The sequence below is a fragment of the Dipodomys merriami genome, unplaced genomic scaffold, assembly GCF_024711535.1.
Source record: "Dipodomys merriami isolate MVZ:Mamm:240054 unplaced genomic scaffold, mDipMer1.0.p SCAF_134, whole genome shotgun sequence".
NCBI lineage: Eukaryota > Metazoa > Chordata > Mammalia > Rodentia > Heteromyidae > Dipodomys > Dipodomys merriami.
The window spans coordinates 1,725,580-1,869,758 of NW_027202649.1; the positions used below are offsets into that span (position 1 = coordinate 1,725,580).

The 144,179-nt window shown below is 45.7% G+C and overlaps 2 protein-coding genes across 2 annotated transcripts; both read right to left on the reverse strand.

Moving 5' to 3' along the window:
* Window positions 1-10,038: 10,038 nt before the first annotated feature.
* On the reverse strand, window positions 10,039-107,640 carry LOC138825093 (synaptic vesicle membrane protein VAT-1 homolog-like). The gene is made up of 9 exons (XM_070019468.1): window positions 107,332-107,640; window positions 88,399-88,528; window positions 83,870-84,085; window positions 61,726-61,868; window positions 55,288-55,391; window positions 53,182-53,237; window positions 50,152-50,346; window positions 14,333-14,416; window positions 10,039-12,935 (listed from the first exon to the last, which is right to left on the reverse strand). The coding sequence occupies exons 1-9, from the start codon at window positions 107,565-107,567 to the stop codon at window positions 12,837-12,839; spliced, it is 1,263 nt and encodes a 420-aa protein (XP_069875569.1). The 5' UTR covers window positions 107,568-107,640; the 3' UTR covers window positions 10,039-12,836.
* A 26,424-nt stretch (window positions 107,641-134,064) lies between these two features.
* On the reverse strand, window positions 134,065-139,650 carry LOC138825077 (peroxisomal coenzyme A diphosphatase NUDT7-like). The gene is made up of 4 exons (XM_070019452.1): window positions 139,544-139,650; window positions 136,732-136,885; window positions 135,631-135,789; window positions 134,065-134,687 (listed from the first exon to the last, which is right to left on the reverse strand). The coding sequence occupies exons 1-4, from the start codon at window positions 139,576-139,578 to the stop codon at window positions 134,325-134,327; spliced, it is 711 nt and encodes a 236-aa protein (XP_069875553.1). The 5' UTR covers window positions 139,579-139,650; the 3' UTR covers window positions 134,065-134,324.
* Between the last annotated feature and the right edge of the window lie 4,529 nt (window positions 139,651-144,179).

Genomic DNA, 144,179 nt, shown 5'->3' on the forward strand with positions numbered 1-144,179 from the left:
TCGGTGCTTCTGAGCTCCTGAAGTTTCTGTGGTAGAACTAAGGCCGTGTTGTATTTTCTGTGAACCACTTCAAATAAAAAGCTAGTCCTTTTGGTTTAACCGACATACAGAAGGATTGCTTCTGGTCTCTTTCCTAGCAAGCCTCGGCGGAGGCCAAAAACCTAAACAGAAAATGGTCCTGAAGGATCAAACAAGGACCTCTGTTTCTCATAATGAGTAGGTAAGAGAGCTGAGTCCAGAGGCTCATGCCTGTAATCCCAGCTATACCAGAGACAGAAAGAAGTAGGATGATCACAGTTTCAAGCCCAGCCCCGGGCTGAAAAGTACCACATTCCATCAAAAGACAGATTAAAGCAAAATGGGCTGGGAGCATGGTTACAGTGATAGAGAACTAGCCTCACAAGAATTCAAGACCCAGGATTGCAAAAAATAAACTAAAATACGGGGTGGCGCCAGGTAGTTAGACAAAGCGTTGGTACGAGGCATCGCTTGCAGTTTCTCTGAAGGACAAGAGGAAGTTGCACCGCAGATGGGGGCAGAGGGAGACCGAAGCACATTTGGCATCCGACAAATTGGTTTTCATGGGACACTCAAGCTAGCTTTGTCCAGCTCATGACTGAAAATAAAGGTTGCTCAGTTGGAGAAGAGAGCTGCATGAGACAAGTCACCAGCTGTTAGTGGAGAATTAAAAGAAGTGTCTTGATGATGAGACACTTGGCTAAAGGGCCTAGGGCAGGAGCCTTGTGGGGGGAATGGAAGAGGCTCAGACACAGAGAGGTGGAGTCCAGGCCATCGGAGCGGTGAGTAGAGGGGAAGAGGGAGATTGGGTGGGCAGGCCATGGGAGGGAAGCTGTGTTTTCCTTTTGCTGGTACCAGAAGCAAGTTTCTGAAGCGGAGAGGAAGGTGTTTCAGGGAGGAGTGAGGGACAGAGCTGGCAAACGCGTCAAGTAATTGGAACAGGAAAGAGACTCAAATTTCCATAAAGTTAAAACAAGTTTTCTTCAAAGAGAGCTAATATTAGTAATATTAGTAACAGAGAAAGAAAAAAAGAAGCCAGACTGACATCTGTAATCCTAGCTACTTGGGAGGCTGGGGTTTATGGATTGTGGTTCGAAGCCAGTCCAGGAAGGAAAGCTGGTGAGACTCTTCCCATCAATGAACTTCCAAAAAGATGGATGTGGAGCTGTGTGGCTCAAGCGGTAGAGTGCTTGAGCAAAAACAGCTCAAGGACAGGGCCCAGGCTCTGAGTTCAAGCCCCAGGACCAGCGCAAACACATATAAACACAAAAGAAACAAAACTAAAATGAAAAGACTGGGCAAACTGAGTGCCGGTGGCTCACACCTGTCATCCTAGCTACTCAGGAGGCTGAGATCTGAGGATCGCAGTTCAAAGCCAGTCCAGGCACAAAAGTCCGTGACACTCTTATCTTCAATAAACCACTCAGAAAACCCGAAGTGGCACTTCGGCTCAAGTGGTAGAGCGCTAGCCTTGAGCTGAAGAGCTGAGGGACAGCGCCCAGGCCCAGAGTTCAAGCTCCACAATTGACAAAACAACAACAACAACAAAAACGGATACAGTGCTCGCCTAGCACCATGAATCTCCCCATGTTCAAACCTCCTCTCCTCTAAATAGGGGCCAATAGCAATAGTTAAAAATAGGATTGTTGTTCTGACTTCAGATGATGTCCAGGGGCTGGGAAGGTGGCTCAGTGGTAGAGTGCTTGCCTTGCATACCTAAGGCCCTGGGTTCGATTCCTCAGCACCACATTAAAAAAAAAAGCCAGAAGTGGCGCTGTGGCTCAAGTGGTAGAGCGCTAGCCTTGAGCTGAAGAGCTGAGGGACAGCGCCCAGGCCCAGAGTTCAGGCCCCATGACTGGACCCCCCAAAAAAAGAGTCTCACAGATGATGTCCAGAGGCTGAGATTGTTGTTTGGTTGTAGAGTGCTTGTCTGGCATGTGTGAGCCCCTGCGTTTAGTCCCCAGGACTGTGAAAATAAAAATGATCTGTAGCCTATAGTAAGCATGGATGTTATAATCAATATTTCTGGTGCAAAGGGAACAAAAACGTTTATGTCTATCAGTGTATCTTACCAATTCTATCCACGGTGAAAGAGGAGAGTTTTCTTTTTGGGTGGACTTGAACTCTGGGCTTGGGCGCTGTCCCTGAGCTCTTCAGCTCAAAGCTAGCGCTCTACCACTTGAGCCACAGTGCCACTTCCGGTTTTCTGGTGGTTAACTGGAGATAAAAGTCTCATGGACTTTCTTACCCGGGCTGGCTTTGAACCATGATGCTCAGATCTCAGCCTCCTGAGTAGCTAGGATGACAGGCATGAGCCACCGGCACCCAACTAAAATAGGAAATCTTAACCAGTCCCCTACCCAAATGAATTAGTCATATTCAAAGACACAGATCAGGCCACATAGAATCAATGAACACTCCTCATCTCTCCATACTCAACAGTATGCAAATGTGAATGTGACATGCAAATGTGGCATGCTATACAAATGTGGAGGTGATATGCAAATGTGGATGGGTGGTAGTTAGGGCAGAGATATAGGTCAGGTCCAACAAGACCCAGTGATTCCTCAGTTCTGGGGGAGGCTCAGAGGTCCAGCCCAGCACATGAATCTCTCTCTCTCTCTCTCTCTCTCTCTCTCTCTCTCTCTCTCTCTCTCTCTCTCTTTCTCTCTCTGTATATATATACATACATATATATATATATATATATATATATGTATGTCAGGGGCCAATTTCAATTTTATATTTTTTCTCCAAGGTGTGGAGAGTGCTTCAGAGTGGGAGAAAGCTGTGGCTTGAGGAAGGGTGGGGCTGACAGCTAGAAAACACTGGGCCTTTCTCCCAGAGGCAAAAGCTTTGGGGCTTTGGAATAGGAGCCAGCCAGTCTGTTCTTTCAGGAAGGCCGGCACATCCATTCCCAATGCCAGGTAAACAGTGAAGGAGCCGGTGTTCTGTTTGTGTCTAGTGTCCCTCTCAGGAGCCTTTTTACAGCTGTTGCTTTGCCCATCAGCGGAGGGGCTGGGCAACTTGCATTGGACACTGCTCTTTGCTAAAAGTTTCCTTCAAGCAGAAACCAGACAGTAAATGCTCTCAGAGTCTGGCCATTGGAATGTGAGATGGACTGAAAGCCCCTTCACCTTGCCTGCTGCTGCTCCTCTCCTTTAGAGATGTGTAATTCTATAATTAGAATTATGTATACTAGATATTTAGTTATAGATAGGGGAGATGGTTGTTGAGAAGCTCAGTAATTGCCTGTAGGGTCCCTTATTGGAATCAAAGATCAAACACAGTCTGGCCTGAGTCTGATGATGATGGTAGTTCTAGTCCCAGTAAAACAATCATTTCTAACAACTAAAAAGTAAAAGCAGCAGCAAAGTGGTGTCTGTGGCTCACGCCTGTAATCCTAGATACTCAGGAGGCTGAGATTTGAGGATGGAGATTCAAAGCCAGCCCGGGCAGAAAAGTCCAAGCGAGACTCTTATCACCAATTAACCACCAAAAAGCCAGAAATGGAGCTGTGGCTCAAGTAGTAAAGCGGCAGCTCTGAGCGAGAACCCAAGGGACAGTGCTCAGGCCTTGAGTTCAAGCCCCAGCACTGGCACAAAAAATAAAAATGAGTCCACATTCCTCAAACACAGGTGAAGATAATGCCCGGTGGAATGAAGGTCACGCAGTAATAGACCACAGGCAGTGTGTAAACACAAAGGCAGGTCGTTATCACACAGGAGAACCATGGAAGAAATCCATGACACAAAACTGTGCTTTTCTACTCAGGGCCTCTGTGCATGTTCCAGGGAACATGTGTGCAAACTGATAGGTTGATTTGAAACTCCTCTGTGCAACCACTTAAAGATCAATTTAAAAAGAAAGAAAAATATGTGGCGTTTATGCAGCCCATTTACTATGCCTGAACCCACTCTAGACGTTCTAAATATGAAACCTCAGGAACAGGCCCTTAGGTGGGTGACTTTTTAGCCTCATCACACCCCTCACAAATGACCTAGACAAAGGTTTGCTGGATTCACAATTTGAGAGTGAAGGGTCGATTAAATTAGAAGCGTTTCCTCAACTTGGCCACTAGGTGGCAGAAGACTCCAGTCAAGTCCTACCTCTGTTCTTCACAGGGAACTTGCTAGCTCTCTTTTCTTTTTCCCTCCTTCCTTCCCTTGTTCCTTTCCTTCCCTCCCTTCCTCCTTCCTCCTCCTCCTCCTGACAGTACAGGGCTTAAACTCAGGGCCTCACACTCTTGCTTGGCTTTATTTTTGCTCAAAGCTGGTACTCTACCACTTGAGCCACACTTCCACTTGAAGCTTTTTGCCGGTTATTTAGTCATAAGAGCCTCTCAGCTTTTTCTAACCTGGCTAATTTCAAACCTGAATCCTCCTATCCCTACCTCCTGGGTAGTTAGGAATATTGGCACAAGCCATGGCTGCCTGTCTTATAATGTTCTTTTTGTATGTGTGCAGTATTAGGTTTGAACTCAGGGCCTGCAGCTTGCTAAGCTGGCACTCTACTACTTGAGCCATGATCCTTACCCTTTCTACTTTAGTTATATGACAGGTTACACCTTGGTCTTTTGCTGGGAATGGCCTGGGACAGAGATCCTCCTTCTTCTGCCTCCAGAGTAACTGGGACTGTAGACCTGCATCATCATCCCCAGCTTTCTAATAATATTCTTTACAATGCCTGCCCAGCACAGCCACCTCAGTCCAACCAATCAGAATCACCTCAGTCTAACCAACCAATCATAAGCACCTCAGTCCAACCAATCATAATCACCTCAGTCCAACCAATCAATCAGAATCACCTCAGCCCAACCAATCAAAATCACCTCACTCCAACCAATCAGAATCGTTTACTCTCCTTATTCACCATGTCTCCTAGCTTTGGAGTCTCCTTTTGTTTGTGAGAATTCTGCAGACTTCTTTTTTCCCTCCTTGATTTGATCATATTTGAAGGCCAAGTTTTGCTGTGTTTTTTTTTTAAATTTATTAGAATGTTCCTTGGTTTGGATTTGCCTCCTGATTTGTGCCGCATGCCCACAGGACTGTCACAGAAGTAACTTTCGCTCATGGGCATCACTTCCAGAAGCATGTGTTGGGGTTAATTTATATTTTGTTTTTGTCTGCTGGAGTAAGATATTCCCTGCTAAGTTTCTCAAATACAAAGTTATAAGGTTTCACATAAGTGATTTGAATGGATATATTTGGGGACTAGAGAAATAATCGGTGTTTTTTTTTATTTTGGGGGGGGGGTCCGGTCGTAGGGCCTGAACTCTGGGCCTGGGTGCTGTCCCTCAGCTCTTCACCTCAAGTCTAGTGCTCTACCACTTGAGCCACAGCACCACTTCCGGCTTTTTTTTCTTGCTTATGTGATGCTGAGGAATCGAACCCAGGGCCTCATGCATGCAAGGCAAGCACTCTACCACTGAGCCACCTTCCCAGCCCATTGGTGGTTTTTTTTTTAAAGCAAACTTTCACTAGCCTGCTTTCACTAGCCCTACTCTATCAGTTCTACTTGCTTTTCTTACATATATTCAACTGTAATTCTTATTTACTGAGTGGACTCGTGGATATGTATTTATTGATGGATTACAAAATATTTCAGGCCTCAGATTATACTATATTTGGCCACTGGCAGCCCTCAGGGCTTCATTTTATATGTATCTGTGGTTGCTTTCTATGCATAGCAAGTGGCCTTGTCTTGTCACCTATGCAGTATTTTTTTAAGCTGGGTGTGGTGGCTCATGCTTGTAATCCCTGCATTCAGAAATCACGAGCAGGAAAATCTTGACTTCTGGCCAACCCGAGTTATATAGTGAGACCCTCTCTTACCCACCTCCCCCAAATACTGACGTAAAAAGCCGATTTAAAGAGAAGGATTAGAGGCATCATTATACAATAAAGAAAATATGAATGATACCTAGGGCCCAGGTATTGTGTTTTTTTTAAGGCTCTATCTTTTGTTTTGGTTGCTTGAACTTGAAATAGTTGGCCATGTTGTCTCAACTAAAAACTAGAACATTCCAGATACAGTCATCTCTTCTGCAGCTTCTTGCTTGTGGTGTGCAACGAACTCCCTTTGCTGGAAGCTTGTCCTCACTTTCCTTTGGGAAGTAAAGGTGCTGTGTGTGGATGGAACTGGGAAGTTGAACCTTCCAATTATGACCCTCCCATTCAAAGACTTGTTTAAAGGCTTCTTTTTCCAAGGAAATCAGCTTTCTTTGGTTGCATGCAACAGCAATCAGGTCTGGCTCACTTAGACTCACAGAATCCAGTTCTGATTTAAGGTGTGTATGTGTGTGTGGGGGAACCTGGAGGGCTGGGGCTCAGGGGTAGAGTACTTGCCTAGCACGGACAAGAAACCAGGTGTGGTCCTTAATATCACCCTGAAACAAGCAAACACACATCAACAATTGAGCAACCAAACACCCACAAGAGCAGATTTGCAGGTTTTGTTCAAAGCTGTGAATCTGGCACTCACGGAAACCGCTTCAGGATGCCACCTTCAGAATGACTGGGTCCCCTGGGTCATGAGCCCATTGGGCTGGAGTCAGACAGAATACCTCAGCTCACAACACCATACGCAAGGAACAGGTTATACTCCAAATGATCGAATACCCCCATGAATAGAAATGCTTATTCTGTGCCAGGCTCTTACTCGAGCACTTTGTCTCCATTAATTCATTTAGTGCAGTTACACCACAACCTGGTAACACTTGGCTTTAGTGGCAGGAGGGCAAGGGAGGCTCAGGGGTTAAATAATTTGTTCAAGGTCACAGAGCTGGTAATTCCAGAGTCAGGATTTCAACCCCGGCCTGTCTTCAAACGCCCCGGGTCTGCCCACAGAGCTATAAATACATTGCCAACGATTCTTGGCAGGAAACCTGAGTCCATTTCACCTCTACTGCACAGACTTTCCTATTTTCTGCCCCAATCTGGCTTTTCCCAGAGTCCCATGGGTTTCTCCCCGATAAGACTCTCTTGTGATTGGTGTCCCCACTTCACCCCATTTTCCAGACACTGGCTTCATGGCCAGCCGTGGCTAGGAATCCTTCACAACATGGAAAAAGCAGGGCCATGCCCCAAACCGAAAGAGTAAATATTCACAGATTCAAATAAAATCTCCTTCATCATATTGACCTTAACACAGAGGGAAAGCAAGAGAAGAGAGCTGGATGAGAGTAGAACTTTTTGATGCACTCTTAACTTAATGTGATATAGTTACTCATCAGCTGCGTGTAAGTGCCGACTTGATGATGTCCTGATTCGCTCCCTTACTGGCAAATCTCCCAGGATGGTTGGGAGATGCTTACTTCTGTCCCTGCACTCATGCATGGGTAAGAATATTTTAAAAAATAGATGAGCAAGTCAGTCTTGAGCATCCTTCCCGGCTCAATGTTTCTATGCTTCTTACAACGAATGAGACTGAATGTACACTGTATCTCTGTGTCATTGTGATTCTTTCTGTCGGAGCACAGCCTTGTTCGTCAGAGCTGCTAGTTCTCCACCCAAATGCTTCCTGTAAAGTTCTCCGGAGAAACATCAAGAATCCCTTCTTGTGCCCTGAGAAGCCGTTTGAAAACCTCAGAATGGTTGGCCTCAGAGGTGTTTAATTTTGGGTGCAGGTCCTGGGTCTTGAACTCAGGGCTTGGGCATGATCCTTGAGGTTTTTGTTTTTGTTTTGTTTTGCTCCAGGTTAAGGCTCTACCACCTGAACTACAGGGCCACTTCTGACTTTTTCTAAATTGATGGGACATAAAGAGTTTTTCACAGGCTTTCTGCCCGGGCTGACTTTGAACCATGATCCTCTCATCTCAGTTTCCTAAGTAGTTAGGATTACAGGCGTGAGCCACCGACGCCCGACTCCCAGAAGTCATTTTAATTAAGACACCGACTTTAACCTTTGAGTTAAATTTTCCCAACTTGGGAAGCTGGGAATGTGTGTTCTCAGGGACTTTGTCATAAGAGAGAGCTTGGCTTGACTTCCTGGGCCTAAAAGAAAAACGGTAGACTCTGTTTGTTACCTGTGTGGTTTGAAGTATTTTATTTAACACCTCCAATCTCTATTATTTACAAAATAGGGGAGAGGGAGGACCCTGCTTTAGTGTCATTTCCTTTATTGGATTGTTGCAAACAGCGGACAAGTTAAGGGCTGCTTTATTTGGGTTCCCCCAAAGTGGCTTTGGACTCGAGTGGAAATGGTTCTTTGGGAAGGTGATCTCACAAAGCGGGGTGGAAGAGAGGGTGGATGGGAAGAGGAAAGAAAAGCCAGGAGGGACCACGCATGGACCAGTTACCATGGTGGGCAATCTGAGCTGGAAATCATCACGAGGCCCCTGGAGGTGGTCCATGGAAAGAGCTTCAGGATCATGACAGCAGAGGGCCGCAGAGCAGAGGTCTGCCGGCTCGGGTCCTCTGTCGGCCTGGGGTGGGGTCTAGCTCTAGTTCACTGGCTGCCTATTGAGAATTACCATGGAACACGTGGTAGCCTTCCCAATGGAGAATTCTCCTGTGAGAGCCTAGCCATTGGTGATGTAGTTTTATGTGCCTTTCTGTTTGCTAACTTCGAGAATGTTAACTTTGTGAATGCTGTCTGGTTGTATGTTTAGAATTAGCATGCCATAAAGCATGCACATGGTCAGCCAGAACCAAAAAAATGAGAAAAAGCAAAAAGAAAAAGGCTGTTGACATACACATCAGTTACTACAAAGCAAAACAAATACACAAGCCTAACCTTGGGATCCGAGAGAAGTGTTTCGAGTGAGCCAGGGATGATAATTCTAAATGCTCAGCATTTTGCCATCATCTGAAGTATGAGCCGCTCGTGCGGTCAGCAGGAGGGTGGAATCTGCAGGTGTAGCACATACCTGTAATCCCAGCACTCAGAGGATCAAGGTAGGAGGATGGTGAGTTCTTCAGCCTGGGCTACCTAGTAGTGGGTTCCAGGTAAGACCCTGACACTTCAAGCAATGAGTATGGATTCTGGGGTCCCAGGCTTGGCTCGAATTAAGTGCTGGCTCTGTCACTAAACAACTTTGTGACTCGATCAAGACTGTTTTCAGTCTTGCCACCTGTGTCCGCTTCCTCTTAGCACTGCTGGGATGGCGGTAAGGAAGTACCACACACAGCTCTCTGAGCAGCACACTGTCAGTGCAATAGAAATGTTTACTGCTGTGCTATTATTGACACCAATACTATTACCATCATCATGATAAGCATGTGGTTTTAGTGTGTGTGTGTGTGTGTGTGTGTGTGTGTGTGTGTGTGTGTGTGTGTGCGTGCATGTATGTGTACAGACACTGGGGGCTTGAAGTCAGGGCTTCACACTCTTGCTCAGTTTTCTTGCGTATAGCTGGCGCTGTGCTACTTGAACCATGCCTGCAGTGTAAGCATTTTTCTGCTTAATGGGAGGTTACGTTGGGCTGCCTTCGAACCTCCATTTCCCATTCAGGTCTCAGCCTCTTGAGTAGTTAGGATTACAGGCATCAGTGAGCCTGGCTCGTTTGTTGTTGTTGTTTTGTTTTTTCTTTTGAGACAAGGTCTTACTATGTGACCCAAGCTATCCTTGAATTCACAAGCCTCTTGCCTGTTAGCTTGCAGGAATCTGATTTGACTTTTGAGCCAGGTTTTGCTGTGTCGGGTTCAACACTGGTGTTGAACTTGCTACGTAGTAGCCTCGCCTGGCTTTGAACTCCTGCTGCTTCAGTCCTCCCAGTGCTAGAATTACAAGGGTATGCCACTGTGCCCGGCTGATATTTTTAATATGTATCGTGTACCAATGATTGTTGGATGCACTGTGGAATGGTTCCATTGAGTTAATTCACACAGTCACCGGCTTGCATACTCACCCAACTACATGTCCTCTTAAAGCCTTCTCTCATCACCCTGGTTACCTCTCTCTCCATGGGGTCTTTAGGTGCCATTTAAGGCCGTCTTATCTTTTTTTTTTTTTGATTAACCCATTCCTTGTTTCATCTCGTGGCGATGTGCGTGAAGTAAATTCTGCCAGAGGAAATGATGCTATGCTGAATACTTTATTTATATATATATTTTTATGTAAACATAATTTTTGCTTTGTAGGCACAATATAACAAAAGCTCTGAAGCCACAAACACATTAGACGAGCTTTCAGTCCGACACCAAGAAAGCTAAACCCACAGAAAAGAGCCTGCAGTTCCTTTAAGGCAAACTGAGACTTTCCTTACACTTCCTTCAGCAGACAAGCAGGAGATAGGACAGAAGGAGGGAAGATGAGAAGGGGGAGGGGCGGCCCCCCTATGCCCCCCCCCACCTTCGAGGCAGAAACTACAGGCGGTGGTCATGCTCTAGTTTTCTCCCCCTGAATTTGGAGGACAGGAGAGGGTTAGCATTTAGCCAGTGGTTGTAACAGCTGAATACTGGGTTAACTCTGCTGATTGAAAATGAAAGACCAGATGTGGGGCCATGGTACTACAAAGTGTGTCCCTCCCTCCCTCCGGCCCCAGGGACCCGGCCGCTCTTGAACTTGAGGAAATGGTGTTGATACTCTGCTCACCAGAAATAGCATTAGGACAGTGGCTCTTTGGGCCTCTCTTCAGGGAGAATGTTGACCAATAATACAATATATAACAAAGGTATTAGGGCAAAAGTATACTCTCTTATCTCTCGAGGTGACCCGAAAGTGGAATGTTAGTGTGTCCCTGGATGGAAGAGAAGAATGGTGGGTGTCCTCTTTGGATAATACGCTTCTCTCGTTGGCTCACTGGCTGGCTCCATGTTTCTCCACATTCATATTGTATGCGTACATTCACAGTAAGGAGAAACTCCCTTCAGATACATATTTGGCATAAACAAGTCATGGTGACAAGGAAAGAAACAAAACCACAAGGACCCGAGGACTGCACCCGTGGAAGAGGTTCTTGCCGGAAATGCCTTCACTCCCATCGCTTGGGGGAAGAGCCAGATCTGCCCCTAAAGCCTGGTAGTGAAGAGGCCGGGCAATGTAGGAACTTTCTCCTGTCTTCTAGAATGCAAAGGAAGAGTGTGTGTGCGTGCTAATCACATGATGTGGGAACACTTTTAGGTCTTCCACAGAACCCAATAATAGGGTGCTGATTGTATGGATCCCTTGTATTTCTGGACTGATTTTCAAAGGAGGGAAGGAACCCTTGGCCACGGGGCTTGAAAGAGTGAATGAGAGGCCTCCGTGTAGGGACACTGAGATGGCTCCTCCCACAGGGTAGCTCAATTCTCCTCCCAAGCCCAGTCACATGGAGTTTGCAGAGTTTTCTAGAAAAACTGAACAGGGTACAGGCTCAAGCAATTTTGATCCCTGATTTCCAAGAGCCTTGCCAAATCCAGCACCACGGCTGTGCACACAGGCTGGGGGCCGCTTGCTTGGCCTTGGACACCTGCCAGTCGCTCCCTGCAGCTTTGCGTTTGTGATATGTGGGGTCATGTTGTGGCAATATGGAAGATACTCACTGATTTTTTTCTCCCCAAATGTAGTCCATAAGGGAGTTCTTTCAAAGTGCTTTCTTTCTTTCCTTCCTATCTTTTTCTTTCTTTTCTTTCCTTTCTTTCTTTCTTCTTTCTCTCTTTCTTTCTTTTCTTCCTTTCCCTTCCCCTCCCTTCCTCCGTTCCTTTCTCTCTCGCTCTCTCTTTTGTGACAGTCCTGGGGCTTGAACTCAGGGCCTAGGTGCTATCCCTGACCTTTTTTTAACTCAAGGCTAGAGCTCTACCATTTGAGCCACCACACCACTTCTGGCTTCTTTTTGGTGTTTAATTGGAGATTAGAGTCTCACAGACTTTCCTCCCCAGATTGGTGTCAAACCACAATCCTCAGATCTCAGCCTCCTGAGTAGTTAGGATTATAGGCGTGAACCACTGGCACCTGGCTTTCCAAGGGGTTTCTTGGCCACAAATGGAATAGAAAAACAGCTGGCCATGTTGCTGGCCAGTATGCAAACACAGGTGAGTTTCAGTAATGACTGGGAGTTAGTCCTAGCTGTGGTGAGATTTTTTTTTAGGCTAAAATAAAATGCATATGGCTGGGGGGCGGGGGGAAGGAGGGATTTTGCTCAGGAGACCTAGCTTCGTAGGAGGAATCAATGGCTGTCTTCCCACGTAGGCTGGTTGACCCATCTTCCATCCTAAAAAAACATCCACGCCTGTTCCATGTGTCTGTGAATAAGAACCAGGAAAAGAACCCGAGACTGAAGGGCTAGTGAAGGGAGGCTCAAGTCTATGGCCTTAAGACAGTGGATGAATGTAAGAACATTGTCTCTGAGAGAGAAAGAGAGAGAGAGAGAGAGAGAGAGAGAGAGAGAGAGAGAGAGAGAGATACTATGGGGATGTTTCCACACCCTTTGGGCCTACTCTCTTGCTGCCAGAGGCCTGGCTGGCTGGTGGCTTACAGTGTCACCGGCCTGAAGAATATCAGGACCTGGATGACACACTGGGACCACACCTGGCCCCCTCCAGGCCTGGTCTTTCAGGCCTGTGGGGCTGTGGGGCTGGTGTTCATTTGCAAGGCTATTCTCGAACGTTCAAGAAGGACTCATAGATGGGTGGGTTTGATACAGGGCAGAAGGGAAGAGCGTGTGATACACAGACAAAAGAGACATAATACTGCATGAAATGGGACTGGCACTTAATCACCCCCCCCAAAAAGAAAAGAAAACAGAACAAAATACCACAACGTGATCACTAAGTTCTTAGCTCGGCTGACTGCAGACAAACACGACACGCACTGGACTACAGCATTTGTTCACTGGGGCACGGAAGAGTTCTTGTAGCCATTCCTCATCCTTCATTGTTGTCCCGCGGGGGCCTGGCTCACTGGATGAAGGGCATCCGTTCTTTGTTTTCCCCGTCCCCTTCGTGGTCCTCCTCTTCCTCCCCTGCCTCGCTGGTCTCCGTGCTGTCGTTGGCCATCTGGAATTGAACAGAGGATGATATGGGAGACTCGTCTTCCATCATCTGATCCAGCTGGGCCCCTGCGTTTCCTGAGAGCGGGCAGTCCCGTAGGCGACAGAGGCTGTCACAAAGGGCCATCCAGGCAACTTTGCTCCAAACCTACTGAGCTGCTGGGAGACCCATTCCTGCAAAGCTTTGAGCTTCTGCTGTGTCCAATCAGATGCAAGCTCTAAAAATGACCTCAATGGATCTGTGCCTGATGCGCAACAGTTAGCCTGATTTTCTGAGCTTCCCTGTCTAGTCTAATGGGCCATCTAGAACGGCCTCAGCTTCCTCCTCAAGACATAGAGACCCCAAATCCTCATCCTCCATCCTCTTTTGTTCCTGGATCCCAAGGGTGGAAACCTTCCCCACAGACTCAGAAACAGATCTTGACAGAGGTCCTGAGCTCTCTGGACTTTTCAGCCTCTAAGGACCGATTCACGATCAGGCAAGTTTCCAGCCATTTTGCTTAAGAATAATAAGTTGTCCAGAATGTCTCTAGAGCCTGTCTGCCTTCTCCCAATGGGCTGAATGAGACCTGAGCAGAAGGCTCATGGAATAGGGGCCCAGGACAGCAGAGACCGCAGCTCCATTTTCTTCCCTAACTTCATCCCCTCACCGGCCTGCCTTCAAACATGTCCTGGCGCCTCCAGAACATTTTTTAACCTGTATCCATGTTACTCCCACTCACCTGCCCAAGCATGCCACTGTCCTTCATTGAGTGAAATGGTTCTCGGACCTGAGCTCCATTGAGGTTATAAAAGCCAATGAAATATTGTTTAAAAATATACACCTGGTCTAAAACATTTATACAGTTTTAGTTCTTCCTCTTGAAAGATGGATGCAGCTCTATGACTTGCATGCTACATGCTACACACACACACACACACACACACACACACACACACACACACACACACACACACACACACACACACACACACACACACACACACAAACTTTTTTTTCCCCTCTCAGTATGAAGGGGTTTGAATTCAGGGCCTCACACTTGCTGAACCACACCTCCAGCCGTTTTTCACTGAGTAATTTTAGGAGAGGGAGCATTCAGGAAGCTGGCACGCACAAGCATGCATTTCTGAGAACTTACGAGGAATTCTCCCATTGGCAGCGGCCTAGATGTGTTATGTCTCACTATCTTCTCCTGTCTGCTCACCTATTGCATTCACCTTTCCTTCAGAGCCTCCAAGGATCAGTCCCTCATTTCTGGAATTATCTAACTACCCTCAGTGTCCTTCAAAAGCCCAGTAGCTAACCGCCCGTACTTCATTCTCCCCTAGCTGTGTTGTGTCCACATCTGACAGACCTTCCATGAATGAATTAGCTGAGTGGTCTCCTCTTGAAACTACACCTACCAGTGGAGTTGGGGTCTTTTCCACATCCAGAATTAACTTCCCGATATTTCCTCGGTCATGGATCCGTTGCATGGCTTCCTTCACCTGTGACACAGGGCCAGGAAGAAACTCAGATCAGGGAGAGACATCACTCAGGACAAAAAGGGGCCTTCGAAAACTCCAGCATCTTACTTTTCCACCAGAGGGCGCTGCAGCTCAAGCCTCGTGGCTAGGAAGTTTTGAGTGTTATGTGCAAATAAATTCTGTCATTCACACGCTCTACTCTTGTGCAAGGCTCCTGTGTGTAAAGATGAAGGTTATAGCTTTTGCAACACTTCATGAAAATTTCTTTAGGGAAAGAGAAGAAAAAAAAGGCAAGAAGATTCTCCAGAGATCCCAAGAGTTACATGCCACAGGATGTCAGGGTACGTCCATCAGGCTAAATTTTAGGCAATGAAAGTATTTTTGATGGCCATTTGGAACACAATTACTTAAATGTTATATATCTCGGATTCAGATTTTAGCTAAATAAACCCATTACCCAGGGCGGACCCCCATTTACAAAAATCCCCATGGTTCTTACTTACTGGGAAGAAACTCTGTCCCCACCTTGCAGAAGTTCTCTTCAGAATTATTATTATTGTTTTTTCTCTACCATTTCCTTTGTGACACTAGGGGCTTCTCAGACCAGGCATGTCTCCTGCAATGTATGACACAACCCAATGGCATCTAGGCATGGTGTTCTGTTGCTAAGTAGAAAATGAGCTGCAGGGGGCGCTGTGGGAACTAACAGAGAGAAGCTGGTGGGTGGGATCTCCACATCGTGGTAAAATCTAGATAGGATGCAGTGTCCCTTTATTTATTTATTTTTATCATAATACGTCTAACTTAAATTATTTTTTCTTACAGTCTCACATTTGAAAATATTTGTCTTCATTTATTCACTCCAGAGATATCCAGTAAATGTCACTGCTAGGCTCAATGCCATGATTTAAAATAATAAATAATACACAAGCCCTGTCTTTGAAGAGCTCAGCCTGTGGCGATGGAGCTGCATTCGTTTATATGAAAACCAAAGGCTTCTTTCTACTCATTTCAATATAAACTTGACAGAGTCATTAAAATGCTTTGTATTTCAATTGCTTTTCTGGGACTTCATTATAAAGACCTAATTTAATTTATGGGCAAGAAAGGAAGGCCGCATAAAAGGAACTCAATCACAGCCTTGTTTTTTTCATGGCAAAACATTGAAACAATTCGTATGTCATGGCGTGAGTGGATGGTTAAGTAAACAGTGGCTCTTACGTTTATCATGGAATGGAAATGTGATGTGTCTCTTGAACAATGGAAAGATCTATGCTGCTAACTGTAAACAAACATGGAAGGATTAAGGGAGAAAAACCACATACTACATCTCTCTTAAAAAAAAAAAAAACTACTGATTTTCTTTTAGACCTAGAGAATGATAACTTTTAAATCAGGTGTCCAAATATTGATATTTGGTCATGTGGAACCAAATGAATCTTGACTATGCATGAAACGCATCTTTAAATGCATTTTCTTCTGGGTGTTTAGTTTGTTTGTGCTGTCCTTTTGTTGTTATTTCAGGGGCAAGGTCACACGGTGTAGTCTGTGAACCGCAATCCTCCTGCTTTCTACTCTGGGGAGCTAGAAGACGCAGCATTGCTTTTTGAAGCGTTTCCTTACTTGCTTCCACCTCGATCTCTGAGTATCTGTGGGGACTGGCTGCAGAGCTGTGTCTGGAGGCTCCCTGTTCTAAAGTGGTGCAATGTGTATTTTGCATGTCACCTGCACAATATAGGGAATAATGACAAGAAACAAAAAGCCTGTCCATGTTCAGGATTTTGTTCCTGAGCATGTTTTCTTTTTGCTGAGGTTGCTTCATTCCTCAGGTGTGGGACCTGAGATGAACAGGGCTGAGTGGGCATCACTCACAAGCTTCTAGCTTGGCTTCCAGTGCCCCTCTTCCCCACTTCCTGGGACGTAGGTTAGTGTGGGAACTTCTCTCGTTAAGCATAGGCTGGCCCTAAAGATTTATGTCTAACCCACAGAACACAGCAAAAGAAATGGGGTCTTTCTTCTCAGGTTTACAGGTTCCCAAGCTTACAAAAAAAAAAAAAAAGACCCTGACTTCCATCTTGCAGCTGCTCTTCCTCTGACTCTTCTCATTTCCCCCTGTGGTGAGACACACAGCCTTCTTGTGAGCTGCCCCGTGGAGAGGTCCACACGGTAAGGAGCCAAGGGAAGACTCCGGCCAGCCCACAGCCTGGAGAAGGAACAACCGGAGCGTGTGTATTACCAGACCCATCTCCAGCCAGGCCTTCAGAGGAGGCCAAGCCTTGGGTCACCAATGCTGATTAAGACACTATTTTTTTTGGGGGGGTGGGGTGGGTGGGTGGATTCAGTAATAGAAATTTAACCAAGTTTTCAACCTTACACACCAATACTTCTCATCTTGTAAGATATACATGAATATCTAATTTAGATAAGTACATGGATGCTGAGGGGGAAAAAAATAAAAGCAAATTTGCCAAAGATGACATGGTCACCGGTAATCAAACTGTGGTTCAGAACCAGGCTGGTTAGACCTCCAACACAACATCCCTCTATCATTCCTGCCCAGTCTGAAATTTCCAGTGAACCTCTAAAAGCAGAAGAATGGGCATAGATAATATCCCACATGATGATTTTTCCAGGATTTAGTTGTTTGTCACTCTGGAAAGTCATTAAGCACTTGGAAACTCCACAGAAGATGAACAATACTTTTAAAGCTGTTTCTCAAATAAGACAGAGCTCAGGAACATGGAAAAGCTGTTTTGTCACCAGTTAAAAGCTTATTGTGATGCTAGGGAAAAAATAAAAAGGTCCCCAACAGGGCAGGGCTGGTCCCACAACAGGGCATTAGTTAGTCATTGCTTTCTGAAATTAACTGACTCCTTGAAATTTCCCACGTGAAAAAAGATGGAGAAAAGGTTAGGAGGCCTGCTATGGGATCGTCTGTCTGACCTTTACTCAGGCTTTTAGAATGTGCATTCTCGCTTTTAAGCTTGCTCTTGTAGAGATGGCAACTCCGAAGGAAAGAAACTACAAAATCCGATCCATGTTTCGTTGTTGTTTTTCTTAATCAGGCGTCCCGGGCAGCAGTTTATGTTCATTGCTATTTTATCTGTGCACAGAGCCTCTCAGGTGAACGTCAGCATCAGTTTTTCACAGATGAGAATCACAAAGACAAAACATCTCAGGACTGCTCTGGCTGGTGTTCAAAAGATGCCGTAGTAGTAGGAAATGCAAGGGTTGCCTTGCTTTTTCAGGAGTCTAGACACAATTCCAGAACAGCTTCCACTAGCTAAACCAACTACCCTTTGCTTATACTCTGGCAAGGTAAAAATCTGCAGAGACGTTGCTTCTATTACCACCCAGGGATAGAAGTTATGGCCTAGAGCACACTGGTACCAGGGAGGCCTCCTCCCTGTAGCTTTTCGTGAAGCACCTCTCTGCTTAAAACCAAGTGTCCTTGTATCCAAGAGAAGCATCTGGTCCACCTGCACTGTTAAAACCATGTGTCACTGCATCCAAGAGAAACATCTGGTCTACCTGCCTTGCCAGATACAGCAGCTGCTAGTCACCTGTGATCTGAAGTATGGTGGCTATAAATACCAATGCTCTCTCAGCACTGAAGACAATGCCAGATGCAATATCATGGTGGGTACTTGTGTCTGAACTCTGGGCTTTGCCCTTGGCTGGACAGGTACTCTGCTGCTAGAGCTAGAGTTTTAGCCTTGATAGTCATAATACAGAATGCAAGCTTAGCTTGGTAAGACTTGGGGGGCAATGATGAATCGTGGAAAGGATGTTATACTTAATTTACTTAATTCCTCAGGTGTTTTTTTTTTTTTAATGTGGAACACAGCTGTGTCATGGACAGTGTGGGGTAGACATGTCAAGGCTGATATCTGTGGGTTTTGTGGGTTTCCTTCTCCCCTCATCTCTGACTGTCCCCACTGCTCAAGATGTGTGTCTGAAGCTCACTGGACACTTACCTGTGCCCAAGGGCTCATCCTAATGGAAAGCATTCCACAATGTAAAAGAGAAATGTCCGGAAGGGAGTGAACAGTGTTTGGGATGAAGAACACATACTGACAGACTCCAGAGCTACTGTCTCCTATAATTTGTTTGTTTGCTTATTTATGTATTGTGCCAGTATTGGGATTTCAGCTCAGGGCCCAAATACTATCCCTTACTATTTTCACTCAAAGCTGGTATTCTACCACTTGAGCCACACCCTTACTTCTTAGCTTTTGGGTGGGTATTAGATCTATGAGTCTCATGGACTTTCCTCCTTGGGGCTTGCTTTCAACTGTGCCTCTCAGATCTCAGCTTCCTGCATAGCTAGGATCTCAGGCATGAGCCACCAGCACCCAGCTTCCAAAAAAACCCCAAAAGACTCTTGTTCCTCAAGCTCATCCTCTCCTGCAAAACTGTTCTGGCTGTTTGCTTCCTGGTTAAGAAGCGACCTTATCACAGAGGCTGCAGCCTCCTAATCGAGATGCTCAGGATAATCTATAAAGTATTTCACTGTGTGCAGCTAGACTTATTAATGCAGACTTCCTGGTTTGTTTATTTAGCCCCAATGCTTTAAGCTAGCATAGTTCATCTTGTGTCACTGGTTCATGCTCTTGATTAAGTCTGGTGCTGGTGTTCAATACTCAGAACACTACCCACGGGGAAAACTTAATTGGCTCATACTCTGTAAGCAGAGGAACAGTAGTTCTGGTCAAGCTTATTCAGTCTGCAACAGCTATGTGAGACGGCATGCTTGGGGTCTGGAGGAGGATGGGGGAGGTGGTTCTGGGCTATGCCCTGGGTGTTCTGGGTTCCTCTGGGAATAATGCTCTCCTCTTTGGACCTTCCTGTCTAGTCCTCTAGGGACTGTATGTACTTGTACCCTTGTCACATGGTTTCAAATTGGATTTGGCCACTGAGATAATCAGAACACAGGAAAGGGAGAGTCAGGTGTTTCCTTCATCCCCACTAGGACTCTTGGCCACTGCAGTTCCCGCCAGCGCCTAACTCTTTCTAGAATCTGGTATTGCTTTCTCCTTCTCCATGTTCCTTAAGGCCCTGGGTAGCCAAGACTGTCCTACAAAGACGGCTATCACGGCTACCAGCTCAGCATCTCCAGTGTCCGTACTCCAGAAAACACCTGTGTGTCCTACCTTCCTTCAAGCATTTCCAGAAAGAAAGGGTATGCCAAGGGGTGAATCTAAAACACCGTATATGCATAAATACAACATGTCTATATTATTCAATACGCACATATACAAAAAATGACAGGAATGTAATGTTGGGGTGGGGTACCAGTAGAAGAGAGGGGATAAATGGAGCGGGTAAAGGAGGGAGAATATGGTCAACATACTTTACGAACAAAGGTGAAAGCAGAAAATGAAGTGTGTGGAAATTGGTTGGGAGGAGGAGGGAAGGGGTGTGTGTGGCAGAGGGTGTGTGCATATAGGGACGGGTCCAAATAAAAGCCTCTTGTACAGCTCATTGCTGCTAATCAAATGTGTAAGCTGGGAGTTGGTGGCTCACACCTGTAATCCTAGCTACTCAGGAGGCTGCGATTTTGAGGATCGCAGTTCAAAGCCAGCTCAGGCAGGAAGGTGTGTGAGACTCTTATCTCCAATAAACTACTCAGAAAAAGCCAGAAGTGTTGCTGTGGCTCAAGTGGGTAGAGTGCTAGCCTTGAACACAAAGGGACAGTGTGTGGGCCCTGGATTGACAAAAAAAGAAAAAGAAAAAGAGAGAGAGATTAACAGACAAGAGGTAAACAAATGACTGATAGAAAAGATGCTTTTCTCACAATGCTGATATACGTAGTCATATTTTTATGACAAAAAAAATAACCGAACAAAGAGAATAGTCTGTATTGAAAAGTTGATGGTAAGCACGTGAAATGGCTACACGTGAAACTCACAGTCTCTCGGAAGTACAGACTCACATCACGATTCAAACAGTTGAATAGTAGCTGCTTCGTAGTTGCTAAGAGCCTGTGTGAGCATGTGACCTGGTTAGGAAGACCAGAAAAACATTCTTTGGAACAAGTGATAGTTGAGCTGGGATGTAAGGCTTAAAGCCATAGCAAGATAGGGAAGAGAGAACTATTCCAAAAAAAAAAGGTCTGGGGGTGGGGGGCTGCAGAAAGAATAACCATGCAACCAATGGCCTGGTTGGGACAGAATAAACACCAGGCCAGGGAGCCAGGCTGGAGGGCCTTTGGTACCATGTTCCTAAGAGTTTCCAAGGAAACAGATCGTGGGCATCCTTGTATTTCCATTCTCCTCTACCTGAGAGGCTCACTCTTTCATAGCTGAGCGAATGACATTCAGTCTTTTAGCATCTTATTTAATGCTTTGTAATGTTCAATTTCCTTTTGTATGGTGCAAAAGGCAGAAATTCATTAGGGTGTAAATGACACCACTGAATAACCATGACATGTGGCTTGTGTTATGAATAGTAAGAAGGATGGCCACCTAAGGGAGGGAAAAAAAAGACAGATAATTCTGTAGATCCTTGATGATAAATTAAAAGGTTTGATCATGAAGATATCGTAATTAAGAAACCCATCTAACCAAGTTGTCTGTGGAACATTTCTCACATTATCAGTGTCCATCTCCGGGAGAAATGGATGATGGCTTAAAATCCAGAGGGTGTGTTCGACAGTAACATGTTCATTGCAAGCAGCATTGGGATCTGGAGTTTCTGGGTTCTGGTAAAAAGAAGGAGCCCCTGGAAGTGGCACGGTAGCTCAAGTGGTAGAGCGCTCGCCTTGTGCTGAAGAGCTGAGGGACAGCACCCAGGCCCAGAGTTCAAGCCCCATGACGGACAAAAAAAAAAAAAAAAAAAAAAGAAGGAGCCCCTCATGTGAGGGTGTCCCAAGATGTTCTGATGGAAGAGTTTTGATTGTGAAAATGAAATGGAAGGCCCATGAAGTGGTCCACTGAGAAAGGGATCAGTTCAGACATCAAGCCCCTTTCTAGAATAGCTGCATGAGGGATCTTTGCAAGAAAGCAGAGCAGAGATCAGGGTGCGACGAGAGAGGTATAAAGCTGAAGGAGGTACTCATTCTCAGGGTCAAGACAAGTACAGAGTTTGCACCTGAAAGTGAGTCCCACCTTAAATCCTGCACGCTAATTGTTTCATACCTGGCCCTAGTCATCTGTCCTCAAAATGGTTCTGTGGCTTGAGCTCAGGGCCTGGGTACTGTTCTTTAGCTTTGGTGCTCTATTCCTTGAGCTACAGCTTCACTTCCTGCTTTTTTTTTTTGCTGGTTAATTTGGAGATATGAGTCTTAGGGACTTTTCTGCTTGGGCTGGCTTTGAACCTCAGTCCTCAAATCTGAGCCTTCTGAGTCATAGCTGGGTAAATTATAGGTGTGAGCCACCAATGCCTGACTTGGGGACTTGTGTGAAAGAAGAGAGCCCACATAGCCTTGTGGCTCATCTCAGGCCCCATAATGGACAGGGATTTGCTCATGTGAGATTTGGTTCTACTGTATCCACAGGACAAAGATGAGAATGTGGAACACAAGCCAGGCGCTGATAGTTCATGCATGTCATCCTCGCTACTCAGGAGGCTGAGATCTGAAGATTGTGGTTCAAAGCTAACCTGGGCAGAGAACTCCATAAGGCTCTTATTTCTAATAAACCACTCAGAAAAAGCCAGAAGAGGCACTGTGGCTTGAGGGGTAGAGTGTTAACCTTGAGCAACAGAAGCTCTTAGGGACAGAACCCAGGGCCAGAATCCAAGCCCCAGGAATGGCGCGCATGCACATGTGTGCATGTGTATGTGCACACACACACACACAAATAATAATACTAATGTGGAACACAGCTTGAGCTAAATGAATTTCTCTTAAAACATAGATGAAAGATTTCTTGTATTAGAATCATAGGCACTGCTTTGAAGAGATCTAATGTTAGTTTTACCTTGGACCTCTTTGTTGAGACTAAACAGGCACTCAGCCCACTCCTTTGATCCTGGGGGCCTGGCAGTTTTAGAATCTTCGAATTCAAACAGTGCTTCATACTTGACAAACATTAAGTGCTCACCGTGAGTCAGATGCTGAGCTTGGCTGGCTCTCTATGGAAGACAAGCTCTCTATTCCCCCCAAACCTCCCCCGCCACGCTTGGCTCTGATCCCCTCTGAAGGAGAGATGATCGAAATCTGGATGAGGCTTAGTTTAATGCTTGGCTTTAATATCAGTTCTAGGCTGGAAAGCAGCAGAGTATCACAGCTACTAGTCTTTCCACTCTAGGTCAACTGAGAGGGAACTGGATTTCAGTTTTGCTTTTCTGTAGGTTGGCTTCTGTTGGATTTCTCAGTGCATGAAGAAACTGCCCAGATATTGTCTGGTGGTTAATTAAGCCCACTCACTGACTTGGTGTGAATCTTGCTTTGTTTACCATGGCCTGAGGCTTGATTTCTAAGATGGTGGGGTCAAACAGAAGAGGTAAGTTAGTATCAGCAAGTTATAGAACAGCCACAGCCCGATGTTTGTTTGTTTTTCATTTTTGATGATACTAGAGTTTGAACTCAGGGTCTCAGGGCTTGCTAAACCAGGTGCTCTCCCACTTGAGCCAAACCTTCATCCCTTTATTGTTTTAATTTTTCAAATGCTTTCTTAGGCTTTTTGCTTAGAGCTGGCCTTTGTCCATGATCCCCTTACCTGTGCCTCTTAGTACCACCACACCTAGTTTGTTTGTTGAGATGAAGAGCTTGCTAATTTTTTTGGTCTTGGGCTGGCCTTGAATTTCTACTTGTTGATCTCTGGGCTCCCAAGTAGCTAGGATTACAGGTATGAGCCACTACACCTAGCCCCAAGACATTAGGAGCCTGATACAAATGGAAACACCAAGAGTGGGCTGTTGGGATCTAACAGGTGGGCCGGACTTGATTAGGGTAAGGAAACAACAGGAGCTGGTGTGAACCAATGTGCAATAGAGGCACATCCTTGAGTGAAACACAAATCAGTGCTTTGCCAAGGGGAAAACAGAGAGAGAGAGTCCAGAAATCAAGCTATATTTAGCTCTAACTATGAGCCAATAAAGAATGCTCTGCATCTATGCAAGGATCCAGACATAAATACCTTGGAGAACTATACCCAGTGGAAAGCTGCACAAATCACTCTTTAGTTTTATTTTTTTCCCCCATGAGTCATGTGACTATGTCTGGGAAGGTTAGGAATGGGACTGCTATATCAAAGTAGCCCGAGTTGAATGGCTTTATTTAGTCTCTCTCCATTCTGGAGCCTGGAAAGTGAAATCAAGATGGCGGCCATGCTGGTTCCTACTGCTGGCTGAGGAAGAATCTTTCCAAGCTCTTCCTCTAGATCTTGCCTTCATCTCTAGTGGCCTCTCCCACCTGTAGCTTGGTCTTTCCAGAATACAAGAATCTAACCTTGACCTTTCCTTAGAGAAGGATGGCCTCCACTGCAGCCAATCAGTCTTTGGGTTTGGTTCCAACATCTCTGGGTGTGTTGTCTAATGTTCAGCCACTGCCCAGTGGAAGGCCCCACCATCTCCCTAAAGAAGGCTTTCTCTAACCTCTCACTTGGTCTTGGAAGCCCTTGCTTTTCCAGTCTCCAGCCTGACCCCATTCTGCTGCCAGAATCGTGGTGATGGTTACCTTTGATGATCAAAGATCCAGTATTATGGTTTTATCATCCCTCCAATGCTTGAGACTGAGCTGTGTACTAAGTCAGTAAAGCTAATGACAAGGACAATGACTTTGATGGCCACTCCAGGCCAATAAGCACCTCAGCTGAGCATGTGCTAGGCACTGAGTGTTTTCCATTCAGTACTCTGCTTTCTCCCCACTTTGACCCCAGGATGAATGCACCATAATGATGCTCACCTTGCATATATATGCAAGGGGCTTCAGGAAGGTCAACCTGCCTATAGTCATAGATACAGTATGAAAAGGAGCTAGGATGATCTCAATCCAGACTGATTATAAAATATGCACAGAGAAAACAATATGATAGCTGGGATTTACCTTAAAATATTCTAGAAAAAACAAATCTTGAGGATGGGGAAGGCCACAAAGGAAACACAAATGTTCATCCTTGTGGAAACTGGGTAATGGGTACCCAGTGTGGAAAAAGATAAATGTGTGTGTGTGTGTGTGTGTGTGTGTGTGTGTGTGTGTATGTGTGTGTGTGTGCGCGTGTGCATGAGTGTGGGGAAGGGGGTCAGTATTCTACTATCATTGCTTCTGAGGATGTTTGAAATTTTCTAGTAAGTTTTATAAGCAGTGAACTTTGGGCCTTCTTTCTTAAACAACAACTATGCAATCCCAGTCCCCAAACGGCCTACCGTTATATGAGATTGCCAGGAATTAAGTACATGTGTGGTAATGACCTTATAAAAGAAAGGGAAAGAGAGAGCTTTTGAGTCCTTTCAAAGTTTGATTCTAGAGAAGTTCAGAGTTACTCCAATTTCTGCAGACAAGAAGAATACATCCTTTCAACCAAGTAGCCCACCTTGGCAGAGGTGAAATATCCCACCTCTTCTAAGTCAGGAGTCACCTCCAGCCTCTGCCTTGCAAAAGCCCACGGGCTGGGAGGGGAGAGGAGGGAAGGGACAAGGCCACGAGACTGTCAATTCCCAGAGAGCGTGGGAAGAGTGAGTGATATTCTAAGAATGAAGAGCTATGTAAGCCCAAGGGAGGAAATGACTCAATTTAGAGAAAAATGGCATTCATGTTGGATTTGTGATGAGGGAGGTGACCCCCCCGGAAGAGAAGCTGTTCAGGTAAACAGCTCCCTTTCAGGGAGCTGGTAGCTCATTCCGCAAACTGAGAGTTAGTGGGAGTGGCATGGTGTGCCCAGGGGACATAAGGCTGGGGTCTAGGGAGATGGCCACAGTCAGAGGTGTCTCAGGAAGACAGCCCTAAATGCAAAGCAGTCAGGCAGGTGTCAGGTGAGAAGTGAGGAGCAATGAGAATTTGGGGTGCTGGTAAAGAGGAACGGACACAAAATAAAGCAGCACCTGGAGATGTGCTGTTATATCTGACACTTCATCTTTGAGGTCACTTAGGTTGTATGGAAGTCAGGCGATTTCCTCAAAGGGTAGAAGGATTCTGGGAAATGACCCACGCTTTGTGAGCATGGGGAAATGGGAGACGATTGCGATTTCTTCTCCCATCTATTTGAATCAGCACAACAGATGGTCCTGCTGAGTCCTAGGACCGTCTTCATTGTCCACTCGGCCAGTGTGTCGATGTGACCACCGAAGTCACAAAATAGAAAATTCCTAATTTTCTGTCTATCTGTGGAGACAATGGAAGTGCAGAAGGAGGGAGACATACAGTATTATCATTTTTTCCCCCTCTGACAGCTTTTCCTGCTTGTCTGGAAGCTGATGTTTTTCTCTTATACACCAAGGAACATCTATTAGCCTAGAAGTTGTGTTGCCATGGCAACGAGACCAAACCCGGTCCAATATATGGATAGGGAAGGAAAACGAGCCACTGGAGAAGATGCCGGGTTTCATTTTTTCTTTTTTTTCTTTTGTCCCCAGTGACCCTGCGGTCAGTGCAGAGGCCAACTGCATGCTGGGTGCAGGGGGGGGGAGGGGAAGGGAAGGCCTGGCCTGGTCTGATGGCTGGCACTCTGGTTCCATGCCAGCCTTTGCCAGTGGTCAGACTGGACTGTTCCAAGAAGAGTGGCCATTGGACCGTCCTCAGACCCTCTGGAAATCTGGAGAAGGTGAATTTGGAAAGAATTCGAAGTAGTGGGGTGGGAGAAATGGGCATGCATTCACACACAAACACACATTTAATCTGGGGCAGTGCTGGGATTTGATATCAGCATCCCGTGCTTGCTCTGCAGGTGTTTGGCCACTTGAGCCACACCCCAGGCCCTTTCACTTTCATTATTTTTCAAACAGGTCCTCACTTTTTGGCTGGTCTTGTCTAGACCACGACCCACCATTTACACTTCCTGTAGAGATGGGAGGAGAGGCGTGGAGCACTGTGCCCAGCTTTATACTGGCGGAGGTGTTGTCTCATGAAGTTTTTGCATGGGTTGTGATTCCCAAGCCTCCTCAGTAGCTGGAATTACAGGCATAAGTCCCCATTCCCAGTCTTTCTTTGAGGCTTGAACATCTCTGATGCTTACTAGAAGAAAATAATTGTTTTCTACAATCTGGAATTGTTCGTCTTTCCAGGAGAACAGGTACCAAGGCCATAAACGGCTTATTTGGGGGAAGGGGAGGCTTTCATGTGCTAGGATGGTTCTGAATGTTGTTAGGAGCTACAGAAGCAAACAATCTGTGTCTGACCCCATGGACTTCAAGATTTAACACTGCTGGCTTCTGGATGGTTCCAAATGTGAGTTCTCTGAATGGACTTTGACTACAGGCAGAGGATCTGCATGAACACGGTCTGTGTAGCCTTCGTGACTCTCCAGAGGGGCCTTTAGCTCCCAGTGACCTCCCATCTGATCCCTGAGCTCTGCTTCCTTCGAGACTGTCAAGTGGCTGGAGAAATCCAGACTGTTTGGGAAAATGGGACTGTTTTCTTTCCTTTGAATGGACTTTTATATTCCAAGTGGTCTCTGACACAGCCATGATTTGCTGGAGCTAAGAAGTGCTACTGAGGCTCTCTTGACAAAGTATTAAACGCTGAGGGAAATTCAGCATGCCTTGACACTCCTGAGGGAACAATGCAAATGTGTGTGCTTAGAAACACACGCACACAGAGCCCATGTAACTCCTGTTCCTACCCAGGTTGAAAACGTGTCGAGGATCTTCCCCTCCCGACCGATCCCTAAGTGGAAAAGCAAGCATCCATTGTTGAACTGGCAACGAATCCAAGGTAATTAATGAAGGAGAGGAAGGAGAATTGGGGGAGTCAAAGAGCGAGGTTACATTCCATCCGCCCACAGAATGCAGAGCTCACAGAAAGAGCATTCGGTGAATGCTGGTGTCACGCGGCATAAAAATAACCAAGCAATCCTGCCACGGCCATCTAGAAGCTTTCAACACTCGCTTAAAAGAACATTCCTTGCTTTCTCGATTTCCCCATCCATTTAAGACATTTTATGCAATTGTGTGTCTGTGTGTGTGTGTTTATATATAAAGTAATTTATGAAACAAGTTATCTAAGAGGGGTTTGCTTTCAAATCTTGTTGCTTTGATCGTATTTATTTAAATAAAAGTCTCTTTCTATGCCAGGCATTGGTGGTTCACACCTATCACCCTACTACTCAGAAGGCTGAGATCTGAGGATCGCAGTGGAAAGCCAAGCTAAGGTAGGAAAGTCCAGGAGTCTCTTATCTCCAGTTAACCACCCAAAAGGCTGGAAGTGAAGTTGTGGCTAGTTAAGTGTTAGTCTTGAGCACAAAAGTTCAGGGATAGCAACTGGACCCTAAGTTCCAGCCCCAGGACTTGTGCATGCATGTACAAACAATACATACGCACACACATGCATGTACACACACACACACACACACACACACACACACACACACACACACACACACACACACACACAGCCCTCTTTCCAGGTCCAATGTGGAGGGACAGTATCCCAGCTCCAGATGAGTGTGTGTGTGTGTGTGTGTGTGTGTGTGTGTGTGTGTTAGGGAAGTAAAGGCCTAGTTATCAGAATGGCTGAGAGAAGAGTCCAGGCAATGAAGTAGAGCTGGGGAGGGCTGTGATGTCAAACTTATGTTTGATTCTGAAATATTTTTTAGATGATCTGACCACATTTATATCACCACCACATCTTAGAACATCAATCCTCCCTCTCTCCCTTCCTTCTTTCCTCCTTCTCTATCCCTCCCTTTCTCCTTTCCTTTTTTCTTTCTTCTCTCTCCCTCCTTCCTTCCCTCCCTTTCTTCCTTCCTACCATCCTTTATTTTCTACTGTTGATCGTCTAGCAGGCAAAGATCAAATGAGCATGTAGCATTCATTGATCATCAAAGTTCCAAATACAGCATCCAGCCAATTTCATAGTCACAGACTTTCAAAGCAAGAAGGGTGGGGAGTACGGGGGGGGGGGTGGATTAAAGAAGGGGGCTGCCTCTGGCTTTTATGTTGTTTTACAGATTTCTCAGCACGCAGCATCGGAGACCCGGCCACAGCTCTGCAGGCCTCCCGACACACTTGATTCCTTCAATCTCCTTTCGCCTCTCCTCCCAGACTGTGCATCATCCTCAGAGCCACGGAGAAGCAAAAATTGATTTTAGGAAGGGAAACTGAAAAATGGCTCGGGGCTAGCCTCCTTCCCCGCTGAGTTCATTTGATTAATCGCAGCAGAGGAAACACGAGAAGGTGGAGAGAGGGAATGGTTCTTTATTCCTACACTGAGTCTGGGTACGGAAAAGCCACGTTCCCTGAATAAGATTCTGTGCACCCAGGGATCCTTTCATCTTTCCATCTTCCTTGCCAGTGAGATTCTCATTATCCCCGACGATATTTGTTATGGGGTGAGCCGTTCCCCAAAGTCTCATCATACGTTCCGGCCCTGGCCGCCAGGTGATTGGATCTGGACGGCCCTGACTTCATTGATACATTCATTCCTTGATGGATTCATGATGTAACAGCATCCCTGGCAGGTGGTAGCAACCAGACCACAGCACCCAGCTGCAGGAAGTGTCCCCAGGGGTGGGGCTTTGTCTCCTGCCTCTCCTTCCCTTCTCTAGCATGAGCTCTCACCGCCATGATGGTCCTGGCTTCCCATGCACCCATAAACAATGGAACCAACGGGGCTGGGTATGCACTGCAACCTCTGAAGCTATGACACAATTAATGTGTCCTCCTTTAACATGGTTTCTCTCGCTCCCTCTGTCTTTGTAGTACTAGGGCTTGAACACAGAGCCACACACACATGGCTTGCTTGTTTAGCTGGTGCTCTACTGCTTGAGCCATGCCTCTAGTCCAAGTTTTTGCTAGTCACTTTGGAGATAGAGTCCTATTAGATACTTCTCTCCAGGCTGGATTTGGAACTGCAATCCTTTGGATCTCACCTTCCGAGTAGCTAGAATTATAGGCATGAGCCCCACCACCCAGCATTTTTCTCAACATGTAGTTTTCTATATATTGAAGCTGGCCAGGTTGTAGCAATGTGTAATCAGAAAAAATGAAAACAACCCAAACCCAACATTTTCTAAAGTATACACACTTACCTGATTGCAATTTAATCAAACAGATTCAAGGTAACACCAAAAATACAAATGCCACCAAGCTCCAGTGGCTCATGCCTGCGATCCTAGCTACTCAGGAGGCTGAGATCTGAGGACCACAGTTTGTAGCTAGGCCCAGCAGGAAAGTCTATGGAACTCTTGTCTCCAATAAATCACCAAAAAGCTGGAAGTGGAGCTGGGACTCCAGTAGTACAGTGCTCCCCTTGAACAACAACCACAAAAGCCACAAGGACAATTGCTTAGGTCCTAAGTTCAAGCACTAGGACCAGCATCACACACACACACACACACACACACACACACACACACACACACACACACACACACACACACACACACACACACACACACACGCCCTGAAGTCTGGAGTGAATAAGTCCAATTAAGACAAAGAGAAACTATTAATAGACACGAAATACAGTCAGTGGTCAGATCAGCAGGTAAAATACGCAGACTTACATAGACCAGATCTGACAGCTGTTCGCAGGTGAGTCCTTTTCTGGCTCCCACAGCCTATGCAGAAAGAAGCTGGGGGCATAATTTGCCCCGGGATTTGTGCTCCCTCCTACCCACAGAAGATCAGAGAAACCACTTTCTCAAGAGAAAGCCAGTTGTCTCTCGGGCGGTCTCTCTCCCGAGTTCTCACACAGGGGAATCTCTGCGGTGGAGAAGGTTCTCAGATTCCCCCGTGACACACAGGAAGGAGCCTCTTTTAGTGCCCTATGTCTCACGCGAGTCAGGGGGGCATCAGCACTGAGCACTCAAAGCAATTCCGCCAGGAGTCAGAGAGGTATTACCTTGATTTATAGCGCTCTTGGGCTCTGATTCGCTCTCACTAGGTAAAAGCGGGAAGCCAGGCTTGCTTCCCTGCTAAATTCCATGGCGCTGACGTGACTATCAGTGATAGAGAAAACAGAGCTGGCCTCGGTATCCATCCTTAAGCAGACTCTCTAGACGCTACTGGCAGGCCACTGAAAATGATATAACTACTTCTGCTGTGTGTGTGTGTGTGTGTCTGTGAGAGAGAGAGAGGGGGAGAGAGAGAGAGAGAGAGTGACAGAGACAGAGACACAGAGAGAGAGACAGAGAGAGAGAGTATGTGTGTAAGGGGCTTGAACTCAGTATCTGGGCACTGACCCTTAGCTTTTGTTTTTTTCTCAAGGCTGGTGCTCTACCTCTCAAGCCACAGCTCTACTACTGGCTTTTTGGTGATTAATTGGACACAAAAGTCTCAGAGGTTTTTCTGCCCATGCTCGCCTTGAACTCCAATCCTCTGATATCAGCCTCTTGAGTAGCTTGGGTTATAGCCACTGGTACCCAGCTGATTGCTACTTCTGATCTAAAGCAATGGAGATGTGTGTTAAATACTGCTTACTTAATACAATGAATTACACACACATACCCACTATATAGACACACCTTATATGTTACAATAAATGTACATTTTATGGGTACACATAAACACAATACATGTAAACATATATTTAGCTACTCATTCTTCCACATAGAATTCTGCACGAGTTTTCAAGCAGTCATGAGGTATATGGAGTAAACTGACTCCCATGATGCATAGTGGCTGTGTCTCCATCTCTAAGGGAACACTTTGGGGGCCAATTCTGCACCTTCCTTTGTCTTCCCTGTGGCAGGTGTAAGTCACCTGCCTTTGTCAGCTTCCTCCACCTTCTGAATTTTCCTGTCTAGATCAGATCAGATCAGAAGCAGCCGAGACCGTCAGTGGCTTGGTCACTCGGCAGAGCACAAGTCCCAGGAAGTGGAGAGAGTTTTGCATGGCTGAGTGTTTTCTTTTTTTTTTTTTTTTTTTTTTTGGTCTGGTCGTGGGGCCTGAACTCTGGGTCTGGGCACTGTCCCTCAGCTCTTCAGCTCAAGGCTAGCGCTCTACCACTTGAGCCACAACGCCACTTCTGGCTTTTTCCTTTTTGCTTATGTGGTGCTTAGAAATCGAACCCAGGGCCTCGGGCATGCAAGGCAAGCGCTCTACCACTGAGCCACCTTCCTAGCCCCGGCTGAATGTTTTCATGTGCGGTCCAAACTGTGATTCCTTTGCTCTTCCTTCAGGAATTTTGGCTGTGTTCTGGATCAAGTTTGCTTTTTCTAAATGAGACCGGATGGGAGTTGTAGCTTCCTGGGGCAGGGGTGGGGCTGTCCCCGTGTACCAATCTGTCTTGTGGGGATGGGAGGGAAAAACAGAGAAGAGGGAGGGAAACGGAAATACGGTTCAAAAAGAATTGTGCTCATTACCTGATTCGTTAACTGTAACCCCCTCTGTATATCAATTCTGCAATAACAATAAATTAAAAAACAGATAAATTAATGAGACAGGATGGACAATAGCAGGCATCTCTTGCTTTGAGAATTCTCTCTCTGTGAAATCTTGTTCTGCCAACCAGGGGCTGAGGGCATTTAGGTGGTAAAGGGTATTTGATCATTTCTTTCTCTACCATGGTCATCCTTCCTCAGCCTTATACTAGCTTGAAGAAAACAAGATTGGAGAAGGCAGCTCAAACTCACACCAAGAACTCTTGAAAATCTCCACACCCTATTCATCCTTCCCCAGCCCCTTTGAAGCCAGGAAAAGGGGTGATTTTCAGTTCCACACCCCCACTTCTAATTCATTTCAAACAAGCTAGCTGGCAACGCTGATGCCGAATATTTTCACATTCCAGCTCCAAGCTCCGTTTCTGTTCATTGGAGAATGTTTTGTTTCAACTCATCAGCCCAGCATCCTTCCAATCAAAACAGCAACCCAGGCTAGGTTCAGCGCCCATCCCTCAGGAGCCTGGTGTGATCTGCAAATCAAGAACTACAAAGGACTGCCCCCAACCCCCCAACCTGCACCAATGTTGCAGATGAAGCATTGCAGAATTGCAAAACACCACACACACACACACACACACACACACACACACACACTCCACAGGGACTTAAAAAGTCTCTTATTCATAGCTAGCTAGCTCTTTTCCATGACTTCCCCCTTTTCTCCACTGGCAGAGCCTATAGTATGAGGCAAGATGGATGCCTTAGCATTGTTTGTTTAGCTAAGGCTCTCTTGAAGAAGCAATAAACTAGATAGGAAGGGATGATGGATGATTCTTGCCTTCTAAGCAACTTAATTTTAACTAACAGCCATGCTAAGCTCATGAGAGAAAGAGAGTTTATCCCACCGAACAAACATTAACTGGGAACCTGTCTTGAGCTGGCTATACATTTCTGAGCTTAGGGATAAATAAGGGGAATTTCCTGTACTCAGGGTGAGAGGGAAGAAGAGAGGGACAGATAAAGTGACGGGATGCCCCTCCTTCCTACTTTATTTGTATTATTATAATCTGTGTGTGTGTGTGTGTGTGTGTGTGTGTGTGTGTGTGTGTGTGTGTGTGTGTGCCCCTCCTTCCTACTTTATTTTTATTATTATAATCTGTGTGTGTGTGTGTGTGTGTGTGTGTGTGTGTGTGTGTGTGTGTGTGTGTGTGTGTGTCCGTACTGAGGCTTAAATTCCGTACTGGGCATTGTCTCTGAGCTTTTGTACTCAAGGCTAGCCACTCTGCCTCTTGACTCACAACTCCACTTCTGGCTCTTTGGTGGTTAACTGGAGATAAGAGTCTCATAGGCTGGGTGCCAGTGACTCATACCTGTAATCCAAGCTACTCAGGAGGCTGAGATCTGAGGATCATGGTTCAAGCCAGCCCAGGTAGGAAAGTCCGTGAGACTCTTACCTCCAATAAACCACTCAGAAAACTGGAAGTGGCGCTGTGGCTCAAGTGGTAGAGTGCTTGCCTTGAGCTGAAGAGCTGAGGGACAGCGCCTAGAGTTCAAGCACCATGACTGACAAAAAAAAAAAGTTTCATAGACTTTCCTGCCCAGGCTGAGCTTGAACCTTGATCCTCACTCAGCCTTCTCTCAGCCTTCTGCATGAACCACCAGTGCTTATTCCCTTCCTATTTAAAACCTGCATTTCTGGGCATGGAGTGCAGTGTTGAAAAACAATTGGACAAGGTGGTCTTCTGATGGCACAGGTCAGCCAAGTGCACCATGGGAAATGCCTATGTTCCCAGCAGGCCTTCGGGCCTGATATTCAATTAAGCATCATGGCAAGACAAGGAGAGCAGAGAGAAGGAAAAGGGATGGGAGGAACAGAAGAGCAGCCAGCAAAGGAGTCTAAGAGAGCAAGTCAGGTGGGATTCTACCAGTGGTTTTCAGATGACGAGAGAGGAGTTGAGGGCAAAGGATGTGTGTATTTGTGTCTGCAGGAAGGGGGAGATTACATTCTCGGTTTCCTGTGTGGATGGAGGTGCCATTGATTGGGATGTAATGAGCAAAAGCATGTCTCAATGTCTGTGTGAGTACTTAGCTTAGTGAGTTTACCGCATCGCCCCTTGCTGGCTGCTGAGACCGCAGATTAAAGAGCTGCTGGGCCAAGCCTGTGCGAGGTCTATTTGGGAAGCCCTCGTTTCTGCAGCCAGTCAGCGAACTGCTTCATGAGTGAGCTCTGCACTCCCAAGGCTCCCCACTCACTCACGGACATGGATTCCTTCCAAGTTTGTCTCTCGCTAGAGCGGATTCAAGCACATGCACCTATTCCTCATTTCTCTGTCTCCTGGCCTAGTTGGGTGCCAACTCAATGGAGGTTTCCTAGGGTGACGAGAAGACCAATGGAGTCTAATGTGAGCAGGAAGATGTCAGCCTCTTGCATAGCTAGGATGAGCCACTAGTGTCTGCCTCCTATGTCTATTGTCTGAAAGCAGATAACATTTTTTATCTTTGCCCTTAAACTATCTCAGGCAAACCAAAACCTAACAAAACTTTGGTTCATTCTTGGGGCTCCCAGTGAAAAGTATCTTCATCATTGCAATGATTGGAAGCTGGACAGGATCTCTGGGACTGAATTAGAATGAAATTTAATGACCTCTGTTAAACCTGTGTGGGACCTAAGTCCCTTTAGCAATTTTGTTATTTTTACAATATTAAAGGTGATATGATGAAAGGCACAGCTTCACTAAAAGTCAATCTCCCTGTAATGAGAAAGCTCCAGTATATCTTCCATCTACCGGCTACATTGCAGCGTGCAAAGATGTCTCAATGCCTCTCTTGATCTCTTCCTCTCTTCCAGTTTCCCTCTCTTCTGGTCCCACTTCTGCCTCTGATCTCCTAGCCACAAAGACGACCTTTGATTTCCTCCAAACCCTTCCCCACCCCCATCCTTCCAAATTACTTCTTAGTGAATGAAGTTTGATGTCCAAGGGGAATTGAGAATCTTGGGTTATATCTCAGAGTCTCCAGGAAGCCAAGGAGACAGATTACTCCACAGTCTCTCTTATCTAAATCTTTCCAGTGCTGCTGGATGAGTAATAAACTTTGATTCACGAAAGGATACACAAAGATGATATTTTATCAAAGCCCCGTCTGTGGAATTCCAGCAGGGCTTGGCTGATAACTGTGAAAATGACTAATGTCACCAGGAAGGCGATCAACACGAATCAGAGAGCACTCTTTGCCAAGAATGCTAACAACAAAGTAGAAGAAATGACAGAGGTCAGTGTGAAGCTGTGCCTGCCTTAAAAAAAAAAAAAAAAAAAGGAGCTAAACATATGGTAATTATTACTTTAGGAACAGTTTAAACAAACCATACCAGCCAGCTACAGAGGCTCAGGCCTGCAATCCTAGCTACTTGGGAGGCAGAAGAGATCAGAGAGGATGACAGTTTGAGGCCAGGCATGCACCGCCAGGAGTGGCTTATTTACATTGGATGCTAGAACCCTAGGTAGAGAGCAGGACATTCCGATTTTCAGAAGAGGTGGCAAGTGCCTTCTGAACTTCATATTTGTGTAGCTACCAAGGGGCACAAGTAGGCCTTGAACTCTGATCTCTGAAGCAGAACTCTTGGGGTGCTCAGCTGTTCCCTACCATGAATAGTTAATTGGAGATAAGAGTCTCATGGACTTTTCTGCCTGATCTGGCTTTGAATCATGATTCTCAGATCTCAGCCCTGCGTTGCTAGGATTACAGGTGTGTGAGCTACCAGTGCCCAGCTTCAGTTATTTTCTTTAGCACTACCGTGTGACTTGGTTCACAAACGATTATTCCTCTATGCTTGTTTTCTTTGTGCAACAGGGATAAAGTAGTAAGATTTACTTCTAATATCTGTTGTGAGGATTAAATGAAATACAGCTCATTTCCAGTGCTTTGGGCAGTGCTTAGTACATGGACTTGGAGTGTACTGATTATTGTTACTGTTATAGCATCATCATCGCTATCATCATCACCATTATGTTCATCTCATCACCATCCTCTGCCCATGCCCTCCTGTGTTCCTTAGTTCCTCTCTCTTCTTTTTTTAAGCTATGAATAATCATTGCTATCAGACAACAACCATATACCCTTTCATAGGTTTAAATGTTCTTGGCTTTTTCTGGACTCTTAAAAAACCTATTGTTTAAGACAGGATCTCACTAAGTAGCCTGGGTAGGTCCGGAGCTCTGAACTCAAACTTGCCTTTCTCTCTCCTTCTTCAGCCTTCTAAATGCTGGAATTCAAGGCAGGTACCAGTACAACTGGCCCACAGCTCCTATGATCTGAGCTTTCAATTTGGAGGGTCCTGTCATGGCTTTCCTCTTGTTGTCTATGCTGTTATAATCTAATCATTCAATGCCATTCCCTGCTTTTATTGCTACTCTCCCTAAGCAGGCACTAAAAGCATCGATGGTGAAAGACATATCCATAATCCTTGGCATTTGATCGACTTAAAATGCCAAGCTCAGGGGCAGGTCCTGAGAAAGGAGGGAGAAAACTCCTTTTTATGAGGTTTGCAGTCCTGAGCTAGGAAGTGCTATGGAGATAAAACTACACGTGTTGAAGATCGGCCCCTGGCGATGCGGATTGCTCTGTGAGGAAGAGAGCGATGCCAGCCTCGGGACAGGGACCCAGGGGAGCAAAGGACACGGAAGGACACCATCCAAGCGGAAACCATGGTAGAAAACAGTAATAGAAATGGCTCTGAACTGAGAAATGTCTTCCAGAGATGGTTCTGGTATTTGCTTGCAAGCTTTCGCCTAAAACCATCAGAGGAAACTTCTTGTTTGTTTTTTAAGTGAAAAAAAAAAAGGGGGTTAGAATCCTGGCACAAAGGAGAGTTCGGGGAGAGTAACGCCAGCCACCCTCCAGCTGTCCCCTTCGGGTTCTCGATTTTGCCTGCAATTCTTTACAGACGACGAAGCCGTGCCAACCAATATAATAAGTAACCTTTCTCTCTCCTTCTTTTCTATTTTTAAGCCAGAGGGAAACTATTTCCAGCACTTAAAACTTGCCATCATTCTTAGGCATTGCCAAAAACAAGGGACATGCACATGAAGTCCAGTACAGTCGGAGCTAGGGGATAATTTAAATGGTCTTTCATAATCACCTCAAGCAGGGCTAAAATTCTCATTTGCTATTTTCCAAGGCCCTCTGTCCACCCTGAACTTACAACACAATATTTTATTTTGTCCCCACCCTGGGGCTTGAACTCAGGGCCTGGTATTGTCCCTGAGCTTCTTTTGCTCAAGGCTAGGACTCTACCACTTGAGCCACAGTGTCACTTTTTCTGTGTATGCAGTACTGAGGAATCGAACCCAGAGCTCCATGCATGCTAGGCAAGCACTCTACCACTGAGCTACATTCCCAGCCACAGACAACAACAACAACAACAACAAAAACAACAACACAGTATTTTAATCTGTGCACATTTCTCTGTTACCACTTTGTCTCTCCAGGCCCCACTCCAGGCTGAGTAAACAGCAGATGCTCAGTAAAGGCAAGTTGGTTTACAAACGAAAAAACAAAAATTAAGTGCCTCGTTACCTGAGCGAGGAGATGTTTCATTCATGTTTCTCCACTCAAAATTCTTAGGAAAGAAAGCTTGACCTAAACCTCTTCTAGGGAATTTGGGAGGGGTTATAGCTTGAAAGATGGTCTTCCTCCAGCTTCGCAACGCAAAGCCCTGACTCCCCTTCAAGACATTTAAAGCTGGGGATTTAGTATAAAAGGTGTGTGTGTGGGGGGGTCCTAGAGCTGGATGAGCTTATAACGGTGGAGCACTTTTAAGACAGACACCGAGAGAGCTAGCTGGTGCTTCTCTGGTGTGAATACACTGGGAAGAAAGTTGTCTAGAGACCATTAAGAGAACCTTTGCCAAGTACCAAATCAGCTGACATTTTAACCTTGGACTCTCAGCCTCCTCACCCAAATAAAACCCAAATGGTTTAAACCATCCATCCTATGGATTTTTTTTTTGGTGGGGGGGGGGTGTGGATCATGGCAGTCTGAACAGGAAGGAAATAAAGCAGTAAGCCCCAAAAAGAAAGCTCGAAGTAAAAGCTATTAAAACTAAAGTGGAATATAAATGAATGAAAACTCAGAATAGATGAACCACATCGATAAATCACTGGTGCCTTTAATGAAAGTGGAGAGAAAAAAAATTCAATACCACCACGAATAAAAAGGAGAGGTATTTTAATACATCTGAAGTGCATTTTGTTTTTGTTGGGGCATATAGTTATTCTGTTGAATGCTAATAGTTTTTCAAAAGTGGGATTGTATAATTGATTGCTCCCCAAAATAGAAAGTGTCTGTGCTGTTCCCCAAAGAACCAAAATTGGCTACCACAGCCCAGTATTTGGCCCGCAAATACTGGAGACCTGTTGGTCTACAGTAAAAATACAGCCATTATTTTTTAGTAGCTATTAAAAATGCTAAGGTATTAATTCTATTCTTACAGAAACCTATGCTCCAAGAGATTGTATTGTATATGCTAGCTACTTCCTGCAAAGTGTATTTCCAAAATTGGTTTAAAAAGCAAAAGTATGTGTGTATGTGTGTGTGTGTGTGTGTGTGTGTGTGTGCATGCATGTGCGTGCATGTATGCACCAGTAATAGGGCTTGAACTCAGAAACTTGTGCTTATGCTTAGCTTTTTTTTTTCTCAAGGCTGACTCTACTACTTTGAGCCATACTTTTATTTTCAGCAAAAAGCATTTTTAAATCTTAGCCTTTAAGGTGAAAATCAAAAGAGTTAATCAAAACTAGAGTTGAAATTCGGCAGGGAAGATAGTGTTTTCAATGTGTTTATTTGATGATATTTGTTGTAATTTATCCAGAACTTACAGATGAGAAAACTCTAGTCTGGTGAGTAAATGTCTTGCCAAATTCTTCTTTACTATAAGGCATGTCTGTAGATAAATACAGATTAATACAGATGTCTACTAGGACCAGTGATGTATCGTTTTTTTCTTTCTAATTCCAAGCTTTGAACACCCAGCCTCTACTTGCTCAGCTGCCACTTGAGCCAGATCTGCAGACTGGCTTTTTGCTGGTTATTTTACAGATGAAGTTTTGTGAACCTTTCTGCTAAGGCTGGCTTGTGTGTACACATGTATGCATACACGTGTAAGTCTTGAGACTTGAACTCATGGCCTGAACACTGTCTCTGAGATCTTTGGCTCAAAGCTAGTATTCTATCACTTGTGCTACAGCCTTACTTCTGGCTTGCTCTATTTGTTGTTTTTTTGTTTTGTTTGTTTTTTATGTTTAATTGGAGATAAGAGTCTCACAGACTTTCCTGCCCAGGCTGGCTTCAAACTGCGATCCTCAGATCTTAGCCTCCTAAGTAGCTAGAATTGCGGGTGTGAGTCACCTGCACCCCACTTTCAGGCTAGATAAGAACTGAAAATTTTCGAATCTCAGCCTGCTGCATAGCTGGGAACACAGGCATGAGCCCTAGGCTCCCCATTCTTCATTTGCTTATTGGTGGTAATAAGGTTTGAACTCAGGACTTCCTGCTTACCTGTCTTGCACTCTACCACATGAGATAACATTCTTCAACAATTTAAAGAAAGAAAATGCCATGCATTTGAACTATTATAACACAAAGCTATGGGGCATGATCTTTTTATTCCCTTGACATTTCTTTTTAAGTATTATTACCATTTTTGCTATATGTAGCTCATTCAGGCCTATATTCTTTTACACTAAAAAAAAAAAGATATTGTTTGGCATGTTGGTTTTAAATTCCATTTTACAACTTTCATTAGGTGGAGAGAAGAAAAATAACCTTGGAAGTGGCGTTGTAGCTCAAGTGGTAGAGCGCTCGCCTTGAGCTGAAGAGCTGAGGGACAGCGCCCAGGCCCAGAGTTCAAGCCCCACAACCGACAAAAAAAAAAAAAAAACTTTAATGATTAATGAGAAATAGTTGCTGAATGTCATCTAGTACTGTCATTATTGAGATAATTATGCAAGACTTTTTACGGAACGTGATGCATTATATAAATAACTCAGATCAGCATTATCTCTGTCATGTGCAGGTGAGGTTAATTACTGGGATATGAATCATACATTTCTTATTTTATCTATTGGTCTTTGTTTTTTGGTGGTTTTTTTTTCCTGAAGAAAGCACAGGGGACAAAAAAAAAAAAAAAAAAAGAAGAATAATGCGAGCTGGTCAGTGAGGAATGCCAGTGGCTGAACATTATGGTCACAGCCCTCTCCACCTGCGGGGCCAGCCATGGAATCAACTGGCAAGGGATCAAAACTATGGGAAGAAACTTGTGTCTGTAGTGAAGAGATACAGACATACAACTTCCCCTGGCATTATGCCCTAAATACTTTAACAACCACTCACATGCCATTTATATTGTGGTAGGGATTATATGTAATCTGGAGATGATTTAGAGCAGACCAGAGGATTTACATAAATTATACGTGACACTGTAGTAGTATTTTATATGAAGGACTCTCGTGCATCTGTTATTTTGCCCTTCACAGTAGAGCCTGTTCCCGCCTTGAGTGTCAAGGGACAGCAATATGAAATTTGGAGGAGTGTGTGTGTGTGTGTGTGTGTGTGTGTGTGTGTGCGTGTGCGTGCGCGCGTGCGCGTGTATGTTGGTACTGGGGCTTGAACTCAGAGCCTCATGCTCTCGCTCAGCTTTTTTGCTCACAGATGGCGCTCTGCCCATTGAACCATGCCTCCAGTCCAGCTTTGTGCTGAGGCGAGGATCACATGCTGTCTGCTCTTGATTGTGGAACAATGCTTATTCTCCATATCCTCATCCAACTGGTGTTTGTCGAGCATGCTTGCTTAATGATTGTACCTGTGCATGTGCGTGGAAAGCTTTGGCTGTGACACAGTTTAGAAGAGAGATGGAAAGGAAGGAAGAGAGTAAGGTTGCAGCATTCGTACCCAGCGTGCTGCTGACCCCTTACACACTGCTTACTTCAGACTCCGGAGCAGGCAGGTAGGTTCAGGTCATCCCATTTCACAGATGCAGAAAACTAGGCTTGAGAGGCAAGGCCACCTGTCTGTAATGAGAGAAGCCAATGGCTGCTTCTAGTCAGGGATGGGGACCAGCAGGAAGAAGAGCCTAGAACAAAGTCATCCCCTGTTGGAGCTCAGGAGACAGCCAGTCTGAATGTCAAACTTGGGCTCCAGCTCTTCTTATCTGTGTACCATTACTCAGGTCACTGAACTCTCTTCTTTGAGCCCCAGTCTCCTCATCTGTACAACAGGAAAAATAATCGTTCTTTGTTTACAGGATCGCCATGCCATCTATCCGAGCTAATGCAAGTAGGCACTCTGTACCATGCCTGGTTCAGGGCCACGCCCCTTCCTTTGTCATTCAACCCACAGGTAGCAGCTTACTTACATTTCATTAAATGACTAACTGGAGCTTGGCACGATCCTGGCAATACCACCCACCCCCAAAGAGCTAACGGTTTAGTAATCAGACAGGCTGGTTAGGGAAGGAGAAAAGCAAACACCAGCCTGTGTTTATTGTGTGTGCAGTGAGGAACTTCTGTTCCCCCCAAACAGCTCCACAAATGCCTTTGGCAAGGCTGGGTAGCACAAGGAAGGCAGTTGCTCCCGGACCTTCCCTAACACTAAGCTGAAGTCCTAATACCCAGGACCTCAGACGGTGACCTGAGTTCCAAGGCTCTGCAGATAGAGCTAAGATGAGGTCATACGGAAGTGGGCTGGGCCCTCATCCAATATGGCCTGTGTCCTCATACAAAGGAGAATTTGGGTGAGGGATGTACACAAGGACAAGCCAGGTGAAATGAATGCAGAGATGGGGGTGGTATGTGCACAAGCCACTGAACACCAAAGACTGTCACTTCCGTACAGCAGCTAAGAGAGGTATATACAGACTGTACCCTCCCCACCCCAACCCACAGGAACTAACCTGTCAATCCTAGAACTTCCTAACTGCAATGTCCAGAACTGAGAAGCAAGACATTTCATTGGTTTAAGTCACTTGGCCGGCGGCATTTTGTTCTAGCAGCATTTAACAACCTAATACACATTGCTGTGAGAAACAAGGTCAATGGTTTTTATTTTGTAGGTGAGGAAGATAATGGAACAGTGTAATGAAGTGCTGTTGGTCAACAGCGAGGAAGTAGATTGGTTAAGAAAACCTGTTGGTCCAAGTGCTTATGCCACCTACTTAGAGATATTTCTAGAGATTAGAATATGCCTTGTAGCAGAAGAGTGCTTTGAAATTCACAAGAGTTCAGATCCATACGGATGCAATCATGGCACAATAATGGTAAAATCCTTAGTAACAGGGAACAGGGTAGAATCTCTCCCTTCCCTCCTCTCCCTCCCTTCATCCTTCCCTCCTTCCTTCCCTTCCTTCCTTTCTTTCTTTTTTGTGCCAGTCTTGGGCATAGGCCTTGTCCCTGAGCATTTGTATTCAAGGCACTAGCCTTGAGTTCTACCACTCAAGCCACAGCTCCATGTCTTGGTGGTTAATTGGAGATCAAGAGTCTCATAGACTTTCCTTCCCTGGGTTGGCTTTGAATTACAATTCCTCAAATCTCAGCCTCCGAGTAGCTAGGATTACAGGCTTGAGCCACTGGTACCTGGCTAGGATCCCCATTGCCAATGGAGAAAACTAAAGAGAAAACAAGAGTTGCTAATACTTTGGAAGGTGGTGGTAGAAGCGAACTCCACACTGTGTTTGCTTACCAGGGCATGACCTTTATTCCCATGTTCTCTAATCCAAACATAAGCTCTAGGATACAGTTCACCAGAACTCAGGCTAGCTCTCGTCCAGAAACTAGATCAGAATCTGTGAATAACTATCACCACAGATGGGGAAATACTCAAAATGGTCCTCTGTGGCCTTCTTGTAAAAATAAAAAAAAGAAACATAAAGCGATTTCTCCATCAAAGGCACAAAGAACACATCTAGTCTCCAGAAGCAGCAGAATTTTCAAAAACATAGCCCGAAGTAGTCTGCATTATTGTCCCTGGCTGAGAAGGAAATACAGTTTTGTGATCTATTTGCAGCCAAGTGACAGGCGTGAAGGCAAGGACGACCATTTCCTTCATACCAGGAATGTACTCAGTGCCAAAGCTTGCAGAATCCCAGTCAGGAGCCCTGGGCCATGAATGAAGCTAATCCTGCAATGTGCTGTGGTCTCTCCTACAGACTGAATCATTTCAGTTCAGATCTTACTGGGGATGCTGCATTGGGGAGGGGATGGAGGGGGACATGCTTGCCCCAGGCCACAGAACTCTTCCAGACCACATCCTGTGCTGTCTTTGGTTTGACACCTTGCAGAAAATTATCCAACCACAAAGATCTACAGCATACCACAGAACCCACGTCTCCTGTGTCCAACCCCATGGTTTCTAACACATCCACAGAGCTGGGCTACTCATCACGGCTTCTAATTTTAGAACAAGCCATGATACCTGGGAGTAGGCCTTTCTATTCCTCACAATCCCCTGTGCTGGAGAAAGCCGAAACCGTTTTCTTTTCTTTTTTTTTGGGGGGGGGGGTCTGGTCGTGGGGCTTGAACTCTGGGCCTGGGTGCTGTCCCTCAGCTCTTCAGCTCAAGGCTAGCGCTCTACCACTTGAGCCACAGCGCCACTTCTGGCATTTTTTCTTTTTGCTTATGTGGTGCTGGGGAATCGAACCCAGGGCCTCAGGCATGCAAGGCAAGCGCTCTACCACTGAGCCACCTTCCCAGCCCCCGAATCCACTTTCTAAGCAGCCCTCCTCCCTAACTTGGCTCCTCTCCGCTCTGTACCCAGGCTATTTGTACTCTTGTAGGCCAAGCAGGAGGCTTGTGCTGCTTATCAGCCTGTTTTATCTAGCATTCCCTTCCTGAACCTCTGTGTCCACACTTCTGCCCTCATTGCATTACTATAACAACTTTCCAAAAAACGCCAACCAGCACCCCTGGGTCCAATCCAAAGGCGTCCCTTGGGGGACGGCAGTAAGGACCCATCCAAATGGTTTTAGCGGTCCTTAGATAGTGCCTGTCTGTGGACTTCTCATCTGCTATCTCTATAAGGAGTGTGGTGGGGGAATGCTTGGTTCCGGGCTTCTCTATGCCCTATAGGGAAGAACTCAAAGATAGAACGCCAGCTTTGCCACATTCGAGCTGGGGATCTGGGGCAACTTCCTCATCGCTGTACCCCTCCATTCCCATACCTGTGTCCCAGGGACAGTAAGTGTGCCACCCCTCAGGGTCATCAAGCAGATGAAATGAGTTAATTTGAGGTGCAGGGCTTGGCGAAGCAAGCGGCACACAGAAACGCACCAGGCAGTGTTTGCGCATAGAATTATGGAGCTCATCCTTTTGTGCAGTGAGCTGTTTATTTGCCACTATTTTTTTCTTTTTAATGAATTCTATTCCATTAGACTTCCCTGGCGTTCAAACGTCCACCCAATGCGATTATAAGCTGGGGCCAGGAGGGGAGAGATTGTTGAGAATTTCAAACCTCCCCAAAGCCTTATTTGTGTCATCTGTAAGATGAGAAGAGTAATATCCAGGTCTTTGGGTTAACGCATGAAGTACTTAGAATAATGCTGGGCATAGCATGAATTCCCTCGAGATGTTTGTAGTAGGGATAGTTGTTCAGTGCTCTCTTGGCTGTCCTCCTGGTACTTGGGTTGAGGCACCCAGAGACAGGCCTTACGGACTGCTGTGTTGATAGAGCTCCTCCTATAGAGAAGGTCTACACAAGCTCACTGCCATCCACCGCAACTGAGTTAATGGCTACCCGTCTTTCTCTCCGAGTTTGAGTCCAGGCATCTGTTTCAGAGGCCGTGGCTTCACTCTCTCTTAACTTCTAGGTTTGGTGTGGAAATTGAAGCCTGCAGCTACTTTAGAACTGGCTGTTGCCTCTCTCTGGGACAGCCTTGTCTCCTGGAGGCTGGTGTTCCACAATGATCTTCCTGCACCCTCTTGTCCCATCCCAGAAGAGAGACCCTCCAAACTTAGCGGCCATTCTTCTCCTTTCTTTCTTCTTGTAAGGCACATGGTGTCTGGAGTTTGTGGTGTTTTCAAGTTGTGTGTGTGTGTGTGTGCGCGCGCGCTCACTCACACACGCGTGTGTGTGATCAAACGACAACCCACATCATGGAGCTTTAAAAAAAGGCAGGCAAAAGATAGAGATTAGGGACATTTGCATCGAAGACATGAATGCATCTGGGCAATGACCTTCACTGCACCAAGGCAAAGGGAGATACACCAGAGAAAGGCATAATTAACATAATTGACTCAAAGTCATCCGTGACAGAATGCTAGCAGGGACGGATTCTTCCTACCTTCAGAAAGAAGGATGAGCTCATCTCACAGACTGGAACTTTCTGCAATGACCACAACATTCTATCTCTGCCCTGTGGAGGGGACAGTCACTATGCCAGAGGTGGCTTCTTAGCACATGGAATGTGGCAAGGGTCATATTTCTAATGTGACCAACTTTAACTCACTGAAATTTCAACAGCCACATGTGATTAATAGTCTAATAGTCTCCTATTGGACAGTGAAGTCATAAACCTTCATGGAAATAATAATATAAAATACCACATATATCTTTAGTAAGAGATCTTAAAAATTATCAACCAGAACGTGCATCCCCTTGGTACCACTGAGTGGCAAATGAGCGAGAGTGGTTGTAATCACCAGTAGGTAGTGATGGCTTGTGTACATCTTTGCAGTGTCTATACTGGGGGCCAAGGTGACCTTGGGAAACTGAGGAGGGGAATGGCGTCCTCAACCAGATGTGAACTCCAAGTCCTTCGGCAGCACCTCCTCTTCTGTGACTTTGTTCACTCCATCCCTTTCTTACAGCAGCTTTTTGAGAACTACATCATCCCAATAATTTCAGCCTTTCCAATTCATTCTGGAAACCATCGCTGAATCTTCATTCCAGCTTCATCGTGTTCTCTCTGGCTTTCCAATCCAGTTACAGTTGGAACCGATACACCACAGTTGGTTAGCAAGTACTTCTCTCATTATTTCATAAGTTTTAGCTTGCTCTCAAAAACTAAATCACAGAGCTGGGGTGTGGCTCAAGTGGTAGAGTGCCTGTGTGGGGCTTGAACCAAGCCCCTCCCCCAAGGACTGCAAAAACAAAGCTAAACCATAAACTCAAGGGCAGGAAACATGTCTACGCCTTCTACAGACTTGGAATTTCAACACAGTATTAGCACACAGTATGTTCTCTGCCACATTGTAGGTGTTCCACCACATAGTAGGTGCTCCACCACATAGTAGGTGCTCCAGTTATAGTTGACAGAGACAGGTGTTATTTTGTCCCTTTCCCCGCTCTGTACTGTGTGTGCACTCCACCTTTCCCTCAGATTAATGCACAGCTGCACGCTTGTATCTGGATGCAGTCCTGAGGCCATGATACCCCTGCTTTGCTTGGCGTATTAAATTTACAGTAAAGTCAAAGACAGATGGCAAAAAGGAAACCTTAATAGTCCCTGATATTATTAAATCTTCTTGTTGGAGGGCTCTAAGAGCTTCAGAATATTTTCCTTGAGTCCTCGTGGATTACCTGTTCCATCAATGGAGTTATAGACCTGGTCAGAGAAGCAGTTCTGTGCAATCATTTACTGGAGGGGAAATCGTTACAATCCTCCTTCAGAGGCTCCCAAGTAATAAGCTTGCTATCCTCTCCTGGTGCCAGGAGAGCTGCGTGGGTTTGATGAATAGCCCCATTTGGCCCAACTGCAGCTCTAAACAGATGTCTGTAAATACCACAGGAAAGGGCCCTCAGAAAGTGCTTGTGGATGCTTATGTTGGCAAACAAGCAGTAACCGGCTGCCTCCCTTCCAAAGAAGATCCACCTGACGAAGGAATCATTACTCCTCTGTTTTGCCGGGGACTGCGTTAACTAGCTTGGCTTCTTGAAACTCATCTCAGTAGCTCCTCAGCTAGTGGACTGGGCTTGTCCACCCACGAGACATCGTGTTTACTGCCACTGCTGGTAGTAGGCGGGTGCTATGGCCTCTAGTGAGCAGAGGTCAAAGATGGTACAGGCTCTCCCACAATGCACCTCACTCCCAGCCAATAATTATCCAGACCAAAGCTGGGTGCCCCTGGCTCACACCTGTACTCCTAGTTACTCAGGAAGCTGAGATCTAAAGATCACAGTCTGAAGCCAGCCTGGGCATTCGGAAGTCCATGAGACTTACCTCTGATTAACCATCAAAAGCTGGAAGTGGAGACATGGCTTAAGGGATAGAGCACCAGCCAGGAGCAAAAAAGCTCAAGAGAGTACAGTGCAGCACTGTGTGGAGATGGAGGGAAGCCTGTGCACTGGAGACCAGGTCCCAGAATCCTGTGCCTCAGGACAGTGAAAGCTTGCTTGCTGCTGCGGCGTGCTGCCTGGCTCCTCTTGCTCAATACCCTTGGTCAACTGAGTCTGTGGCCAGCCCTGAGCAGTGAGGGCGAGTCCTCTGCTGCCTTCTTCACACCGACGTGGAGAGCAGAGCTGCCCACCGGGAAGTTCCCGTCTGCACTGCTGTTCCCATTCCTTAGCTGGCTGAGGTCTCTTGAATGCCAGGCTCCACAAGCAGCCAGGACCCGGCCTAGCCCCGCCTCTTTCCTGGTAGATAATGCCCTTGGCCTTTAAGAAGCCTCTGGAGGTAGTTGGAGAACACCCCAAAGTCACTGAGATGGCTCTATTTCCCTCCCTTTGCCTCTTGAGAGTCTTCCTGCCTGAAATGCCCCGACTTCCGCTTTTCTGGCTCCTGCATATCCCCACTCAAAGGACCTTACTCCAAAAAGGCTTCCTCTTCCTCTTTCTTCTTCTCTGTTTCAGTGGTAATAGGGCCTCGGTGCTGGCCAGTCAGGTGCTTTACCACTTGAACCATGCCCATAGCCCTTTGTGCTTTTGTTACTTTTCAGGTGGGGGTCTGTGTTTGGCCCAGAGTCAGCCTCAGTTATCATATTCCTAGCTATACCGTCCACGTAGCTGGGATTACAGGCATGTATCACCACAGCCAGCTGGTTCTTCAAGATTAAGATCTTGTTGACTTTTTGCCAGGGCTAGCCTTGAGCTGTGATTCTACTCTCTCTACATCCCAAGCAGCTGCGACTACAGGTGTGAGCCACAGCACTCAGCCACGCCTACCTTCTTTAGAGTCACTCCAGCAGGAATTCTCAAGGAGCATTCTCTGCCCCAGAGCAGAAAAAAGCTCAAGAGAGTACAGTGGTGAAGGAAAAGTAATCTATTTTTTTAAACATATAAAGTACAGATACACATATAGAATGTAAGCACACACACATACGGTAGATTCAAATTTCAGTCCTCACTTAAATGCTACTAAATTTGTTGGGGTGCCTCAGGACACGGCATTTAAGCATAAGTTCCTTCTCTTCCTCACAAATGAGTTAATCTTAAAGAGATGATTCCCAGCTTCCTCTCCCCATTGGCCAATGAGAACTCCATATAGCCCAGCTCCACCCCATTCTAGCCTACTGAGATGCCACTGCGAATAACATATGGATGTCTGACTCATTAAATTAAAAAGATTTTCATCTTGGCAATTACAGCGGAAAGCATATATTATTGCCTAATTTAATTGAACAAGAAACAGAATCACAGAAAAAAAGCAATAGAATCATAGGGAGCACTGTCAATAGGAAAAAAAAGGACTGGCAGGAAACAAGGAGAAATGTTAACTCCATTAGCTTTCTCTGGGACGTGGTCATGCGTTTATTTCCCCTTAAGTTCTTCATTAGTTTAGGAATTTCCTGTAATGAGCACGTATTTATTTTCTATTTTATTCATTTTGGAGTTGGTAGCAGGCTTCAAACTCAGAGCCTTGTTCTATTGGCTTTTCTTTTGTAAGCTCACCACTGGCACTCTACCTAAGCTGAGCCACACCTCAAGTCTGGTTAGTTGGAGATAAGAGTCTTATACAGTTGTCTGCTTGGGCTAACTTTGAGCCATGGTCCTCAGATCTCACCCTCCTTTCTAGCTAGGACTATAAGTGTGAGCCACTGGTACCTGGCTGAACATACATTTATTTATTAGTTATTTATTTCTGCTGGTCCTGGGGCTTGAACTCAGGATCTGGGCTCTATCCCTGAGCTTTTGTGCTCAAGGCTAGCCTTCTACCACTTTGAGCCACAACTTCACTTCTGGCTTTTTTTGATGATTAGTTGGAAATAGAGTCTTCCTGTCCTGGCTTTGAACTCGAATCCTCAGATCTCAGCCTCCTTGAGTATGAACCACCAATGCTGGCTGTATATATTTATTTTATCACAATCTGTATGTGTGTGTGTCTTTTTTTCTTTTAATGCTGCAATATTAGACAGACAAAGAGAGGTATACTTTGAGCCCACAAATCCAGGGCTGACTGTATTTGATTATGAAAAACAGTAGACTTCTATGGGGGAATTTATATTTAGGTAAAAAGACGTTTGGGGGTATTCAGAGAAGCCATTCAGTTTGGGCCAGCTTAGTCCATCAGGCATACAGCAAAAGCTCCCTCTGGAAGCACACCCTAGTCTGTCTCACAGAAGCTAGTATTCGCTGCAGTTTTTAAAGATACTTGTGATGCCCTGAAGTCCAGAAAACACATGTGCCAAAAAGCACCTCACCCATGAAGAGGCAAAAACAGATGAGCCCAAACACATCGCATGTGTTGAAATATTGAAAGTATTTCCTGGGAACTTCCTGACCTAGGAAGACTTCTTAGCGAGATGTCTGTCCCTCAGAGCTGCAGATGCATCCTCCATCCAGGCTGACAAGAGGCCACCCCAGCCTCCGCCCTCCCTTTGTCCAAACGGTTTTCTCAACCCTGCCCCCAATCCCACGTCCCAAACAACTCATGATCTAGCACCTTTAAAGGTGATTCTGGGGTTCTCAGTTTTCTCCCAATCCTAGGACTTCCGGCAGATCCATGAACAGAGACTCAATCCAACACCAGACCCAACACTTCAGCAAGAATTACCATGCTCAACAAGATGGTGGACAACACCTGCCAAGGGCTCAGCATGCCCATCATGTCCACCTCTCAGCTCTCGTCCACCCTGACATCCTCAGTCTCTCATAGGCCCCTGAGGTGACTACAGGCATCATGCGTGTACAGGGCTCATAGCACCAACACTGGCAATGTACATGGTTTGAGAATAGCCCTGAACTCCATGAAGGTGATTGTTCCATCCACAGCTCCACAGAGTCTGAGGCGACAATTTTTAGGACACTCATTGCAAACCCACAAACCAAGAGAAAAACCATTTAGTAAAGCTCGCACGTGACTCCCCGGATGGGAGAGAGGAGGTATTTGCGGAGGGATAGCCTCGCTCTTACCTCCTCCAGGGCCCATAACGAGTCCATCATGGGCTTGATCTTCTTCTGGTTGTAGAGTCCCAGGAGTTTGTCCACCACTCCTCGAATGAGGCCGGCTCGGCCCTGTTTGAAGAGCAGGTTTAAAAGGGAGAAGCCCGCGATGACTTTATTCTCTTCATACAGCTTAATGGGGTTCACCTTCTCCACCTGCCACCACTGGAAGAGAGAGTTGCCTTGTTACAAAGACTCCACCCAGGGCAAAGACGGGGGTGGTGGCAGCTAGGTTGGATCAGCTCTACAGAAGCCAACTATTTGGTCTCCAGCATCTCATCACAAAGCACAGGGAGGAATGAATAAGGAAGTGATTTGCACTAAATCCACAGCTCCTCAGTGAATGTTTGTAGAATTCCTATTACCATCACTGTTCAGCTGTAGCTGAGAGAATTCTAGAGCCAGGAGCCGGTGGCTCATGCTTGTAAAAGCCTAGCCATCAGGAGGCTAAGATCAGAGTGTTGCCGTTCAAAGCCAGCCTAGGCAGGAAAGTCCATCAGACTTTTATTGTCAATAAACCCAGCAAAAAGTGGAGGTGTGGCTCAAGTGGTAGAGTGTCAGCCTTGAGTGAAAAAGCTCAGGGACAGTACCTAGGCACTGACACAAGTGTACACAAGCACATGTATTCATGCACACACACACACAGAAGCTATCGTGCTGAAAGGCACTTAATGATATAATGAGTGAGTTAACGTATGTAAGGTGCACATGGTGTCTGATGAGTACTGGGCACGCTATAAACACTTGTATTATCTTAATTTGGAAGGACCACATGTGACTTAGTGCCTAAGTGCTCTAATTTGGAGTGAGACTGCTCCGTGGGTATTAGCTTCACCTGAGACCATCATCACTGTGATGGGCTGACATGTCTGATAATGAAATGCCAGCTCGGTGACAGTTCTAAGATGGAGGATAATCTAAGACAGCTGAGTGAGAAATCTCTCTCTGGTTCCAAACATGCCTTTGTCAAATGGACATAAAAGTCTTGTTCTTCTGGAACTTTTCACAGCAAAGTCATCACTCCTCTTCTCTGCCTTCTCTTCTGATTCACTTGTAGCCAATTAAGGAGTGATCTCTGAGCTGGAATGACCTCCAGCGACAAGGTGTAATGGTACCCTTGCTTGAGCCGAAGCCTCTGTCTCTTCACCCTGGCTATCCTTTATAAATACCTTCAGAGAGCCCCGGCCCACTGCCACGACTTTGTGAGCATGGCATGTTGAGATGGTGCGTGAAGGGAAAACCTCCTTACAGCGGTCTGTCATTCGGAACCAGCGCGGCTCCCCACAGCTGCCTGTCAGCATCGCATGCCACTGCAGCCCCGTCACCCACACGGCTGAGCGGCAGGGAGCCTGTCTCCAGCCCAGGCTGCCGACAGCGGCCTGCAAGAGCTTCCACTCTTGCTCTTGCACAGCCTGTCAGCCCAATGACCCTTCCATCAGGTTTCCAAGCCCACATAAAAATTCCAGAGTCGGGGACTTGGGGTTGACGATTCCAGCGGTGAGTGTTGTCACTTAGAAGGAGCCTAGGAAAACCCCACAGAACCACCCAGAGAATGGCCAGCTCTCCCTGCCTGCCCTATCAAAAAGGTTCCACCCATCCTGCTATTTTTACCATCCTGTTTCTACCCTTGTCTGAGATTCGATGTAATATGGATTTCTAACGTTGGGGTTCTCTCCCTCATTAGACTATTAGAGCTACAAGAGCTCCAAATGGACCAGCTACAGTCGCCATGATACCATGATGCAAGGCACAGAGCCACACATAGTAGGTGCTCATAGAGGGTCTGTATGATAAACACTGATGGGAGTGACAGATCTATCAACATAGCATGGGCTGCACAGGAGACTAAAGAAGCAGCATCTCCTGTGTGGAAGGTGGGGGGGGCAGAGACAGAGGAGAGCCCAAGCGAGTTTTTTGGGGGGAGCCCGGTCATGGGGCTTGAACTCTGGGCCTGGGCGCTGTCCCACAGCTCTTTACTTCAAGGTTAGTGCTCTACCACCTGGGCCACAGTGTCACTTCCAGCTTTTTTTTTTCTGCTTATGTGATGCTGAGGAATCGAACCCAGGGCCTCATGCATGCAAGGCAAGAGCTCTACCACTGAGCCACCTTCCAGCCCCCCAAGCTAGTTTAATTCTAGCATGGATAGCTCTAGATGGGAAGCTGTGTACATGCATAGTGGGAGGAATGCCCAGAGGTAAGTCTTCTCAATGGCAGGCAAAGTAATCGCATACCCAGTTTGTTAAAGCTGAGGGAACTCCACCTCTATTTCTAACTCGTAAGGATGGGGACACAGAGAAATCTCAGGTGCCTCCAGAGATCTGGCTAGAAAATAGCCAAAGGGAAAGGCTGGCCACTTTTTGGAGCAAATGCATTGATGCTAATTCTGTGTGTGTGTGTGTGTGTGTGTGTGTGTGTGTGTGCGCGTGTGTGTGTGTGTGTGTGTGTGTGTGTGTGTGTGTGTGTGTGTGTGTGTGTGTGTGTGTGTGTGTGTGTGTGTGTATTTGTGCCAATACTAGTGTGGGAACTCAGGGCCTAAGTGCTGTCCCTTAGCTTGTTTTGCTTAAGGATGATACTCTACCACATGAAACACAGCTCTACTTCCAGCTTTTTGGTGTTTATTTGGAGATAAGAGTCTCATGGACTTTCCTGCCTGGCCTGGCTTTGAACCAGGATCCCCAGATCTCAGCTTTCTGAGTGGCCAGAATTACAGGCATGAGATACCGGCACCCAGCTGATGCTAACTCATTTTTTGACTGTTGAGAGAAATGCCTACATGCAAACAAGGCCTGCTGAAATAATGATACACGTTTTTCTTTTTTCATCTTCCTGGACAGCCCCACATCTGTGCTTCTTTTAGGCAGCAATGTCCAAATGCTGTTCCTGCCATGCACATGGAGCTGGGCAGGGATGCAGGCTGTACTGACAATGGATGATGCAAATGACAGACAACTGACCCATCTTTAGATGGAACTGACAACATGCAGATCCCATGGTACTTACTGATTTTGCAAAGCTGAAGAAACTCTTGGTCTCTCCAGTTACCATGTTGGATGAGCCTGCCAAGGAAAGATTCCCAGATCAAGCAATTGCTAATGAAAACTCAGTATCTTCTCATTATCACGCATGGGATGATGACAGTTGTTTGGTGCAGAATTGGTAGAAGCTTAAAAACAAGTTTAATTCAGCCTTGGGAAAAGGAGGGACTTAGAAATAGGGGATCAGAAGTTGATTATAATGCTAAGGTGTCCCTGAGCCAAAGGGGAAGTGACATTTCTCATGGTGACACTACAATTATTTTAGAAAACCAGGTGTGACAAAAAGTGATTTAGGTCAACATTTTAATATAATGACTATTTGCTGAAATGTCTTCTTGGGTCTGTTCTCTGTGCCTTGAGTATTGAAGTTGCATAGGAAGCTACTTTGAGGATCTGAATTAGATTGCTGGGTAAGCAAGAGTTTCATTCGTGGAAGCGGGCAGGGAAACTGAGGAGGGCAATATCGATGAACGGAAAGATGAGGCTCAGAATAAGGTAGATGAGGCAAAAAAATACATTCAGAAGCCAAAGAAATGGCGTGACCACTGAGTCAGGTCCAAAGATCCTGGGCGGAAAGAAAAAAAAAAACCACTCGAGACAAAGGGTATGAGAAACTGGGTTTCATCAGCTGGAATAAACAATGTGCAGATGGAGATAGAGCTGGAGTTGGGAAAGAGTCTCTAAGATGCACAGAGAGAAAAGATGCCTTTGTGAGTTTTCTATGGTAGGTGTGGGGATGAAGAAAGCTTTAGCAACACGGGGAAAAACAATGCTGATGATTCACCAGTGACTTTCTAATGACTGTCACAATTTGCCCCCGAAAGAGTCGGGAGTAAATTCTTCTCAGAGAATAGTTATTTCATGAACAACAAAAACCACAAAAGAAAACACGTGTTTTATATATGACTGTGTGGACTGCGTAAGTTGTCACCAATTAGTTAATCACTGTTCTGATTTGGCAAATGACAATCATTAGCATGCCAGCATTGGCTTCTATTCCTGAGTCACCAAGTAATCAATGCAGTGAATTAGATAATGGTGACATAAGCAAGTTGAAAGTGCACCCAAATGACGTCGTGGGGGGAAAAAATAGAAATCCCGGTAATTGGTCAGTAAGGACGAATCGATGGTCCATCCACATTTTGTTAGTCATATCCGACATCCGAACAATGTCCACTGACTTCTTAGGTTCTCTTTTCAATAATTAATGTGTCCAGTCTCCAGGAAAAGCACACGGTCAGGACAGAAGCAATCAGAACACTCCCAGCAATGAAATGGTTCCCAAGTGTGGTAAGCTCAACTTTTTTTGTTACAGTGATTTGATCATGACAAAAAAATCATATTTATAGACATCAAATATGTCTTTTATAAGCTCTACAGCTAATAGCAGAAGGATTTTCTTTCTCAGTTACTCAGAGTTAAGGCTCAATTTCCATTGTGCCTGTGGGGCAGTAAGGTGCCAAGAATTTCAAATAGCAGATCGCTCCAGTATCATTTCACTGTAGAATATGACCGTGGCTTATCTGTGTCTTTTCTGACATTGTACAGGCTGATATGCAAATGAGCTGCCTGCCTAGGATGGTGGACAAGGAAGAGAAGAGGAAAAGGAAGGTTTCCAGTCTTGGGTTTGCTTGGAAAATTACTCCTACTTGTCTTCATAACTCTTTTGCACACTCAAGTGAATAGAAGCATGTGAGACAGACAGGTGAGCAGAGACAGGAATAGACATGTGTGCAGAAATAGAAATAGACTGCTAATCCAGGGCTCACCTATTCCTTGGGATATTCAGGAGTAGATTAGAGAAAAGGGGTGGGTGGTGTCTGTGTTCTGCAACTTCACCACCTCTTGTATCCCATTCACTGGCCCCCATCTAATGGCTTCCTTCAAAGCCATTAGTATTTTTCAAGTCCCTTAACGGTTCTACTCATTCTCATTGACCACACTGGTGTGGCCCTGCCTTCACGCAAACACAGACTAAAATGATCGGTTTCTAGTCCTACACCCCCAACCATTTCTGGTTTTGGAGCCAAGTGCCTCCTGTGACTCACCCTGCCCCTCTGTGCACACTCACCGTATAAAATGTAGGTCCCCAGGGGTTTCAGAAGACTGAGACCCTTGCCAGTGTTGTCCCCACACAGGCAGTCCAACACGACGTCCACGCCCTCAGCAGAGATCCTGAATGGAGGGAAGACAAAGCAAAATGCTGTCAGACGTCAGAAACCAAGGAGTACAGCCCTTTCCTTCCCTGTGTCCCATCACTTGACTTGCAGAATAGGAATGGTAGAGCTCCTGGAGAGGCCTTGGAGGGAGGTTTATCTCTGGAGTCCAGCTACACACACCCCTTGCCTTGCCTTACTATGTGGGTCCATCCCGAGAAGCCCATGGCAAACGGAAAATAGTTCTCGGACCCCACCTCGCCACAGGTCAGCAGCACGGTGCACTGCAGCCATTAGCTCCTGATTTCTTAAGTGGAAAGCTGTGATTGGCCGAGGCTGCACAGCAGCATGGGAGAAAAATCACACTGTGTATTACTAGCCTACCGGGTGGGATTGGGGTGAGAGACCCAAGTTCAAAAATAGAAGCACAGTTTCCACTGAGTGCCTACTACTCCCAGGCCAACATAAAGTCAAAATATCCTCCTGAGCCAGGAACTGGTTATATAAGGATGTCACAAGGCCAGGGACAGCCAAGCCTTTGTCTGACAGCAAGTACTGAGGAGGAGCTTGGGGAGAATGAACTCAGGCATTGAACTCAGAGGGCCTGAGTTTCTATATCTCTGCCTCACTCAACTTCTCTGAGCTCTAACTCCTTCCTTGTCAAAGTGGTTCCTTGGTTTGTGGTAAGAATGAAATGAAGCAACAAACAAAAATTGGTCCCAGGCTTGGCACAGCAGTCATTCAGCACATTAGTTAACAGCTAAAGGCAGAGCTAAGAGATGGTTCAGGCTCTGTCCAAAGTGCTGAAAATGACTCATTGGTGGTGAAGGAGAAGAGAACTCAGCATTTCCTGCTTTTTACTGGCTGCTAGCCCAGTGGGGCAGGCCCAGAGAGATCTAACGTTCAGACTTCTCTTTGTACAACCTCTTGGGACAAACTAAACTGAATGTTACGGTGAAGGAGTAAAGAGAGAGGCACTTCCTTCAGTGATGGAAGAGTGTCATAGAGAGAATCCACTTTTGTACTCCACTGGAGAGACTGAACAATCATCATCCTATTCATTTATCTACCCATTGATGGTCTCCCTCAATCCACTTGACAGACATTTGCTGCTTCTAGACGATATCGTGGAGGGACTGAAGAATGGGAGATGGGAAGGAAGGAACTCAGCCCATGGAGATTCCCTGTTAAACAGGCTGGCCTTGTTGTGCTCAGACAGGAGTAGCATTTCCCAGTTCTGTCCAGGTGTGAGATAATCTTGTCTTAGCAAAAATCTTCATTTTTGTAGCCTCATCTTTACCCCAGTGAAATTCAGGCACCACAGTGTATATCAAGATCTGGGAGCAAGATCCCATCTCAAAAATGGGCAGTAAAGAACACGGCTAGATGGTGGCCCAGCTGAAGTGGTAGAGCAGCAGGCTAACAAGTACAAAGACCTGAGTTTACACCTCAACAGCACCCGGTTCCAGTCCATCAGCCACTACACCCATGGTGAAAAATCCTGAGAATCACCAGCCGAGCCAGCTGACCAAGTAGAGGTACCAGCCACCCTCCTGGCTCACCTCCCATTTCTAGGAGTGTCTGACAATGACGTCAATGCAGAACGTAGAGAGGGTAAGGCCCAAGCACCGTGGTTTGGATGTCTGCTTTCCCTGCTGCCACGAATCTCCGCTGATTTAGAAAGCAAACATGAATAGCCCCAGCTCCGGGCATAATTCAGCTGTGAGATATTTTGGAATTGCTGACCCAAGATCTTTGTGTGGCTTCTTCCTTTGTGCCCAGCTACTTCTGGCCGCTGTGGGATAAATCCTACCCTTGCTTCCCACCTGAACAGATCAAGGAAGAATGTGCTAGAGTAGAGATCCCCCAACAGTCCGTACTGAGAGACCTTCTTCCACCTTACCAGGAAGTGAATTCCTCTTAGTAAAGTCCACTTAGACCCTTCGCTCCCCTTCTCTTTCCGAGTGTCCCTATTTACCTAAGAATTTGCCTGTCTCCTATATCTGCTCGTCTCTGGCACATAGTAGGATTCTCATGACAATGACACACAGTAGGTTTCTTACTGAATGCTTACTACTGATGGCTCCTGTGGGTACTCAGCCACATCACTCCAGGAAATCTTTTCTAGATCTCTGTCTCCCTAGTCTCTCTAGGTGACTTGAGTCTCGTTCATTTCCCCTGGTAGTTTAGTAAGCACCCACTATCTTCTAGGCACTTGGGGTACAGAAGAGAAGGAGGTAGAGGTGGTGCCTGGTTTTTGGAGCTCACACCATCAGCCTCACCTTTGACCTAAGTCTGAGATTTGGGCATTTGAGTGAGTAGAATCCACCCACAAAGAGCAGGGTGTTTCCCTGCAGGGGGTTGGTGGTAACCAGCCTGGCTGTGTCTAATCTGCTTCTCCATCTTCCAGAACTGGTACACCACGGGCAAGTGCTTCTTGTGCCCCAGATCCACGCCCCATCTCCCCCTTTCCTTGCTCTATTGCTGTGTTTATGGCATGTAAAGGACATCATCATCACTTCCGACACCCCACCGCTGATCCCAATATGAAGAAGTCTTGCTTGCCGTGTCATGGGTCACTGTGTCTCATGCTCTTTCAAACTCCCAGTGGCTTGGCCTTTTTTTGCCCTGATTTGCTGGTTCCCCTGACTGAGGAGTTCCTCTCCCACTCAGCCTGCACACTGTGGTTAGATCTATCTTGTTTTGTCATAGACTCTTCTTTCTTTCCGCTTCAGATCGGCATTGCTGACTCCATTACTGACATCATCCAATTTGAACTCCAGGTCAGGACTTCGAGGAGCCTTGTCAGGGGCTCTGTTTCTAGCTAAACGCATCTGGTCCAGCGTAATTGGACAGATTGGTGGGGTCCAGGGATATCTATCGACACAGGCACAGGAGATGTCATGAGCAGCTCAGGGTCACGGGCGTCTTCATTACCTCCCATGCCCGTCGTCCTGGAGCAGCTCTGCCAGTTCCAGGATTGGGACATACCAGGCTGCAGTGTGTACTGTCAGGTCTTGGGGGTTGGGTGGGCGCTACTTCATAAACAAATGAGCGAGGACTAACACTGCTGCTAAGCTTTCTACAATCATAGAATGGCCTCTAGAAGGCCAGATATAGACCAGCCCTCTCCTCATCAGGACACCCTCAGGACCAGGCTACACCTCGGCTCCCTTCTCTGAAAAAAAGGACGTCTTCTTTGTAAAATGAAGACAGGACCAGTGACTCAGGCCTGCAAACCTAACCTCCTCATCTCAGGAAGCTGAGATCTTAGAACCATGGTTCAAAGCCAACCCAAGCAGGAAAGCCCATAAAAAAAAATTTTAATCTCCAATTAACCAGCAAAAAGCCACAAGCAGAGCTGTGGTTCAAGTGCTAGAACGCTAGTCTTGAATAGAAAAGTTAAGGGACAGTATCCAGACCCTGAGTTCAAGCCCCAATATTTTTAAGGCCCAAAATTGGGCTCCCCTGTATCATCGGGGCTTCTGTTTGATGTTGCTTGCCTGGAACCCCAGGTGCCCAGTACCCCCCTCTTGAGGGTGAACCCCACTATCTTGCTCATTGAGCTGTCTCTACAACTTTGGATTTCCGAACACGGGTATCTGTGTTTCAGGCTTATTGATGCGTCTGTGTGGTAAATAAAGAAATATCAATGATACTTGAATAAATGAATGAATGAATGACCAAGATCTCACATCATGCTGTGCACCACTTACCACCAGCTGAAATTTCAAATACATGCTTTGCAAACACAGCTGTAGATGCAATAAGCTACACAAATGTTAAGTGTGCAATCCAGTGAGTTGTGACATTGGTTTGCCCCTGTGAAAACATCACCATCATCCAGGTATGGGAGGTATCCTTGCAGCTCAGTAAGTAACCAAAATAGGGATTGGCAGGGAATTCATAAACTCATCTTGGTGGTAAAATCGGGTCCTAAGTCTCAGTTTCAGCCTCTGTGAAATGAGGATTTTTTTTCTTTTCACTCAGAACTGTGAGTTGCACATATCACAGTCTCAGCAAGTTTTTGACAAAGAAGGAGGAGGCCAACATCTTACCTGCCTTGCCAATCTCAGCTCCCCTTGCCCAGCTTTAACACCTTCCTTATCTCTCTAGTGCCCCCTAGGGGTTTGTTTGCTGTGACCTTCTCTCTGATCTCTTATTTCTCAAGTCCTATTTGTAGTCAGGTGTGCAGGACTTGATGTTGCTAACTCTCTTGTTACCTCATTATCTGCTTTCTCTCAAAGAGATGGACAGTGTCTGGATGTAAAGGTTAAGTCTGCATTGTTGTAAATATTATTTCTCTGTTCCTCTTGGCTCCAAGCCAAGTGTGCATTCAAAAGATGATTAAGGATCAATTGGTTTATAAGAGAGTTTTCATCTCAGTAAGGTTTATTTCATTATCTTCTTGTTTGCTGTATGTGGAGCTATGTCTGTAATCCAAAGGCAAACAGAAATTGCTCTGCATAACATGCTGATTGCATGTTAGCCCGTGGATATTTTGCTTTGGCTTTATGTCCGTATGCACGGAGAAATTGCACAAAGCTGTCATTGCAATGGGATGGAAACTGGCATTCTGCCTGTATCCCCCTTACTATGGTAAATTCTTTTAAAAGAAATTTCCACACTGTCTTTCTAATGATCATTTTTAGGGGCTGCATAATACTTTAGCATGTGCGGGCAGCGTGTTTGATCACAGTTTCTTCTGTCGGTGATGGCTGCTGGCTGCTGGAACTTCCACTTAGGGGCCAGGCTGCAATTCACTGTCGACATATGCTGAGCACTGATAGCACAGAAATATGACACAGACACAGAGCTTGGCTCTGCGACAGACAGCTTGGTACCTGCAGCTTTAAGCTTAAATCTGGGCTGTTTCCTAAGGGGAGGATTCTTGGGTAGATGCTAAAATCATCCTCACAGCATCCTGGTCATTTGTAGTCGACTCCTAGCCTCTCTACTGAAAACCTCAAGGAGCCATGGGAAGTCACATTTGAGGAAAGTACCAGGGGACATGGGTTCAGACGTCACTGCTGTCTGCTTTCCAGACAGCGGTAATCCAGGGGTGAGCAGGCAGGCCAAGGCTGGCCAGGGGCTGAGGGGAAAAGGAAGTGGAGGAGGCAGGAGGAAGATATCACTTTTACAGAAGAGCAGCCATCTCCTGATATCCTGACCCTCTTCCTCACATCTTCCTGCCTCCAGCTTGCCTGACCTCCTTTCAGAGTGCTGAATTGGCCCCCAGAGCCTTGGCACACGCCATTTCCTTAGTCCAAAGTACTCTTTGCATTGGGTAAACACAACCTTCAACATTAGGCTCAAAGCATCGTCTGGTTGGTGAGAGCATGCATTTCTCCACCAGAGCACACATCAAAAGAGCCAATCAATTCATGCTCTGCACTACATGGTTTTTTTTTAAATTGTAAGCTCCATGCACAGGAGCTGGAGTGAAGACCCCTCCTAGAGCACCCTGCTTCTAGCTCTGTTCTTCCTGTGGCAACCACAGCCTGTGCTTCACTCTTCAGAAGAGTACTCTGTGTAGAGTAAGCATGTGAGCATCTAAGTCAGAATGCCTGGTTCACACCTAGGCTCCTCCATGTGCTATCTGCACACAGCAAGATGAAGCTGTCCCCAAGACTGCTTCCAGTAAGGTGGCCAAGGGCCTGAGCACAAGCAATCACATTTGAGCACAATGTGTGTGTATTCATTCTGGGACTAACACATAAAATCCTCCCATTCCTGACCTTCCAGCCAACCACAAGCAAAAGACCCTAAGACCCCAGACAAGGGTGGAACCAGAATTCGTCAAGAGCTTGGTGGGTCCCTGAATTTCCTTACAGAAGATTATTCAACTTGAGCTGTTCACAAGTGGATGGGAAAGAAAGGTCTAGAGGTTAAGACTAGCAATAGCTAACAAAACTTCCACATATTCACTCTGTAAGTTACTTAATTACTTAATTGCTTGGTTCTGTGGGGATGACAACAGATGTTTATCATTATTACTACTGTTAGCCTTGATTAATTAATTTATTTGTTCACTCATATTTTATTTGCTGGTCCTGGGGCTTCAACTCAGGGAGCTATCCCTGAGCTTTTGTGCTCAAGGCTGGCACTCTAGTACTTGAGCCACAGCTCCACTTCTGGCTGTTTTGTGGTTCCTGGGAGATAAGAGTCTCACAGACTTTCAAACCCAGGCTGACTTCAAAACACAGATCCTCAGATCTCAGCCCCCTGAGTAGTGAGGATGACAGGCGTGAGCCAATGGCACGCTGGCTGTTAGCCATCTTTTAAACACATGCTATGATTGGTTGAGAAAAGAGAAAGGGTCAGCCTGGTGCTGACCGGAACGAACGCCTTACTTTTTCACTTCTTGTACGTAGTCTGCATTCCTGTCAAACAGGTGAGTCACGGAGTCTTTGATTGCTTCGTGCTTGAAAGTAGAAGCGGTCCCAAAGACAGTCACATTGGGGACAGTGGAGCACAGCTGAGCCACAGCTTGACCCTGCAGATGACATAAACAGGTGAGTCACACCCAAGAGCCAGTAAGTTAAATGAGGTGTCAGCTGACCCAAGTCAATGGTCTGAGACAGAATGCACATTCACAGACCCTCAATAAATCTTCATTATCTCACGCACTACCGGTCCTGTCGGAGGAAGGCTGCGTCTTCGGCTCTAGCACTATGAACATGTGTCAGGTTGGGTCAGTCTTGGTGGTGTATCGATTGTGCATTACAGAATGCTCAGCGCTCTTCCCAGCTTCTGCTACACACCAACAGCAGCTTCATTTTTCTGACTGTAACAGCCAAAAATGTGTACACACGTTGCAGCATCGCAACAAAACCTGTCTCAGGTAAAAGCCGCTGGTGCCGAGAAAACTCACCAGAAATCAAACAACCTCAGCAAGAGACTGAACTATTTTTATGTGTGCCCTCCTGGGACTTGGACTCAGGGCCTTGCACTTGCTAAGCAATGTTCCACCACTTGAGCCACACCCTCAGCCCTTCTGTTTTCATTTATGTGAGATAGGATCTTCCTGAATTTGCCCAGGCTGGCCTTGAACTGTTAATCCTCCTGCCTCAGCCTCCCAAGTTAGCTGGGATTACTGATGTGTACCACCAGGCCCTGTCCCAGAAAATAGCATGGTATTAAGACCAAAGAAAAAGGTAACAAATAAAGGTTATCAAGCCCACACCCCCCATGGGCAACTGGAGCTTACTTCTTCTGAGGACTTCTATGAGAAGGTGCAGCTACACCTCAGGGTTATTCCAACCAAGAGATGACGAAGCTTCAGTATTTATCCAACTATCCCCACCCTGGGGTTGGTGAAGGGCTACAGTAACCCTTGCACACATCTGGCTTATTCCACTAGGCCTAGGATATTCTGTGCAGAACCTCACAGCAAGCAGCCTTCAGCATACCCAGCAGCCCTCTGTATAAGTCAAGGACCTGGTACAAAAATGTGATACTAAACAGGGACTTGATAAATCTTCATTATCTTTCCTCTTAGGAGCTTATTATCTCCGGGGCTGAATGAAGGTGCTCTGGCATATAACAAAAAGATCAGTATGAGGTCTTAAATATGAAATGGTCTAGGGGGAAATTACAAGTGCTGTTTTCCATACCCTCTTCCAATATGGTGGAAATTCAGGATACTGGATGCAATACTGCGGCCACATGTGTTCTTAAATCTTCCAGTAAAAACCATGCTGTTTTTAATGAAGATGCATTCCAAAACCACCATCTCTTTCCGGCATTTCATTTGGGGAAATTATCCTACCAAAGCCATCTGCCATGTGCATTTCTGCCTCTCCTCTTATTTTCATGTCTTCAATATGGAGGATAATTCCGGTTGGCAGGTCAATTTATGGAAATGTTATCTTATTATGGATTGCAATTAGAGGCAGCCTGGAGGGACTCACAGGATGTCACAGGTGGAATGTCACTGTCCTGTGCATCTCCCTATTGATTTATAGATGACAGAGAGGACACCCAGAAAAGGCAAGAAGCCCGCCTGCAGGTTTTCAAAGGAGAACTCTGATTTGAGCCAGTGCCATTTTCTATTATTTTGTGCTGCCAACTTACTTGGACATTTCAGCTAAGTAGACTTTCATGTCGTAAATAGACATGTCACTGGCACAGTCCCTCGGGGGCCAACACACAGATGTGAACCTAAGACCGGACAGGCGATGGGTCTCTGTGCTAAGAATAGTTTTGATATTTGTTTAAGTTTTCTACCCCAGACTTTGTAGAACAAAGAGGAGTCTATCCTTCTTAGTGAATGTAAATCCCAGTAACTGATGTAGTAAATCCTTAAAACTCATTGGCCTTACATACATTAATGAATGTAGGGCTTGAGCTAACTTTGTTAGTACTGGGGCAGGAAATTAGAAATTAGTTCTAATATCCTGTGGTCTCCTTTCTGTTGTCTGTCCTCAGGCAAACAGGACAATTCTTCATTCTCCTCTATAAGTCTATATAAGTCTATAAGATGTGCTATAAGATGACAGTGTTGGAGGCGACTGCTATGCCCTTATTACTACGTCCCATGTCTTCACACATGGCTGCCATTTTGGCATGTAACTCTACCTGGCTGTCCCCAAAACAACACAGAAACTCAACAGATCCAAAACAAGGTTCACAATCATCTCCAAATGAGCTGTTCTCTGAATACATTTGCCAGAGTGCCACAGCTAGGTCGCTTTAACATAGAAACCTCTTCTCCCATGTGGGAACTATAAGACCAAACTAAGGTATAGGCAGGGTTAGTTTGTTCTACAGGGAGAGAGGGAAAAACCTGTCCAGGGCCTCTTTCCTTGGTTTGGAGGTATCTACCTTTCTCCTTTCATCTCTTCTCTATAACAGTTCCTTGTCCAAATTTTGTGCTCTTATGAGGATACCAGTGCTTTGGGTTTAGGGTTCATTTCTGTGTGATACACTTCACTAATATCTTTCCATTCCATCCATGTCGCTGCCGATAGTAGAATTTCATTCTTTTTTTTTTTTCTTCCTGGCCAGCCCTGGGGCTTGAACTCTGGGCCTGTACACTGTCCCTAAGCTTCTTTGGATCAACGCTAGGGTTCTACCAACTGAGTCTCAGCACCACTTCTGGCTGAGTAGTTTATATCACAGACTTTCCTGCCCAGGCTAGCTTCAAACTTCAATCCTTGGATCTCAGCTTCCTGTGCAGCTAGGATTATAAGCATGAGCCATCAGTGCCCAGTTATATTTCGTTCTTTTTATGGCTGGATATTTTTCTGCTTATGTGGTGCTGAGGAATCAAACCCAGGGCCTCATGCATGCAAGGCAAGCACTCTACCACTGAGCCACCTTCCCAGCCTATTTTTCCATTTTGTATATGTAACACTTTTTAAAATCGATTCATCCATTGATAGGCATCTAGGTTGAGTCTACAGCTCAGACGCTGTGAATACCATCCTGATGGGAGGATAGATGGGACTTCAATATATTGATTTCAATCCTTTTAATGGAGCTGCTGGATCATATGGCAATTCTATGTCTAGTTTTTGTGCCTTTTTTTTTTTGAGAAGCCGCTCTACTATTTTCCTAAGTGCTATACTAATTTACATTCCCATCAACAGTATAAGAGAACTTCCCTTGCTCCACTGAAGCATAGATTTCATTAGCAAATGCCACCTCTCACAGAGGCGGAACTTGACCATTTCCATTTTAAAGAGGGAAATACTCATGGGAAAGAGGGAGAGAGGGAGGGAGAGGGAGAGAGAGCGGCTCTAGGTATCTGGGTTGCTAACACACAGTCATGTACCACTTAATGGTAGGGATACATTCTGAGAAGCGCTTCGTTTGGTGACTTCATCACTGTATAGCATTATTGTGTGCACCTGCAAACCTGGGGGCAGAGACTAATCACCTAATTCAGCCTATCACGAGATTGAGAGGCCACTCCCTGGGTACCACAGCATACTGTTTTACAGTAGGGTTTATTCCCATGGATAACACAGTCACTTGTTATCCTGTTCTGTACTTTTCTATGGCTCACAAAGTTGGTTTATACAGGACTCACCACAGAAATATAAGCAATGGGTGATGATACCATGATGTTTCAATGGTTACAATGTCATTAGGTGGTTCAGATTTGTTTTTGGCTCTGTTATTTATCTCATGAAGCCAACTTATGTGCCTGTTGTTAACTGAAATAAGAAAATGTGCCTCTAAATTATTTCATATAGCATATGCTATATTTCTCATATGGCATATAAGTATCACATAAATATATATGTAGAGCATGTATTATATGATTGCATAAAACCAGAATCACATATAATTTCTGTATGTTGGTATCATGTGCACATACAATTAGTATTTATTATATATAAATTATAATTAATAACATAGTTATGAATTTGGTATATAATATATAATTATTATAAATCATTTTAGTTATAATTTATGTTACATATTACACAGTAATATGGCATTATGACTACTTATTATACTATGTAATTATTAATATACTAATATATAATTACCAGCTAATAATATATTCAATTAATATATGGTATTAATTAATTAATAATAGACAATTAGGACTATAGTGATGATATAACTCATGCCACAGAAGCACTGCTTGGGAAACACAAACTCAGAATACATCTATCTGCAGCCTTCCAGCACAGGCAGTAGGAGCCTGTTTTCTTAATAGTAAATAATGCTCGGTATTTAAAGAGCTTTCCTTGCAGTTATAGAAAATCTGTACCCTTTTCCCACTTCCAGATGTTTACTCTCATTTCTCCTTCTTGCCTAGTAAATACCATACACTTGATAACTACTTGGGGAAGATGGAATGAATGTTCAGTAAAAAGTATTTCGCAACGAACCTGCAGACCCAGGACATGAAATGAACAAGGCCATCCCTTCGCCCCAAGGCTGCAGCACAGGGGGAGAGAGATGTGCTGGTTTTCATTGCCTTCCCTTCCCTCGTGAGTGAGCTTCCGCACGAAGGCCCCATTCTCTTCTCAATGGCTGGGAGTACACTGGAAAAGGAGCTGTGCGTCTTTCATCCCACGATGAGTAAGGCACAATGCTAAATGGCACCACAAGTCCTCAACACACCTTTTCAGTCATATTTTAGCTGCCCATGTATACCCATTTATAATGGGGATGGTGAAAACAAAAAAGGGCTTTTAAAAGCCAGTGTCCCTGACTCTAAAGTCACACTCAGACCGTCCTCCTATCTGTCCCTCTGAGCACTCAGGCTGTTGAGCTGGGAACCAGCGTGGTAGGGAAATGCAGGTGTCCCCAGACTTGGTGTGAAAGGCTTCATGATAATATCTTTGGAGAGATTTACAGCCACATTTCTATCAGCCCGATCTATGTTCTGGGGCTTGGAGAACCAGACCAGAGACCTCAGGAAACCTGGGGAGAGTTGTTACAGCTACTCTGGGTCCTTATATAACTCTTAATGACAGACAAGCAGTTTCAAGTAAGATCTACTTACAGAAGAGCCAAGCATGGTAGACAAATGGTTAGAGGTACAGCTGCATTCCTATGAAGGCTCACACACTGCCTGGCCCACATGAAGTACTGAATACTGGCAGGCTTTAGCTATAACCATTTGGGAACTGGGATCGAGCCCAGCAGAAATTCTCATCACCCACTAAATGGGAATTGAAGACAGATGATCCTGTCAGCACACTGAGATTCAGCATTTGGTATCCGGGGTTCAACTAAACAAGAGGCTGCTCATGCCCCACTCAAAGAGACTCACTCTACAATGTTGATTTCTCATCTCATGGGAGAAGTGGAGCTTTGGCCCCAGAGAAAAAGACCCAGAGTTCTTCCGAGTCTCCTCTCTGCCTCTCTCCATAGTACCTTGGTCTGTGCTGCCACCATGGCCACCAAATCCTTCCCCTGTCTTTTCTCCTGGCTGATTCCTGAGCATCCTCTGACTCTGTCTCCTTCTGCTGCCCTTCCATCATCATGTGGCTATGGCTGTGTTTCTGAGCATGCATCTTAATGGAGGCAACAGATACTAATAAAATAAATGTCCTATTGAAAATACAATGGCATACCTAAGCCATGGAGACAAGAGCCCCAATTTCAACCACTGATAAGACCCCATGGGTGCAGTAGGAATCTGCGCATATGCGGCACACCAAAGGCATGCATTAAGGTAGCAGGAAATGAGATAGAAACAGAAAGAACTCTCCTGGGGCCAAGTTACTGGGGCTCAAATAGGCCTTGTGATTGAGGCAGGCTCTCTAAGACAACAAGAGTTGGCTCAGTATCCAAAGTTTGGTTGTTTTTGTTTTCTTTTTAAAGGATATTTCTACTGCAGACGTGCCCATTTCTATACACTTGAAAGAATTCAGTTTATCTTATCCAAACACTTGTTTCCACAGCTCATGGAAACCACAGACCACTAGCATGGTCAAAGGACGGCAATCCATCAGCAGGCAGAGCTGGAGAATGCACCAGAAGAATTCATGGAGGAAATAATGAGGAATTTTTTTTCTCCAAAAATTAAAAGAGATTTTTAGTTGTGTTTCTCTCCATCATTATCAATGCACTGAAGCCCTCCCAGCCACACAAGACAATGGCACGCGATCATAAAATCTAATCACTGGACTATTTGCACCAGCCGTTTGCTTTGTTTATGACAATACCACCCCCCACACTGGGATTCTGACACAGGGTCAGAATCTTTTTCTTTTTTTCAGATGAATGCTATCGTTTGCCTGGCTCAACAATGCAGTTGACTTAGTGGCTGTAAAAACAGGAAATTTCAAATCGCCACGATGCAAGCTGATTCCTGTAACCTACCATCTCAGGCAGCAAGGAATGTTCTAGTTCTCACCTATTATGCTCTGAGAACCAGTGGTTTCATTTTTCCTGTCTTGTTTGTCACTGGAAAGCTAGTGACCTACACCTGCACTCATTCTAACTTGGTGGAGGTGGGGGGGGGCGGTCAAGGTAGAAGGGTGAGAAACAGGCATTTTTCACGTGTTTAAGATATAAATCTGGACAACTTTTTCCTTTATGCTGGGAGTGAATCTTGAACTCAGGGCCCTACACTCTCAAGGCTGTCATTCTACCACTTGAGTAACACCTCCGTCCACTGCTGGCATTTTTAATGGCTAACTGAAGATAAGAGTCTCAGGGACTTTTCTGCCTCAGCTGGTATTGAAACTGGGAACTTCAGATCTCAGCCTTCCAGAGTAGCTAGGGTTATAAGCACGAGCCACTAGCACCCATGTTTTTGGTTTTTTAATCCAAACAAGCAGTAGATACATTCAGAAGATATGGTAGATAGGGTCTTCTTTGTTTTCCTCTCTTTCTCTTTTATTCACATGGGCCAGAGCATCAATGCTTATGCACTGGGTCCAGATCAGCCTTGTCTTTATGGAACAATGGGTTGAAATGCAGGTTCTCGGGCAGCTTCAAGGTAGGGGCCCTGACATCCGGGTTGAACCAACTTCCTAGGGGATGCAGATGCAGCTCAGGATGAGACCGGCCAGTGAGAACCAGCTTCACACTGTGGCAATTAGAAGAGAGCTCCCACAGTGCTCACCCACAATCTGTGATGAGTGTGTGCTTTAGTTCAAGCCAGAGCAGGGCACGGTGATTAGCACCCACTTTCTAAGTCCCCTGGGAAGAGGTATATAGTGAAGGCAAAGACTCCATGGCATCATCGAAGCCTCTTGCTCTGATTTGCTCTTTGATGGCCCAGTAACCCTCTCCTTCTTCCATGTCTCACGAGGTTGATGTCACAGTGCGTGGGTTTGGTGTGTGGGATCCTGTCAATCACAGCATGACTAACATGGGTTTCTGTGACTCAGAGATACAAGAGGAGAAATTAAGCCCCCGGCCCCATTAGCAGGAGCCGGAGCTCTCCAAGCATGGAAGTTTTGAGCCTTCCTGCTCCCGAGGCCTCAATGACACAACCTGGGTCTGGTCTCTTGGCAGTCACACCTCTGCTCTGTCACATGACTGCAATGGTGACAATACCCACCTCTCTCTCACCCTGTCTGCTCTGTACTCCTTCAACAGTGGTGGAGTCAATGCACTGACAGAGAAGTGAAGGCTCTAGATACATGGATCGATTCAGACTCAGCTGTAGAGAGCTGATGGAGTTCTGGGCAGGACACCCAGCTCTATAAATAAAACTCAGTCTTTAGCATGGCCTCTGTTATATAGGTACTTGTTCAAAGTCATTTTCCAGACGAAGGAAATGAAGCACAGAGAAACTGCCTCCAAGTCTCACAGCAGTAGCAGAGACAAGACTCGACCCCACATCATCTGTCTCCAGCTTCCATAATCTGAGCTTGACAGGACAGTATGGGGTCTGTAGGGGAGGAGGAGAAGGAAGGGGAGCCTCTGGCTCTCCTGGCTGGTCACTCTTTGTAAAGCACTGTGTCCAGCACTTACCACGCATTGTGCGCTACCTTCTAACACCAATCCCCAGCATGAACATTAACAGAAAACGAGGGGCACACCTCCTCCAGGCTGTCCAACCAGGGTTGAAAATCTGAGAGCTAGTAAACTGGAAGGGATGAGTTTTAACCCATGCTCTTTTGTGCCTTGTTACTGGATTCCTCCAAACCATGAATCAGAAAAAGAGATGATGTAGAAATGGCCTGGTAAGATGAAGGTCCCACTATGAGGGAAGGGGAGAGGGGGGAAGAGCAACCCTCCTTTGTAGCAGGGTTGATATGATTACTGCATGTTAATTACTATAGTGTCATCATGAAATCTATTAACTTATATAATTAATATGTATTAGTAAGTAGCATAAATGATGAACCTCTGCGCCCTCATCTCCAACTCCATCCTAAGCGCTTACTGCCTTGGTGACTTTGGGCAAGTAGAGCTGGCTGATTCTACCCCATAAGCTCAAGTGTGGGTCAAAGGTCCATCATAGACCAAGTGCTCTATAAGCTGGCTCCTTCTGTGTTTCTCTCCAAAACCACCTCTTCTGAGAAGCCTCCCCAGAGCTCACTGGAAATGTTCATCTCTCCTGCTTTGCCCCTATATGTACTCTCATCCCTCCCCAATCCTCTTTCACGGTGGATTGTGATTCTTTTGTTTTTACCTCCTCCTCCTGGCTTCTTTCTCTGTCCTTTTCGCTCCTCCTCTCCTCTCCTCTTCCCTTTCCTGTCTCCCTATCTCTCCCTTCCTCTTGAAAAACAAAATCTCTTCCTTTTCTACAACCCACGAGGCTGTGAGTTTCTTCAGGAAGGCCCATATTTCCTCTAGGTCCACCGCACAGATCCAAGCAGCCATATACTAAATGGAAGAAATAGCAGAAGAGACAGAAGTTTGTGAGCAAAGAGAAAGATTCTCAAGAAGGACCCACAAGCCAGATGCTGGGGGTTCAGGAGATACTGCGGTGCTGTAACGTGTCAGCCGACCTACCATGGAGGACAGCTTGGGTTCGCTGCGTGGCTCACTGGGGGATAAGCCAGCATGGAGCATTCCATCTGAGCAAAAAGGAAAGGTGACCCCATGATGAGGTGTGGCTTGGGACTAAAACTAGCTGGCTTTAGGGAGCCCTGGACACACCGGGGCTGAGACCCTGAGTCCTGGCCTCACTCCTACCTACCCCCTTCAGTACTTATTCCTGAAGTCCCTAAAGTGAGCGGGAAGAACCAGGGCAGGCACTGAGGGCTCTGAGTAGATGGGCATCTGAGAGGAAGGAAATGGATTCTGGAATCTTGTATTTGTGTCTGACCTAACCACAGACCATTGGCTCTGAGTCTCAGTGGCTCCATCTGTAAAAGGGGTGAAGAGCTGACCCCCTGACCCCTCCCCTCCCCAGAAGGCTCGGTGAGATGCTCTCAGCAGTAGGCTGGTGGCCAGTCACACAGCAAGTGCTTAGGACCCTTATTTTTCTTACTCGACAGAGATTCCATTCGGCATTATTACCTTTGGTCCAGTAATTTCCAGCTTAAGTGACTTTTCCCCAGGTTCTCTGGGATTTATGATCATCAATTACAGGGCAGATAGCTGAGTTCAATCTATCCTCATGGCCACCCTCACTCAACAGCCTACCATAGTTTTGTGTGCGATCGAAAAATAGGCCTGGACCCACAGAGCTGTGGACTTCGGCAACAGGAATGAAGCCATTCCTTACTTCTCTCCAAGATTTGAGTAAATTTCTGTGCAGTGGCACAGCCTGACCAGATGCGCACGGCTGCTCTATAATCTCCCCTTGCAGGGATCCCATGGACTCTCGCATCTCTCATCAGCCATGTGACGGGGGCCACAGGACAGCCCGGAGCTCCTAACTGGCCTCTTCACCCGAGGTGGACTACAGAAGCATGTTCTAGGATCCTGATCCATCCCAGCAGATGGCCAAGTCCCCTTCCTGAGGCTCCAAATCACCGAGGGTCAGGCCATTTCCAGGCTGGCTGTCTTCCACAGGGCAGATCTAGTGAGATTTCCTGGATGACTGCAACTGCCTAGCGGGATGCTGGATTTCCATTTCCAGCCAAATTACAATCTGTACCCAGTTTGAAGCTGTGGTTTTTACAAATAGTTCATTTTCAACCACATACAAAAAAGGTGTTTTTGAACTACTGTTAGGTCGGGTGACTGTGTAAACTCTACAATTGATTGTCCAAACTGACACTCTTTCTGACAGTGAAGGGAATGCTATTTATTTTCCTTGCTCAGTTGGCATAAACTGCACGTCCAGGTAAACAGGGTCCTAAGTCCATCTTAGAGCCATAGGAACCCTAACTGGTTCTCTCCTTCAATTCTGATGCTTAGATCTACTGCTCATCTCTGGAGAGACCTCAGCCTACTCAATCTGAGAGCTGTATCTAACCATGGGGATAATTGAGTCTACCTCACCAGGTAACCAGAAAGGTAAGAGCTAAGTGGGTAGAGGCTAGTGCAGGACTGGGCTCAAAGCTTACAAAGTAGAAGCTCACCTTCCTGACTCCTGTCTGCCATCTCCCAAGCACAGGCATTGGCGACCTGATGTGCAACGGCGCAGGTGCCCCGCTGGGGGAGACTAGGCTGGAGAAAGGCATCATCTCATTAACTGGGACTCTTAGGAGCAGGTGTCTGACCTTTGCTGCTACACCCTCTGATGTGATCAACAATGGCATCTGAAGGTGGCCGCTCTGGGGGTGAGCTTCTCAAACGCCCACCACTGCTCTGTTCCTACCAGCTCACAGAGATCACACACAGGGACTACGGGACGTCAAATCTCACCACTGAGGTGGAGGGTTAGGGCCCATCCCAGCTGGAAGGTGACACTAGACTCTAGATCAGTTTATGGGTCAGTCATGTAGGGAACAGAGATGACCCAGACAAGTCCCCCGACAGGAGCAACCATTGTGATTGCCGGCTGCTCATGGTCATTTCACCTTTCTACCTCCCTGTCTTCAGGTCTGCTCTTGTAGGAGTTGTCATGTGTCCAAAACATACTATCTAGCCATTTCATAGTGAAACACTTTCAAACTTAACTGGCTTTCTTTGTGCATGCAACAAGAGTTAAGTTATTCTCCTCTTGCTGACTTCCTTTGGTTCAATCCTGGGGATTGAACCCAGGACCTTGTACACATTTGGTAAGTGCTCTAACCATTGAGCTACATCCCCAGCCCTATTTTAACTCTTCATTTATTTATTTCCCATACTGGGAGTGTTGAAGTCAGGGCCTCATACTTGCTAAGCTGGTGCTCTACCACTTGAGCAATACCTCCAGTCCAACTCTTTTGCTGGTTATTCTGAAGATTAATAAGTCTCATGAACTTCCAGATCTCAGGCCCTGGAAGTATCTAGAATTACAGGAGTGAGGTAGTATGATAGTGCCTGGCTCTTATTTGACTCTTTAGATTGTTTGACAAGTTATTTCCCTCCTTAAACAATGCCACCAATGTCAGATCATTAGTCGCCTTTTATCTGAAGCCCCAGCACAATGCCAGGCACATTGAAGGTATTCACTCAACATGGAGAGGAATAATGAATGAATGAATGAATGAGTAAATACAAAACTACACATGTGTGAACATGTTGTCATACTATGGATCGGTGGAAGGAAGGAAGGAGACAGCCCTTATAAACAGAGCTCAACACATGGCCTGGTCCCACCAATATTGACAATTAAGTCCTTTCCCTGTCATTCCGACAAGATCTTGGACCAGGTACTTAGACTTAGCTCTCCTAGTGGGAGCCAAGAAGGAGATCCCCGGGGAGCACTTAGAGCACAGACACAGAGTCTCTCAACACGCAGGGATATTCTTGGGTCATCCATTCCAAGCTGTCTGGTGCAGAGGGAGATTTCTGATTTGACTTTTTCCCATAATATGTCCAAGATGATAATAACAAGGTAGAAATGGACAACGAATGGCCTCCCAAGTTAACCCATTTATTTGCAGGACAATTCTGTTTAGAAGGCCCAATGCTGTCCAATGGGTGTCCTTGTGGCCAGTTTGGCTCTAAGGAAGCATGGCTCACACAACAGCGGCTCTGTGTATCTCACTCCCTCACCATTGCCCTTTGGAAGTTTGCAATGCCCCACCTACATCTGGAATCTTCTCTTTTCCAGACTGGCCAAGTCCAGCCCATTCAGCTCTTTGTCAAATGGAACTGTGCTCAGTAGACAATGAGTTAATGGCAACAAGCCTCTTAAATGTGGCATAATGGGATTTACCAAGGCATCCTCAGGTCCAGATAATTCTTTGTTTATGCCAAACATTTTTTCTATGACAGGATTTGGGGTACCGCATTTGAATGGGTCGGAAAAATCAGAATAATAACACTAAAACCACAGAAGGGAGTCAGGTTGCCATTACTAACCACAGGCTAACCGTGTCATGCATAAACAGTTCTCTTACTGGTGCCTTCTCTCAGGAGAGAAGTCAAAGCGCACCATAGCATGTGGGTACCCTGGGCTGTGAGTGAAAAGAGAAATCTAAATTGAATCTATTGCCTAAGGAAGATCTTACTGTCCACTGGACCATGCCAGAAATGTATCTCCTACACGTAAATAAAAAGGCGACTGGATGGATTCCCTAGCACAGTCCAATATATATGGTGAGCCAAGATATATATAAGATCATATATTCATATTCACATTATTATATATTATATACTCGCTATATTTAGACAGATAGTATATACTCGCTATATTTAGACAGATAGTATATACTCGCTATATTTAGACAGATAGTAAGCCCAGGTTTGGGATGCAATGATGGAAAACTCCAGGGCTTCCTAACATCCTCTGACTTGACCTCTAAGTATTTAGAGGTCACCCTCACCAAAAAGAACTCAAGGTAAATTACTCATAGTTTCTGATTCCTGTCAAATCCTCCCTCCTGAAAATTTCCTGGCCTAACTGAGTGCAACAATTTCTGCAAGCACAGCACAAACTGAACATATGCAAAAGCTCTCCTGATACACATTAGGTATCAAACAGCGACACGCCATGATCCTCAGCTCCATGATCAACTGCTAAACTCTTCTTTAAAAGCATCACTGTGAATCAATGTGCGTCCAGGCCCACTGTAAAGAATGAAATTCAGAAAATCTGGGACACTATCTATCTATACAATGCCAACAGTACTGCCGTATCTCAGAGATAAACCCTCCACATGATTTGATGTATTGTGTTCTGGGTTTCTGTTATGGATTACCAACGCATTTGGTTCTCCACAAAATTGGAAACACAGTGAATAGCACTGTGATTATATTTTTTTCTCTCTAAGCTTATATTATGAATATTTTTGGTGGATTGTGACAACAGTTTTAACACCATCATGTTTTGAATGGCTGCAAAATATTCTATTATGGAATTCTACTGTAATTTCTTCTACTCAATCCATGTCTTACAGCAAATTATATTGTAATGCAATTATAAGGCATATTGCAGTGAATATTTTTGCATACTATTATACAAGGTGCAGTCTGAATCTATTTTGTCCACAATTGTTAACTTGGGCTCTAGTCCACTGCTGGCTGAATTTCAGAGATGGTCTATGTTTGAATAGAGATTGGTTATCTGCCTTTAATTTCTTTAGGAGATACTCCATGAGTTAGGGTTTTACCCTTTATTTTATTTTATAGTTTTGTTTTTTTGTCGCAGTACTGGGGATGGAACTCAGGGTTTCTTATATGCCACGCTGGTTTTCTACCACTGAACTATAACCTTAGCTCTGCAGCCTACATTTTTATATGGCAGTTCTACTGGCAAGCAATAATATGACCATAGGCTCATAAAGACATTTGGGATAAGAAAGTAGGAATTTCTATCTTTGTGGTTCACAAAAGGATATCATAAAGAGCCTTCTGAGGACTATCTCTGCTTTGAAGACTGTATTTTAGTAGTGGCAAATCAAACACGATCCCTGGCTTGATGGTTTATAAGCTGTGTTAAACCATGAAACTGTGTCTACATGTGGCACTCTTTTGATGATGACATACTCCAGTTCTATTCTTCTGTCCTTTGACCATGCATCTGTGACCTGCATTTGTCTGTGACTGGGGGTCATACAGCCCAGTATAAAGGTGACAAAGACCTGCCTCTACTTGGTCTTGTTGGGGAGGGGGGGTGTGAGCCCAGGCCTTGCACTAAATGTGCAGATTTTTTTCCCTCATCATGAGCTGTGCTCAAGAGAACAGTGCTCCGTTCAGTTGCTGCAGTTGGGGCTTAAAATATTTGCCTTCCTTAATGCACTCCTGACTGGACGTGTCTTCTAATCACCGCAAATCCAGGCTTTCAGTCTCCTAGCGTAAATAATCCCCTGGAAGGTTTAGAACTCTGTGGGAGAAATCAGGGGTCTGGAAAGGAAGGATTGCCAATTAAATTTGTATTTGCTCAGTCTAGGAACCTTAGTGGAACTGACCTTCTCTTGGGGCTGTGGGGTGAGGAAAGTTCTTAGCCTTCCTCTCTGAGCTGGGACAGCTTGGTTCAAACCCTCTACCTCATCCATTGCTCGGGATTTCTTCCTTGCCTTCCCTCTGTCCATCTCGCCTCTCAGAGGCCAGCACATATCATCAAAAGACAGTTTGGAGCAAGGCCACTTTGACACTCCAAAAATAGGTGAGAGAGAAACCAGGAACAGATGGGTCGACCTGGATTTGCTGTCTCCTTTCTCCTTCCACACCTAGTATTTGTGCACTGATGCACTGGTTTTGAGGGGGGAAAATTCCCAGTATGGATTTTACCTCTTTCCTTGCCAACTATCTGATTCTGTGTCACTGGCTCCATTTCAAAACTCTAAGTTTAAAAAAAAAAGTCTCAAAATTGCCTGGTGATCATAGTCTATGCCTCTTGAATTTGGGGGAACGCAGATAAGATAATGAATTCAACGTCCTCGGCAGCATGCTTGTGAAAAAAATTGAGCGTGGAAAGTGCATCGAATACTTAATGTTACAGATGTATCATGTATATAAATACACCTACTGGCATTGAAAAATCGCTACTTGGTTTTATCTTGAAATGAATCCATCTGTCGATTTAAGACTTACGAATAAAAACTTAGTGGAGGTGTGAGTCTGGAGAATAGGGAGGTTTGGGGAAGCCAGCATTAACAAGGTTCTCACAATATCTCTGCCAACTCTACCACCACCTGCCCCTGAGAACCAGCCATGCCCAAATTTGCAGCTCTCTCTCGCCAAAGATCACACTCTCCTGGGTTTTGTACCATGTTTCCTGGCTACTTTAAGAACTATGCTACCCAAGCTGGGCATTGCTGGCTTCTGCAGGTCATTCTAATGGCACAGGAGGCTGGGATTGGAAAGAATATGGAGGGAGAAGAATGGAGGAGGAGGCTGCAAAAGAAGGAAAAGCAAATAAAGAAATAGGACAGAAAGAGAATGGGAGGAAGAAGGGATAGGCAGGAAGGTATGGATGGGTTTGGTTGGGGAGGAGTCTAGCTTGTGAGAGGGCTAAGCCAGGATCCAACTTCCTCTTCCTGTCCTGCCATACAGTTAAGGCAAACTTCATCTACCATGGAGTGAGTTGGAAAAGCCACCTATCAGGATAACCCGTGGTCAGCTTAGGACACAGGGTGTCTATAGCTGGGGCCAACAGCCTGGTGGGAATCGGGGGGAACAGAGACCTTATAGCCGCTGTTTGCTACGTGCTCATTTGTCTCCAGTGGAGCTGATTCGTCTTAATATGGCAATCATATTTGTAAAAGCAACCGAGCCCTTGCCTGATGTGTCATGGAGGATGCAGATGGGTCTCCAGGGTCATATGACCTCAGCCAAGATCAGTGCACATGCTTTGAGCTCTCAGTGTGTGTTCAAGGGGCCAGATCTCCAGAGCAGAATTTTCCTTAACGTTTAATTGCACCTCGTATGTTCAAGGAAACTGATGTTTGCAAAGGGACAAGTAAGAGCATCCCATTAATCATGAGAGTGCCAAGCAGTGGCTGTGAGACAAGATATGAAGGGAAGTGAGATTGATTTCACCACCCTCACTTCCAGGAAGCTGAGATGGCTTCACCTGCCCCCACTTCAGGCTTCAACAGCTACTCACCCTCGCCCAGATCGCGTGATGTGCTGCTCCCTTGTTTCCGGCTATAAATGTCAAAGGACCACTGAGTAATGCTTTCTAATTGGACAATTATAGCAGTAGTAATAATAGGATGGTAATAATGGTAGTAATATAGCAGCTAACACGTGAATTTTCTAGGAGCCACAGAGCATGTTAATCCAATTACATGGTCCCTTTTATGAAACACCACATAAAGATGAGAATATGGGTATTATGCTTATTTTTTTAACAGATAACAAAATGAGGTTACAGGAGGTTTGAAAAAATGTGCCTTGGGTCTCTTATGTGGAAACTAGAGAAGCAAGGATAAACTAATTCTTCTCTAAATGCTAGACTTTTTTTCTGGTATACAGGTTAGAACTCGGGGCCTCATGTTCACTATATTGAGGCTTTACCACTTGGGCCATTTATCTAGCTCTGGTTTTTTTGTGGGTCATGGGTCTTGAACTCTGGGCCTGGGCACTGTCCCTCAGCTCTTCAGCTCAAGGCTTGCTCTCTACCACTTGAGTCACAGTGCCACTTCTAGTTTTCTGGTGGTTAATTGGAGATAAGAGTCTCACAGACATTCCTGCTCAGGCTGGCTTTGAACTGCGCGATCCTCAGATCTCAGCCTCCTGAGTAGATAAGATTACAAGCATGAGCCACTGAGGCCTGGCTCAGCTCTGAGTTTTGTTTTTGTGTTTTTTTTTTTAATTTTTTTTTTCAAGAACTCTTCTGCCAGGTTGGTCTTGAACTTTGATCCTTCCACTCTAGTCTCCAGGTAGCTAGATTTATAGACATATGACCATCACCCATGACCAGCCAAAACCTGGGTGATCTAAATAACTTCCTTTGTTCTTCTTTCCTTAATATCTTCATTCTTTTTTTCAAGTAGTTAGTGAGCCACACCTACCTGCTGGGCCATGGGCTTAGAGCTTGGGATACAGGGTTGAGGGATTATACCACCCTGGCCTTCCAGGACATGAAATCTGGAAAGTTAAGGCCCAGGACAACTCCAGCACTGAATCTGCCTGGCTTGGAAATCAGCTGGTCAACCAAAGATCCTCCCCTTCTCTCAGCCCTTGTTCACGCCAGGTTATTCTTAGAGAAGAAAGCCTGCCAACAAAACCCATCTTACTCGAAGCAGAAAGAATCTTCTCTCAGCACTGTATCCCCGCTACCCCATCTGCATCTCAGCACTTAAAAAACAAAGAGTCCTGATTCAACAAAAGCCCCATGCCAGCTCTTCTTTTTAATATAGTGTGCCCTGTGGCAAGTCACTCACCTCTCTGTGTCTTTTTCCTCTGCTAAAATGGGGAGGTAATCTTTTCTGCCTCATAGAGAATGTATGGAAATGGCTGGGGTTAATTTTGTTTTAGCACTTTGCCTCTTAAGAGCTGATGTGTTTATTCCGCTGATACTGAGTAAATGAATCCTGTCTCCAAGGCCAAATTCAACCTTTACAATATTTATGATGAAGGTAGCTTCTTCAAGCAAACATGAGTTACTGTGAAGGAGTGAAATAAAGATCGAGGGATGCTTTAGCAGGGCACGGATGGGGCCCAGAAGAAGTGTTATAGATATAAACTTTTACCTGGCAGCAGACTAGAAGTATGAGGAATGCGGTATCTGGCTTGGGCATCAGAAGATTCTAGAAATTGGGGGAGGGATGGCAGGACGCCATATCATGACATATCTGACAAGAGCATGTCTAACATTTCAGAATGCAGGTGCTTGATTCCCAGGCTAGCAGTTAGAGAAGCGGGGGCTTCTAACCATACCAAATCCCCGCCTCACCTCAAGGAAGTTAATCCTCATCCTTTTGATTATTTATGAAGGACATGATGGAGCTACTTTGTTCTCTTTAAATTTTTAGCAGTTCTGTTTCCTATCATTGCAGGGCCCTGGGGGACTGAATGTTTGGTGGCAGGGCAGGTGGAGGGAATTAGGGAAGAGGCAGGTATGGCCGAGGCTGCTGCTATGTGGAGGGGCAGTGTTAGCGCTACCCCTGGATGTTGGGTTCCAATTTTCCCCTCTGACTAACTGGCGTTGTGGTCTTAGAATGGAAACAGTGGAACTCTTCGCAGTGGGGATGGTCAGAGGTGTACCAAGTGCTTGTGGGTGGGAAACTGAGTCTTATGGTAGTCAAGAAGAGAGAGCTGGGACTAAGCTGAGGGCTCCTGCCCCGATCATGTCCTCCTTACTGTTCTGTACCCTCCAGCATGGAGGACTTCATCCAAGTTAAATGAATAATGATTCCAAAGAACCCAGCACAGAGCTGAAGGTTGTGACTCAAGTGGTATAGGACTGGTGTAGCAACTACAAGTTCCTGAGTTCAAACCCCAGTACCGTTAAATAGGATTGGCAACAAAACTGTTGAACTTCCAGACCTGAGTCCCATTCTGTTTCTTCTTCCTTTCCTTTCCCTTTAAGTTTCAACTGGATCTAATTAAGGGCATTACCATCTCAGGCCATCTGGTGGTGATATGTCAGAGGGAAGCCGGTTCTTCCACGGTTTAGAGGGCGAGAAGGCACTTGGGAAATGCCAGCAACAGCATAATCTGTTCTGGATGGAGTTGTTCCAATGCCAGAGGAAAATTCCTCAAAATCCCAGCTAAGGTCGTCAAGCCTCGGGTACTGTCTGCAAATCCCCTGTCCCCGCCTTTGGTGCACAGTAGACAGAAGACTTAGTGGCATTAGCATTGATTGGTTTTTGAAACCCAATTTAGGCAGCTTTATCTTAATTAGGCTTAATCTTCTTTTTTTAAACTATCTCATCAGCACCAACTTTGCAAATGTATTCCAGGGCTATAATCTGTGGCTCTTTAAATGTCTATACTTACCACTGGGTAGAGGTTGAATCAATATTTATTACATGAATGAGGAAACTGGAGGAAGGAAGAATCTGTGTCCTCTCAACATGGCAGGGTGTAGAGTGGAAACAGAATAGGTTTGGAGTCCAGCAGGTTAGGGTTCAAATCCCTGCTCTGTCATTTGCTCCCTTGTGCTTTTCTCAAGTTTCTATAGGATCACCACAGGGAAGAGGAAAGGGGGAGGTAGACCAGGAAAAGTGGCCTCATTGCTGTATTAGTTAACTATGGCTGCTGTAACACCAATGATTACAAACTTGGTGGTTCAACACATACTTATTATTACAGTGCTAGACATCTAAAGACCACTGGACAAAAATCAAGGTGTTAGGCAGGGCTGGGTTCCTACACCGGGGAATCTACTTCCTGTCTCTCCCAGCATCTAGTGGCTGCAAAGCCTCTTCAATGGAGCATCTTCAAATTTCTCTGCCTCTTGGGCCTCCCTCTTCCATCTTTAAGGACCCCAGTGATCACTTTGGGTCCATAGGCCAAGCGAATGTCTCCATCTCGAGGTCCTTAGCCCAACTGCATCTGTGAAATTCCTTTTGCCATGTAAGGCAACACACTCGCCGGTCTGTCTGCAGGGCGCCATTATCCTGCCTGCTACCTCAACCATGAATGTGACTGGCAGAGATGGGAAGTGCTTCTCTTCCTCCCCAGGGTTCACAGATAATATGTATGAACCAATGGGGCTCCCCTACCTCGAGAACTGGAGAAGAATCTAATTCTAACTGGGGTCAACTCACTGTGCTGTCTACCCTGGAGGGTGGGTGGTGCTGGCTCCTCTCTGGATGGGATGCCTCCATTTGTGTATGGTAGCATCAAGCCCAGCCTAGTTGCGTGGTCACATACACGAGCCTGCACCACTGGACAAAACTCCATTCTCTCATGGTGGCTGCCATGTAGCGCCTACCAAATCATCATTGGGAGAAAAGCTGCTCAAGATTTCCCCACCTCCCCGCCCCACCTTCCTCAGCCCCACCTGAGTTATGAGTTCAAAGATTAAGTCAGATCACATCCTTCTGGATCCCCCATTTATTGTCTTTGACTAAATTTTACTTTACTTTGATGCTGTTTCTGATGCATGGCATCAGAAAACATTCGTAGAGATAGTTGCGTTCGCTGGAACAATTCCAGTGAAAATGTGCACTGTTTTTCATATGTCTCTCATGAGAATCAGGAGAATGTGGGGAGGGGGGATGCAGATATGCCTACTATCTCCCAAACAACGAGTTATGGTTTTCTCTAGTAATGGCTTTGCTTCCATTGAATTCAAATGGATGATGATTTCTCTCCATTTCACTCACTGTTACAAAGCTAAGAGACAACACCGTTGTCCAGCTCAACAAAGCTTAGGACACCATAGCCTGGATTTTGTATATTATCTTATTCTCTTCTCTGCTTGCTTTCCTCATTTCCTTCACCTATTTTAGTTCTTATTGTCCGAGGTGTCTCTAAGCCTAGACTAAGGAATGGTAAAAAACAAAACACAACAAAAGAACTTCTGTTATTTCCCAAGATTTTCTGCCCTTGATAATTCCCCCCTTTCATAGGAACAAACACAAGAGAAAAAAAATAAAGTAAAATGAAATGAAACATCACCAGTGCCAACAAAGAAACTCTTGGCAGGACTGAGAGCAACATCACTGTAAAGACTTGAGTTTATGCTGATAATATGAAAACAAGTCTCTAACACTTTGTATGCTGAGCACGCTACAATAATAAATGCCAGCATTTTAAATGGCTTGCTTGCTGTGAGCAGATTGCTGGAACTGAAATCTATCTCTTTTCTAAGGGACTTTTAGCTTTTATTATATCTTTATTCACGGTCAAAAGACATCAGCAAATTTGCTAAAGTGATTGAATATATTCTTTGAACAACATCCCTTTACGTTCATATCTTTGCCGCCATCATTTTGGATGTAAGCTTGTTTCCTTGGAGAGGAAATATAGGAATGTGCTTTACATTGGCACAGAGTTTTGATACAGAGTTTTGAAACAGCCAGGATTTTTTTTAAATCAATGTTCATAAAACCTTCACCTAAAATATTTCTAGGCTCTGGTGGGTTACACTTACATAATCCCAGCTACTCAGGAGCCTGAGATTTAAGGATTAAGGATCAAAGCCAGCTCAGGCAGGAAAATCAGTAAGACTCATATCCCCAGTGGCTTACCAAAAAGCCAGAAGTAGAGCTGTGGCTCTACTTGAACAAAGAAGCTAAAGGACAGTGTGCCTAGGCCCTGAGTTCAAGTCTTAATAACAGCATTAAAAAAAAAATAGAAAAGAAAATACACTTAGTTCTAAGAGTAACTACAGAATCACCAACTCTTGAGAGCCTTTCAAACCCTGTTAGATGATATTTTGGGACCTCTTTCTTGTGGATCTCTGCATGCACAGAGTCTAAAACACAGTATTGCTTAATATGGATTTACTGAGTTGGTGAGTGATTCCCTGACTCTCAAAAATACTAGAGTTCCATCCAAGCCAAGCTGACCACAATGCAGACACACTACCTGCTATGGGACAAGGGGGGGGGTGGAGAGCACAGCCTCTACTGAATGACAGGGACTCAGACGGTGCAGTGAAACCATGTACAAACATCTGCCTTCCTTGAGCTCCCTCCGTTTACCTCCTTGGCAAAGACATCCCAGAAAAAGACAACACAAAATCCGCTACCTGCAATGACTTTCCTGGGTGTTCTCTGGTCAATGAATAATTCCTAGTGTGCCAGTCTTATCTCTGTCACCTTTTTCACACTCAAGAAAATATACCAGCACACAAAAGAATACACGTCATAAACAGAGGAGCTATCTGGAACACGGTGTCATTCATTGCGAAAGTAAGTAGCCCACCATTTTGGCACTTCAGATTATACTATCAGGACATGAGAGAGCCCACAATGATGAATGTATTTGATTCTACCCATGATGAGGACCACCTCCCCTACCAAAGCCAGCTGAGATCCCTGTGCCTTCTCATGCCATCCTGGTGACTTTTCTAGGCTCCAGACAAACCCTATACCCAGCGTCATCATAAACAAAGCCTGTGCAAGCCACGTGAGCACCGCCAGAACCACAGATCGCTCCAAAGAATCTGCTACACGTCACTTTGCTTCCGCCAGCATGACTTTCTGGAAGCTGCATCACAAGCAGCCAACTTACCACTCCACCGCCGGCTGAGTGCACCAGCACGGACATCCCTTCCCGGAGGTTGGCGACCTCAAAGAGCATCATGTAGGCGGTGACGAAGTTCATGGGGAAGGCGGCCGCCTCGGAGAAGGTCATGTCATCTGGGATCTTGTAGACAAACTCCGCTGGCGTGCACACCACCTCTGCCCAGGCATTATAATTGACAAAGGCCATCACACGGTCCCCGATCTGAGAATGGGGAAACACAGGGTTAGTGAAGGCTCTGTGAGGGACCAAAAGTAGCAGGAACTGTCCATGGTACAAAAAGGATAAAGCACTTCTCTACCCACATTCTTCTGAGTCTCACAGTCCTCTATTCATTGATGAAACGAATAACTTTTTGTACAGTTGTAGCAAACACTCTATCCATGGCTAGTGAAGTTTAATGTTTAACAACTAACTTGAGGGACCGCCCACAGCTCCATGGTTCCTGTCTACCCATCTTTACCTCGTCCTTAGTTCCAAGGAAGTTGGGTGGAGGAAGATCTGTTCTATCTGTGACAACCTGAACATCATTGTAGGGAGCAGCAAGAGGCCAGGGCAATATTGGCAGGGTTGATCAAGGAAGGAAGACCCTTCCTCCATTCTTGCAAAACCACCTTTCTCTTGTACTCTTCTTGAGGGTTCCTCAGGCTTTAGCTGCCATATCTTAATCATCCTTGGACTGACAATGTAGCTGAAGAATTCATCACTCCTCGTTGGGAGAATTTCCTATATTTGCATTTGATCCTCACAGGAAAGCTATCACTTCTCAGACAGGAATGATGAAGCAGACCCTGTAATGTTCATTAGAACTAAACTACTTAATCTGCATGATCTCTTCATGGACAAAGGGAATAGAGGGTCTCAAAGGTTGAGTCTCTGCTCTAAGATGACCCAGGAGAAGGCTATCTGATCCCAAACGTTTTCACAGCATCCTAGTCATCTCCTTGTCAGGACTGTTTCTTCAGCCCCCTTTTCAATCTGAAGTTTTTTAGGCACTGAAGATACCTTTGTAAACAAGGTATAGCCTATGCTCTTTAAACGTTTAACCATTTGCTTTTTAAAAAATTCAGTTGGTCAGTACTGCCAGTGACTGGGTGTAGGAGGAGGCAAGACCGTTCCGAAAAGATATTTTAGTAGAGAATAAAGCCCTAAGCCAAAAGCAGGACGCACTGGTGGTAATGGTGCATTCGGTCCAGAGATGTTAAGATCATTTATTGTGTGGGGAAGGGTGGAGAGGGCAGGCCCAGGGATTCCAGACGAGCCGATAGGAAAATTCCCAGGCCCACTGGGGATTTGCCAGCCTGGCCAGTTGTGTTTATTTTGGAACAGCATTGTCATAACTGGGGTGTGTGGCTGGCAGGGTTTGCAAGGACCCATTTGTCCAGCCAGCCAGGAAATGAAAGATAACAGACCAACCCTGGCCCTTTTCAGTTCTGCATAATGAGAAATTCAAGCAGATGAAGCAGGTGGGGAGAGCATGGACAACATTCTAAGTGATTCCGGGCATCTCTGCTTTGGGTTCCAGCGTGTCCTTAGGTCAACGTGCCCAGCTGGCCCATTGCAGGAGAGATGTCCCAGTCACAGATTGTCCTGTCGCAGCCATACAGGCAATGCAGAGCCAAAGAGAAAAAAGGCCAACAATCTACCATCGCAGCCTGGCAGACTTTCTGATTCCCTCTTTTCTTTTCTCCTTTCTTTATCCTCTAGAAGTTTCACCTAAGTTCAAGTAGGCTCTCCCTTCCCTGAGATCATCCTGAGATCTGGACAAGGAAAAGTCTGCTTCAGAACCGTATATGTTGGTGGATGCCTGTGGCTCACGCCTGTAATCCTAGCTACTCGAGATCTGAGGATTGGGGTTTGAAGCCAGCCTGGGCAGGAAAGTCCATGAGATTCTTCTTTCCAATTAGCCATCAGAAAGCCAGAAGTGGAGCTGTGGCTCAGGAGAGTGTTAACCTTGAGTAAAAATGGTCAGGGATAGCTCAATAACAAGCTCTGGGACTGGCAGGTGTACGCGCGCGCGCACACACACACACGCACGCACGCACGCACGCACGCACACATTGTGTTATCTGGGGCTTCTGTTCCCACTTGCCTTCCTTCCCTCCCCAAGCACACGGGAGGCTGAAGCAGTAGATCTCAAGTTGGAAGTCAGCTTTGGCTATAATAGAGAGAACCCTAACTCAAAGAAAAACCAAATAAAACCCCAAGAGTGGAAGTCTACATAAAAAGGACTAGGCATAGGGAGAAATGGAAAGAGTGCCACCGGTGAGAGGAGCAGCAGCTAGCATTTATGAGAAACGTTTTACATGGCAGCCATTTCCCTAAGGATTTCACGTCATCTTCAAATGTGGACACTGAGTTTCTTTTATCAGGAGCTGAAATAGCTAAACACTGTGTATGGGTGGGGGAAGAGAGGAAGACTCTTCTCTTCAGAATCCTGGGGTTTCACCCCCCACAATCTATCATCATTAACAATGACACAATGAATACAAATGACACAATGAATACAAATAAGTGAATAAATATTAATAGCTTGCATGAGTTGCCAAGTATTAGTTATATGAAATCATTCTGGCACTATTTGATATGTCAGTTGCTTCTATGAAGACTTGAATGCAAAAACCCAAATTCCTGGGGTCAGAATGATTTCTTCAAAGACTCATATCTTGCATACGTAAGCTTAGGCACATTTTCTTATCATTGATTTCATTTATTTATTTACTTATTTACTTTTGAGGTATGAGGGTTTGAACTTAAGCCTGTAATTGTTAGGTGGCCACTCTACCACTTAAAGTTGTGTCTCCAGCTGTTTCTGCTTTCGCTGTATTTCAAATAAGGTCTCAATTTTTGCCTAAGCCAGGTGGACTGTAATCCTATTTATGATTTCTTCTGGGAGAGTGGCATGTGCGACCATACGCAACTTTTCATTGGTTAGGATGGGAGTCTTGTGAACATTTTGTCCAGGCGTCTTTGAACAATGATCTTTCCAATCTCAGCTTCCTGAGTAGTCAGGATGATAGGCATGAACCACCCTGCCTAGCAATTATCAATTAGCAATTGATAATTAGCAATAATCACATCTCAGATAAACCTCACTAGCACAAAGCTTGTATCATTTTCTTTGTGGCTTAGTAATTATGTTTTACCCTACCTAAACAAAAACAAGCAAAAATTCTTTGAATGGGTTCTATTCTTTTCCCACAGTACAGATGAATCACTGAGTTTCTACAGACATTTAAACTGAGGCAAAGAGAGACAAAGTACTTGCCAAAGGCCACTGAGCGACAGAATCTGGTGTGTGACTTCAGATACAAACAACTGATTCATTACAGTGGACATAAATATAACCAAAGAAGCACAAAACATTCCAAAAGAAGCCAGGTGGGATATTAAACCCCTATATTCTAGTAGTCAGGAGACTAAAGCAGAAGAACCACAAGTTCAAGACCAGCCTAAGCAATTTATCAAGACTATGTCTCAGAATAAAGAAGGGCTAGTATAGTTCAGTGGTAGAGTGTCTTGTTCAATCCTCCAACATTTTACACACACACACACACAGCAGAAACATGTAATTATATGCAAATGTACATCAGGGGAACTCTTAATTGGACTCTAAGATTTCTCACCACTAAAAGTGAGTGTAATATTAACAAAAGATCCTTGTGAAGACCTAATGTGTATGCAATATGCAATTACATGGTGCATGAAAATGAGGAATGAGCAATATGTGTTAACACCTAAACAGAACTGGCTTCTTCCTAACCTCACAGATTAATGACTAAGCTGAGTGCAGACGCACTATACTTCAGGAAGCCGAATGAACAGCTGACTAATGAAGACATGGAGGGAACGGAGAGAGACTGTGCCCCTGGCAGAGTCCAGACCCTGGGAGGCCAAGGGATGAATGTCAGGATCTCATCTTCAAAGCAAGGATTTCAACCAGGTGCTAACGGGGGTATAGCATTGGCCTCCTCTTCTTCCCCAAATCATAGACAACAGAGGGTATGAATTTGACTCCAGTATATTGTATGCATGTATGCAAATATTACAATACAACCCCTCTGTCCAATTAATAGATGCTAATTTTAAAAAAATCAGGAAGACACCCCCTTAACAGAGGAACTGATAGCCTCTAGTGTAAATACAGCAAAAGAAATGAAGTTTTTTTAACCACTCTGACAGTTCATCTCATTATTTGAGTCTACTAAAAAAAATATACCCAGCCCGGAGCAGATGAGCCCAAATCATTTCTTTACTGTTGGGCCTCTGGAGAAAGATTCTCATCCTGCACTGCAACTGATCAAAGCAACAGAACTGCTCAGCTGACTCCTGCCTGGATTCCGTCTCCAGCCTGACTGTACAGAAGAGAGTTATGAGACTTCTGAAGAAAGCCTACCATTAACAAATGTCACCCATAAAATAGTAATACATGTTTCAGATGTGTTTTGGTGTAGTCTTTCATCATCTCAATGGATTCTAGATGAGTATCACTCTTGAAGTCAGAATCAAAACCTTACCTCATAGCCTTTCACACTGTCCCCCAGAGCTTCAACAATTCCAGAACATTCAAATCCTGGCACCAGGGGAGTCTTGGGAGGGTTGTCGATATTTCCTTGTCGTACCATCAGGTCAATGAAGTTCAATCCACTGTGAAAAGAGAGAAATTCAAAATGAGATGCAAACAGAGCACCGACCTGGTTTTCTTTCCTTCCCTTTTCTTGTCTTCCATTCTTTTCTTCCCTTCCTTTGTTTTTCTTCTTTTTTTAAAATTTCTTTCTGGCTTAGTGTCTCTAATAGTAAGGCCACTTAGCTAGATGTCATCAATAAAAACAAAATTCAATTACTTCTAGGCAGATAAATAATGGACTTCTGGCAGCGAAAATAGTGGCAGTTTTCACTTTAATTCGAAACTGAGCCCTTTTGTCCTCTCTTGGAGCCTGTTTACTCTCTCTGGAAACACATATTGACTAGCCTAATCATTAGACAATCTAGTACTTAATCAAGGGTATGAAAAAAATATATATATATATAAATGCCAGGAAGAGGTACAAACAGACACATGGAAAGCAGCCAGACACCATGGCCTCCAGCCAAACTACAAGAAGGAGAAAGGAGACCTAATTGAAAAGATCTCAAAACAGCCAACCACTTCCCCTCCATCATCACGCTCATTTATGCCAGCACCTTGCGCACAGACAACACCCAAAAGGATGAATGGGAGCCATCAAGAGACTGTATTATAACCTGCAGGAGGAGGGGAGCTCCAAAAGAGACATCAAAGCCCTGGTCTGATGGATATGGGAACGAACGCTGGATCTAAATTATCTCTGGATAAAGGAAGTTACTGGATATATTCTCTTAACACATGACTTTAAAGAATGCTATGAAAATATACCTAAGTCATCACCACGGGAAGGCATCTACTTGCTTCTAATGCACCATTTCCCCAAAGTGCCCTTGGGAGTTGCATTAAATACCCACTTACTAATAGAACACATCCCATGGAGCGTGTATTTTGCCTCCCGAAGAGTGTGATTGTAATGTGCTTCTTGGTTTTATCAACCACCATCTAAGAAAGACTCACATTGCAGAACTCAAACTTCCCAGTCCAACCCATGAGCCATTATCCCCTGGCTGTATTATCCCCTGGGTTGAACTTTTAATCACATCTTGCCAATTTCTTCTCTTTGGGATCAAGGAAGCATCTAATTCTGCCTGCAGTCCCCAGTCTAGCTCATCAGCCGTATCCACAAAGAATGCATGAGAACAAAAAGGGATGCCTTCCTTTGAAAGATGGGCTCAAAACTTAACCAACTTCTCAAGGTGTCCTGACCATATTGCCCAGATGGTTATAGCTCTTAAACTTGCTACTCTAACCTCCCCCCACCTTGAAGGCAGCTTACATTTCTTTGCTTCCAGAGATCCTGAGCATGCAATAGATCCCAAGTACTACAAATAGGTTAGGTACCCAAGTAACATCTGCTGAGTGAAGGAATAAATTAATCAAGGATATTCAAAATTTATGTCTCCTGTTTGAGCAAATTCTCCAGTCTACCACGTTTACCTGTGTGACCTGGGGAAGGTGTAATAGATTCTCCAAGCTCCAAGGTCCTCATCTAAAAAAGCAGGGATTAGGTAGTGCCTACCTAATGGGCTTGCTGTGCAAATAAATAAAGCAATTAAACAAGATATAGAGAATATTCAATAAGGTTAGTCTTCAAGTGCACAGCTCCAGTTACAAAGGCAAGTATGTGAAGCATTTTGGGAAGACTCATTGGAAAAGGATTAAAGACAGCTATAGAGCTGACTCAGGGAAACTTCAGCAGTCCATAAATTTCGCTTCTATGAAACGGTCCATTTTACAACACAATCGAAGAACAAAGCTTCACTGTCTAACAATAAAAGGAATTTCTACATTCTCAAACAAACACTCTAATGCATTCCAAGCATAGTTTAGCTCACTGTGTTTCCCTTTGTGTGAAAACTTATGATTTCCTAAGACCCTGATGAAGAAATGTCAGAAGAAATTACTGGACAGTTCTGCAAATGCAGAAGATCCCCTGGAGAAGAAAGCCTTCATTCTAGAGCTGATTAACTGTCAGACACCATCCAGCCTGAGCTGGGCCTGGGGACAGGAAGTGGAGAAGAGCTAGGACTGACTATCTAACAGACTGTAGCTTCCTGTTTCATCAAAAAGGCAATCAGTGATTCTGCCAAGTTGTGGTCTTGCTAAGTCTGCTTATTTTACTTAACATAATAATCTCCAATTCCATTTGTTTTCCTGCAATGACATAATTGCATCTTCTTTAGAGTTGAATTCAGCCCTATATATCTATATCAGCTATATGTGCATATAATGATATTCATAATGTGATATGGATATATTACATTATACATATGTTTGTGTGTGTGTGTGTGTGTGTATCTCCCTTCTGGTATGTGGCCCAAAAGTAGTATAGCCTATAGCCATAGTTACTTCTTTATGAAGACAGATGAATCTATCCTGAAATTTCAGCATGAAGTTGAGCTATATGGGTCTTGAGGCCTAGTACAGCATACAGACTGGTTATGTGTCTTGCTTTGTGTTGGCAGACTGGACGCTCTCTCCAAATCTACTGTCCTCCTTTTCTCTTCATTTTCAATGCCATCCCAACTTCTGAATGATGTTTCCCTTTAAAGAATATTTTATCTACTATTACAGAAGCTGGCAAACTTAGGCTTGTTATCAGAATTCCCAAGGAGGGCTTGTTCACATAAATTGTTGAGCCTGACCCTGACTCAGTAGGTGTGAGGTAAGGGCAGAGATTTTTGCATTTCTAATGAGTTTCCAGGTAAAACTGGGCTCGGGACCAGGCTTTGGAGAGCAGCTGACCAATCAACTGCTTTTAAGCTATGTTCAGTTTTCTCTATCTTTTCTTTCTCTCCTTTCTTTCTGAATGAGATCGGATTAAAAAAAATAAAAGATGCTGATTAGATAGATATGAAAATAAAGGGTTCTCCCGTGATCCTCTAGGGCAGTGGAAGTTTCTGATCCTAATCCAGAGTATTATAAATATAATGCTTACTCATATTAAATATAATTCTTATTAAATGTGGTCTTATTAGCTTAGGCTTATCATTCCAACTGGCCATTTCTTCCTTGAGTCTTTCAATCTTTCATTGCCACCCCCCCCCCCTAAAAACAAAACAAAACCTGGCTCTCCTTCCTGGATTTGTATCCTCTGGAAATGTGGTGATCATGCTATTGCTGGTGGAAGTATTAGACAGGTTGTTACATTTCTGTGTTAGAGGTGTGTATGAAGACAGTGAAAGATGCCATGGAGACCAAAAGCATACAATAATCTGTGTGTGAAATTATATCAGGTCATGTATTCTCATACCTGGAGTTCAGGTGTATTGTGTACTCCATGAGCAGTGTGAGGTCTTGGCCTTGGTGAACGATGGCCGTTAGCCCCCTCCCCATAGCAGGAATTATGGAGCAGAGAGGTGAACCTGGAGCACAATGATGTTGTGGATGTATGTATGTCAGGATCATCATAGTGATGGTGTTTTCTCCCACATGTGTTTTCTCCCATATATCCCCAGAGTCTGCCTAGCCCAAGCAGTTTTCGTCATCACTGTTTAAGGGTTGAGGTGTAATCTTGGGCTGAACAGGGCTTCCTTCAGCCGTGAGAAATAAGGGCCAAGGTCAAAAATAACAATCTCCACAAGAGAGGTTGTATGATCACTACTTCCAGGTGTCCCCCACCGCAACCCACGACCTCAGAGAGGTTGCCACTGTCAGTGACTATTTATGGGGCCTCTTTGTTTAGCAGTTCTTCAGGAGAAAGATCTAGAAGGTCTTAGAACTAAGCATGAAGGCTGCAATGAGAACAAGATCTTTCATCAAGGACATGATAGAGAGAAGGGAAAGGGTGATGGAGAAATTAAAGAAATCAAAGAATCAAGAAAGGCATGGAGACCAGAGAAACAGAAAATAAGGAAAAGATGGGGAGGTGGATGCACAATCCAAATGCCTGCAAGCTGGATGTATGGCCAGGGGTCAGGGCTGTCTATGTGTCTGCAGGAATGAGGTGACAGAGGCTGGAGGAGAGGTGACACCAGGAAAACACTTTCTGAGTCCAAATGGATGCTCTCACCAGCCTTCTGTCTGCTGGACATAAAGGACTCCAGTATCCATGCCAGCCTTTGCCAGCTCCAAGAATAACTAAGCAGACTAACATGACGCTTTGACCAAACAATAAAAACAGCCAAGGAAAGTGTGACTTCCCTTATTCTGCTCTTGCCAGTGCAGATAACACGTTCATCAAAGCACTTAACTCCAATCCACATGAGGTCAAAGAAACAGATGTTTGATTCATCCCCTCATTTCCCAACAACTGAAGTTTTTATTTCTGGCTACTTAATCCCAATTGATAGCTTGAAAATGCCTAAGAAAATAAGCATTGATTGATCAAAAAACGAAAATTGTGTTCACATTTCCTTTTCATTTTTTTCATTTTTTTTTCTTGGTTGGTTCAAAAGCACACATTTGGTCTCAAGATTGTGAGAAGAAGAATAATCTATTCTGGAAGGAAAATAATGTCTAAGACAAGGACACCTTTTATGCGAGTCTCAAATCGCTTCTTATCTAAGTTGTCAGCCAGAATTGTCTGTCCTGAATGGACTGTGGCCTTGAAAGGACCCCCTGTGTTCAGTCAGAGGATGCAAAGAATAAGTTGTGAGTGCCCCAAATTTCCTTCTTCCCACTGCAATGGTCCCCCTGCGGTCTGGCTCCAGAAGACCCCACCTACCTTTCTCTAACCACTATTTGTAGATATACCAATTAGTCCCTGCAGCCATCTTGGACATATGATATTCTGTAATTCATGTGATGCTTTTCATGGCCTACTACTTCCTTATTGAGTAAGTGATGCTGCTACCTCTCCACCACCACCCGCATCCCTTTTTCATAATGTATGCAGGAAGGAAGAGTTACAGATAGCTCTGTTGTCCAAGTTCTTTGGGGCTACTGTATGTGAGAGGAAATGCATGCAGATCGTATGTCCAAATTAGTATTCAAAACACAACTGAGCAGTATTTCCAACATGGAATGAAATGGTCAAGGAGCCATATTGAGAATATAAATATCCACAGCCAGGTTTCAGCAGAAACAAAAGCATGGTACAAATGGAACCCAAACAAGCTCCCCCTTGATGTCAAGACTAGCCCTTTTGATTCGGGGACCTAGAGTTATTTATCTATGCCCAGCCACTGCTGGGGAGGCAGTTGGAGGTATTCACTCCCGCCATGGTTCTTCCAAAGGTTAACATCTCTATAGTCCATGTTTGATGATGACCGAGGTTTCAGCTTCAGACAAGAGCTGGGCAGTCATGGGCCGCATGGAACACTCAATCTCATCCGATTTAAATTCAACAGACATCCAGTGCCTTGGGACTGGGCTAGAATAATGTTACAACCGTGGCAGTGACATTCAGCACCTCCCAGGGGGTCAGAGATCAGCAAATAAATCACTACACAGGACGACAGTCCCACAAGACAAAGTTATACAAGGGTCACAGCTAGCACAGAGAGCACGAAGTGATTAACACATTGCCCTGGGATCCCGTGCTTCTCACAAGGAAAGCATTACTTAGGAATTAAGTGTTCCCATTCTCCAATCTCTCCAGCCCCAACCAGTCTCTATATAAAATGGATTAAATACATCTCGGATGACCATAGCTTGGTGTCTCCATGAAACCCACAGAAGAGACAGGTTCCCCACAGGAGACGCTGAGTAAACAGTTGTCTCGATAGAAGAAAGGGGCTGAGGGGAGGATGAAGGCTAGAAGAGCATGCCCCAGTAAGACAACCTGTGATGCTGGAAATGACCTAGCCCTGTGCTACCCAAGATGCGGTTCCTGTAGACTTGGTTAGTACAGCTGAAGAATTGGCCTCCAAACGTTGGTAGATTGATATTTAAGCTAAACCTCGGGACAGTAGCAGAAGTGGTACCCTCACATCTCCCTGTCGATTATGAGCAACTCTAGAAATGCATCTTTTTTTTTTTTTCTTGGCAGTATTGGGGTTTGAACTCAGGACTTCATACTTACTAAGCAAATACTCTTCGATTTAACTATTGCCTCAGACCTGGTGATTTTTAAAGACAGGGCCTTGCTTTTTGCTTGGACTGGCCAGTTGTAATGACAGGGACCCATCACCATGACCCACTTTTCCTGTTGAGATGGACTCTCACAAACTTTCTGCCTGGGCTAGCCTTGAACTGAGATCCCCTTGATCTCAGCTTCCTGAGTAGCCGTGATTACAGGTGTGTGGCAGGTGCCCAGCAGGAAACCCATCTTGCAAGACTGACTGCTTAGAGTGCACTAAACATCAAAGGCTGACAAATAATGATCCCTCCACTGGAAATGCAAATAGGAAAATACCTAGAAGCGATCTGAGTTCTTTTTTTCCATTTCTTTCTCCTGGTTAAAGAAATTATCTCTGGGCTGTGCTTGCCTGGCAGCCTTTTGTGTTCCCAGGTGTACCGTGGTGTAATGGTAAGGAAAAGAACCAAGAAGATCAAAGACATGCTTCACTGATACACTTTGGAAAGAGCAAAGATTTACCCCTGGAGGGTAAAACAATAAATGTGAAAGTGAGCAAAGCTAGACATAAGATGGCGAGAGATAGCAAGGAGAAAGTCTGAAAGTGTGGGAGAGTTTGAAGAGAGTAAGAGAGCCCGCAGGGAGCAGGAGATACTGCAGGGGCATAAACAAAAAGCAAACAACAACAACAAAAAGCATAATTGTGGAGACATTTTCCTCTGTAGCACTTACAGCATTTCCTAAAGGGCCCAATGGTTTGATGCTGCTTTGCAATTCTGTGGTCTCTATTCAAGAGTGAAGAGGCCCGGTTATGTTAAGGAAATGAGAGGGGACCACTAGGAAAAGTAGGCGGGGAGGGGGGGAAATCCAGAGAGCACAAAGTCTCCCATGAGTGCTGTTGGCTGAGCACAGAAAGGCTGACACTCAAAGGAAAAACAGAGAGCTGGATGCTGATGGCTCACGTCTGTAATCCTAGCCACTCAGAGGGCTAAGATCTGAGGATCATGGTTCGAAGCCAACTCAGGCAGAAAAGTCCCTGTGAGACTCTTATCTCCAATTAATGATTCAAAAGCTGGAAGTGGTACTGTGGCTCAAGTGGTAGAGCAGTAGCCTTGAGCATAAAGAGGCTTAGGGACAGTGCCCAGGCCCTGAGTTAAAGCCCCACAACTGACATTAAAGAAAGAGGGGAAAAAAGAAGGTGACAATGGCATCTGTTGCTTATGTTCAAGAGTCCGAGAGGCACCAACTGTGTCTCTCTGTAGTCAGACAGAGAAAGTGCTCAAACCCAAAGATGCCGTTTCAGGAAGTCTGGGCATATGATGCCTGTATCATGCATTTCCAGTTCTGGCTGTAAAATGCCGAGTCTGAATTCATAATGACTTCCCCAATCAGAACAATTTTAGTGAGTAGGTCCAGGCAGATAAAGCAAATCCAATTGCAAATTCATTCAGACCAATTGGAGGAATGGTGGTTTTAATAGCTCCCCATTAGATGACTGAAGTAAGTCTAGCACAGATAAATGGGATGCTTTCTTTGTTGTTGGTATGGAAAGTCTGTAATTTAACAGATAGTCTGTTAAACGATGCATTGTGAAACCAGCTGTGGCCAGGCATTCCTGTAATCCCGGTGAGTTGGATGGTGGAATTAAGAAGATTGTGGTCTAAAGTTGTTGTAGGGAAAAAAGCAAGACCCTATCTATAAAGCAAACTAAAATCAAAAGGACTGGAGACGTGGCTCAGGTAGAAGAGGGCTAGCCACACCAGTACATGTGTGTTTTTGTGGCAAAGAGTGGAGACGGAAGGTCTCAGCAGAGTTCACCAGGATCCTGGGACTAGGGCTGCAGACTGAGCATTGATTTGCCTGAAGAGCAACTGTGAGTTCTGGGAACAGCAAACCCCCCATCAAGGGAACGATGGATTGGAGAATGTAGACTCAGATAAAGAACGGTAATGCAAGAGAGGCTAGATTCCACTTGTCCCATCTGCCGCTGCTCCTGTGACCTGTGTCTAGGACACACCACTGAGTGACGGGGGCAGAAAGAAGGATGGGGTAGGCCCTGGAGAGACACACACAGACTCAAATCCCAGCGCATGCTCTCTCTCTCTCTCTCTCTCTCTCTCTCTCACACACACACACACACACACACACACACACACACACACACATTAACTGTGCAATCTTTAGTAAGTGCCTCTCCCTCTCTGGTCCCGATTCTTCATGTGTGACATCCTTGGTATCAGGGTGATCCCTTGAGAACACTCAGCACAGTGCCTGTGGCGTGCGAAGTACTCAGGAAGGGTGGTGATCACCGTAATGATGACACCATGCAGGTGACGGGAAATACCCTGATATTCAGTCAGACCGCCCAGACTGGATAAGAAATGGGGAGATCCTCCGAGTGGCCTCTGCATACTGCAGAACTGAGCAAGGGGAAAGGGTCAGAATCAACAGGGAATCAGAAGAGGAGGACTGTGTCTCTGAGCACTTATGCAACGCCCCTAGAAAATGCTTTCAACTGACAGCTGCAGGTTAAAGGGCACAGGCTGGGAAGCTGACGCCTGCCAAGGAAGGGAAGGCCAGCTATGTGGAGGACAATGTGGAGGAGGAGCCCACTGGCATTGCAGGAATACCTGAGTGCACCTGCTCTGGAAATGACTGTCATCAGAAGCAAGCATGCAGGTTCTCTTGGAGAGTCTTGGCCTCCAGCACTTGAGGGAACCAGATGTCACTAAGGAGAAAATTCCAGCACATCTTGGGAAGTCAGAGACCTCACTTTCCCAGCCTAGAGAAAGTAGTGATTACAGAGTAGGGCAAGTAAATGCCTGGTTGAACAGATGGTGTTTGGGAGATGTAAAACTCCCTGCAAACAGAATTCTCCTGAACATTCTTCCAAGATCTCACATAAAGACCAGCAAGCCTGGAGGCGTTAGGAAAGAGGAGGAATGGGACTTGAAGCCACAGTTGCCTGAAGGACCACCGGTTCGATTCAAGTCACGTGTGCTATCTGGGAAAGTCAGCACGATTTATTCATCTTGCAAACACTGAAGAACTTACTGCTGTCCAAGCACCATGCTCAATGTCCGATACTCGATTGATAATAAAGTTCCTGGCGTTTCCAAGGTTGCCGAAAAGGTGTCAAAGCCATGAGCCTTGAAACGGGAAATATGTATGTAATTTAAGGGGATTTAGTGGACCTACTATACTCAAAGGCTACCATGGTCATCAGACTAGTGTGTTTCTCATCTCTATCTTATGGCCAATGCACTGTAGTCATTTTTGGAATATGTACTCTTCCTCAACACACACACACACACACACACACACACACACACACACACACACACACACACACACACACACACACACACACACCCCACACCACACCATGTGTTCCTGATGAGCTATAACTCCAGATACCTCATTCTTCTAGGCCAACATAGGAGAGAATGAGACCAAATACGGTCAGCCTCAGCTCTCCGTTCCCTTGGGATGGGTCACAGAGATGATTATAGTTCACAAAGGGATGGACCAAATTTATTCCTTGATCTATGAAAATTAGGAGCAAAGGGTCCCCTTTCCCCAAAGGCTTCCCTTTGGGGGCTTACTAAAATTGTGTGGGGCAGCTGGAGTTAAAGGCCAACACCTTTCTCGGTCTCTAGACTGAAGGCACACTGTGGCAGGAGCATATGAGAAGGTGGCGAGGGACGGGGAGACTGCAGGCATCAGGATGCTAGAAAGGATGAAATGAGAGGTGGGAGGAGTCAGAGGAATGGATTGGTCTTTCCTTTGAAGGAGTCCTGGCATATAATAGAGGCATAATACATGGGGACTCTAGTTCCGTTGGTGTTCCTTTGGGGATAAATCTTCTTGTACTTGGCAGAGGACATGCTGCTGTGTTCATGTGTGTTCATGTGCCAGTACTAGGGCTCAAACTCAGGGGTTGTTCCTTAGCTCCAGGCTGGCACTCTACCACTTAAGCCACAGCCATACTTCTGGATTTTCGGTAGTTAATTGAAGATAAGAGTCTAATGGATTTTCCTGCCGGGAATGGCTTTGAGCTGTGATCCTATGATCTCAGCCTACTAAGTAGCTAGGATTAAAGGTATAAGACACCAGCATCTGCCTTTCTTGGCTACTTTGGATGTTGAACCCTTCGGAGGAAAGCATGTGGAGTATGAATGGTTGGGCTCATTCAGAAAACTTCCAGAAATATTTGAGAACTTTCTAATCTGCTATCTCTTTGCATCTCTCAGGACTATCAGAGACACAGTATATGACAAAGACTTTATTCAGTCAACAAAAATTAAATTTGCCAGCCTTATTGCTAGGCATTTTAGGTAGAATGTCTTTTTTATAGGTACTATCATTATACCCATGTTACAGATGAGCAAGCTGACGTTTCAAAAGGGCATGCTAGTTGCTAACATGGTCAGAGCCAGGATTTGCATCCACCCTATTTTACTTCAAACACACACTACTTTATGAGCAGAACGTGTCTATACAGTTTGGGTGCAGTTGCCACGACTCCAAGAGAATCCTTCTCATCCCTGCATTGTGCTGGGAGCGGGAAAGGCACAGCCACTTAAGGAAGTTCCCAGTCAGGAGCCAGTGGCTCATACTATAATCCTAGCTATTCAGGAGGCTGAGATCTGAGGATCCCACTTGAAAACCAGCCTGGGCATACAAATCAGAGAGAGACCCTTATCTCCAATTAACCAATAGAAAGCAAGAAGTAGAGGTGTGGCTCAAGTGGTAGAGCACCACCAGCTTTCAGCTAAAACAAAAAATACAAGACAGAGCACTAGGCTCTGAGTTCAAGCCCCAGTGCTTCCTCCACTCCCCCCCCCCAAAAAAGGGGAAAAAAATCTAATAGGACCCAATGCATTTGCTTGCTAAGGGAGTTCTGTTTGGGAAAGCGCTATTGGGAATGTTCTAGACAATGCTAGAGATGAGATTTGGCTGAAACGTCAGGGGTCACTGGCAAAGGGAGATTGACGACAGAACCTGACCGGAGGCTCTAATGAAGAAGAGACCACACGCAAAGATCAAGCAGTTCCTTTCACTGGAAGCATTTGTTTTTGTCTCCTGGGCCTTTAATCATAAAATTCAACTTATGTGGAACCATGACTGCAATCGATTTCCTGTATGAGATCACATACAGAGGAATCAGGCTAATTGGAGATTACGTGACTGCTGCTCTCGCTTATGAAGAGTCTCGTCTCGCCTCTAATTGAACTTTGTCTTCTCTGACAAATGCCGAGATGATCAAGAAGGCTGCCTCTTGGAAAGGTGAAGTGTCTGCATCTTGGCTGTGTGATGGTGCTATTTCTCCATGCGTGGGTGAGCTCTGTGATTGAGGTTGAACCCCAAAAGTTCTGAATTTTTATTCCTTTGAACTATAGTGAAGGAAGGCTCCCAAGGCGCACCCTCAATTATCAGAGAAATCCCTGCCACCACCCAATGGTGGGCTGACCTGATTGCCTACCAGGTTGGCCCCATCTTATTCCAGTGCCGGCACTCTGTTCCTTGCTAGCCATGTTGTTCTGAGAAATACTCAGAACCAATTCAAATCTCAGTTCTGTCTTTTGCAGCCTGAATGACTTAGGAAGGCAAATGATCTTTTCTTGTGCACCTACTATGTGCTAGGTGTAGTCAGTGCTTTCATAACTACATCGATCTCCTTAAGAACAGTTAATGGGTGGGTACACCCAGCAGTGTGAGTTGAAAACGTTATTCGCTTAAGATCACAGCCACAGTAAGGTCAGTTCAGTCTAGAACCCAAACCTATTGCTTCTCTTTGTTGCCACTTGAGTCTCTGAGTCCCATTTTCCTCTCCTAGTAAATACCAATGGTAAGAGCTGTGCCTGGTCTCCTAGGCCTCTTCCCTCCTCAAGGAGTACAGAGGCTCTGAAGCAAAGCTGAGGTGTGCGGCGGGTGGGCTTTGTAATGCAAAAGCAGTGCGGCAGGTGGAAGGGGGTGTGCTTGACTACAAGATTGCATCATCATTCCCTTTGCCTGCCACGAGCCACCTGCTATTGGTTTCTGATGAGTCTCTAGCTGAGATCTGGCTGCTGTTTGAGGGAATCTACTATATGCCAGATGCTCTATAAGATGTCGGCTCCGTTTTATAAGTAAAACAAATAAGGTTCATGTAACTAAGCAACACAAAGGGTTATAAAGGGCAAAAGCAAAATTCTAACCCATGGTTGCCTGCCTGGGTTAAGAGCAAAAGCACAGGCACTTTCCAAAGGATAGACCATTTCCATTCATCTTCATCTGCAGCTCTACCAGTCAGGCTCACCAATCATCATTGAGTATCCTTTCTAAAGCCTGAATGAATGAACCTTTTCTGAATGATTCTTCTATCTGCAGGAAGAGCCAGCCTTCCTGCCTTCCTGCCTTCCTGCCTCCCTCCCTCCCTCCCTTCCTCCCCTCCTTCCTTCCCTACCTTCTTTTCTTCCTCCCTCTCTCCTTCCCTCTCTCTCTCCCTCCCTCCCTTCTTCTTGATCCCAGGCTATTTTTAATCCCATAACTTTGACCCCCAACAGTTTCAACCCCTAGGACATTCCTATTACCAAAAGTAATCAGAGTTATGACAACATTAGCAACTTTTTAAAGAGAATTTAAAAGTCCTCAGTGGCATGGTTAAGCTACCGGCAATCTACTTCATTATTCTGCTGAAGTTATTTCCACTTGGATGAATGTTACTGCACGTAAAATATTATTACAATAAACTTTAATTTCTTAATCTTTTTCCCCCCCCCCCTCCATTGTAAATTTGACCAATTATAGCTTCTGTTATTGGGGTCACTCTTTGGGATCTAGTACTTTTTTAAAAAAACAGCATAATGAGAAAAGTGAAGAGAAGAATATCCAGAGATACAGATATTGGGAGAGGGGATGCAAAAAGCAAGGGAAAGACAGGTTTCTTTATTGATAATGAGATTAACATGCTCTCCAGAGGGCAAGATAGTTAAGTACAAACAGTGATCAAGAGATGGGGTATAAAGCTATTTCTCTTTCTCTCAAGGTAGTAAAATCACTGATTCTGGGTTTGCTTTCCTTCCCAAGTTACTGGCAATCAAGTATGGCTGTTGTTGCAGTTTTGGGTAAAATACAGACTCGCCATCCACCACCTCATCAGTATGGATATAGCAAATGAGAAATATACACTTCAGTACACAAGCAAAGATCCCTAAACTAATACATCCATCTTCACATCGCCAAAATGAGGTTCGGGGCTGACTCATGAGAATGTCATCCTGATACCCTCATCTGAAAATTGGATGATTCAGAACCCTTGGTTCCAATTTGCCTGTCAAGGTAGCTCCTGGCTTGGGTATTAGAAATTCTCAGAGCAATTTCTCAGATTTACAAACATCTGTGTCACTTAACCTCACAGACGCCATTTGCTTATTTGAATTAACACCAAGGCACAGCGCTGGCCATATTTCATTCCATTAACCTTATTAGTGACAGCTTAATGCTGTGCTGTTCCAAGACATCTTGTATTTAAGTTACAAATGAAGCAATGGCCGGCAATGCCCAGTCAAATAAAGGAAGCATGGGAAGGAACTCCAGTATTCTCTGGGGTGCTAAGGAGCGATGTCTATGTATGCATATTCTAGGTCAATAATCAAAGCAACATCAGTTCTAGATGGAGACCCAGAGCCTCTCATACCCCTGCAATCTAGAGGAATAGATGAGATACAGAGCTACAGCGGTCATGGTGAGAGGCAAGCAGGATGGCATTATGCTCTTTAGAGTCTTATCAGATCTATTTTAAATCAATGAGAAGCACTCGTGGTCCTGTCTTGTCTGCCCATCTGCAGGTCCGTCTGCCTTACTGTGCCTCCTGGTCTGTCATCTCTATTTCTCTCCTTTTCTCGGATGCATTTGTCACTGTGGAGTCTCTGGCCCTCAATTTTAAAAAGTCCAGGAGCAAGGGAGATTTGGAATTCTACTTCCACTTGGAAGTCTGAGATGCTGACATGCTTCTCAATATCAGTTTCTTTCCCTTTGAAATCGACCGTAATACTGATCTTGGTGTGCTGCTGTTAGGGTACAACCAAGGAGAACCCATACAGGCAACTGGGTTCCTGGCCCCTCACAAAGCCCGCCCCTCCGCCCATCCTCAGCTTACCCTCGTGACGCATTAGCATGCCACCAATCTGAGGGCTTTCCTCCAGTATGGCCTGCCCTCAGCCCATTTTCAGATCAGCCAATGGAGCCATGACTGGCAGAAATTATTTTTCAACCAATTGGTCTCTTTCCAGCAGTTTCATATGGCTTCTCACTGTAAATCACTCGGGGAAAATAAATGTCCCCAATCCATTAGTGGCTTTCTACCACGAGCCAATCTGAGGCACAAACTAGACAAGGCTTGTTAATGGTCACTTAAATACCTTCCTAGGGCTCAACCCTGAGGGCTGCAGCTACCCTCCAACCCCACCTGCCCATGGGAAAGGACGGACAGCAGCAAGGACACAGACGCGGCCTTGATCAGTCAGAAGGGACCACACATCCTGGCTGGCTTATGCCCATTCCAGTCTGTTCCCGAAATCCCTGAGTAATCACCAACAGTGCACTTTTTGAAACGAGTTCCAGTTCGAATGGTAAACTATCTTGGGTCTCCATGGCAACCGAGAACAATAGTTTGGATAATAATAGCTGTCACTTATCCACCATCACCTGTGTGCTAAGCATCACCCTGCAAATCTCACCTGCAAACAGCAGTCCAGCACCAAGGAAGGAAGAAGGCACCATGATGACCCTCATTGTATAGACCCAGGAAGTGACATTTAAGGCAACACACCCCACGTCAGTTACAGAGTGTGATCTGCACCTTCTCCTCACCTGCTGAAAATGTTGGCGGATCCTGATTCAGAGCTGACCTTAGCCATCTCTTCTTCAGAGACGCCAGGCCTTCGAAGCAGCCCAGCCAATGATCTTCAAAGGCTTGGCCTGTTTCTTGCTTCCAGAACTGACTGAGTGGTGGGAGCCAGGTGGGCCCACATTCTTACTTCGCTCTCTCCTGTGTCCTAGCCTGCTGCCTTTATTTTCATTGTCCTGAACATGCTCCCTCAATGGACCACTTAGAAAAGACCCCTGTGACAGGTTGTAGCTCCAAGAAGACACACCTAGAGCACCCAGTTAGCAAGTGGATCTTGTGTAGGAAGTCTGACCCCTAAGTCCTACATGATCTGGCAGGACACACAGGCTATAGGGCCTCTACGATGTATCTCAGAAGTAGAGTACCTGCCTAGCATGCTTGAAGAGGCACTGAGTGCTATCTATACCTAACCCTGTGCGACCCAAAGGCTTCCCAAGATGTCTGGTCACCAACAAGCATATGCTATATGGGACTAGATGTGACCAGAGCACAGAAACAGTAACTACTACCTAGTGAGTGTCTGTATTATATCTGAGTCTCTCAACATCACACTGTCTGTTCATCTGCATTGCATAAACGCAGCCCAGGGGACTTGGAGAAACAGAAATACCAGTGAGATCAGGTAGATAGGAAGAGACTAGCTCAGGCTTACAGCCAGGCATGTGCTATCACATGGTAAGCATGTCTGTACTTTCCACAGAAAGCCATGTTACCCCAGGAATAGCCAAAGAATGCTCCCCCAAGTTACCCAATAAAAGCAGCAAGGGATCTCTATTTTTTAAAACAGAAAGGAAAAGATAGAAAAATACATGCCAGGGTCCAGAGAGGTAAGTCATATTTCTTGTGACTTTCCCCCAAATGAAAATCAAAATGGAGTAAAAGGAAAACAGCAGAGCATGAAGTACACGCAGATTCAAATCCTAATTCTATTTTGCAAGGTTCCTGGCTATTCATGCAATCTCCTTGAGCCCCAATTGGTTCTATAAAAAAAAAACGCCCATCTCATTAGTCCATGAACGAGAGAGTAAATGAAGTAAAACAAGTATTTCTCTCTGTTTCTTCTCTTCAATTTCCATAAAGTACATAGAGTAACCAACCTGATCCCTCATTCCAGGTCTGACTAACCCAAGTTCAAACATATGATGCTGCACTTCCAAGTAAAGAGCATATCCTACTTGATGATGAAAAGGCTTTCATTAAAAATAGAGAGCAGATAAAAGAGACCTTCATCCCAGAGGCCCTTGTTGATTCATAAAAACACAGAATGAGTCATCCTGGATCTCAAGGCTAAAACGTACAATCAATGGGCCTCTCGGGCCAGCCAGTCCCAGCCCCGTGGAGGAGGAGAGACCCGTGGGCCATCTTCACAAGCTATGCCAGGCCTCCCCTGCAAAACTCATTAACTCTGCTTCCAGCTTAGCAAAAGGGAAACCATTCGGGACCCTTGACAATATTACATTCAAGTGTTCCCTGGGGCCTGGTGGCTTCCTGAATCTGTAGGGATTCAAGGGTGTGCGTTGGGGGGAGGGGTCTGCTAAAGAAATGTATGTGTCTGAGAATCAACCTGCCTGTCCTTCCCCTTGACATTCATTGTCTCAAAATGCCTTAGTTCCTGTGTGCATGCATCCAGTTAGTCTAAGATGCAAAAACCAGAGAACACAGACTTTCATGTACTGTAGTTGAGGCCTGGTTCTTGAAAAAGTCACCGAAACATTTTCTTCTCTATATCTATTCTTACAGAAGTCCTAGAACCTGATCCTCAGGGTCATTAATTATATGCATGTATGCATGCATATGAATATGGGTATGTATTAGTGTAATCTGCGTGTATATGTACATATAGTTGTATACATATAATACTGTCTGCAAAATAATGGGGTGGTTAAAGGAGAGTTATCAATGCAAGGTTTTCCTCGCACTAGACAGAGACTCTTCCACCAGCAAGAAAAATTATGAGCCAACAATCACCCAGCAACCTCTCTTCTTGATCCATTCACTTAGCAATCACTCTGATGCTCTGTATACGGTGCTGGACACTAAGAATTTGGTTCAGAGAACAGATACAAGTTCTGCCTTCTGAGATCCATCCGCCTGGCTGTGTAAGTGTTAACAAGAAGAACTCAGAACCCCTGGATTTGCAAAAGCACCTTCCCTTATGGGAGTCCCCAGAGGTACCAGAGATGAGTTCAAAGTCAGACACACCAGCTACACAGACAAGGCGTGAACAAGAGCTCAACTCCCACTGCTTCTACCAGCTGCCTTCTTCTACCAGCTGCCTTCTGACCTTGGCAAAGGAAACAGGCCTCTGCCCTCAGGGTGGGGAAGTGGGCAGAGAGGAGGGATGGATGGATGGCTTTTGTGTTTTTCTTGTTTCTTGATCTGGTCCCGGTTCTGGATTTCTGATCTAACATGAGAACCCTGGAGGTGGCTGTTGCTTTAAGAAGCAGCAGAGATGCAAAGGGCTATCTCCTTTCTTGGTGGAATCGGCCAGTTCACCTAACAAGCTTTGCCACACAGCCAGTGCTGGGGCCAGTGACCCTCTCCATCAGGTCTTCCCAGAACCTCGGGGATACACGGAGAGATCTGCACACGTCTGGGATCCCATCTGAGACTGGGTCTGAAGGAGTTGCTGGGGGAGATGGAGAATGGAGGGCCTTGTAGAGAGCTAGGCTTCAAGGCAGAAGCAGGGGTTCAGGCAAAGATGAATGAGGGTTGCCCTGCCCTGGGAAAGAGAGAAGAGACAGGGTGGGCTGTAGCCCTGGCCTCATCTTTTATCCAGCTTAGAGCTGCTGCTCAAACAACCCTCTTGGATCCCAGTTCCTCTCCACACACCTGGTTACAGGGAGGAAAATGAGTGGAAGTGTCTGGGGGAGGGGGCCCGCAGGCTACCCCCTTCCCCCTAGCCTCCATCAGGACAGCAGATAGAAGTGAAAAAGACCCAGTCTCACCAGGCATGGGCCTGTCATCCTAGCTGTGACTCAGAGGCTGAGTTCTAAGGATGGCAGTTCAAAGCCAGCCTGGGCAGGAAAAGTCTATGAGCCTCCAAAAGCCAGAAGTGAAGCTGTGGCTCAGGCGGTAGAGTACTAGCCTTGAGAGAAACAAGAAGGAGGAGGAAGAGGAAGAAGAGGAGGAAGAGGGAGAGGAAGAGAAAGAGAGGAGGAGGAGGAGGAAGAAGAAGAGGAAGGAAGAAAGGAGAAAGGAGAAGAAGGAGAAGGAGAAGAAGAAGAAGAAGAAGAAGAAGAAGAAGAAGAAGAGGAGGAGGAGGAGGAGGAGGAGGAGGAGGAGGAGGAGGAGGAGGAGGAGGAGGAGGAGGAGGAGGAGGAGGAGGAGGAGGAGGAGGAGGAGGAGGAGGAGGAAGAGGAGGAGAAAAAAGCTCAGGGACAGTGCCCAGGCCCTGAGTTCATTCATACACACACACACACACGCGTGCACACACACTCGCACACGCACACACGAGCCAGGCCACTCACTGGCAGGATGAGTGATCTCAAGAAATCACCCCCTTCCTCCGAGCTGCGGGTTTCCTCCCTGGACGGGGGGGGGGGGGGCGCGGAGACCTCCCGCCAGCCGGGCGCGGGGTCCCGGGAAGGGTGACGATGCGGGATGGCCCCGGAGCCAGCGGGCACCCACGAAACTCCCTAGAAACTGCCACGCCGCGCGCCCGCCGCCACCGCGGGGTAGCTTTTCTCCCCTGCCCCGCGTCAGCCTCGCCCCGCCGCGCGCGGGCTGCGGAGCGCTTCCGACGGCCCCGACCCCCGCGGCGCCCCCCGGCCCTGGCGCCCCGGCCCCGGGCGCCCGCCCTCGGCGCCGGCCGGTGCCCCCCCCACCCCGCGTCGTGGGGCGGGGGCGGCTCTGGGAGCCGGGGGGCCTGGCCGAGGGGGGGTCCCCAGCATCGGGGGCCCCCGGCCCGCCCCACCGCCCCTCCCCGGCGTCGGCGAGCGCGCAGAGCCCGAGGGGCGCGGATACTGGACCAGGCTTTGACGCGGATCTTGAGCTCGCCGTCCTGCGGCTCGGGCATGGCCCTCCGGGCGAGCCGGAGCTTGTTGAGCCCCCCGAAGCCCACCAGCACCACGGCGCGCATCTCCCGCGCGTCGCCGGCGCGGTGCGAGCCGTCGCCGCCGCCGCCGCCCTCCGCGGGCTCCGGGGTCGCCTCCTTCTCGATCATCTGCTCCGTCTCCTCCGCTTTCTCCACGCCTTCCTTGGCCATGGCGCGCGCGGGCCGCGTGCGGGGCGCTCGGGCTGCCGTGGGGAGGATCGGAGCTCCTCCCGCGCGGGCTCCTCCTGTTGAATGCGCGGCGCCCGGCGGCGGCGCGCGGGGCGGCGGCGGCGGCGGCCTCGGGCGGCCCGGGGCGGGCGGGCGGGCGGGCGCCGCGGCCGCGCCGTAAGCCTCCGAAGAGCCGCGCCCTACGCGCCTCCTCTCCCCACAGCCAGCCCCGGCTCCGGGTTTCCAACCCGGGCTGCGGACCCCCGCTTGGTCGTGGCTCTGAGAGACTCGGCCTTCCGAGGACTCTTACGTAAAGCCCGTCCACGGCGGCGCCCGGCCCCCGCCCTCCCGCCTCCTCTCGGTCGCGGCCGCCGTTTTTGGTTATTTACGGCTCCGGGGCGGGCGGGCGCCTGGAAATGGACTGAGATGCTGCGGGCGGGACGCGCGGCCGGGCGGTCTCCCGCCGCCCGGGGTGAGGGGGGCCCGGGGCCGGGTGGGGGGGCGGGGGCCGGAGTGGGGGCGGCGGAGAGACGGGAAACTGGGCTGCGTCCCAAGCAGGCAGTTCTGCGAGGAAGAGCCGGGGAGACGGGCGCGGGAACTCAGCACTAGGATACAAGCCCAGGGCAGAGTGGGCACCTGCAGGAGCCCTAGGATGCGCCTTCCAGACGACCTCCGTGCAGAGGACCGCGGCCCGGCCCACCGCAGGCAGCGCCTCCGGGAAAGTGATCTTAACGACCATTTGGGCCCTGAACAGAATCTCGTTCTTGTTCTGACTCCAGAAGACTTGGTACCTCATCCCCCAGCGCACGCGCGCGCGCGCACACACACACACACACACACACACACGCATGCACGCGCACGCATGCACACACATGAACACACATGCATGCACACACATGAACATGCACGCACATATGCACACGCATGCACACACGCATACACACACATGAACACACACGCACACGCATGCATGCACACGCGCGCGCACATGAACACACACGCATGCACACACATGAACATGCACGCACATATGCACACGCATGCACACACGCATGCACACACATGAACACACACATGAACACACGCGCGCACACACATGCACACATGAACACACACGCATGCACGCACATGTGCACACACACGAACACACACGCATGCACACACATGAACATGCACGCACATATGCACACGCATGCACACATGCATGCACGCACATATGCACACACATGAACACACGCATGCATGCGCACACACATGCACACATGAAAACACATGCATGCACACACTGCAGCTAGCCTTCGTGTGCTTCTTTTGCTATCAGATCCCTTAAAAGAAAAGCTTATTGCACTGAAAGGAAATGCAAAAGCTGGTAACAGAAGGGGCTTGCTTGGGGGCACTTGACAGATGGAGAGAGATGCATGAAGCGTCTTGGTTGTGTTTTGTAGTGTGAGAAGCCAGCCCCGGCAGGGTGGGTGCCTCCTTCACCCTTCCTGAGCCCCAGCACCGGGGTCCATGCCGCGCGCCTGTTAACTTGGTTCTCCACCTGGTGTGAAGTGGTCGGTGGATAGGATTCCGGTGATGAGGAACTGGATTTCCAAGCTCCAGCCTGGGGAAGACCATAAACAAGTGCGTGTTTCCCTCCATTCTCTCTCTGCCTCCGCATCTCTAATTTCATTTCCTTGGCTTTGGGTGCCTCAAACATGTTCATATAGCCAGTGGTGGTGGCTCCAGCCTGTGATCCTGGCTACTTGGAGGTAGAGATCCAAGAAGGCAATTCAAGGCCAGCCTTGAATTGGGTGGGGGTAGAGGAAAATGAGGCACCATCTCAACCAATGACTACATAGAGTGGTAGAAGTCAGTGAAGCCAACTACCAGGAAAGCATAATGCATGGGAGTTGTCTCACTCAGAGAGAGAGAGAGACAGAGAGAGAGACAGAGAGAGAGACAGAGAGACAGAGAGACAGAGAGAGACAGAGAGAGAGACAGAGAGAGAGAGAGAGAGAGAGAGAGAGAGAGAGAGAGAGAGAGAGAGAGAGGATCTAAAGTTTAGTTCACCAAAGTCTTTACATATTGGACAAGCACCAATCCTGGAAGTTGACTTCCTCATACTTTGAGCCTGCCTCCCACTACCTGGGCAAGGAGAACACTTCAGGTGTTCTCCATATGCACCTGTCATTTTGTCCAGGTACAGTGGTTCACACCTGTAACCTATGCTACTCCAGAGGTAGAGACTGGGGAAAATCTTGGTCTGAGGGTTTGCCTCAGACAAAAACTGCAAGATCCTACCAGATCCATAACTAAATTTTTAAAAAGAGGGGGCTGGAGATACAGCTCAAGTAGTGGAGCGCTTTTTTAGCAAGTATAGATCCTTAAGTTCCATCCCCAGGACCTCAAGTAGAAGAGAAGGAGCTATACTTTTGGAGCGGACATGTCTTGGGTGCTGATATCCAGTGAAATGTATTTCATTGTTTTGGCCATGCCTATAATTCTCCACGTGTTGGGTAAGTTATGCAATTTGATCCTCAGAATAATCATATGAGTTAACAATTACTGTCCACATCTGACAAAAGAGGAAATCAAGTCTTAAGTAGGCGAGTCACTGTGCTGAAAACAACACATGGTTTCTTTTAGCTGTGGTGAGACACAAACTGACTTCAGGTCCACGTTCAACAGGAATGTTTGTTTACAGGACAGTTCTGCCTCTGACTGATCCTACTCTGTGGAGCTGCTCTTTTTCTTGGCATTCTAGTATTTCTATTCTACCAAGATCCCTTGCCTTAGTTTTGAGTGTTTTCCTTTGGCATTAGTAAGATAAACCTATCATACAATCAGCAAAAACCACATTTAAGAGAAAGTAGCTTATGTGGTATACTAAAGGCTGCATAATTATACCCTGCAAGGGAACCTTCTGGCTGCACATAAGCCCCAGATTATAATTGGCAGACAGCCCATTGTCAACAAGCCAGAAGGAACACACCGTTCTCTTTGCTGCTTGGAGAAGAATATCTTCCGCTTAGTCCCGTATAGCACTATCATTAACTATTCCAAAGTTTTATCCTTCCTGGTGGCATGTAGCAAGAGCTATATGTGAGGCATATCTAAAATTAAACACAATGGATCAATTTTTAATTTATAAAATGGATTCCTTGGCATTGTAGGGTGATGTCAAACAGCGACCACTGCTGGTGAAGCCTACCTACTATTATAGCTCAGCTCTATGACCTTACCAATGACTTCAAGAAAGGCCCCTTACACTTGTTCATGGCGGGGGGGGGGGGGGGGGAGGGGGGAGGGGGAAGGGCGGGGGGGGCAGCGGGAAGAGAACAGGGATAAGGACAGGAATAGGGAGGGAGAGGAAGAGTAGGAGGGAGGGAAGAAGGGAAGGAGGGAGAGATATTGAGGGAGAAAGAGAGAAAGAACGAGAGAACTCAAGATATTGGATACCTGAGGGGAGTATTGCATAATAGAGGTGAGGGGGTTTTTGAGTAATGGTAGGAAGCAATATTGTTTTAGAAATAATTAAGTAATTTGAAATGCCTCAGTGATTTTCGGGGAGGGGAGGGGGATCACTTACCCGATAATCAATGCACTCAACTAGTCTTTAGTAGTCTTTATTCTATTATTCCACTTCAATATTATTAGAATTATTTATCAAATACATTACATGATTTAATCCTGCAAAGAATCCTGTGCCACAGGAGCTAGTAGCTCTATGCTACAGAGGAGAAACTTCAGTATAAACGGTGTTGATCCTAAGATCACCTGCTTAGTTGGTAGCAGAGCTGGCATTTGAAGTGGGAGGCATTTGACTCTGGAATGTGAATTCTTAAACTTTATACTATAATATCTGTGGTTTTATAGGTTTCTCTATCACTCGGGCATAAAAATGCTACAGGGGTAAGCTAAGAAGGAAGGTGATGAATTTTAAAAGTTGAATAATAGAAAGAAGTAGGAGATTCTGGCCAATAAAAGGTCCTGGTAAAAATCAGCGGCTGGCATTAAAGAATTCCATGATTTCGTATAATTCTTCTACTTAAAAGATTCTTGCTACTTACAAGATAATAACATACGACTGCTAGAAGCACTGCACTGCTCTGCAAAGAACTAGTGAGAAAACACGTTCTATCTCTATCTTTCAGGCCCACTGGTAAGAAGAAACTCCAGCCACAACAGCAGCAGCAGGGTATTTGTTCATCTCCTTTTGAATGCTGACCTTGTACTCGTGTGAAGTGCTAGAGATGAAATATTATGAAAGGCTAAGGTGTTCTCATTTCCAATGGAGCTCACGGTCTGGCCATGTAGAGGTACATTGGTTTAGGTTGGGTTGCCACAAGCAAAGCTCTCTTAATTCAGACCTCTGAGTGCAACTGATTATCCCACTTGTGAGGTGATCTCAGGAAACACCAGTAGGACTTGGGGACCTGAGACAGGGAGGGGAAATAAATCAATGCAAGTTGTCTGCCCAAAGGCCATCACTGGGTCATTAGGGTTAAATCCCTCGAAGAACTCTAGGAAGCAGGGAAGCACGCCTACCCCTCAGAGGCTCCTCCAATCAAGAGGCAAGGAAGTGGAAGATCCATCAGCTCTGATCAGTCTATGGGTGAGATCTGTCGATTATCCACTGCTTCTGGCCAACCTTGCACCTGTGCTGTTTGGAGCCAGGCAGCAAGACACAGCTATAGAGTCAGGTGTGTCTGGAGTTGGAAGAAACTTAATCATTTATTGTGTATGGCCATGCTGGGTTCCAGAAGGGCAGAGGCATGTTCCAAGAGAAAAAAATTATGTCATAAGCTGGGTGCCAGTGTCTCATGCCTATAATCTTAGTTACTCAGGAGGTTGAGAACTGCAGTTCAAGGGCAAGAAAAGTCCAATAGACTCTTATCTCCAGAATTAGGGGTGTGGCTCAAGTGGTAGAACACCAGCCTTGAACAAAAAAAATTAAGGGAGAGCACAAAGCATTGAGTTCAAGCCCCAGTACAGGCACACACAGGAAAAAAAATCACGTAATTATTGTTCTGTTTGATAAATGCTGCAAAGGAGAACTACACTAAGCATCAGGGAAGCCTTCACCATGAAAATAACCATAAAGCATTCGATTCATCTACAAAAACTTCACTGTGTTCTTCAGCTCAGGAAAGCCGGGCCCCATTCTCATGGTCAAGACATGGCCATCATATACACGTTGACAGAGATGAGTGGGGAGGGGCACCACAAGGGTCTGCCCTATTTTATCTACCTACTTCCGATTGGCCAGAGCCTAATGATGTAGCTGCTTCCTGTTACAAAGGAGGCTGGGGAAATGTAGTAGTTTCATATTTAAGAGACAATGTCCCAGTGACAATATTTGAGTCCTGCAACTAAGAGTGATAGTATCTGGAAGTACAGTGAGGACTTTTCTGAAATAATGTTGCAGGGCTTGAACCAAATGACTGATCAACTGTGAAGAATGAAAAGGTGATTCTCAGCCCTCCCTTGCTAAAGTCAAACACTGCTCAAGGATCCTGGGTTTCACTGTTGTCTTCCAATAACTCATCTAAAGCATTGTTCACCCTATTCAACCTTTTTATTTTTCTACATAGAGTTCACCTGCAATTTTATTATGGAAGATACCAGGAAAGCCCGAGTGTTGGTCATAAAGCACTGGAAACCATTTTAGCACTGGATTAACCAGATCATGGGTGAATAAAATCAGTGCCACTTTGCCTACGCTTGCCCTTTTCTTTGTAAGCAGCTCTTATCCACAGAGAGGTCACTTGATCGATTGTTTTGTATCACTTGGTAAACATGGCTGACCAAGTGTGGAGGAGGATCTTGCCACATAGGACTTGAGGAAGGAATTTTAATGAAGCAGTTTGTGTTTTGGAAGCCTCTTCTCTGCTAAAAGATTTCTTTTATCCTGGGTCTTGGCACATTGTATAGGATTTTCCCTAGTATGATTTATCTTTTTTTTGTCAGTCATGGGGCTTGAACTCTGGGCCTGAGTGCTGTCCCTCAGCTCTTCAGCTCAAGGCTTTTCTGGTGGTTTTCTGGTGGTTTATTGGAAATAAGAGTTTCACGGACTTTCCTGCCCAGGCTGGCTTTGAACCATGATCCTCAGATCTCAGCCTCCTGAATAGCTAGGATTACAGCTATGAGCCACCGGCGCCCAGCTAGTAGTATGATTTCTTGTATGAATCATTGCACAATAATGCTGTCAGCCTCTTCTAAATCCTGCACAGAGCTGTGTTCTCCCCAGAGTATTTCGATATAGATCACTGTGAATAATGGCCAAGGGATGGTGATGTAAAATTCACGTTCAAAAGCAAAGTACTCACTCCTCAGAGCGGGTCCAATACAAACTAGACAAGGGAGAAGTCTCCCTCTCCCTTGCTCTGTTGGTTTTTTTTTCATCTTTCTTTCCTATGAGCTGAGAACATGCTATTATAAATCAGAATGAACTAGACCTCCAGATACTCACTTTCTTATTTCCCTGATGTCTCTGGTTTGAGCTGAGAGATGATTTTCCTGAGGGCTCTGTTTCCTTTATTATTTTATTGGCCCATATCCAGTTTGTTAAGGCTTTCACAGTCATGACTGTGTGAAGCTGAAAGACCTTGATGTAACTGGAAAGGCTCAGTCTGAGAAGGGCACACATTGCCTTTCTTTCTTTCTTTCTTTCTTTCTTTCTTTCTTTCTTTCTTTCTTTCTTTCTTTCTTCCCTTCTTTCTTTCTTTCCTTCTTTTTTTCTGTCTCTTTCTTTTGAGGTTAAATGGTTTAAATCTTGGGAGATGGGGAATGTCCTTCATGGGGACTAATCGCTTCCTATTGCTTTTAGTATATGCTTTCTCTTCACACAGAATAGTATAGGACATGAGTAATTGATCAAGCATATTTTCTGTCCAGTCACCCATCCATCCACCCATCCATCGTCCATCCATCATCCATCAATCCATCCAACCAATTCACCCATCCATACCTTTGTACTAGGCAAAGTGAAAAGAACATATTCTTTCTTTCCAGGTAGGTCTCGTTCAAATCCCAGATTTTCTATTTCCCAGCTGGGTTAATTTTAGGCTGCTATAGAGAATGAGTGGGTATCTCTGAGTGCCTGCTCAAGGTAGATTTTGTAGAAGAAACAGCAAAAGAAGATGGTGCTGTCCTCAAATTTCTGAGAGCTGAATTACATGAAAATAGACCTACAGATAGCTTTGAGAAGATGGAACTCTAAATTGGAAACCAAGAATTATGAAGCAAACCCAGAAGGGAGTGTGGAGATCTGTGATAAACAGGTTGTGTGCATGGCTTTCCAAAGGGGTTACTGTGATATAGATTCAACTTTGAACCCTTGTTCCAGTCCGTTTTTCGGTCACACTGAAAACACATGAGGGAAGCCATTTAAAGAGGAGGTTTAGTTTGGGTCACAGTTTTAGAAGCTGTAGTCCCTTGGTTTGCTGGCTCCGTTGCTTCTGAGCCTATGATGAGACAGAGCGTCATGGCTGAAGGGTTGGTTGAACATAGCTTCTCACTTCAAGGTGGCCAGAAGTAGAGAGAAAGAGATTGCACAAAGGGTAGGGGGGCAGATGCAAAATGTCCTTCAAAAACATGGTCCCAATGACCTATTTCCTCCAGCTAGGCCACATCTCTGCAAGTTTCTACCACCTCCTCAAACAGTGCCACCTGCTGGGCACTAAGCCTTCCTCAGGGAGAGTTCCTGGGGATGGTTTCTAGGGTTTCCTATTTAAGCCATCACATTTGTAAGAATGTGAGCTTTGTAAGAATGTGAGCTCAGGATTTCTAGGTGTTCCAAATGCTCATGAGAATTCAGAAGCCTGGATTGGTCCACAAAATGTACCAGATTTATAAAATCCTAACAAACACCACATATGATGAACAAGGTACATCCTACAACGCCAATGTAGCCACAGTGGCTCTGGTTCACCATCTTTGCCATATGTCACCAATTCTCGGGCAGGAGTAGGCCCATCGGGACCTTTCTGGTTATCACAACTTAAACCAAAGGATCTTAAGGGACAGAGGCAAACGGTGCCTCTAAACATCTTACAATGCATAGGACTATGTCATTACCTCGTCCAAAATGCTGCCAGTCTACAAAACCCTGCCCTATGCCTAGGATCTAAGATGTCATGAAGTAGTCCAGAGGGCTATGGTTTTGACTGGCTGCCTGTGTGTTACCCCACATCAAGACAATTGTCCTAACTTGGAGTGCTCCTCATTCTCCAGATGGGTTCAGAAGCCTGTTATGTGCAAATCTTATTTTAGATACTCAAATGCATTTGAAGCTGATGTCCAAAAGGCAACTAAATCATTCTGGACAACTTTGTTTTAGAGACAATTGTATTTTATTGAGAGAAAAATCAAACGGCACTCCTTAATTTAATATGCCCACAGCCTTTCTGAGTAGAAATAGCTTTTGAGATATTGATTTTGAGTTTGGGTATTGCCTGTGCCTGTTTATCTAGGAGGCCATCAGGAGCAAAGTTGTCCTTTTATCTTCAGGATTTAATCCTGTCATGCTGACAGTGGCACCGAGGCTGGCTGAAAGATGAGGTACATGGGAGAAGAAGGGTTGTTATGACTTGGGGATTCAGTGACAGAGAAGAAGGAAGTCGATGAAAGAGATTCACATTGAATTTCCCAATATTTGCAAAGAGCACTTTATGATGAACACTCACCCATCTTCTAAGCAGTGCCAGTCATTCACGTTATTGCCTTGATTTGGGCCATGGGAACACAATACCATCAGAATGATTGCTTACAGTTTGGAGTCTGGAAGGAAAGGATTTAAGTACTCACAGGTCTGGGGAGAGCAATTTTCTTGGTTTCTAGGCAGCTTTCCAGTTTTGTCTCCCACAGAAGGCAGGGTGGCCAGTCCCTCATGGGACCTTTCCTTTTTTTTTTTTTTTTTTTTTAAATTCCCTAATGATCCTTTGGCTTTCACTGGCATTTGTTGTGGTATCTCTGTTTTTCATCTCTAATTTGATTTATTTGGATCTTTTCCTTCCTTCTCTTAGGCAGTTTAGCCAAGAGCTTGTCAATCTTATTTATCTTTTCAAAGAACCCAATTCTTTTTATTTCATTGATTCTTTGTATTTTTTAATGCCTCTTAAGTTCTCCCTTATTTTTTTTTACTATTTTTTTCCACTTAATAATTTGGGGGTTGTTTGTTCTTGTTTTTCTAGGAGCTTAAAGTACATCATTAGGCTATTTATTTGAGATCTTTCTGGCTGTTTCTTTAAAATTTTTATTTAGGTGTTCATAGCTATTACCTTTGCTCAGTACTGTTTTGCTATACCCCAAAGGTTCTACTAAGTTGAAATTTCATGTTGTTTAGACTCTAGGAATATTTTTATTCTCTTATTTATTTAAAAGATCCGTGATAAGCCAATATATTATTCAATCTACACATTTGTGAACCTTCTTGTAGTTTCTTTGGTTGTTAATTCATAGTTTTTATTCCAAGTGGTCTGTTAGAATACCGTGGGTTGTTTCAACTTTCTTCTATTTGTGAAGACATGCTCTATGTTCTAAAATACCTGTTTAGGAGAAAGTTTCATGGCCACTTTGATGAGGAAAGTGACCCCAGTAATGAGGGCTCTGCGTCCATGACCCAGTTGCCCCCGGAACAACATAGATTTAGTGCTACCACATCCTCCTGAGGTTCTGACAGGAAACCCACAGTCCATCCTACATTGCCTCTTTTCTCTGCATACTATAAGGTTTCCCAACCTGTCTTTCACTGCTAGGGGAAAAAAGGCTTTCTGCAATACTGAGGAGGGGTGGCAAGAAGCTGTTTAGGGATTTCTGGGTGCTGGCCTGACATCCATTCCCAGAGTAGGTGTCAGGGACGCTGTATTCCATCCAGGAATTGGGCATCCACTGCACTGGCTTGGATAGCAGCATGTAGATTGGGCGGTAAGTTCTTCTGCAATGGTGATCTGAGCCTGAGGTCATATGACCTTAACAATGTGAAGGAATTCTTTCATTGGATGTTGTCCTGCTTATCACGTCTTTCTTTGATTGGCTGTGCTTCTCAATTTTTACTCAACAGGTTTCTCCCTGTGCCCAGGATCCCTGATGCTTCCCCTACTCTTTCCCATCAAAGTTTCGTGGTTTCATGGTTTCCTTTATATGTGGAAACTAGATTTAGCTAGCTTATGAACTTACAAGTAAATATATTGGGATGTCGGCAAGTGTATACAAATTAACTGAAATGTGGTGGACTCAAGGGAGATGGCAATATAATTTTTTTTGTCGGTCATGGGGCTTGAACTCTGGGCCTGAGCACTGTCCCCCAGCTCTTCAGCTCAAGGCTAGCACTCTACCACCTGAGCTACAATGCCACTTCCGGTTTTCTGGTGGTTTATTGGAAATAAGAATTTCACGGACTTTCCTGCCCGGGCTGGCTTTGAACCATGATCCTCAGATCTCAGCCTCCTGAGTAGCTAAGATTACAGGCATGAGCCACCAGCGCCCGGCAAAATAGACACTTTTTTTTTTTCTTGTCCATGGGGCTTGAACTTAGGGCCTGGGTGCTATTCCTGAGCTTTCCTGCTCAAGGCTAGTGCTCTACCACTTTGAGCCACAGTACCACTTTTGGCCTTTTCTGGTTATGTGGTACTGAGGAATTGAACCCAGGGCTTCATGCATGCTAGGCAAGCACTCTACCACTAAGCCACATTTCCAGCCCCTGGCAATGTAATTCTTTAGAAAGGCAAAGTCTAAGTTCAACAACAACAACAACAAACACCAGAAAGGGTGGGATGGGGCCAAGGTAAGAGGAAGGAAGAGGAGAACCCTGTCAAGAACGCAATGTATATCCCACAAAATTAAGGACACTAAGCTCTAGGGTGGGTCCTGGGAAGGAGGGAGCGGGGAGGAGGCTATTAAAAGGGCGGATATTGAAAGGATGGGTTGTTTTCATAGACTGCTTTGTTAAATGGCAACTCTTCTGTACAACTACTTAAAGATAATTTAAAAATAAAATCAATTTAGAACAAAAAAGATTGGCGGTATGGGCTGGGAAGGTGGCTCAGTGGTAGAGTGTTTGCCTTGCATGCATGAGGCCCTGGGTTCGATTCCTCAGCACCACATAAGAAAAAAAAAAAAAAAAAGATTGGCGGTAAAAACAAAACTCTCTCCTGTGTGAAGATAGCTACCTGCCCCTGTGTCCACGGGAAGGGCTCCAGGACCCGAAGCAACAATGCCAAAGTCTGCGATGCCGGCATTTCTCCAAGTAGCGCTTGCTTTTTCCAATATTTGGTTTCTCAGGCTGGGAAATCAATCTGCCTGAACAGTGGCTGTAAGACAAGGCAAGTGGTCCCTGCAGCCAGGCCCTTGCGTGTGGAAATACAGGTGAATAGGGTTGGCTGGTGGGTAGCAGTGAGGCCTTGCAAACAGACCTTGTGATGAATATGAGGCCAAGTAGGTTATTTGGGGGAGGAGTTCAGGCAGTACTGGCAGTGGAGTGTGGAAGTTAGCTAGGAAAACCGGGGTGTGGGGGATTCCCTTTTAAACAGGTCAGAAGCTAGGGCTCATTGCATTGGGGGGGGGGGAAGGTGAGGAAGTACAGAAGACAGTGTGGAAGGCGTTTCTGAGTTATCCCAAATGGCCACCAAGGATACTGGGCCATGTATGCACCCTACCTCATTGCCCATCTTGAGTCGAGGGCTGAAATCAACTTCTACCCTGGCCTGGCTTCAGAGTTCCAGTCCTTGGGTAGAGAGTAGCAGATAGTCGCAGTGAGCAGCTCCAGAAGGCATATGGATTTATACTGTTGTTATCATCATACAACTTGTACAACAAATGCAAGCCAACTGTAGTATCGTTACACTTATAGCTCTTAGAGAATCCTGAAAAGCAAAACATGCCTGAATATTAAATCATGTTTAAAGCACCAAAATGCAACACAGGTCACAATAATAGTCACTCAACGTGATGTAGGGTGTCTGAATCAAGATTTGTAGTGCAAGAGTACTGGTTTACCAGGAAACAGATTTATTTTTTTATTTTTAGTGCCAGTCTTAGGCTACAACTCAGGACCTGGGTGTTGTTCCTGAGGGTTTTGTTTGTTTGTTTTTGGTTTGGGGGTTTTATTTTATTTTATTTTGGTTTGGTTTGCTTGGGGTTTTTTTGTTTGTTTTGTTTTGTGTGTTGTTTTTGCTCATAGCTTGTGCTCTATGACTTGAACCACAGCACCACTTTGGGGTTTTTTGGGGTGTTTAATAGGGCTGGCTTTAAACCACGATCCTCAGATCTCAGCTTCCTGAGTAGCTAGGATTACAGGCATGAACCACCAGTACCAGGCCCAAGGCAACTTATTTTGAACCCAACAGAGCTATAATATCTTGTGAATAACTAGATAACTATGGGTAACTATCTTGTGGATAACTCACTAATTCTACTTGTCCTTTTTCTAGCTGCCGCAAAAAGTTGGTTCTATAGTTGTGAGATCATTAAGTTTTCACTCAACCCAATACATCATTTTATATTAACTTTCTTTTCTTTTCTTTTTAGCCAGACAGGGTTCTTAATTGAAACTGGCTGATTTAGTGTATTAAGGAAAGAAATCAATTTAAAGGATATTGGATAGCATCGTGTAGAATCAGAAATCTGTAGAAAGATTTAAAGGGAGAGCAAATGGTTAGGAAACCATGGCTATAATTGCACAAGGTTTGAGTATGTTCCTTCACGTTCCACCTGATGGAAGCCTGGTCCCCAGTTTGAGGTGTAGCTTTTAATAGACGGAACCTTCTGGAAGGTCATTAGGTCATGAGGTATTGCCTCAGAAGAATGAATGCTCTTCACATAAAGTGAGTTCCTTCTCAGACACCTTAAAGACACCTTTCAAAGCAGAGGCATGGAGGAATAAAGGGACCTTCCAGAGGGAGGCTATTCTTTTCTAAACTTTCTAACCACAAGAGGTAATGACAGTCATGATATCAGAGACTATGGCTGTTCCACAGTTGGAGGGTTGCAGCCGGATGGAAGGAAATAGGGGAGTCTTGGCTTGGGATAGTGTGACTTAGGTGGCGTAACTCAAGTCTAAACACAGGATGGTTGGGCACCTGACAACTCGAATTTCACATTAAAGGGCCCACAATTTTGTTTCCTAGTGGAAACTGAGAGATTGGACCGGGGATATTCCACTCTTCCCTCCTTGTCTGTGATGGTTTACTTCTATTTTAACATGGAGACATCACTATGCTTCTAGAAGTAAAGATAACACAGAAGATGGTTCTCGGGACTGGGAAGGTGGCTCAGTGGTAGAGCGCTTGCCTTGCATGCTCAAGGCCCTGGGTTCGATTCCTCAGCACCACATAAGCAAAAAGAAAAAAGCCGGAAGTGGCGCTGTGGCTTAAGTGGTAGAGCGCTAGCCTTGAGCTGAAGAGCTGAGGGACAGCGCCCAGGCCCAGAGTTCAGGCCCCATGACCGACCCAAAAAAAAAAAAAAAAAGAAGATGGTTCTCCTCTGCCTTTCTGACACCCTCTCCCTCCACCCTCCATAGATAACCAGCCTCATTGCTCCCTGGCTTATCTTTGTGTTTGTCTTTTTTTTTTTTTTTTAAAGATTAGTATACCTACATAGATCTTTCCTTTTTTCTCCCTGCCCCCTTCTTGTAACTCCAAAGGCAGTAATCTATGTACACCCTTTTGCTCTCTGCTTTTCTTTTCCCACCCCATAAATTTGCTCCTGGAAATTGCTCTACCATCCTTTCATAAAGATCTTCCTTCTTTCTTTTGTTGCTGCTTAGTAACCCAAATGTGTACGTACCGATGTGTATTCTCACTCCATTTTTAATGCTTGTCAACTAATTCAATATTTAAAATAGAATAAATCATACCAGTGGATTGTAAGTTTCTGGTCGTTGTCGTTGGTATGGGAATAGAGTTGGACATGTCACCAAGGAAGGGGAAGGGGAAGGAGAGCACTCTGGGGTCAGGAGACTGAAGAGTAAAAGAATCTCCCCTGGACGTGGGTGTTGGGACTCTTTCCCACGCCTGAGAAGGAATTGGGGCATCCATAAGTGATTGGATTCTACACCTGCTCTCCAGTGCTGTCAGCATCAGAAGAAAACCTTTTGGTTTCTGACATAAGGAACGTCATGGCTTTCATGTTACCTTCTTTGAAGAGAGGATAAATCTGAGGGCTTTGTATCATTCCAAACTGCTTTGCAACATGGTCCTTTTGAGAATGATAAACAAAGAAAGAACTAACAGTTGTGTGGTCTACAAAGGGATTTCACAGCTTTGATCTTTCTAGAACTGTTAAGAAGGACATATGTTATTAGCTAGGATCCAGCAAGTCATTGATCTCCAAAGACGGCAGTGTAAATAAATCAAAATCGGTTAGTAAGGATGAGAACTGAGCAAGTGCAAAACTTCCAGTGCTCAGTGGGCATAGGGTGAGATGGTACTGTGCTGCAAGGAGCCACGTCTCCATCATGCAAACTTGGGGACATGTGACACATCCATATGATGCCATGAGAGCTTCCCAAGTATGGCAAGGGTAGAGAGACTAGAACCCAGGTCCCTTTGGGTGAAAAAGCAGTGGTACAACTGTATAGAAAAGAGGCTGGGGAAGTGGCGCTGTAGCTCAAGTGGTAGAGCGCTCACCTTGAGCTGAAGAGCTGAGGGACAGCGCCCAGGCCCAGAGTTCAAGCCCCACGACCGACAAAAAAAAAAAAAAAAAAGAAAAGAGGCTGGGAGTCCCACAAAAGATTACATGTAGAAGTACTTCTGAGTATTCGTACCAACGCATTGGGAATCAGACATGAAGGGATACTTGTGTTCCTGGCATTGGGGCATTCATTACTCACGATAGCCAACAGGCGAATCACAACCTAACTATTCACCAACAGAAGAATGAATAGAGAAGTGTGTCATTTTTTAATACAATAAAATACTGTCCAGCCTTTGAAGTAGAAGGAGGAAATTCTGTAAGATGAGCTTGGAGGAAATGGTGCTAAGTGAAATATCCCAGACACAGACAGACAAATACTGCAAGATTTCCCCTCTGTGGGGATCTTAAAATGGTCACATTTACAAAACCAAAGAATGGAATGGTGGTAGACAAGGCCTGGAAGAGGGATGATGGACAGTCCGTAATTAATTGACTTTATTAATCAATTAACAAAATTCCTGTGGTAAGTTCCTTGGAGTCACGTTTTTCTCAGTTTACCATCTACAAAAGGAGAATGCCATCAGCCAACTGCTTAGTTTTAGTGAAATATCATTTAGATTAGTGTTCACCAAACTTTTTTTTTTTTTTTTTTTTTTTTTTGTCGGTCATGGGGCTTGAACTCCGGGCCTGGGCGCTGTCCCTCAGCTCTTCAGCTCAAGGCGAGCGCTCTACCACTTGAGCTACAGCGCCACTTCCGGTTTTCTGGTGGTTTATTGGAGATAGGAGTCTCACGGTCTCTCCTGCCCGGGCTGGCTTTGAACCGCGATCCTCAGATCTCAGCCTCCTGAGTAGCTAGGATTACAGGCGTGAGCCACCAGCGCCCGGCTCACCAAACTTTTTTATGTAAAGGGTCAGATGGTAAATACTCTTTATTTTGCAGGTCATGAGTTTTTGTGGCAACTTCCACTCTGTCTCTTATAGCAAAAGCAGGCAGACAGTATGTAAAGCAGGTGAGCAGGGCTCTATGCTAATGAACTTTGATTCATTAATCTGGCTTTGAGTTATAATCTGCATAACTCTGAGTTAGAACAATAGTAGAAAGCCTTTAAACACAGAGATAATAATTATGACCCTATATTATTATTGTTAGAATATTGTCATATCAAGTTTAGCTTTATTCTTTGTTGTCGTTATTGTTTGTTTTAGTTGGTTCTGGGGCTTGAACTCAGGGCCTGAGCACTATCCTTGAGCTTTTTTGGCTCAAGACTAGCATTCTACCACTTTGAGCCACAGTTCTACTTCCAGTTTGGGGGTCATAATTGGAGGTAAGAGTCTCACAGATTTTTCCTGCCCTGTCTGGCTTCAAACCATGATCCTCAGATCTCAGCCTACAGAGTAGCTAAGATCACAGGCTTGAGCTAGCAGTACCCAGCTAAGCTTTATTCTTGTAGCTATCAGGTTCTCAAAAACAGACTGACAATATTCTTTTCTATCCTCCAGGGAGAATTGTATGTAGATAGAGAAGGTGGACACTTTTTTCCAGACTTTAAGTCTGCTGACAGAGTTTTATGATCTATTTTAGTATTGCTTTATTTTTTTCTAGTTTGCTCCTTGAAGATTTAATTTTTATTGATCAAATGTTAGAGAGAAGGTAATCTGAGAAATAAATAATACATAGCATGGTTCACTTCTCATTAACTTGGCCAAAATCAGCCATAGAGCAAGATAGGAGAGATTGTATATGGGAAAAATTAGCAGCAAAGTGTGAGTAAATCAAGATAATAATTTGTTTGCTTTTAGTGATATCCCTGAAGTCTGAGTAGTTGTAGCCAAGAGAATATATTTGATGAGCTTAGCCCTGGATTTACAACTTGATTCTTGCCATACAAGCTAGGCATAAGCATCAGTTTTTATGGTGTTGTCTGCCTGCAAACATTGGAGGGCTCCAGTTCCAAATGAAAAAGTTCATTAGTGAGCTTATCTCCTGATGAGCTGTCAGCTGGAAGCCAAAAGTAATGAATTTTGTTCAGATGGCTTCTAGTGGAGATAGGAAAGGATAGAATCCCTCGGTAATCAATTTCCATTCCGTTGTGTGCTTATTGTTTTGCTTTGCTTTGTTTTGCTTTCAATGGCACTCTTAAAGGTCTCTGAGCTTAACGTGGTCAAGGTGAGGTAGCATGCGCGCCTGCTTCTGTCTGCTCTTTGAAATGTCTCCAAATCTATCACCCAGACTGCCAAAGCAATACTGGGTTCTGTGCCGAGAACTTTGAAAGGCCTGGCTGTGAGAAGTAGAAGCTGTCAGCAGTAAATGCATTTGATGTTTGGGTGTCTTGGTTGTTGGAATTCAACATCACTAGAAGAGCAATGGAATGTCTTCCCTCTTCACACAGGGTATCTTCCTCTGAGTTAAAAAAATTAAGTATTAGCCAGGCGCTGATGGCTCACGCCTGTAATCCTAGCTACTCAGGAGGCTGAGATCTGAGGATCGCGGTTCAAAGCCAGCCCGGGCAGGAGAGACTGTGAGACTCCTATCTCCAATAAAACCACCAGAAAACCGGAAGTGGCGCTGTAGCTCAAGTGGTAGAGCGCTCGCCTTGAGCTGAAGAGCTGAGGGACAGCGCCCAAGCCCAGAGTTCAAGCCCCACGACCGACAAAAAAAAAAAAAAATTAAGTATTATGTTTGATTGGGCATTACTGTAATCCCAGCTACTCAGGAGGCTGAGAATTGAGGATCCCAGTTCAAAGCCAGCCTGGGGAGAAAACTCCATGAGACTCTTAGTTCCAACGGACCAGAAAAAAGCTGGAAGGGGTAATGTAACTGTGGCTTAAATGAGAGAACTTCAACCTTTAGAATAGAAGAAAAAGCCAAGGGAAAGTACAGAGCCTTGAGTTCAAGCCCCAATACCCTCCCTCTGTCCACGATTGTGTTTTATTGAACATATACCAATCTTTTATTCTTGTCATTATACCTTAGACAATACAGTAAAACAGTGATTTCTATAGCATTTGCATTGTATCTGGTATCATAAGTCTTCTAATGTAAAGCATATGAGAAAAGATGCATAGGATATATACAAGTATGATGCATTCTATATCAGGGACTTGAGCATTTGTAGTCGTTGGTGTTCACGAGGGGCTCTGGAATCAACCCACGATGGATGCCAAAAGACAACCATTTGGGTTCCCCAGTAGTGATCCTCATTTGAATACCCTGTGTTCCCTCTCCTCACACTGTACAACAGGAAGAGCCGTTCCAATCTTGAACATAGGGTATAAGAACAAAGAAATAAGCAGAAGAAAAACACATGCGTGTAATGTGAGCAATGTCAGGGTAAGATTCTCCACAGTGGGACAATGTATGGAGAACTGATCAAAACTGGTACTAGTGGTGGAAAGACTGGGAGGAGATTGGCAGAGGGGACAGTGAGAGCCAAGGGACAAGGCACTCAGAAACAGAGGTTTGTTAACAAAGGAGTTTGGCCAGCTTCAGACAAAGAAGGAGGAACTTACTGGAGGAAGCTGCAAAAAAGGGTGAGAAAGTTCCAGGGAAAGCCAGCTCCAGAATGTATCACTTTTGTCAGCTGAGGAAGGAGGTGAAACCCTTAGAAGGCACCAGAAGGGGTCCAACTAAAGATGCCACTCACCTCCAAGCCCATTGTTGATGTGGAGTGAAGAATGGAGCACATACTGGGCGTGGTGACTCACATGTGTAATCCTAGCTACTCAGGAGGCTGAGATCTGGGAATGGTGGTTCAAACTCAGCCTGGGCAGGAAGTTCTATGAGATTCTTATCTCCAATTAACAGCTAAAAAGCCAGAAGTGGAGCTGTGGCTTGAGGTGTAAAGCACTAGGCTGGAGCAAAACAAGCTCAAGGACAATACTCAGGCCCTGGGTTCAAGCCCCAGGACCAGCACACATGTACACACACACACAGACACACACAAGTGGAGAGCAGGAACAAGGCTAAGAAGAGAGCCTTAGGAGTCCTGCAGGTTCTAGTGGGAAGGGATGGAGGCCACAGAGGAATGGGAGCAAGAAGATGTGTCTGGAAATGAACTGTATTTCAAAACAGGAACAGAACAGAATCAAGAACAATGCCTATGGATCTACTAAGAAAGGCATTTTGTTCTGTGAACATTTCAAGACTATATTATACAATGTTCAGGCACTTATTATGACACAAAGCACGGCATAAAAATGTTTTCTAAGCTGGGTGCTGATGGGTCACACCCGTAATCCTAGCTACTCAGGAAGCTGAGGTCTGAGGATCATGGTTTGAAGCCAGCCTGGGCAGGAAAGTCTGTGAGACTCTTATCTCCAATAAACTACTCAGAAAAGGTTGTCAGTAGCACTATGGCTCAAGTGGCGGAGCACCAGCCTTGAGCACAAAGGGGCTCAGGGACAGCACCCAAGCCCTGAATTCAAGCCCCAGACCTGGCAAAAAAAGAGAATGTTTTATAATAACAAAGGCAGTAATTTCTATCCATTAAATACATATCGTGTACTTAAATACTGGCCCCTCTGCCTTTTTATGTGTAAGGGGTTACAGAGATGTACACAGAAATGAATTCTATTTTTTTTTTAACCCACTCACGAAATTACCATGTTTTGCATATAGCCTTTGCCCCTCTGAGGATTGCATTGCCTGGGAAACAGCCCATTAATCCTATTAAACCAGCAACAATTCAAACAAAATACACAAAGCCAACCAGCTCTTAGGGTTGGAATATTGGCCTTCCAATGCCCCCTTCCTCATGCCTAACTATAAACTTAATAAGGCTGAGCATTTAGACGCTTATCTAATTCCACCCAGAGTTCTGGACTTGTACATTCCTGCCCTAAATCCCTGCTCTAAATGTCAGAACTTTTAATTAATCTCCCCAAGTGGTCTTTTCACATAATAAACTCTTTGCCTGCTGCTAGCTTCCAACAATACTGGAGGTAGGCCGGGGGGTAGGGGTAGGGGAGGGGAGAATAAAAGTGACTCTTATTTTTCTCAGCCAGATATTTTCCTATATAAAGTCTTAAGCAAACCTGCCTACATACCTGGATATATTCAAATACAGAAAGAGAATGTCCAGAATGAGGGATTTCAGAAGAAATTTAGAAACCAGTTAGAGCTACTTTTCAGGAAAGGAAGCTGAGGTACAGCGAGATTGATCCGTTCTCTAAGGTGTATGTCTGGGCAGCACAGAGGCGATGGCTACTTCCTCTGGCTCATGACTCAGACCTTGGGCTTTTGTTTCAAAGTTGCTCCTCTTACCTCGCCTCTCCTGCCCTCCTTACATCATTCATTGACTCTCATGGTCACAGCCCTGGCCTCTCCTTTCTGCTTCTGAAATGTCCCAGACTTACTGCTCCAGGGCAGATAATCACTCCACAGCTAATCTATCACCCACCCCCTCACCCATACCGTTTCTCAGCTCCAGCCTTTCCCTTGCCTCATCAGTAAAATTACACATCCAGTTGTGTTTGACACAAATGTGGTTTCCAATCTAGTGCCCATAGGTTTTGTTAGAAGACTGCTCTCCCCCGACCCTTGTCATTTCATTAAAAAATACCCAGTGGAGTGAGGAGAAAATGTAATTAGAGCCAGTGTACCACAAATAAACACTCACATTAGGGGGATTCATGGCTAAGCTTATCAGAGGGAAACAGTCGTGGTGCGTGTGAGATGCCAAAGGTTGAACATGTTCAACCTGTCTTTGGTGGTGGAAGGGAAATGGAAGGACAAGGAGACTGAGAAATACAGCCTTGATCTGGAATATAATTCGGCAGAAATGGACAGAACCTTTTGAAGACAAGGCAAAGCAATATCCATCTTTAAGTTCTACTCCTCACATGCCTTCACATTCCCACGCCTCTAGTGGAAACCACTAGAAGAACTACAGACCTGCGTCGTAAGGGAACAAAGCAACACAGTCTCTATCCTGAAGATGGTTTGGGAGTCGAGAGAACCACTCAAGGGACAGACGGCAACTAGAACCAAGTAGAAGAAATTTAAGTCCGTAAAGATTTGGATGAATCCTGAGGGGGCAGTCTAGCTTTGTGCTGGAATGACAGTAAGTCAACTTCGTCTAGATCCAAAGGGGGAGGGCTCCAAGCCTGTGTCCTGTGCTAGTCAGCTTTTTGTTGCCATGAGAAAACACAGGGGAAATCACCTGAAAGGGACACACAATGTAAGGTTTCGTGGTTTTGTGACCCAGTTGCTTTGGACCTGTGACAGCACAGGACATGGTGGGGAAGACCCTTCATCTCTTGACAGCAAAAAGAAAGAGAAGGAGCCAAGAAGCCATCTTTCCTTTCATGGACATAATTGCAGTGACCTAACTTCCTTCTGCTAGGCCACACCCCCTGATGCTTCTGTCACTTCCCAATAGTGCCTCAAGCACTTCACACCCAAACTAGAGCATCAGAGATGGGCAGAAGGCTGAAGAGGATCTAATTCTCAGCTCCTAGTAGCTCAGCAAGACAGCCAGGCATGAATGTATATGTATGTGTGTATATATATATATATATATATATATATATATATATATATATATATGTAGGTATATGTACATGTATGGTGTGTATCTTTTGATATCTGTCTTTCTGTACTGCTTATTTGGCGTAATATTGTGGCATGCAGCGCCATCCATTTCTCTGTGAATGTCACACTTTTCAAGCACATTACATGGATGTATGAAAATAGAACATTGAACCTGTTAGATTTTTTTTTTTGAAGAAGGAGCAGGCAGGGGGCAGGAGGGAGTGATAGAGGGGTGAAAAGATGGGAGGACATTGTATGCACAATTGTATCACAATGAAAGCATCTATGCAAGCAATATATGCTAATAAACCCACCAGGGATTCTGCCACTCTCAGAACATGTCCCCGACTCTTACTCCTGTGCACACAAGAGAGGTGGACTCTGTTCTCTTTCCTCACTGCAGAAAAGCAAAGAGAGAAACCCACACATGCTCTATCCACAGAGCAGGTCTGCAGACCCTGTGGCCACTGGTCCTAAACTCACTAGATTTCTGAGGAACAAAAATCTGATTCACCGAGCTTGGCTAAGTTCCAATCTCTGGACAGCTGAGAGCAACCCGTTCCATGTCTATCCTGAGACAGAGCTAAAAATGGGAAGCTTTTTCAGCAATTGGGAGTGGACAGTACCCAATGGATTACTACAAACTCAGTGGTGTAAATCAGTGGAAGTGTATTTATTTTTCCTAATTTACTTTATTGTTTTAGAGGTGCTATACAGTGGGGTTACCTTTACATACATCAGGTAACAAGTACATTTCCTTTCCCATAGTGTCCCCTGTTCCCTCCTTCCCTCCCATTCCCTTCCTCCTTCCCATCTCCACCCAAGAGCTGCAAAGTTCATTTTCATCCATGTCCAGTGCAGCCAATGCGCTCCACTGTGGCACTTTTTCACCCCTTTTCCTCTGATTCTGTGCCCTCCCTTCACCCTCCCACAGATGTGCATGTGAATACACTGTGTATAAGGTAAAGAATACAGTCATCAGAAACATAAACAACAAATTAAGAAAAAAAGTCCTTTACTTCCCTATCTTTGGAGTTGGTTCCAGTGTGTGTATTATTTTATCATCTCACTGATTTCTGGACACCAGGAATCAAATGGGAAGACACTAGCAGGCCACGCTGCCATTGCACAGATAGACTAACTGACAGGGCTGAGCGGGGTTCAGCTGTGGGATGACTGAAGGGGAGGGGGGCGTAGACAGGTCATGGGGGATTCTGGACAGGAAATACCAACCCAGGTCCTATGTGGGACCCGGGAGGGCCACGTCTAAGACAACTGCACTCCGGTGATTTCATGCAAACCTCACGCGATTCTGCCGAACTACAACTTGAGTTCCACTAAATCATCTTGTCTATGGGCGTGGAAGAAGGTTTCCCTCCATCTCCGCTCTTTAACTGGAAATCTGGCACCATGAAGGAGCTGTTTTAATCAGCAAGTGTGCCGCACTGTCATTTATTAATTTGTAGGTTCCATTTTAATTAAGAACATTCTAGCTAATTACTTACTTCACAGGGTGAGATGCCGGCTGAGTCAGCAGGAGGACACGGGTAAGGCAAAAAGAAACTCTGTCCTTTCTCCACTTCAGCAACTTTTCTCTTCCTTTCCCTTGCTCATGGAGCGGTGCAAAGGGCAGTGTAAGTGAACCGTCCTTCCTTACCTACTCATGGGTGAGTGGATGAGGAGAATGGACTGGACATGCCTCCTTGTATATTTTGGAAGAGGGCTCTGTCATTGATACGTGATGTGAGCAAGAACAAATATTTAACCTCTCTGCCCTTCCAATTTTCCTGTCTGAAAATAGGGATAATAATCGTAGTGAGATGCTGGGCATACAAGAGGAGAGTTTCACCGTGCCATTCACGTTGCTGGCCTTTCTTCCTTCTCAGTCTCAGCTATTTCTCTCGTCTGCTCCTGACTGTTATTCCTGAGTGCTCATCTCTCGGCGTCTCATCTCTTTGCAAGTTTATCTCTATTCTATTTTATTCTATTCAGTTCTATTCTGTTTATTTTGACCTTCTGTTTACTTTTAAAAACCCAACAGGGCTCACCTGAGTCCCTTGGCGAACAATTGTGGTTCAGACTGGATTGAAAAATAGTATTTTTCTTTCAGCCTATCTACATTATTTTTTCTAATGGCCATCGAGTGAGTAGGACATGACTATTTGCTAAGTTGTTTGGGCCTAATTTCATAATAAACAAAACATTAAGAATCTCTTTTGATCTCGTTGTGTGTGTGTGTGCCTTGGAAGAAAATCACTGACCTGGACACAGAAAGTTCTAGAACATCCAGTACAGGAAAAGGAGGAAGCTTTGAACTAGAGAATAATAGCTTAACTGGCATTGTTATGATTTAATGCTACAGTTCTAAAAATACTGTATTTAATAGTTAGTAGGAAATTGGACACTAATTCCTGGGCCCTGTTTTGGACACTTTGCTCTACTTTCAAGCTGAAAGGCTGCTCATGTAGTCTCCTGAAAATGGGAAAACCAAAAGTTTCTCTTTGCTGAATGCAGAAGAGTAGACTGAAGCCTACAGAGGATAGATAACTTGCTTAAGTTCCTGGAATAGGGGACCCTAGAACTGCTATTCACATCTGAGAAATCTTCCTTTGGCTTTTGTTACTTTTCTCATAAGAGTTTTTCCTTGGGCTAGCCTTCGATTAAGATTCTCTTACCTAGACCTGCTGTGTAGCTGGGATTACTCACACCATCATACCCAGCTTGTTCATTGAGAGATGGTCTTGTTAACTGTTTTTCTTAGGCTAGCCTTCACTTACTGGTTCTTCTGATCTCTGCTTTCTGAGTAGTGGGATTACAGGTGTGAGCCATTGCCCTCAGACTTAACTGCTCCTTTACCAATGCTTGCAAGGTTACAAAGAATACAGAATTAAGCTGCCTGGATGGCCGAATCCCTTTACAAAATTAAGGACAGGAATAAGGTGTTTTGAGTTGTTTGACCAGCCCTTTGTGTGCTCTATACAAGCAACCAGAATGTCCTAGCGACCATAATAGAATGGGCATGGAGTGCCCGTTGCTTCTCTTTATATTTGATCTAGAGTTGATGTTTATCCGTTACAGTCTTGCCCTTCGCTGCCATAAGATACTCTATGTAACCAGCACCCTGCATTGGTGCTCTTTGACCATGGACCTCAGAAGTGTGTGTGCCTCTTGAAAACCAGGCAGGTCTGTGTCGTTCACAGATACAGCTTGCAGGGCTGTGTCTGCCCGGCCAGAGAGGTCGGCCACATACCCAGCAATTACACCGCTGTCAGACCGTAAATACATACTGGCAAATGTCTCTGTAATTGTTCTGAAAACAGTTCAGACCCATTCATGCAGGGCAAGTTATGGAACGTTAACGGGGACTCTTTCCCCAGCATCTGCTTTTGTGGTCGGAGGCAGATGGGTGCTATTTACACATTGATGGGCATAATGCAGTGGGTTGGGTATTTTTCTCTGCCAAGTTTCAAAAGAAATGAAACTCCGACGTCGATGAACGAGTAGTGTATGGCAGCTCGATCAATGAGTGTACTGATGGCATTAGATCTGCAGTTGTAGCCAAGTCTTATTCACAAATGGTTTGGTCTAATAACTACATGCAGTTAGATGGGACCTGACCTGGGCAGAGCTGTGGTTAGGTTGGTTTACTGCTGGCCTCTGCCTGGTGCATGATGGTTTCTACCACAGTTAAACAAGGAAATCCCAGCACTCCAATGCCTATGTGATCTCAAGGCATGAAGCTCGGGATGTCCCTTTTTTAATTTTTTGACCTTCACCTTGGAGCTCGTGTTTGGGATCAGTGTCTTTCTCCCCTAAGCATTGTAAGATGAGTATGGCTCTCTCTCTCATCTGTAGGCTCCTCATGTTTCTTAACTCCCATCCGCCATCCTGGATGATGCCAAGCTGTGCCCCCCTAGGACAGGGCATCCGGTAGAACGTGCAGAATCCACATGTGAAGAGCCAAGTGTTGAGAGGGCCAAATTCCAGCTGTTCCCAATACCTCAAACTTTTTATTGGTTGGGACTGAATCTTGCAAAGATTTTGCCCCGGCTGGCCATGAACTTTGATCTTCCTGATTGCAGCCTTCACTGTAGTTCAGTTATCTATCCAGCCATTTGCAAGTCTGTTATTTAAGGTGAGAGGTATATTGTGACCAAGAGGCCCCTAATTAAAGTGGATGGCAGAATTTTGTCCTCTCCTGTAACAGACCCCAGTGGACCACCCAGTCTGCTCCACACATTCAGAGATCCAAACACTGACCATGAGCCCAGTTTAAACTGTCATAGAAGCAGGCAGACTAGATTTCCTTCCTTTCCTCCTTCCCTTTCCTTCCCTTCCTTCCCTTCCCTTCCTTCCCTCCCTTCCCTTTTCTTTCCCTTTTCTTTTCCTTTACCGTTTCCTTTCCTTTTCCTTCCTTCCCTTTCCTCCCTCCCTCTTTCCTTCCTTCCTTCCTTTTCCCCCTCCCTTCCCTCCTATTTTCCTTTTGCCTTCCCTCCCTCTCTCCTTTCTTCCTTCCCTCCTTCTCTTTTCTTTTGAACTGGGCTCTGAACTTGGATCTTGAAAGGCAGGCACTCTACCTATTGAGTCATGCCTCCAACTAATTTTTTGCTTTCATTATTTTTCAAATATAATTTTGTTATTTCCCTGGAAGTCCTGAATCATGATCCTCCTATTTGCACTTGCCATGTAGCTGGGATGACAGGCACACAGCACCACATTGAGTTTTATTGGTTGAGATTGGGTCTTGCAAACGTTTTCCCCAGGCTGGCCATAAACTTTGATCTTCCTGATTTCAGCCTTCAGAGTAGCTCAGGTTATAAGCATGAGGCACCAACACATCAGGTGGAAAGGTCAGCTGACCAGAAGTTTCTATCCTTTTGTCAAGTACTGGTGGCTCACACCTGTAATCCTAGCTACTTAGGAGACTAAGATTTCAGAATCACAGTTCAAAGCCAGCCCGAGCAGAAAAGTCTGTGAGACTCTTTTCTCTAACCACCAGAAAGCCAGAGTAGCTCTGTGGCTCAATGTGGTAGAATATCAGCCTTGAGCAAAAGAGCTCAGGAACAGAGTCCAAGCCCTGAGTTCTAGCCCCACGCTGACTGTCCCTTCCCTGAAAAACAAAGAAAGAAAGAAAAGAAAAGAAAAGAAATATACCTGTCATCCCAGCTATGTGGGAAGAGTGAACAGGAGATCACAGTCAACTCGAGAACCTTACACCCCAGCTCAACAATAACCAAAGCAAACAGGGCTGGAGTTGTGGCTTGGGTAGTGCCTCAAGTTCAAACCCCAGTACCACCAACAAATATAAATAAATAAATAAATACAGTTAGAATAAATGCCACATGGTCATAAACTCAAGAAATATTTATTAACTGCGTATTATGCGCCAGATATTCTTCCTTAAATGTGTAGGAAAAGTACCACAGATTGTGGATGAAATTACACAATGCTCTAATGTCATTCACCCTGGAAAGCAGGCAGGCTTGAGCTGCGTGGCGCAGGAAGGGCAATCAGTCCATTGGATTTCAGGGATACCAGCCTAGCTGCTGTTCTGTGCAGAGATTCACACCGAGAACGCTTGGGCCATTCGTGGGTTGTGGTCTCACAAATCATAACTTGTTTGTCACATGTTTCCGAAGAAAGAACTTTTTATAAGATGAAATGAGATCACTGAGATTGAATTCAGTCTCAAAGGAAGGTGTTTCTTCCAAAATGATTAAGGCCACCAGCACGGCCATTTTTGCAGTTATGCCTCTGATTTTATACTGGAGACCATTTTCAGGGTTTGTATACTCAAAGCAATGGGCGATAAACTGGTCATCGGGTTGTGTGATGTGATGGTGGCTGTGAACGTGTGGGTGGAGGAAGTAATCCAGAGGCACGAAGAACACATCCTTGACTTCATCGGGGTTGGGCTGGGCCTGGAAGCTGTGGTCTATAAAACCCACCACTGGGGTTATCAATGTATCTTTCTAGAGGCAAAAAATAAAAATCAGGCCACAAAGTAACAAGTTCAGTGGTATCCTTTCAAACATTAAAAGCTGGCTATCAAGCCAGGTGCCAGTGGCTCACATCTATCATCCTAGCTACTCAGGAGACTGAGATCTGAGGATTGAGGTTCAAACCCAGCCCGGGCAGGAATGTCTGTGAGACTCTTTATCTCCAATTAGCCACCAGAAAACTGGAAGAGGCACTGTGGCTCAAGTGGCAGAACACCAACTTGGAGGAGAAAAATCTCAGGGACAGTGCCCAGACCTTTTAAGCCCCAGGACTGGCACCGAAAAGAAAAGAACAGAAAGTGACCACTTTTACCAAGCTTTCCTCGAAATCCAAGACACTGCTCAAAGTGAGGGCAAATGACCTTCATGCAAACAAAGGTCATACTACACTAGTTTCTCTTAAGGGGATATTGTTCATTGAGTAGAGTCTCAAAAATGAATGTATGGGGCTGGGAAGGTGGCTCAGTGGTAGAGTGCTTGCCTTGCATGCCTGAGGCCCTGGGTTCGATTCCTCAGCACCACATAACCAAAAAGAAAAAAGCTGGAAGTGGTGCTGTGGTTCAAGTGGTAGAGCGCTAGCCTTGAGCTGAAGAGCTAAGGGACAGTGCCCAGGCCCAGAGTTCAGGCCCCACGACCGGACCCCCCCCCCAAAAAAAAAAAAAGAATGCATACTGGAGAAAAGGAAAGATGAATCAAACATGAGCAAAATAATTCCAAAAGCCCAGGTGGGGTTCCACGGCACCCAGTTTGCAAACCACTGATGCAGTTCAACGGGTCTTTTGGACGGGGAGAGAGAGGCTAGCCCACAGGATGCCCAGTTGCACACACGGGAGCCCCTGGCCTTTAGGATCTGTCTGGGCAAACGTGAACACTGCAGGTCCATGGGGAGCAAGGCAGAGTCTAGAAAGATCCTTACGTCAAGCATGTAGGGTGCCAGGCGGCAGGCGACCTCCACCTGCTGAGGACGCAGTCCCACCTCCTCCTGGGCCTCCCGGAGGGCAGTGGCCGTGTCGTCTGTGTCCGTAGGCTCCCTCTTTCCGCCAGGAAAGCAGACTTCTCCAGGTGATCTGCTTAGCTGAGTATGGGGGAAAGAACGGATTCTAATTCTGCAAACTGTTTGGTGACTCAATTAGTACTTGCTCTGTTAGGGGCCAGAGGCCTGAATCCAAGTAAGACAAAAAAGTTCTTCCTCAATCCCTCTGAAAAGGTAACCGCTGACTGAGGCACTGGGGGCTCATGCACACCTATAATCTTAGCTACTCAGAAGGCTGAGGCCTAAAGGCTGATAAGCCAGCCTGAGCAGAACATTCTATTTTCAAAACAACCAGTGAAATCAGGTTTGGAGATGAGGCTTGAGTGGCAGAAACAACAGGTAGGCAAGCAAACTGAGCAAACATAGGCCCCAAGTTCAAGCTCCAGTACCTGACAAAACAAGAATCATGCCAGGAGCCAGTGGCATATACTTGTAACCCCAGCTACTCAGGAGGCTGAGATCTGAGGATTGCAGTTTGAAGTCAGCCCAGGCAAGGGAGTCCAGGAGAATCTGATCTCCAATTAAGCACCAAGAAAACTGAAAGTGGAGCTGTGGCTCAATCGGGAGAGCACTAGCCTAGAGCAAGAAAACGCTCAGGGACAGCATCTAGGCCCTGAGTTCAAGCCCCAGGACTGCCCTCTCCATGAACTCCCCCCCCACCCAAGCAAAAACAAAAAACCATGAGTTGTCCAGCTGCAAATGCTCATATCATTTGGTTAAGCACTAAGGTGAGGAAATTGTGCTTTGGAAGCATTGTAACTTACTTATAAGTTAGATTTCTTATTTTTCTTTTCAAAACCCCTCAGGGGAGGAGGAGAGCCTTGTCAATCAAGACCTCCTGTACCTTCCAATGTCATGAATCTGAAAGTCCATTTGGTAATTGTGGCTTAAAAATATATGCAAAATATATGCACAAAAGCATTTTGTGGGTTTTGTTGCTGTTAAACATTGGGGTACTATAGCTAGAGCCGCTTTGCCACCTACCTTTTCTGAGCGGAGGGTGAAGAGTAAATGGAGTTTCCCATCCTTAACCAACAGCGGTAAAAGGACCGAGTATTTGAGAGCTGCGAAGTGAGAATATTCGGTCCCCACATCAAGTTTTCTCAAACGGGCTCTGGCATCATCGACCACATTTTTGCTAAAGTAAAAATAGAAATAGGGAGGGTTACCCTCATTAAAACTCCATATATGCATGTCTTAAATAACAGAGTGAATCTGCCTCACTCATAAAATTAACATACAGTAAAAAAAATAAGTAAATAAAAGCATTCAGGCAAGCACATGCCCTTCACGCCTGTGATCCTAGCTATTCAGGAGGCTGAGATCTGAAGATGGAGGTTCAAAGCCGGCCAGGGCAGGAAAGTCCATGAGACTCTGATCTCCAATGAACCACCTGAAAACCGGAAGTAGTACTGTGGCTCAAAATGGCAGAGTGCTAGCCTTGAGCAAAAGAGCTCAAGGCCAGCGTGCGGGCCCTGAGATCAAGCCCCTTGACCAACAAAATAAGAGGATATGTGAATACCAGCAGCACATGGTGAATGAGGACGAATATGGCCTATGTAGCTGATTTGCAAATACAGCTGTTGAAATAAAAGCTGTTGATACTATTTCAGAAAAGAGAGGAGGGAGGAAGAGCAGCAGGTATGTAAGTTGGGAAGGATGCATCATATATGCATGTATAGAAGTGCCCCACTGAACCTCCCCTGGTACTAATGCATGCTAATAAAAAGTAGTAAAAAAAATACAAAACTAACATGAAATGGAAACAGAGAAGGCATTCTCGTAACCAGGGTTATGGTCCTGCCTGTGTTCGAGTTTCACATGTACTGAGTCAGTCACCATTTCTGAGTGACAATGTGTTTTCTCATAATGCACCAGAAGTCACAACACTTAAATGATGTGGTGGTTGGCAAGACTGAGGAAAGACAACAACAACAAAAGAATGACTAAGTACATAGTTTAGTACATGAGTTACCTTGAAACCCACATTTATTTAAAACTAGGTCCAGCATGGTAGACCATCCCTATAATCTCAGCTACCCAGGAGGCAGAGGTAGGAAGATCACAGTCCTAAGTAGGACTTGGCAAAAGCTGGGAGATCCTATCTGAAAAATACACTAAAAGCCAAAGTACCAAAGGGTGTGGCTCAAATGGTAGAGCACTTGCCTAGTCAGCGTGAGCCTGGTTTCACCCCCACGTACTGAAAAAAAACAAGGGGAAAAGTATGATACAATATATATTTCAACATGCAATATTTGAATGTTGAAATCCATAGTTCAATGCAGGCAAGACAGGTCTGGTGACCACCATCACCTGAGCCTTCTTTTTCCACTTCTCACATAATAAAGGTCTCAACCTCTATGTGTTCTTACTGTGATTTCCAGGCTCCAGTCACAACCCAGGTACTTTATGGCAGATGGCTGAGCCCACCCAGATGGCAACCATTTATATGCCTATTTAATCTATCATCTATTCCCCCCCCTTATTCACTCACTCGCTTAATAACAATTTCTGAATACATCCACTATCTGGATTTATAACCACAAATTGTGCTCCTCTCACTAATCTCTTTAATGGGCATGTGTGGTTGTTTGTTTATGCCGTGGGCTGGAGAGCGTTCTGGTGTTCAGGTTCACTTAGAACCTCAGAAATTAAAAAAAAAAATCTGTAGAAATACTAAGGGTCTGGGATCTTTTAGATTTAGGGTGAGCCCCCAAGCCAATGACAGCCATCCTCTGATAATGAGAGGGCACAGAGTTGCCCATAGGGAAGAAGGCCCGTGAGTATAGAGGTGGCAATTATAAGGATGCTGCCACAAGCCAAGGACTGCTGGAAGAAACAGACACAGACACAGTCACAGACACACACACACACACACATACACACTGTGTGGCAAAGGCCTACTTGAGTCTCATGTTTGAAGGTCCCTATGAAGAGACTGGTTCACACACTGACTTGCTGGCACACAGCTACTGCTCATGAGGGAGTGGTCCCCACTGCCACCAAAGTGTCCCCCTGGTTAGAGCAGTGGTTGTTTCTGCATGTTTACTGTTATTAGTCTTTCCATGTAGCTGGGCATTTCCTAAATGTGGATGAGTAACAACCGTGGATTTCAAAATCGGGGCTTGAACTTGGAGTCTCACATTCTTCCCTTCCCTTTTTCTGATTACCTGGAGATAATCTCATGGGCTTTTTCTGCGGGAGCTGACTTTGAACCTCCAACCTCAGATCTCAGACTCCTGAAGTAGCTAGGATTACAGGCGGGAGCCAGTAGCCACCCGGCTCCTAAGGACGTTTCAGAAGGGCCCCAAGCACTGGTCAGAGAGACCAGCAACCCTAGAAGTCTGCAATAAAAGTGGTCCTGTCCCCTGTTGGGACAATCAACACACGAGTTCTGGGCAGGGCTGGCCCCACACTCTTCCCAAGCCTTTTGCCCTCAGTTCTCAGCCGGGTAGGCGGGAACAGGCCCCGCCTAGTCCAGGTTCAGAGGTGACTGGTGGTCAGGTGGAAGCAGCAGCAGCCCTGGGGGCTGGATCCTGGCTGTCCTGTCCTCCAGTGAACCGGAGATCCACTGCCCTGTCCTCAAGAGACCCGGTCCTCAGAGGATCAGCGATCCACTGTGGGTCACCGGGGCAGGAACCGCGCTGGCGGCGGCCGGCGCTCCCCGGGCGCACCCGGGGCCCAGTTCCGGGGCCTCCGCCCGCGGCCCAGGCCGCAAGCTCGGTTCCAGCTGCCGGGCCAGGGCGGCCCCGCTGCCACGGCGGCCGAGCTGGCGTCCAGGCCGGGAAGGCTTTACCTGACCGGCTCCCGAAGTGGACAAGGTCGCGCCATGGGCCGCAGGACGTTTGTTTCCAGCGGGAGACTGCGGGGGAGGGAGACTCGTGTGGGCAGGCGCAGAGCGGCCCTGGTCCTGGGCGGGCCGGGGGCGGGGCCGGGGCGGGGCCGGGGCGGGGCTTAGGGTGGTGACTTGCTGGGCGGGGCTAGACTTCGGCCCGGTTCTGGGTTGGGGGCGTGGCTCGGGCGGCCCAGGGGCGTGGCCTGCGGGTGGAGCTGGGGGCGGGGCCTGGAGGCAGGTTGGCAGTCTCTCCAGCAGACAATGTCTGCCCAGCTCCCTTGGTTTCCTCCCAGTTAGGAGACATACGAGGAAGGATTAAAATCGGAAATAGCAAATTTTCTCTAAGCCAGGCGCTGGTGGGTCACGCCTGGAATCCTAACTACTCAGGAAGATGAGCTCTGAGGAGCTCAGTTGGATGCCAGCTTGGGTAGAAAATGTCCATGAGAATCTTACCTTCAATTAACCACCAAAAAGACAGCAGTGGAGCTGTGGCCCAAGGGGTAGAGCGCCAGCCAAGGCTTTTCAAACAGCTAAGGGACAGTGTCCAGGCTGTGAGTTCAAGCCCAGTACTGGCACTCCTCCCCCCCACACCAACACACACATATACACACCAACACACACACCAACACGCACATACCAACACACACACACACACACCAACACACACACACACCAACACGCACATACCAACACACACACACACACACACACCAACACACACCATTTAGTTTTTCAGCTTTGGGAAAGATGGAAGCCACTGTAGGCAATGCAATCACAGTGTGCAGTGTATCGTGATAGGTGTGTGTGTGTATGTGTGTGTGTGTGTGTGTACCCAACACAGAGCCTCAAGGTTAACTGGCAGAATCTTCCAGAAGAAAGGACTCCTTCACTTAGTTCTGCACGGAGTGGTGGCTCATAAGTAAATAGCATGGTAACGTAATTCTGGAAAAAAATGCACCAAGGAGAAACAATAGTGCTCCACAAAGGTCAGAGGGACGGACGTGCCACACCAACACCCATCAGGGAAGTCTCCCAAAGAAAGCACCTGCCTGGGGTGAAGCTGCAGGGCTGAGCCTGGCCTCCTGATGGGCTGCCAGAACTTTAGTACGAGCAGCACCTGAGGACCAGGCCTGGGTGATGGATGCAGAGTCAGAATGAGTGCCTGCTCCCTGGAGAAACCATAGCAGGTGGAGTAGAGATTCACAAACGATTAGCTGTGGCACCAGGCAGGTGTGGGCTGCATCAAAGTGAGGTGGGGTCAGAACTCCTGGAGGCGGAGCTCTGCTGGAAAGCTATTGTTTTTGCCTGGGGGATGGCAGTGGGGCTGTGTGGGTTGTGGCAAGGGAAGTTCCTGGGTGTGTGTGTGTGGGGGGGGGGGAAACTTTGGAAATGGAAGTTTCCTCCATTCCTTCCTCATCTTGGGGGAGATTTGCTGAGTCCTTGGAGTGAAATCTCAGGGGAAGGCTTTCAGATGAAATCTCCCACATCCAAAGTACAGATGAATAGCTGTGGGCTTGAACATTAGACACAGCAGATTCTTTCCTCCTCTGCCACCAACTCAGCTTTTCTCCTTCAGCTCCATGACTCCAAAGGCCAGGAGAGGCCCAGGCACCTCGCTGATAGGGTGGGAAAGATCAGAAGTCTGGAGAGTGTTTTAAGGATTGGGTTGATAGGAATGTGTCTGTGAATGGGTCAAAATGGATCAGGAGTCCACAGTGGCGCGATCACAAGGTCACTCAATGCCACAAATTCTACTCTGCCCGTTTTTTTGTTTTGTTTTGGACAGTGCTAGGACTTGAACTTGGGGCCTTGTATTCTTGCTTCTGTTTTTTTTCCCCCCCTCACTGAAGGATGACACTCTACCATTTGAGCCACACCTCTACTTCCACCTCTTTGCTGGTTAATTGAAATCTTTCAGATTTATCTACCCAGGCTGGCTTTGAACTTGGATCCTCAGATCTTAGCTTTCTTACTAGCAAGGATTACCCAGGCTGGCTTTGAACTTGATCTTAGCTTTCTTTCTAGCAAGGATTACAGTTGTGAGCTACCACTCACTGCAGATAGTCTGATGTAAGTCCACACTTTGTAGAGTGGGAATTAGAACTCAAGTTTCAGGGAGGGGGGATTACAAGAGCAGAAATAAGGAGCCAAGGAGTCAGTGAGTTATGACTCCATCCATGCTTCCCTGGGACCGGGTGCAGACTGATAATCAAAGGCTTGGTAGAGGCGAAATGATTTGGGAACTGTCACAGGTTCCAACGTGTAAATGCTGGAGATTTATTTCTGGGTGCCTCAAATGAGATTTCATGGATGGCGTTTTAAATCCATGTTTAATTTTCATGGTATAATAATAAAACAGGCATCTGCTGGCATATTAAGATGCCTTAAAATTGGGAGTTTCTATGAAGCAGGAATGCCAGAAGCCAGACACCCACACTGATGGGTAAGCACCTGCATTGGTTCTCGGCTCTGTGTGCCTTTAGAAATTGAGATAAAGATTACTTATGTCTGATTCCTTTACAGTCCTGTAATCTTTGTGTAATAGAACAATCAAGGAGGTTTAATTACCAGTGGCAAGGAGGATGGGACATTTGGTATCAAATGAAGACTGGTCTACAAGGCATGTGGGGCATGACAATGTCTCACAAAGAGTAGCAGTCTGCTCTTAATTAGCATGAAAATTAGTTGTGAAATTGGCTGGAGATTTTCCATTGCTATGCACGGTTCAGCTCCAGAGATAGACACAGACTGGCTCTCTGGGGAACTGGGCTCTTTGGAGTCTTACCTCTGGGCCTTTCATGGACCTAATGGGAGCTTCCAACTCCATCTAGGTTAGACTCTTGACCTCTTTGACCTTCCTGGTTAGGGAAGGCAGATATTCACCACATTTCTCCCCAGATCCACACTCCCAACACTTGCCCAACTTGGTGCTTCCTGGAACCCACGTGGACAGACACTTGTATGCCTGTTTGTGTAAGTGTTCATTTGACTGCAATGATATATAGGACACACACACACACACACACACACTCACACATACACACGGATTGCTGACTTCAAAAATTCTTAGTTGTTGCTGGGCACCCATGGCTCAAGCCTATAATCCTAGTAACTCAGGAGGCTGAGATCTGAGGATTGTGGTTCAAAACCAGCCCAGGCAGAGAAGTCTGTGAGACTCTTACCTCCACCAGAAAACCAGAAGTAGAGCTGTTACTCCAAGTGACAGAGTGCTAAGCTCAGAGATGTCTAGGCTGTGAGTTCAAGCCCTATGACTAACAAAAAAAAAATCTTGCTTGTAATATGTGTCTTGCTTGCTTTAAAAAGTAGTTTTCTTGGTACTTAGGCTAAAAATACCCAGTGAGAGAAGACCCACCCACCCCCAATCCTATACCAAGAGGAAAGGGCTCTCCCTGTGTACCAAACACTAAAACTAAGGTGACAAAAGTTTGCTGAGCTTCAGTTTATTGTTGACCTTCCAGGAAGCCTAGAGAAGGAATGGATCTCTACTATTCCATGTGTCCTTCCTGCAAAATCCCTCCTCCTTGTATGTCCCCTGTCCCCTGAGTATCCCCACAGAAGGTGACAGGGTCTGCTAGCTCTAGGAGGACATGGGGCCCCTAACACCCCACTCCCCTTCACCCTGTCTTGGACAGAAGAGTGAGCCAGCACTGAAACCTTAAATTTGTACTAATGTGCTGGGTGGGGTATCCTGTGTGTGTTTAGCAATGTTTTCAGGGAATGAATCTTACCCCAAAAATCCATATTGGTTGCAGATCTGAGCCTGGTCATCTCAGGCTGGAGATGGCTGTGTAGAGATCATGGTCCCTTCTGGGTGGGACAGGGTTTCAAATTCCTCTGAAAGTCCTCAGAAATAACCACAGAGGGCTCTGGAGAGACCAGAGGAGTTTGGCGGTGTTATTAAGGAGTACTTACTCCATGTGAGTTAGGTTGAGTAGGACGGGTGTGAATCCTGCCTTCCGTCTTGCCTGCCTCCCTCCCTCATTCAATGGCAGGGCCTCGCTTGTCTGATTTTGAGTCTGGGACCAGGCTCAACAGTTGGCATTTCTGAAAAGTTCCCAGATGAGATGGGGGTGGGGGGAGGTAGGGCTTACAACGCCACAAACCACACACACCAAGCACTGCCTAGACTTTTCCTGGATTAGGTGTGGCCTACAGGCCAACAATCCTCCCAATGACTGTGGTTCGTGATGAGGCCTAATAACTCCTCAACCAAACACACTGGTGACCACAGGCAAACCTGCTGTTCCATACCTGAGACATAGCCCCTGCGTGAAGAGTCTGCTACCTCCTTGCTCTGTCTTCACCCGGGGGCTGAGCTCTCTGTCAGCCTTGCTTCCGCTTCCTGTTGATGACTCTGAGGCCTCTGGGATCCTAGCCGAGTCTCACCTGAGGAGCACACCTGAACTTAACCCTTCTCTTGGTCAGGACTGTTCTAGAAAACTCTGTCTTGGCTTATGACCACCCTGCTGAGAAAAATGTCAGAATCAAATTAGAGAAATTAGAATGAGTGCTGTGTGGTAGAGTGGCCGGTGTTGGCACGGAGCTCTGCCCCTTTCTAGCTGTGCAACCCTGGCAG

Bases quoted from the DNA above. Each gene is read 5' to 3' on its own strand.
- LOC138825093 (XM_070019468.1), bottom strand. From the start codon at position 107,567: ATGGCCAAGGAAGGCGTGGAGAAAGCGGAGGAGACGGAGCAGATGATC. The intron at 61,869-83,869 runs GTAAGTTGGCTG...TGTCATCTGCAG, and splicing joins ACTCAGCCGGCGGTGGAGTG to GGTCAAGCTGTGGCTCAGCT. The intron at 55,392-61,725 runs GTAAGGCGTTCG...CCCTCCATTCAG, and splicing joins TACGTACAAGAAGTGAAAAA to GATCTCTGCTGAGGGCGTGG.
- LOC138825077 (XM_070019452.1), bottom strand. From the start codon at position 139,578: ATGGCGCGACCTTGTCCACTTCGGGAGCCGGTCAG. The intron at 136,886-139,543 runs GTAAAGCCTTCC...TTTTTACTTTAG, and splicing joins CCACTTCGGGAGCCGGTCAG to CAAAAATGTGGTCGATGATG. The intron at 135,790-136,731 runs GTAGGTGGCAAA...CCCCATACTCAG, and splicing joins TCACCCTCCGCTCAGAAAAG to CTAAGCAGATCACCTGGAGA.